This window comes from Colletes gigas, unplaced genomic scaffold (genome assembly GCF_013123115.1).
Source record: "Colletes gigas isolate AHSC1104 unplaced genomic scaffold, ASM1312311v1 Colletes_gigas_Sc00024, whole genome shotgun sequence".
Taxonomy (NCBI): domain Eukaryota; kingdom Metazoa; phylum Arthropoda; class Insecta; order Hymenoptera; family Colletidae; genus Colletes; species Colletes gigas.
The window spans coordinates 2,244,508-2,386,015 of NW_025106653.1; the positions used below are offsets into that span (position 1 = coordinate 2,244,508).

General features: G+C 33.3%; 17 protein-coding genes across 28 annotated transcripts; 6 read left to right on the forward strand and 11 right to left on the reverse strand.

Annotated features, from left to right (window-relative positions):
* Positions 1-9,245: 9,245 nt before the first annotated feature.
* LOC122401342 (CDK5 and ABL1 enzyme substrate 2) lies at positions 9,246-15,593 on the reverse strand. Of its 4 annotated transcripts, none has more exons than XM_043403422.1 (11): positions 15,374-15,593; positions 14,225-15,239; positions 12,583-12,960; positions 12,370-12,493; positions 12,169-12,296; positions 11,889-11,927; positions 11,141-11,226; positions 10,912-10,970; positions 10,726-10,832; positions 10,435-10,639; positions 9,246-10,304 (listed from the first exon to the last, which is right to left on the reverse strand). In XM_043403422.1, exons 2-11 carry the CDS (start codon positions 14,644-14,646, stop codon positions 10,164-10,166), a joined length of 1,689 nt encoding a protein of 562 aa, XP_043259357.1. In that variant the 5' UTR covers positions 14,647-15,239; positions 15,374-15,593; the 3' UTR covers positions 9,246-10,163. The 4 variants fall into 4 exon arrangements, with proteins under 4 accessions (XP_043259357.1, XP_043259355.1, XP_043259359.1 ...); XM_043403420.1 differs by having other exon boundaries at positions 10,912-11,018; positions 15,374-15,591; XM_043403424.1 differs by lacking the exon at positions 11,889-11,927 and having other exon boundaries at positions 15,374-15,591.
* Positions 15,594-22,389: 6,796 nt separating this feature from the next.
* On the reverse strand, positions 22,390-31,466 carry LOC122401416 (myotubularin-related protein 13). 2 transcript variants are annotated; one of them, XM_043403522.1, is made up of 21 exons: positions 30,834-31,466; positions 30,449-30,534; positions 30,105-30,392; positions 29,806-30,025; positions 29,479-29,720; positions 29,097-29,402; positions 28,836-29,013; positions 28,510-28,714; positions 26,822-28,423; positions 26,558-26,751; positions 26,038-26,433; positions 25,731-25,947; positions 25,440-25,641; positions 25,217-25,362; positions 24,295-25,140; positions 24,088-24,235; positions 23,871-24,016; positions 23,559-23,785; positions 23,279-23,485; positions 23,120-23,202; positions 22,390-23,035 (listed from the first exon to the last, which is right to left on the reverse strand). In XM_043403522.1, the coding sequence occupies exons 1-21, from the start codon at positions 30,931-30,933 to the stop codon at positions 22,943-22,945; spliced, it is 6,132 nt and encodes a 2,043-aa protein (XP_043259457.1). In that variant the 5' UTR covers positions 30,934-31,466; the 3' UTR covers positions 22,390-22,942. The 2 variants fall into 2 exon arrangements, with proteins under 2 accessions (XP_043259457.1, XP_043259456.1); XM_043403521.1 differs by having other exon boundaries at positions 26,038-26,436.
* A 3,893-nt stretch (positions 31,467-35,359) lies between these two features.
* On the reverse strand, positions 35,360-42,826 carry LOC122401385 (E3 ubiquitin-protein ligase UBR2). Its single transcript, XM_043403470.1, has 3 exons — positions 42,574-42,826; positions 42,021-42,249; positions 35,360-41,712 (listed from the first exon to the last, which is right to left on the reverse strand). The coding sequence occupies exon 3, from the start codon at positions 41,677-41,679 to the stop codon at positions 36,337-36,339; it is 5,343 nt and encodes a 1,780-aa protein (XP_043259405.1). The 5' UTR covers positions 41,680-41,712; positions 42,021-42,249; positions 42,574-42,826; the 3' UTR covers positions 35,360-36,336.
* Positions 42,827-43,487: 661 nt separating this feature from the next.
* LOC122401349 (40S ribosomal protein S27) lies at positions 43,488-44,677 on the forward strand. Its single transcript, XM_043403431.1, has 2 exons — positions 43,488-43,606; positions 44,365-44,677. Exon 2 carries the CDS (start codon positions 44,366-44,368, stop codon positions 44,621-44,623), a length of 258 nt encoding a protein of 85 aa, XP_043259366.1. The 5' UTR covers positions 43,488-43,606; position 44,365; the 3' UTR covers positions 44,624-44,677.
* Positions 44,678-44,967: 290 nt separating this feature from the next.
* Positions 44,968-51,133, reverse strand: LOC122401341 (AP-1 complex subunit beta-1). 2 transcript variants are annotated; one of them, XM_043403418.1, is made up of 11 exons: positions 50,984-51,133; positions 50,469-50,630; positions 49,711-49,881; positions 48,422-48,448; positions 48,076-48,321; positions 47,740-48,000; positions 46,542-47,652; positions 45,955-46,207; positions 45,513-45,864; positions 45,239-45,430; positions 44,968-45,159 (listed from the first exon to the last, which is right to left on the reverse strand). In XM_043403418.1, the coding sequence occupies exons 2-11, from the start codon at positions 50,574-50,576 to the stop codon at positions 45,085-45,087; spliced, it is 2,796 nt and encodes a 931-aa protein (XP_043259353.1). In that variant the 5' UTR covers positions 50,577-50,630; positions 50,984-51,133; the 3' UTR covers positions 44,968-45,084. The 2 variants fall into 2 exon arrangements, with proteins under 2 accessions (XP_043259353.1, XP_043259354.1); XM_043403419.1 differs by lacking the exon at positions 48,422-48,448 and having other exon boundaries at positions 44,969-45,159.
* A 1,234-nt stretch (positions 51,134-52,367) lies between these two features.
* Positions 52,368-53,273, forward strand: LOC122401376 (peptidyl-tRNA hydrolase 2, mitochondrial-like). Its single transcript, XM_043403461.1, has 3 exons — positions 52,368-52,705; positions 52,795-52,980; positions 53,076-53,273. Exons 1-3 carry the CDS (start codon positions 52,532-52,534, stop codon positions 53,256-53,258), a joined length of 543 nt encoding a protein of 180 aa, XP_043259396.1. The 5' UTR covers positions 52,368-52,531; the 3' UTR covers positions 53,259-53,273.
* Positions 53,274-53,814: 541 nt separating this feature from the next.
* Positions 53,815-61,647, reverse strand: LOC122401343 (tetratricopeptide repeat protein 28). The gene is made up of 15 exons (XM_043403425.1): positions 61,624-61,647; positions 60,923-61,180; positions 60,461-60,863; positions 59,821-60,378; positions 59,434-59,729; positions 58,868-59,333; positions 58,385-58,792; positions 57,935-58,312; positions 57,079-57,859; positions 56,322-56,992; positions 55,746-56,248; positions 55,313-55,675; positions 54,991-55,228; positions 54,697-54,915; positions 53,815-54,623 (listed from the first exon to the last, which is right to left on the reverse strand). The coding sequence occupies exons 1-15, from the start codon at positions 61,645-61,647 to the stop codon at positions 53,983-53,985; spliced, it is 6,207 nt and encodes a 2,068-aa protein (XP_043259360.1). The 3' UTR covers positions 53,815-53,982.
* Positions 61,648-62,599: 952 nt separating this feature from the next.
* Positions 62,600-66,025, reverse strand: LOC122401405 (putative tricarboxylate transport protein, mitochondrial). Its single transcript, XM_043403505.1, has 4 exons — positions 65,865-66,025; positions 64,990-65,424; positions 64,077-64,297; positions 62,600-64,002 (listed from the first exon to the last, which is right to left on the reverse strand). The coding sequence occupies exons 1-4, from the start codon at positions 66,010-66,012 to the stop codon at positions 63,820-63,822; spliced, it is 987 nt and encodes a 328-aa protein (XP_043259440.1). The 5' UTR covers positions 66,013-66,025; the 3' UTR covers positions 62,600-63,819.
* On the reverse strand, positions 66,019-72,233 carry LOC122401404 (SWI/SNF-related matrix-associated actin-dependent regulator of chromatin subfamily B member 1). Of its 3 annotated transcripts, XM_043403503.1 has the most exons (8): positions 69,674-69,799; positions 69,512-69,629; positions 68,674-69,136; positions 68,312-68,439; positions 67,911-68,223; positions 67,653-67,829; positions 66,902-67,579; positions 66,019-66,069 (listed from the first exon to the last, which is right to left on the reverse strand). In XM_043403503.1, exons 3-7 carry the CDS (start codon positions 69,123-69,125, stop codon positions 67,540-67,542), a joined length of 1,110 nt encoding a protein of 369 aa, XP_043259438.1. In that variant the 5' UTR covers positions 69,126-69,136; positions 69,512-69,629; positions 69,674-69,799; the 3' UTR covers positions 66,019-66,069; positions 66,902-67,539. The 3 variants fall into 3 exon arrangements, with proteins under 3 accessions (XP_043259438.1, XP_043259437.1, XP_043259439.1); XM_043403502.1 differs by lacking the exons at positions 69,512-69,629; positions 69,674-69,799 and adding an exon at positions 72,116-72,233; XM_043403504.1 differs by lacking the exon at positions 69,512-69,629 and having other exon boundaries at positions 69,674-69,722.
* Positions 70,300-72,570, forward strand: LOC122401403 (vang-like protein 2). 2 transcript variants are annotated; one of them, XM_043403499.1, is made up of 4 exons: positions 70,300-70,710; positions 70,830-71,421; positions 71,500-71,658; positions 71,734-72,570. In XM_043403499.1, exons 1-4 carry the CDS (start codon positions 70,580-70,582, stop codon positions 72,568-72,570), a joined length of 1,719 nt encoding a protein of 572 aa, XP_043259434.1. In that variant the 5' UTR covers positions 70,300-70,579. The 2 variants fall into 2 exon arrangements, with proteins under 2 accessions (XP_043259434.1, XP_043259436.1); XM_043403501.1 differs by having other exon boundaries at positions 70,842-71,421.
* Positions 72,571-76,858: 4,288 nt separating this feature from the next.
* Positions 76,859-79,301, forward strand: LOC122401381 (8-oxo-dGDP phosphatase NUDT18). The gene is made up of 4 exons (XM_043403467.1): positions 76,859-77,134; positions 77,421-77,958; positions 78,565-78,670; positions 78,805-79,301. The coding sequence occupies exons 1-4, from the start codon at positions 77,029-77,031 to the stop codon at positions 79,042-79,044; spliced, it is 990 nt and encodes a 329-aa protein (XP_043259402.1). The 5' UTR covers positions 76,859-77,028; the 3' UTR covers positions 79,045-79,301.
* Positions 79,302-81,436: 2,135 nt separating this feature from the next.
* LOC122401386 (zinc finger protein 37-like) lies at positions 81,437-83,199 on the reverse strand. Of its 2 annotated transcripts, none has more exons than XM_043403474.1 (3): positions 83,149-83,199; positions 82,501-82,725; positions 81,437-82,351 (listed from the first exon to the last, which is right to left on the reverse strand). In XM_043403474.1, exons 2-3 carry the CDS (start codon positions 82,723-82,725, stop codon positions 81,437-81,439), a joined length of 1,140 nt encoding a protein of 379 aa, XP_043259409.1. In that variant the 5' UTR covers positions 83,149-83,199. The 2 variants fall into 2 exon arrangements, with proteins under 2 accessions (XP_043259409.1, XP_043259408.1); XM_043403473.1 differs by lacking the exon at positions 83,149-83,199 and adding an exon at positions 82,967-83,115.
* Positions 83,200-87,338: 4,139 nt separating this feature from the next.
* On the forward strand, positions 87,339-89,655 carry LOC122401374 (transmembrane protein 39A). 2 transcript variants are annotated; one of them, XM_043403459.1, is made up of 7 exons: positions 87,339-88,004; positions 88,078-88,217; positions 88,298-88,396; positions 88,521-88,630; positions 88,704-88,956; positions 89,092-89,299; positions 89,388-89,655. In XM_043403459.1, exons 1-7 carry the CDS (start codon positions 87,687-87,689, stop codon positions 89,640-89,642), a joined length of 1,383 nt encoding a protein of 460 aa, XP_043259394.1. In that variant the 5' UTR covers positions 87,339-87,686; the 3' UTR covers positions 89,643-89,655. The 2 variants fall into 2 exon arrangements, with proteins under 2 accessions (XP_043259394.1, XP_043259395.1); XM_043403460.1 differs by having other exon boundaries at positions 88,524-88,630.
* A 3,668-nt stretch (positions 89,656-93,323) lies between these two features.
* On the forward strand, positions 93,324-100,709 carry LOC122401346 (laccase-like). 2 transcript variants are annotated; one of them, XM_043403428.1, is made up of 10 exons: positions 93,324-93,400; positions 93,533-93,752; positions 93,983-94,267; positions 96,717-96,990; positions 97,136-97,337; positions 98,307-98,488; positions 98,792-98,984; positions 99,077-99,295; positions 99,548-99,787; positions 100,293-100,709. In XM_043403428.1, the coding sequence occupies exons 1-10, from the start codon at positions 93,349-93,351 to the stop codon at positions 100,442-100,444; spliced, it is 2,019 nt and encodes a 672-aa protein (XP_043259363.1). In that variant the 5' UTR covers positions 93,324-93,348; the 3' UTR covers positions 100,445-100,709. The 2 variants fall into 2 exon arrangements, with proteins under 2 accessions (XP_043259363.1, XP_043259364.1); XM_043403429.1 differs by having other exon boundaries at positions 93,326-93,400; positions 93,536-93,752.
* Positions 100,710-101,586: 877 nt separating this feature from the next.
* LOC122401359 (chymotrypsin-2-like) lies at positions 101,587-103,261 on the reverse strand. Its single transcript, XM_043403438.1, has 5 exons — positions 103,210-103,261; positions 102,921-103,071; positions 102,454-102,703; positions 102,184-102,321; positions 101,587-101,829 (listed from the first exon to the last, which is right to left on the reverse strand). The coding sequence occupies exons 1-5, from the start codon at positions 103,259-103,261 to the stop codon at positions 101,587-101,589; spliced, it is 834 nt and encodes a 277-aa protein (XP_043259373.1).
* Positions 103,262-105,534: 2,273 nt separating this feature from the next.
* Positions 105,535-116,495, reverse strand: LOC122401360 (serine protease 53-like). Its single transcript, XM_043403439.1, has 14 exons — positions 116,437-116,495; positions 115,976-116,126; positions 115,294-115,540; positions 114,886-115,023; positions 114,567-114,743; positions 111,271-111,440; positions 110,698-110,944; positions 110,352-110,489; positions 110,031-110,210; positions 107,895-108,162; positions 107,034-107,184; positions 106,543-106,792; positions 106,103-106,240; positions 105,535-105,838 (listed from the first exon to the last, which is right to left on the reverse strand). The coding sequence occupies exons 1-14, from the start codon at positions 116,486-116,488 to the stop codon at positions 105,614-105,616; spliced, it is 2,532 nt and encodes an 843-aa protein (XP_043259374.1). The 5' UTR covers positions 116,489-116,495; the 3' UTR covers positions 105,535-105,613.
* On the reverse strand, positions 109,836-111,954 carry LOC122401395 (chymotrypsin-2-like). The gene is made up of 5 exons (XM_043403485.1): positions 111,671-111,954; positions 111,271-111,421; positions 110,698-110,944; positions 110,352-110,489; positions 109,836-110,210 (listed from the first exon to the last, which is right to left on the reverse strand). Exons 1-5 carry the CDS (start codon positions 111,762-111,764, stop codon positions 110,025-110,027), a joined length of 816 nt encoding a protein of 271 aa, XP_043259420.1. The 5' UTR covers positions 111,765-111,954; the 3' UTR covers positions 109,836-110,024.
* Positions 116,496-141,508: the final 25,013 nt, after the last annotated feature.

The window sequence follows — 141,508 nt, forward strand, 5'->3', positions numbered from 1 at the left end:
ATTTTCGTACATTAAATTTACCTTTTAAACTTCTACGATATGACTTCTGATGTTGGAACATACAGTGGCGGCCAGCTACTTAACCCTTTGCACTCCAAATTATATTCAAAGTTTGTTACCAGCGGCTCCCAATGCTTTTAAGTGTTTTATTTGAAATTTACCTGTTAAAATAAGTGTTTTATTTACACTGTTGTTGTATTTTGTAATTTCCAAGTGTATATCTGTTTGGTTTGGACTTGAAAAAATGTCGAATGGGACTTGACGAAGGAGCTCCTGAGATAAAAATTGATGTCGAGTCACACTTGACATAGGAGTGCAAAGGATTAAGACCGCTGGGTAGTTAAGGAAATAAATAGTGCTAATATTTTATTCATTGTATTTTTCGTATACTAAACTCATGTGAAATATATTTTGAAGTATGTTATACCATAATATCGCAATAATTTTATTTATAATACTATCAGCTACAAATATTTTTAACATTTTCTCAGATTAGGTCGTTATGACAGCGAACAACTACTTAAGACCAAATCAGACTAATACTATAAATACAGGTAAAATTAATGAAACTCGTTAATTGCGGAAAAATAAAACTTAGCAAATACATAGTTGGTAACGCGTTGCACTCCCTTTTTGTCGTATCACTTCTTCACAACGTCTTACCATAGACTCAATTAAACGGTGACAATGCTCGACTGGAATATTATTCCACCCTTCTTGAATAAAAGCGTACAATTCATTTAAATGTTTGGGCTTTTTATATTTTACATGTTTCTCCACATCAATCCATAGCATCTGAATAGGATTGAGGTCTGGAGATTGAGAGGGGCATGGTAAAATGTTTACATTTTGCTGACATAAAAATTGTTTAACCCTACGAGCTGTGTGTTTCGGTTCATTGTCAGCTAATCCAGTTATCTGGCATTTGATTTCTTGTAAATGGGAGCAATACCTCATTTAATATATCAATGTATTTGTATTGATCCATTGTTCCTTCAATTCTATGAATTGGGCCAACACCTTGTAACGTAAACGCTCCCCAAACGTTCACTGAACCTCCTCCACCTTTCACGGTTGATTTTATGCATTTTAGTGAAAATTCCTCGTTGACACGACGTCGAACATACAATTTGCCATCTGACCCCGTTCTATTAAACTTGGACTCATCGGTAAAAACAACTTTTGACCAGTTGCGATAATTCTTAGCGAACTGTAAACGAAGCTTTTGATTTCGTTTGGAAATGAGTAGCTTCTTGCGAGCGATGCGACCCATAAGATTAAATTCGTTTAATCTTCTCCGCACTGTTCGAACACTAATTTTCGTGATAATTTCGACACCAGATTCATTGAGAACTTGTTCGGCTGTTTTCTAACGATCCGCTTCAAAGACGCGGTGAAGAATGCGATCTTCTCGAGCTGTTGTATTACGAGGCCTTCTTTTACGCGACACGTTACAAACTGATCCTGTCTTAGATATGAATTGCATTGCCTGTATACACGTCGTTTTGGAAATATTTAATTTTGTAACAATTGCTGAAAATGAGTATCCCTCGTCTCTCAATAATTTAATTTTAATTCTTAGTTCAGGAGTAATGTTCTTCTCTCGACTCATGATTGTCGACTGATTAGCAATTGTTTGCGATCTTGAATGCACTGATCCATCGCAGCCATTTCAACAGTGATGGTAACTAAGGATCTGATGCAACTATGTAATGTGAAAATAAGCAAAAAATGAAAAACACGAATCGGTCTTAAGTAGTTGTTCCTAATCTGAGAAAATATTAAAAATATTTGCAGTTTATTGTGTTGTAAATAAAATTATTGCGATATTATGGTTTAGTATACTTCAAAATATATAATATCTTTTATAATAAAAATTAAAGGTAAAATTAAGACAATTTCAACATCAAAAATTAAAAAAACTAATGAAATTTTTAAAAAATTAATAGAAAAAGGTCATCGTTTATTAATTAAATGTATTTCATACGAGTTTAGTATACGAAAAATGCAATGAATAAAATATTAGCACCGTTTATTTCCTTAACTAACCAGGGGTCTTAAGTAGCCGCCATTGTATTTTAGTGGGATATTAAAACCGTTGATTTGAACTTTGCTTTTATTTTATTTATTTACATACGTGTATCGCTCAAAGGACGATAAAAACTGAGGCCAGGATCGCTCGTAACCGTTGAATATAGATACAAGGCGTAGAAAATTTAATTTCTTGACGATCATGTGGAGGACATAAAGTAGCGTTTCCGGGCGGATTTTCGCGCGTGGGCACCGACATGCTTTGAACGCTTGCATCTGTGCGCTTCCCGCTTACATCTTCGCGCGTTCTTTTGACGTAAGCCGACTGCGATTCACGCGTCAGATTCGCATTACCTTTAGTCCACACCGCGCCATAATAGCTCCCCTGTATCCTGTACGTCGATAGTCGTTGAATCGTTATTACAACGCATTTAAAAAAACCTTCGAACGTTATTTTCAAGATCAAATAAATTCTGTTTCCGAAAAATGATGGTTAATTTTCAAGATCAAATAAATTCTGTTTCCGAAAAATTATGGTTAATCCTTTACGGTCCTCTGTCATTCTAGACTCGACATCGAATTTGTATTCTAATTTCGTAAACTATCGTTTCATTTGTATTAAATATATTACTGTAAATTGAGTTTTCATTATTACAATGAGATAAATACACGCAAGTCTTTGGGTATAAATAATAAGTAGGGTATCTTAAATAATTATAGAGTTAATTTGAAACGTTATAGAAAATAAAAATTCATTAGTCTTTCGCAGTCTGCAACTGTCTTCGCGGAACGATGAGCCGCGACATAGTGGTTAATAACCACTAGTCTAGTATGACTAGGACGACCTCAATCCTAGCAGCCATGGAAACAAGTGTTTTTGACACGCCATAGGAAGTAGAGAATAATTTTATATACACATAAGATTGTTACATAAAAATTTAGATGAATTGTAATTTTAAATGTCAAAGTCTTATACTTTTCGTTATATTAAATTTTAAAATGCTTTTACATTGACAGAAACGCTTGTTTAAAAGACTGAGATAGTTTTGAAATCAACGAATACAATCGTGAACTTAACATACACGTATATTTTTGTTAGTGGCTTTGCAATGAAACAAATGATATTATTTATTAAAACTACTAGAAAATAGAAATTGTAATGTAATTTTTTTGTCTACAATTACTCAGTATTTAATATCAAGAAGTGTAATATCAAACGACGATCGAAAATAATTGTTTCGAACCGTTAAATAAAAGTTTTGATGGAAACTGTTACGAGGAGCCTAAATCTATATTACAACAGTTTTCTTGCTTGGAATTGAAATCTGATTTTTAACACAAATTTCAAAGGTTTTCTTTCGTACTTTATTTTTATTAATACATTCTCTCTTTATTTTATCGTACAGATTAAAATAACGAAACGAAACATTCGATATGAAAACGATCCATACCACGCAATATCGATCGCTGTTTGTAACACGCTATAACGCGACGAACTCTTTCGTAATTGACAAACTACCATACGTAGGTGCATATAATTATAATTGTTATTTTCGCAAACTCTTTCAGTGGTGCATCGAATATTTGTTCGATATTTTATATAGATACACAACTCGAAAGAACATCGGATACCTTGCGATTAACTTCAGTTTTCTATTCTTCGTACAACGAACACGTAGATTGTATATTCTCTCAATCTTAACGGTTTATACTCTCAATTCCTACAGTGAGTCAGAGCCAAAATCCTGCATCACATATAAAAATATGTTTCATTCGAAAAAAGAAGTTTCAGGATGATTTGGATAAAAAATAAGGCAGACAATATATTGTAAATATATCTGTATTTATTGTGTGATAATGACAAATTGCTTAACATAAAAAAAATAAAGTTACTATAATACGGTGCAGAAAACATCTCACAGCCTAAAATCGTACGCTATTCTCCTATCTGGTATTCCCCTCCAGGAATCCCCGAAAAGAAACGAAGAACATTAAACAAAAGATCACATTAAGGAAATAAAATGAAGCAGACGACACTAGAGGCCCAAGAAATTGTTGCGAAGAACTTTCAAAATGAGAAAAACTATCGAGAAATTGCAAAAATTATTGGTAGAGGTATTAGCACTGCTCAATACATTATTAAACGCTATAGAGAAGAAAATAGAATTACAAATAAATTAAGAACAGCACCGAACAAAAAATTTAATGCTAACGATGAGCGATGGATAGTTAGAAAAATCAAAGAAAATTCAAAGCTGAGTTCACCTAAATTGTCGAACTAGGTGGAAAAATATTTGCAAAAATCTGTTAATCCAAAAATTGTAAGAGTACTAAGAAAGAATGATTTTCATGGTACAGCAAGAAATAAACCATTTGTCAACGATAAAAATAAGAAAAGTAGACTGGAGTTTGCGAGACGGTATCTAACTAAGGATTTTAGTTTTTGGAAAGAAGTTATTTTTACCGACGAAAGGAAATTTAATCTTTCTCATTCAGATGGCAAAGTTACTGTATAGCGTAAACCTAATGAAGAATTTAAAATAAAAAATATGAATCCTACTATTAAACATGAAGTTGGGTTAGTGATGGTTTGGGAGTTTGGGTGTATATTAGCTACTGGAACAGGAAATTTGTAATTTATGGAAGAAAATATCGACAAAAATTATTTGAATATTTTAAAAAAGAATTTAAAAATCAGTACCTAAAAATTAGGAATTTTTAATTGTTTTAAATTTTATAATAATAATGATCCAAAACATACATGAATTAGAAGTAAGGATTAGAAAACATACGATTTCTAATAAAAATGATTTAAAAAAGGCATTGCAAGAATAATGGAGAAAAATTGAACCCGATTTTACACAAAACTTAGTAAAATCAATTCTGAAAAAGTTACATGCCGTATAATGCAGCCGAGGATACCCTACAAAGTACTAATTTTTAATACAATTTAAATATAAAACAATATTCTTAATGTGTACGATTTTAGCTGTGAGATGTTTTCTGCAACGTATTATAGTAACTTCATTTTTTTTATCTTAAGCAATATTCATTTCTTTTGTCATTATTACACAATAAATACTGATATATTTACAATAATATATCTGCCTTATTTTTTCTCCAAATCATTCCTAAACTTCTTTTTTCGAATGAAACATATTTGTGGTGTACGATTTTGGCTGTGACGCACTGTACATCGATGTCGTGGCAATCAACGTGTTAAACGATTAACATACATCAATAATTAAAACATTACAGTTTTAACGATTTACACCAAGTAACCATTAAACGAGTTCGCGAGAAACAAGAATAATCACAATATAAAATTAACAAAAGGACCATTTTTAATTGCGGACGATTAAGATTCGTCGATTTCTGTAAATCATAACAGAGTTTCGTAATCTTACAAAGCACGTCGAAAATAGTCGCTATACCACACGGTTTAAATGTTTAGTATGAATAGCTTACAGTGTTATACGAATAAAAATGGTATCACATAATGTCGAAGTCTACTTTACGTAGCTACTTATAAATCTCTCATGAGCAGATATTTTAATCATCGACCCGTTCGTCGAATCTTAATTCGTCTTCTATCAAAACTTTGCTATAAATATGTCGTATCAAAGTCCGTCCTCTTCTTCTATTTCCATTCTGACTTCTAATTGTATCAACTAATGTTAAGTGTTAACATCAACAAGTATAATCGAAGGAGAAAACTGAAAACCGGTTCATTTGAGTTTTCAGTCTTGAAGCTGTCTGTACAAATATATACACTCAATTCTCTTTTTACACGGTTTCGATTTAATACGATTCAGAAAGAGAGCTAATACTACGTGTATCTTTTGCCTTAATACGATTACCAACAATCGTTTATATATATTCAATACTATTACTTAGAACATTGATAATGACAATAATTAAATCTTAAGCAACAGGCAAATGAACCCGTGAATATTTTTTCCGTCGATATCTTCCTTATGCTCAGAATAGTTTTATTCTACAATATTTATTTTTATATTTTCAATACGTTAAAAAATGTTGACGATGTATCAATAAATCGATTTTTATTGATAGTTTTACCAAATTACTAGTTTCCATGTTTCTTTGGAAGTCAGTGTGTGTTAAATCGACTACGCAGTCAATTTAGGACTGATTAAAAATGTGAATTTTATATTATTTAACACAGTTGAACGCATACATACGTTAACAACTCATACATTTTACTTTTCATATAATCTACTTTAGCATGATTCGTTAAAACCATTCCGTTAATAAATACGTCATTTCTGTTTACTTTTTATCGAATATTTGAAACAACCCTCTTTTATCATAGACGATATATCTATTTTACACAGTTTTTTTTTTATCTACCGTATAAAAAGAAAACTTGGATATACGTATACACATGTAGACATATAGCGTATATAGGTACATACACATAAGTACACGTTTGATGTGTATAAGTAGAAGGTTCGCAATTATATCAAACTACATCTATCTTAAATATTTATGAATAAACAAACTCAAAGTATTGGGTAGTGAAATCGGCCATTCAACCTTTCACGATTCTACGTCGGATTACCCTGGACACCCTATTTTATCGTACACAGCTTTATTGTTAAACCAAACACGATACTAATATTTTGAAATCTTTTCATACGCGATAAACGCTTTCGATAACGTTAAATACTTATTTCTAATGCTAAGAAATATATGTATACAACACCAATTAAATTCTCTACATCGGCTATAGTTCTTTAAAGCAAGATAGGAATATACTTTAAACAAAACTTAAAACCAAAAATAAGGTATAAACAAAATTATAACTGTATTATTATCTCAAAAAAAGAAATATGAACTATATATACTGAATTTATTATGGCACCAAATGGGAAGTTCCAGTTGGGAACTACTAACAAGTCTCAGAAAACAATAATGTATAATATAATATTTAAAAAATGTAGAGTTAGTCTACCATTACTGTAAAATACTTGTACATACATGATGTATTTATATACACACATATTCTAATTACTAAAATTACAAAACATATTAGTTCGCAATACAAATCACATTTACTATCTTATTGTATTAAAAGCAAGAAAATAGATTTGTTTAATATGAGAGATGAATAAGATCAGTGACGTTTGTTATGAATAATATTATGGATTTCTCAAATTTACAGATTGAGTGACAAAATTGTAGATCTATGTTCTTGCCAATAATACCTTACTACATAACTGAATGTTATAATGAACATTGATTTAGGAAAATCTATAGAAAATAATAAAAAAAAACCTGAATCACAAACGCAAATCGCTAGTATAATGTTAAGAATATAGCATTTATCGCGTAACAATAACTCAAACTTAGTCGCAGTACTGTAATAAGAACAGAATCATATACAGCATTTTTGTTAAATATACAACGTAACGTAATAATTCAATAATAATGCAGTAAAAATAAACCCATTTTACATGAATAAACTTACTTGAGCAGAAAACATTAATAAGATATTTACACAAAGTAATGTAAAAAGTTAACGCATTTTATCCAGTTAAAAAAAAAGAAGAGAGATAGATATACTGACAATTTAGGCGAATTATATTCTCTGTTAGTTTAATTCATACATAATGTATGCAAAAATCTATAATTTCTTGCGGTATACAAAGCAAGATTTCAAATGTTTAATTTTACAATTAAAATCTCTTATGATACAGTTCTTAGATATTTAAAATATAGAGAAAAAATTAATTTTAAGATGTTTTTCTTTGCCGTTATTCTCTTATATCACAATAATTATATAACAACAAAAATGACATTAATTTAACTTAATATAAATGTTTCAATTCATAAGACTTCTAAAATATTAAAGTAGAAATTTTGATACTTTTAATTTCACATTACTACACTTATTATCATGTATATACACATTAATAAAACAAATATGTATCTCTAGTAGAATTAATTTGAAGATATAACATATTAATATAGAACTTCGAATAAAAACATAACATACAAACGTTATAAACACTGTCATCTATTTCTGTACATGTACTTTACAAAAACACGTAAGTACTTTCCTATGACAATTAAAAATAACAAACATTTCAGAACTTAAAATTCCAAGTAAAATTTTACAGATATTACTATAATAAAATTCTTTTTGGTGAACAATATTTAATACGTCGAAAACTTAAATTTCCTTCTTATCTAGTCAAGTAACATAAACGAAAACTGGGAGAAAAAAAAAACAATATAAAAATAACTATTCAACAACTTAAAACATTCTTTTGCAAATTCTTTTATATTATCTATCAAGTAAATACGATTATGGTAAATGTCAAGAAATAAAAATGTACACTATAGCACCACACTGGTGTTTTACTTTGGGTTTCCAACAATACTTAATAATATTAAGATATATTATACAACTTTTAAATATTTTACACTACAATCATACCAATCTGTTTCAGTAAGAAATAATGTCGCAATCATTTTTAATTATCGTATGTTATTTCATTCGTTAATGTATATACTTCTTAATACGTCAGTCCATTTAACACTACATAGATACAATCATATATTTCAAGTGCTGTAAGAAAAATTGTACAATGTAAATAGTTCAGAAAAGTGACAACTTTTACACTTTACCTGCTGTTATTACTGTCTATACAGATAAGGATCACCGTCAAACTTCAGATATACGTATCAGGCAACGATTCACTGTTATTGTTCTATACTGAACAAATTAACACATAAATTATTTCCAGTGCCAATGTTTAATTCCAACATTTAGAAAAAATCGACAAATAAGGACGAAGTACACTTTTACACTGACTAGTTAAAAGGAAAACAGGACAAAAAAATAAATGTACTTTCATTTAACAGAAGATATTGTTTTACCTATAATATTCGTATAATCTTAGTTTCGAAAAATTTCTAATAAATGTACAAGTATTACATTAACGTTTCTTCCGTTATTCCTATTCTTAACCGCAGGAAGAAAATTTCAAAAATAGCTAAAATATAATTTGAAATTTTCCATTTAAACAATTCATAAATTTATTTATGTAAACAATTATAAGAATAAAATAATAAAAATTATAATGTAATTTAATTTTATAAATTATTATATACTATAGAATTACAACGTTTCCAACATGAATAACGTTTGAAAATAATTTATTTAATCTTTTTCTCAATATTTGTTTAATCAGCTGCCTGATACCTATGCAATGAAAGCTATATACCGTTCTTCAATAAATAATGATTCTATCACCATTAAATGTATATTATATGCTACATATAGTCTTTAAAAATCAAAATATCTTAAAATAAAAGGAATTGACATCAGATATCAAAGAATTTGTAAGTAGATCAATAATATCATAAAATATATACATTCATTTTCTTAAAATTTGGAGAACCCATGCTGACTATAACATCTGTATTCATCATATTTTCTATTTAACTTTTTGAAACTACCTAATTCGCTTTATATAAGTAATTAACGCCATATTTTTGTATAAGTTACTATACTTCTAAAAAAGAATTATTAATTATATTAAGTACTATTCATAATAATCCCATACTATTAAAAAAGAGAAAAAAATAAACAATTTAGTAAGTACTTAAAAGAGAACACATTTAAACATATTCAACTTTTTCAAACGCGAAAAGTACATACTGCAGATTATAATTCTTACAGCCTCTTATGCTCAAATATCGTCAACTCATCATTCTCCTAACGCTACTATTTATTATAAAGATGCCTGATCATGCGTGTATGTATCAATTATAAATTGTATAGGAAATCAAATTAATTATGAATGATTCAAGTATTCAACAATTACAATGATTAATAATAACAAAGCCGATTACTTCTGAATAATTATGTAAGAAAAAGTATTCGAATTTATCCATATAATTCTTATTTATCAAAATATCATTAACCGTTACTGATATATTATTCCTTATTTATTTTTAAATTCTTATTTTGTTCTTTATATTTTTATATGCTTTTGTATACAAAATTTCTGCACATTGTACTTTTCGTAATTGTTTAGAAAATTTCGATTTTATGTTGAAAATGTTCTCGATCTACGTAAAAGAAATGATATAAAAGAAGATCAAGACTCGTATATCAATCTTTGATAATGCGGAAATATTTCCCATGTCGGAAGGTGTAAACCAAACTCTAAGGCCACCAAAACAGCAAATTCAGACGTAATCAAATCCTTGCGATTTAAACGAAATATATTTTCAATTCTCTGGAAATTGTTTAAAAAGTATTTAATCAAAAACCATTCCATATATGAAATTTATGTGCATAATAAAGCAATATAAATTGTCATACAATTTTTATTTATGTATATATATATATATGTGTATAATAAATACCTCTATTAATGATTTAAGAACATCGCCCTTAACATCATTTAGTTTCGCTGCAAGTAGTAAACATGCACCAGCGCATAGTTTTCGTGTTTGTTTCGTGACAACATTACGAAGAATGAGTTTTTCAAAATATACATAAGCCATTGCTACAGTTAGGAGATCAATACCATATTCCGTTTTTGCTATTTTTCGCATCTCTCGTTTTAAACTAAATATAATATTATTGCTGTATCATTCAATTTCACACTAGGAACAATTGCATACTCATAAAATTTATTGTGTTTTAATACTGACCTTCTTAATTTACTCAAAGTGAGTTGGATATGCGGAAACTTTTCTTTAAATTTATCGTTCAGTTCTTTTTTCAAATCGGATGGCCGTACATAATCAATAACTGATGCCTATAAAAAACATAAAGTGTTTGATTATCAAGTAAACCATTATTACTATAATATCGCAAATGTATAAAAATATATGTACCATATATGATGTAAATGTGAGTAACGTTCTATGCTTTCCAGCTATGAGTTCTGGATCATCTAGTAAATTGGGATTATATTGCAGTGATTGTTCATCCCAATCATAAACTATAGTATAAGAAACAGTATATTTACATCTCATTCACTAACATTATCATTATGTTTCCAATTTATTTTTTTTAGTTGACTTAAATTAAATACAAAATGATTTATATAATATATAAATATACCTTTTGAATCAGCACTAAAAGATAATGGTGGAGATTCAGGCGTTACATGTTGAGCACGATGCGTAGCTGTATCATAAGACAAACACCTGCAACAAATTCTGTGCACTGAGTAAACAGCATCATTAATGAAAAATTGCATGCAGTAAACATATTTACAACTTATAATCTTTAATCTCTTTTGATATTAATAACTAAATACCTAATAGTGATTAGTAAACTATTTTGTTACATAAGTTATGAGTAAATATACATGAATGTGTACAAATGAAAATGTAAGTGACAATGCATGTTATGCGAGCGATAATATCTGAATACTTTATTTATATATTATTGCAAAAATAAATAGTTTATATTTATAAAAAAATAATATGCTCTTTCCAAGAATAATATTATTTTTAAATAAGTAATGAAGGCCCACTAGAAAGTTGTACTAAAAACAATTATAACAAAAATGATTACTAAGTGCTCATACAAAAATTTATTTTTTAAGTGAACATAATTATTTATACTAAATGGCATCTATATTCAAAATATTCAGAATACACGTGTTAAAAATATAGTAAAAATAAAAACTTTATACACATACTTTATACTACACCCACTTCATAATGTATATAGAAAAAGCATTTATACCTAACTATATTATTATAAATTTACTATCACAAATTTAATTGTAATATAATTTATATTTTAACTATACATATCTATTTGAATTTTGTTTGTAATACAGTACTGTTACAGTTTTTACCATTTAGAGTGATCCACATTCCATGTAATAGTTTTTGTCCTGCAAAAACATGGTTGAAATATCTTGTTATAAAACAAACAAATGGTGAAATGTAGTTTCTGCGAAGATACTTTAATGAAATACATGAAACATGAATGAAGATGTTAAAAGTAAAAATGTATAATACTGGAACATATGAGAATTTTAAATAATAAATTAGTTTTACAGCACTCTTGTAAGTTGCAGACTGAATTGAAATATTCAACAATAAAAGCGAAATATTAATTTTCATAATGAATACCTTGAAACCATAGGATGCTTGTTAGGTATAACATGTGTAAGTTCTATTGCCTCGTTATCGCTAAAATGTAATTTTTTGTCCTTCTGAAATTGCCTAGATGGAACAAGCAATTGCCCGTAAGATATTTCCTAAAAAAATCCGCAAGATTATTTATGAATCTGAAAAGCATAAATTTAGATCACATTTTTTTAAGTAACTTACCTGGCCGTCCTTAGCACGCTCTATACCCAGCAAACCAAAAGGATCAATATTATCATTTATTGCAGACAGTGGTCGCTGTGAAGCAATGTTTTTTCTCCGCCCAGTATCCTTGCGTAATTCAGACCTGTAAATGGAAAAAAGCCAACAACAGACATTCATAAACATATTCGAAAAAATTTCATAATACAATGCATAAAGTATGTCTCATCTTACCAACTAGACCTTTGTCCTTTATTATATGGAAGAGCAGAAAATACTAGGAATGGCACATGCTTGTTGGAAACCAAAACTAGTCTATCGTCTCCAAATTTGTGGCCATTTACAGGATGTTGCATTAAACGCAACTCTCTTGTAACTTCAGATATTATGCCACTGTTTGTACAACCAGATTGCACATTGTTTGATGTCTTTGTTTTTGATTTAATGGAGTGTGGTTTAGAACGTAATGAACCAATGCTTTCATTGGAACTGTTATACTGATGTTTTATATCCTCTGAAAGCGTAGACGTTTGATGAGTTATACGCTTTTTATATTGTAAAGAGCCCACTCGCCTTTCGGGTAAAGAATATTCACTGCCAGTAGTGCCAGTACTAAAAAACATAAAAACATACACACACAAACACACATATGTATATATAAATTAATTTTATAATTCATTTATAACTAAGAATATTACATATATTACAATTGTTCGATTAATTATATATATTTATCTATAACGTTTGTAGAAAATTAATTTTAATTCCATATGTTCATATCAACATAATGTCATAAATGCTTACTGTGTTAAACAATAAAATATAAGACTAAAAAGATTAATCAAAACGAAATAAAAAATATATCTTTCAAGAATAAAATTAATTATTACAAATGATATTCTTTAATATTTACAATCTGTTATTAGAAGTAATAATCATTGGGAATATTTGTTGTTTACTATTATGATGAGCTATAACATCAAAGTTGCCTCATCCAATACATAATATACTTAATGCATTATACAATACCATTACTACTTCTCTCTAATTGAATTAGTATAATGAGATGTATACTTATATTTAACATTTTCAATATTTTATAAAATGTACATACAAACAATTATAAGAATATTATATAAGCGATGATTTTTTATTTTACAATGCAGTTGTTAAATAAATTATTTGCATCTCATTTAAATTATTGTATTACTTTAGCATATGAATGTAGATGTGATCATAATTTTGTACTAACTCAAAAGTTGTTAAACTATGTTATTACTATGTCGTTTTAATACATCATTAATTTGTTCAGACAAGTATTGAATGTCACTTCATCAATACTAATATTATAATAAATGAACTTTTATTAATATTATTATCTAAATATACATAATCAATGTTAATAAAATCATCACTTTTATAAGAAAATTATAGTAAATACTTTACAATACAATATAATACTGTACATACGTAAAACCATACCAGGAATAATAAAACTTACAATTACTTTTTACTGGGACTATGGATAAGATACCATACCAATTAAATATTTTGTTCAGATAAAATAGTTTATTCAACTCAATGGCAAAAATGAGTAATAGAATTAACAATGTAATTTTTAAAGTGCAAGTACATTATAAAATTCATATGATGTTTATGAGTAATTATAAATTATACTTATTCCACTTTCCAATTTGTTAAAGACAACAGAACAGTTAAAATAAATCTTTTTTATGCAAACAATCAATGATACGATTTCTTTAAACAGATAAATAATGAAATTGTAAGAGACTACAGCTTCAAGTCTATAATAACAAGTTTGCAAAGCAGAACGTATATCACGCTGATATTTAAAGGATTTCAAACGACTGTTTACCGTTCTCTGAATGAACTATGAAATCCAGTAGAGAGTTGTGGATAATTTCTTTCTTGTTCAAGAAAAGCAGCCACCGCTGCCTTTGCAGGAGTCAACAACCCATCAGAATTTGAACTAAATGAATTATGTTCTGCACTCTTTGGCACCAATTGTGGAGAAGATGTCTGCTTCGCAGATGGATGTATTAAATGCTCTTCGGTGCAGTCATCAAGAACTTCCTCACTGGAAACGTCCAGATCAGTTTGACAAACATCAGCCTGATGAGTTTGACTGTCGCTGAGGGTACGAGCATGAGCAGCACCGTTTCGCGAGAGAACGGCTAACTTGGTATCGCGGTGGCTGCCATCAAGAGAGATGTTCGAAAGAAACGTTAGGGCGGCCAACCTTCTGCGTGAATGATTCTTTTTTAAGGCTGCTGCCATTCCACGGTTGACCGTGTCGTGTGACCAGTGTTATCGAGTACCAACGTAAACGACCAGGAAAAGGACAAGCGCCCAACAAGGACTCTTTTATCAAACGAGGGCAACTACTAGGATCACAACTCATTATCACAGCTCGTACACTTAGTCCTGACATTTTCCACAGACGTGCCCGCAAAGTGCACGTACCAATGTGAACCGATGTCACTTGTCATCGTACCGTTTCCTCTCATAAGATTAAAAAACAAACCCTGCCTCCAATGAAACAACCTTTCTTCCTACTACGCAACACTGAGACCCATTCTCCTCTTAGTGGTTGAGTGACAGTGTTACCAAACAGCAAATCGGTGCCAAGAAGAAACTGCCCCTCCACTTGCGAACACTAATGCATAGCTACGTGTACGTGAGCTCCGGTGCTTCGGACAGTTTCGGGGATTCGAGAAAGAAGGCAAATGTGAGTCTTTCCTTCTCGCTCTCTAAGCAGCTGAAATTCATTTTGCGTCAACCAGCATATGATTTCGAGTCTGGACCAGTGAATTTAGATTCCACTATCTCCTTTCGGGTCTTCACTTACAGCAACCTCCTCGTGGTGAGACCTGGTAATCGGTGTTACATAACTAATGGGTGTAAATTTAAAATAGTTTCTTTAAATATCAAATAAAATTGTTAATAATGACAACTCTGTATATCATCTAAGGGAAGAAAATCTTTTTACATTTGTTAACTTTACCGATTTCAGTAGTTTAATTGACCACTGGTTTTGTTTATCAGGTCGTACGTGAGTGGAGGAACAGTTTCCTTACAGCACTACACGGTGCAACGAACTGTCATCTGGTACCACTGGTCGAAATTCGAAATCGTATGCAAGTTGATGCAAATCGGATTTCAGCTGTTTCGAAAGAGCGACAAGGAAAGACTCATAGTCGCCTTCTTTCACGAATGCCCGAAGCTGTCTGAAGCACCGGAGTTCACGTACATATGGCTGTGCATTAGTATACGTAAGTGGAGGGGCTGTTTCCTCCGGGCACCGGTCTGCTCTTTAGTAATACTGCTGCTGAGTGATAACCCTGCCTTCTTCTGCGACTGCGCGTGTTCTTACGTATGTTAAAAGCACAAAATATGTAGTATTTTCCAGAAATTTCAGGTTTTTCTTTGCTAAATTGATTATATTTTCTTTATACAAAATTCTTATAATAAATTCTACAAATTTTCTAGTAATTGTTTACACACGCATAATTATTTTTCAAAGTTAGTATTTGTATTCCAAAATTAACTACGCAGAAAATATTATATCCTATTCAATTTCGTATATTAGGAAAGATAATATCGTGTGATTTAACAACTTTGGTGATATATAGTATATGCAAAGGATGTATTTGTTATGCTTTATTTTTGAATATTTTTAATAATAATTGCAATACAAAATAGTTGATGGAACTTCTGTAACAGAAGTATTTAGAAAACAAGTTATATATATGTATTATATTTTTAAATATCTCTAAAAAAATTATGAATTAATAGAAATCATGAAAAATGATTATGTTTGTATAGACAAGTAATGATATAGCATAACATGTATTTGAAAACATAAGCAAATTACTCTTATGTTTAAAAGACTGAAGTTTATTCTCTGTAACCAGAGATGCCAGAAAAGCACCGCCGGGTGCACACGCACACATGCCAGATACGCGTACGTGAGCTCGTGGAATTTCGGAAAGTCGACAAAGGCAAACTGACGCATGCCCTCTTTCTCGATTCTCCGAAGCTGTCCGAAGTAATTTCGGATCGCCTCGTGGGAGTCGAGAGAGAAAGGCTCACATTTGCCTTCTCGCTCTAAACAACTGAAATCCGACCTCCCGTCAACGGCATACGATTTGGATTCTCGAGCCGAGATTCTCGACTGCCCAGGCATTTTTACTTTCCGACCTATGTAGGCGCACATAAGCAAAGTACCCATAATGAAAAAAAAATGTTGTAAAATTTATTTTACGGAAATACACGTTTTAAAACCCCCTGATCATATTTTAATTATTGAAAAAAAAGAAACTTTTTTTATTAGTCCCATGTCTGAGCACACATATGTATATTATTAATACGATTTTTGAAAATCAAAATACTTTAAGATTGAAAATTAATAAATTAAAATGAGATTCCACTCATTACCAGTATTATGCACGCTGTGGTATTTTTCAATAAGAAGAGTTTTTACTTTTATAACATAAACAAAACAGTAGAATTAATAATTGCAGAAATTAATTATTAATGATTTTCCTCGATTGTTTTGAAATAACCGTATCAATTTGTTATGACGAACTAAATAGAACTAACTAGAAACAAAGGAAAAGTGATCCCGTTTGCCAGTTTAATACAAAGTATGGGTTGTATCTTAAATTTTAAAAGGACATAGTCGAATATTTTTAAAGGTACAAAACATAGCGTTTCATTGTAGAACAGTAACATAAGTTAGCAGGTAATGTCATAAAACTGTTTTCCCCAGCTATATCCCTTTTTACCTGAAGTATAAGGTAAAAAGTACGAGCTACAAGGTACGACTATCCGAAAATCGTTCACATTTTATCAATGTAAATGAAGCGGCCTTTCCATCAGAGTTAAATACAAAATTTTGTAATTTCTGTGAAAACAAAACTTTCAGTAAATGTACGTGGTGCTTGAAATTTTTATGTTTTGACTGTTTTTGTGAAAAGTACCATCCAGATTCATGTACTTCGTACATTGAAAATAACATATGTTAAATGTAATCGGTTAAATTTAACTTTAAAAAAAAATATTCGAAGGTCAGACAAAAATATAATGTCATATTTAGTGTACGATTAAAGTATGATTGAATAAATAAAAAAAAAAAGTTCAAGCAGGGTTCGAACCAGCAGAGCAGAAGAAGTTCGGAACTTGCAGGCAAAGACCTCATCACTCACGCCACGCTGATTATTGGTGAACATAGTTCTATTTCTGAAAATAAGTACCTGTAATAACTTTAATAATATCTCAAAGTAAAACCTAACCCAAAACCTGGTACCATTCCAACTTTTCCTTGTTAGAAACGAGTTTTCAATTTGTCTTAGCGAAAATCGCAATCACATTTTGCACATTATTCTAAAACATTTGTGGTATTCGTTTTCAATGCGATTTAAGTAAGCATGTAATGTATAAGATTTCATTTAATGTTTTCTTTTCTAGAGAAGATAGAGAAAAAGTTTATATAATTTTTTTTATATAAAATTTAATTCGTCCTAAGATTTGTATGAAACATTTAAAAGATTTTTTATACATTATGTCTATATATCGGAACAACTATGAAACAAGAGGTATAATCTGTAAGGAGTTTATGTGTGTGGCTAGGAGAGCCGTTATCGTTTGCGTCGATAGGAGTGTTTAGTCTAAGCTAGAGTAGGTATCGAGTGAGGTGTTTAGGTTTAAGCTGAAATACGTTTTAGAGACTGCGTCTCGAACGTGCGTTTTGTTTGACTTTGACTGCAGGAACGTCACTCTGTATCGAACGTTAGTCGAGAGCAATCACAGTTTTACGTTTACGTTTTATGTCTTTCTTTTATGTTCTTTATGTTAAATAGTTAGTAAATATTAAATAATATAATTACATCGTTACGTTTAGTGTTCACGTATTTGAATCCGTCCACACGCCTTTGAAATGAGAACATAAAACTTAAATGTAAAGTTTCATTTAAATTCATTTAGCTATTTATACTCAATCGTATTAATAATATACATATGTGTGCTCATACATGGGAATAAAAAAAAATTTCTTTTTTTTCAATAATTAAAATATGATCAGGAGGTCTTAAAACGTGTATTTCCGTAAAATAAATTTTACAAAATTTTTTTTTCATTATGGGTACTTTGCTTATGTGCGCCTACATAGGTCGGAAAGTAAAAATGCCTGGGCAGTCGAGAATCTCGGCTCGAGAATCCGAATCGTATGCCGTTGACTGGAGGTCGGATTTCAGTTGTTAAGAGCGAGAAGGCAAATGTGAGCCTTTCTCTCTCGACTCCCACGAAGCGGTCCGAAATTACTTCGGGCAGCTTCGGAGAATCGAGGAAGAGGGCATGCGTCAGTTTGCCTTTGTCGTCTTTCCGAAACTCCACGAGCTCACGTACGCGTATCTAGCATGTGTGAGTGTGCACCCGACGGTGCTTTTCTGGCATCACTGGGTTAGACAGAAAGAAGAAATAAGAAAAGTTATCTTTTTTCTTTGTCTTACTTCCGGTTTAGATCAAAATGTTGGGAGCCAATGAAAAACTTGAACGCGGTATCCGATCCGTTCCTAGATGAACCCCAGACCCCAGTTCTTAAAGATGGTAGCTCATGGTAATTTCTTATCGTTACAGACAGAGATGCCAGAAAAGCACCGCCGGGTGCACACGCCCCCATGCCAGATACGCGTACGTGAGCTCGTGGAGTTTCGGAAAGTCGACAAAGGCAAACTGACGCATGCCCTCTTTCTCGATTCTCCGAAGCCGCCCGAAGTAATTTCGGATCGCCTCGTGGGAGTCGAGAGAGAAAGGCTCACATTTGCCTTCTCGCTCTAAACAACTGAAATCCGACCTCCCGTCAACGGCATACGATTTGGATTCTCGAGCCGAGATTCTCGACTGCCCAGGCATTTTTACTTTCCGACCTATGTAGGCGCACATAAGCAAAGTACCCATAATGAAAAAAAAATTTTGTAAAATTTATTTTACGGAAATACACGTTTTAAGACCTCCTGATCATATTTTAATTATTGAAAAAAAAGACATTTTTTTTTATTCCCATGTATGAGCACACATATGTATATTATTAATACGATTGAATATAAATAGCTGAATGAATTTAAATGAAACTTTACATTTAAGTTTTATGTTCTCATTTCAAAGTCCGGTTAGACTTTGACTATAATCAGTCCATGAATAATAATGATTATACCTCTTGTTTCATAGTTGTTCCGATATATGTATAGGCATATGTATAAAAAATCTTTTAAATGTTTCATATAAATCTTAGGACGAATTAAATTTTATATATGTTATACAGACGCGTAGAATGGAATTAGGAATTAAGAAATACGCAGGGTATTCGTATACATGCTTTATTCCCGTTCTTTCAGCGTCGGAAAAACAAATGAGCCCGTCCTGGGCCTAGACCCTCGCCTTTGTCGTCAGCCTTCTCCCCCATCGGTAGGGGTGGGAGTGTTGACGGACGAAGGCCAGCGCCTCGGCTTGGGCCTCGCCTTTTCCCGACGCCTTACATATAAAAAAAATTATATAAACTTTTTCTCTATCTTCACTAGAAAAGAAAAAATTAAATGAAATCTTATACATTACATGCTTACTTAAATCGCATTGAAAACGAATACCACAAATGTTTTAGAATAATGTGCAAAATGTGATTACGATTTTCGCTAAGACAAATTGAAAACTCGGTTCTAACAAGGAAAAGTTGGAATGGTACCCGATTTTGGGTTAGGTTTTACTTTGAGATATTAATAAAGTTATTACAGATACTTATCTTTAGAAATAGAAATACATTAAACAACCAGCGTGGCGTGAATGACAAGGTATTTGCCTGCAAGTTCCGAGCTTCTTCTGCTCTGCAGGTTCAAACCCTGCCAAAACAAATCCTTTTTTTTTATTTTTTCAATCATATTTTAATCGTACACTAAATGTGACATTATATTTTTGTCTGACCTTCGAATATTTTTTTTTTAAAGTTGAATTTAACCAATTACATTTAACACATGTTATTTTCAATGTACGAAGTACATGAATCTGGATGGTACTTTTCGTAAAAACAGTGAAAACATAACAATTTCAAGCACCACCTACATCTAATGAAAGTTCTGTTTTCACAGAAATAACAAAATTTTGTATTTAACTCTGATGGAAAGGCCGCTTCATTTACATTGATAAAATGTGAACGATTTTCGGATAGTCGTACCTTGTAGCTCGTACTTTTTACCTTATACTTCAGGTAAAAAGGGATATTAGCTGGGAAAAAAAGGTTTTATGACATTACCTGCTAACTTATGTTACTGTTCTACAATGAAACGCTATGTTTTGTACCTTTAAAAATATTCGACTATGTCCTTTTAAAATTTAAGATACAACCCACTTTGTATTAACTGGCAAACGGGATCACTTTTCCTTTGTTTCTAGTTAGTTCTATTTAGTTTATCATAACAAATTGATACGGTTATCTCAAAACAATCGAGGAAAATCATTATTAATTAATTTCTGCAATTATTAATTCTACTGTTTTGTTTATGTTATAAAAGTAAGAACTCTTCTTATTGAAAAATACCACAGCGTGCACAATACTGGTAAAGAGTGGAATCTCATTTTAATTTATTAATTTTCAATCTTAAAGTATTTTGATTTTCAAAAATCGTATTAATAATATACATATGTGCGCTCATACATGGGAATAAAAAAAAATTTCTTTTTTTTCAATAATTAAAATATGATCAGGAGATCTTAAAACGTGTATTTCCGTAAAATAAATTTTATAAAATTTTTTTTTCATTATGGGTACTTTGCTTATGTGCGCCTACATAGGTCGGAAAGTAAAAATGCCTGAGCAGTCGGGAATCTCGGCTCGAGAATCCAAATCGTATGCCGTTGACGGGAGGTCGGATTTCAGTTGTTAAGAGCGAGAAGGCAAATGTGAGCCTTTCTCTCTCGACTCCCACGAAGCGGTCCGAAATTACTTCGGGCAGCTTCGGAGAATCGAGAAAGAGGGCATGCGTCAGTTTGCCTTTGTCGTCTTTCCGAAACTCCACGAGCTCACGTACGCGTATCTGGCATGTGTGCGTGTGCACCCGACGGTGCTTTTCTGGCATCTCTGCGGTCTGGGGTTCATCTAGGAACGGATCGGATACCGCGTTCTAGTTTTTCATTGGCTCCCAACATTTTTATCTAAACCGGAAGTAAGACAAAGAAAAAAGATAACTTTTCTTATTTCTTCTTTCTGTCTAACCTAATGATACATAATCAACAAATTAACAAGCCGCAAAGCGGGTACTTAGAATTGGTTAATAAAATAGTACAAAAACCAAAGATGTTCTTAATCTAAATGAGTGTTGCTATTATATAGTTAAATATACAATATGTATATGTACAAAGTTTACAATTAATTGCTTTTTATTGTCCTGCCGAGAAGTCGCAAAAAAACGTCCTTTTTTCTTAACTACAAGATAAAATGATCCTTTGAACAGGTACTATTCATTAGCAATTCCAGCAATTTTTTTCATTAATATATTTTTTTAAATTATTGTACGAACTATTTTGATACTGTAAAATAGATCACATTTTTATTTAAGAGAATAGAATCGTAAAAAAATTCGATCGACAGTCGACACACAGGTAAATAAAAATAAAAAACAATAACCCACTGTTGATTAAGAAACATCTAGTGCCTCAACGGTACGTCATGACCTCGTTGAATGTGTTGATGATCGTTATTAAAAAACTTCATATTTTATTTTTGAGTATCACTTAGTTTTTGTAATGATATTAAAATATCAAATAAATTATGGTATCACATTTGTCTAAAACAATTGTTACGCATTCATAATTAATTTAAAATTAAAAAATTTTGTTCACCAATAAATCTATACATAATATACGTACGTAACAAATTTAAGAAATAAATAACATACTTCAAAAAAGTATTAAATGCTACATATATAAAAGTAGTTGACTAATAATTAACAATATACACAAAATTTCGTTTAATTTCAGTTTTACTGATAAGCGTAGCAGAATTACCGAACAAATATTACATGAAAATTTGACAAAAAACATGCCTTTTTGTTTTTGTTTACGCTTTATGTTTGCAACAAGCGCGATCGCGACTTATCCGATTACAACTGTAATTATACTAAGACGACAATAACTCGTAGAATAGGTAGTTCATTCATTATTTTGAAACATTTAACGCTCGATTTGTATTCGTATTAAAAAACATAATAAACAAAATAAAAAAAATTTAACGTTTAGTTGAGTATGTAGCAATCTTTCATCTTCCAGCTGAAATAATTGAGATTTAACGTAATTATATAATTACAATATACATTTATGTAATAATGCTATGTCAAGGATATGAGTACATCACATTCAATTTATGATACTGTTCTCAGTCCAACAACCGTCGGTTTTAACATATTTAAAGGAAAATTATTGCAGTCTATAATACGCACTATTAGACTATACAATAGTATGTAACAAAATTAAAATCTGTTTTAATATATCAGTCACTTGCACATTTTAAATTAGAGGTATAATCAAGCTATTGTAAGCACGCTTGAACTTTTTCGATCCACTCTTGCGCAGTTGCTGCATCGCCAGCACAAAAATTATATGTACGTCTGTTTGTACGAAGCTGCAAATGTGAATATCTATGTAATATGAATTATGCTTTTAAAAAATAATATAGTAAACAGTACATCAATCATTTTATAATTACATCAAAGAATGATTTATCGTCTGTTTTCTTTGGTGGACCTGGCATTGGGGTAGCTGGAGTTACAGACACTACTTCAGCTAGATCTGTAAATTTAAATAAAATAACTTTTATGTTTATAGATTTACATTACACTATCTGCCATTCATATGTTTTACGTACCTATGTATCCTTTACAATGAGAATCCTCCATTGCATCATAATACCTCAACTGATGCTTTATAGAATCTAATACGAACCACCTCTGCTTCCAACCTTTTAGCAAAGCACCTCGCTTATAGAGATAACCTTCATGTGTTCTATTTTCTGCAACATTACTAGAGAATTGCTCGTAATATTGTTGTGAAGATGTTTGTATTGTAGCAACACCTGTAAATATAGTATAAATAATTGTAGTTTAAGAAAACTGATATTGAATAATAAAGTAATGTAACATTTATACTTGAGTTTACGCTTCCATTATCACCACCGCTTCGTGTGAGTGTGTGTGTTTGTAAATTGTCAGACATCGCTTTGTATTTTGTGCAATTTTTTGGTACTGCATCAGCGCACTTATCGTGGCACACATGACCACAATCAACACATCGCAAACCAGCTTTTACAGGACCCCATAATACACCAGAACAAGCATCACAGTGAGTTGGTGTAGCTGAATCTAATCTCTCAAATCTACAAGAATTTAATTTCTGAATACGCAATATGGATGTCATTGCCCTTATCAACGAAACGTGTGACTTCGTACTGTTTGAATTACCTGTGAGGATGTGCGTAAACAGACCCATCATTCCCAGATGCATTTCCACCCGCGAGTTTACCTCTTAAAAGTAATTCTAATGTAGAGCGTTTGTGAATCAATCGGCCATGATATCTGACCAATGCGGTACTGAATGATGCATGTCTCTATAAAAAATAAACAATGTTTTACTTCAAATATAAATTATTATTTTAACCATTTCATATTCATTACTAACAGCAAGTGAATCTGTATTTGGCAGTTCAAGCTTGTCCCAAAGAACTTTCCATTTTTGTGGTAAATGACCCAATTCGGTTTCTAGTTTATGAATTTCTTCTAAAAGGTGAGAAAATTGATCAGGAACCACTGTGCTTACACCGTCATACCTAAAATACATGGTGATGTATATAAGATGACAAAATAAGGTAAACAAATTTAATCTTACCCTTGTGTAACCACTTTACGGTTACTTTTAACCACAGCATCGGCAGCTTCTGCTTCTTCTTCTTGTTGTGAATCCTGTTGCAATATTTCTAAATCGTATGCAGGCCCATGAGCCAATTCTTCTTCTAAATAATACTGCCAAATATCAAGACTCGGCAAGTGTGAAACAGGTCTTAACACCGTATATTCCGTATTAGGAGTATACATGAAATTATAAAACAAGGGGCACCTTGCATGTTGTTTTTCAATATAATCAAAAATACTCTGACCAAGGTTACATCCTGTATTTGTCCCTGCTAATCTACCTCCGGGATAAATTGTTTCATCATCACTACCTGTATCTACACCTTTGTGATGACTTGTCAATGATCCTCTTTTGTCTTCGACGGCAGTAATACCACATTCCATTCTATCGAATTCACAATCTAACAAAAATGTACGAAATCGACAAGAAACTGAATGGTATGCCAAGAATTTTAAGTAATATTCATTAAATTCAAACGCTAATGGAAATTGGTTTTGAATTTGATGCACTATGTCGAGAAATTGCAAGAAAGTAGGAGTAAAGTTTGTAGTTTGAGAGTTCGCGGCAAGATTGCTTCTATGTCCAAACCTATGGCCAAATCCGAGCCATTCTTTCTCAATTAAGGTTCGGAAACCATCAATGGTTCTATAGTGTGGATCAAGACATACTTGTGCAACAGAACAAACTGTTGCAGTAGTATCCCAACCCTCTTCTAAACAAACAGCTACTGATGAACCCTGCACATCCATTAAGTCTATAACGGCTCCAGATAATTGCATTAAATTTTGAAGTTGCTGTAACCATTCTGAACTTTCAATTAATCTAAAATTATGAATATTATTTGTTAACAAGTTTCACATATAATATAATTACATTTCTTTGAATAAGTTGTACATACTTGTAAAAACTTTGATCTGGCTCTATGTTTGGAGAACTAGGAACACAGGCTCGCATAAGTTTTTTAAATGCAGCTTTAGTATGTCTTACATCATAGTATTCCACTGGAATGAAGTCTGTTTTTGGTGCCGATTCCGCTTTAACGCCCTTGGATGTATGACAGATAAATTATAATTAAATTATGTTGTATACGTGTAAAGTAATTTCAAAGCAAATAAACTTACTTTCATGTGCGCTTTTTCACCAAGAATGTATAATGCAGCACGTTGGAAAGTATGAACACATTCTGTGCCACTATCTGAATCTGCAGAATGTCTCACAGTTCCACGTTGATGAACAGAAGTTAAAGAGGCTTGAGAATTTTGTCTTTTATCTTTCAATGAACCCCAGCGTCCAAAATTTTTAGGACCCTTGCCACCCGATGAACTATAAGAAATGTATAATACACTAATTTCTTTCTTTCATATATTGTATAGTATTTTAAATACAAAATACAAAAAGAATATTGTATATACCTTAATGTTCCAATCGCTTTGTTAAATGGATTTCGTCGCGATTGCTCAGGCGTAGCATTACGATCTTCAGTAGCCAGTAATAAAGAATCGATACTGAGAGAGCTGTCAGACATTCCCCATGCAGAACCTTGTCTCAATGCAGATAATGGAGTCGCAGATACAAGAGCCATAATATATTTTTCCTGTTCTAGAGATGATGTTGTTTCTGAAGATGTTGCTATTAAGAATAATAATAATAAAAAAAAAAATCGTAGCCAAGTATTACATAAAAAGATATAAAATTACACAACAGTGTTATAATTTATACCTTTTAAATTAGCAGCAGCTGTTGGATGAGCTTTTAACATTCCCATCACACCTTTCCCATGATAACCTGCTCCTCTAATGAGAAGTGCTTTTGTTCTTGGATGCCTCCAAGTAACTACGGGTAGTCTGTTATGCCTATAAAGTCGACAAAATCTTCGGATACTTTCATCAGACACCGACGAGGGAACTATGAGAAGTGCAGGATAACTCCTACAAATCATATATGCACAATTTACTGAAGATAGTCGAAATAGTTCATTCCTACGATTGCTGTGTGGACCATTGGAATATAATCCCAAGCGGTACCAATCTCTGACATAACTACGTTCGGATAGTCGTTCCAAAGTTTTTGCATCAGTTGGTGGTTGAGTTACAATACCAGGAATTTCAGAATCATCTACTGCAACAATAATGTGCGCAAATAGATTTATGGAATATAAAAATTATCTTTCCAATACATATAAAGTGTTAAACATTAACAATACGTGTACTTTCTAATATAATGTTCATTTTTAACTTACCACTAAGATCATCGTCGTGGCTTAAATCATTATTATCTGTTACTGGCAAACTCATTCGACCAGGTGATATCATGTATTTATTGTTAGTAATAATATTCATATTTGGCAAGACATATTTTTGTCTTTTAGACGACTGTTTCGGTTTAAACCCGGCCTTACGAGCAGTTTTTAAAAGCGTCTTTTTAGCAAATCCCCTGAAAAAGAGTAGTAGTTTTATTGCAGCAACTAATAATCAGAAGCATGTTTAAATAAAAAGAGGCTTACTTAAGAGTAGCATTTTTTTCTTTTCCTTTGTGATGTGCAGTTTGAGTGACTAATACTTGACCATTAAAAGCGAAATGATGGAAGATATGTGGTGGGTATCGTGCTTTGTGAACTAATTTTCGTAAAGTTTCAATATTTTCGGGTGTAACTTCTTCATCAAAAGCTAATTTTATTAATTGGAAGGTACAAGAACGTATCTGAAGGCCTTCTTGTAGACACTGATCTAAGTGTGCTAAATGCTGCACAGCAACTCGTTTTTCTTTAGTCAAAGATGTTACAGGAAATGCTCGAACTACTAATTGTTCGCAAGCAAATGGATCACAAGGTATTCCTTTAAATACAATTCTATAATTAGTAAGGAATATTGCTCCTTCTGCTGGCAAGAGTGGTGGTATCTTTGGCAATCCTGCAGGACTTTCTTCTCTTCCATCTGGTAAAAGATAAACACGTAAACCATCCATGATAATTTCTTCACCAGGTAACATGCTAGGTGTTAATATTTTAGGTTTCTGTATTGGAGGTAATCTCTTGCTTTCTCTATGTACAGCTTCAAGAGTTTCAATGTGCATATGAACAACACCAGGAACCATTTGATGTAGACATCTCACATGTTCAGTACTTACACCTCCTTCCGTACAAACACGATCTACAAATCGTGAAACCATTCGAATAACAGCGCTACCGGTTTCTCCGGGATCAGTTTCTTCAAATCCCGACTCTGCATCACCACTATCACTTGCTACACTATTTGTAATACTATTACTTGCTCTTTCATCGTCATATATATTATCTTGGCGATGAGTCTTTGCTCCTATATCTAATGGAACCAATAAATAAACCATTCTATTTGCATAATGAATCGCTTGACTATACATAGTACTTTCTTCACTTGCAGTAAGTTCTTTTTGTTTTTCTGGGTTAATTGTTGGCCAAATTCGCATTTGTTCAGCGGCTATTTCAAGAGCTGATGGTTCTTGAATTTGATAAATTGAGTATCGATCACGAAAAGGAAATTCTTTGCCATCACGTGGGCTGATGGGACTTAAAATTCCATCGTTCATAAGTCGAGGCGGAGAATTCTCTCCAGGAAGATATAATCGTTTAATATCTTTTTGAACATCCAAATAAAAAGCATCTTCCCAAAATTGTTGATTCTGCCATACAGGATGTTCTTGGATACAAGTATAAGCGAACTGAATCACTCCTGTGCAAAGTTTTCTGCAAAATGCTGTTGCAAGAGGAAGAAGTGCAGCAGCAACTCCGTGTTCATCCATGGACGAATCATCTTGTAATGCACAATTCATTAATCGAACTACAAGATCAAATTGTTGATGTTCTAACATGGCTTTATTTCCAACAACGTGCTGTGATAATTCCATGCAAAGTGCTAAACGAGCAGCTTTACTCTTCAAAGCTCTCAGTACAGCTGGGAAGGTTTTACGAGCATCCGATATTTTATTTTCAAATATACAATTTATACAGTTACGTAGAACTTCAAGTCTACGTGCAGAATTGCTAACCAAGTGTCTAGTGTCATGAACAAATGAAATATGTGGACCCATAGGTACAATACGAGGTTGTGACGGTCTTAATGATGATAATCTGTATACAAAACTCGAAATTAATATGAAATTCCATACACTAGTACTATACATATATAACATATATAATCTATCCATAACACGAACCTAACTTTGACATTATTTTTAGCAAGACCTTCATCTATAATTGCTTGAACTTGTTCTGGATTAATGCGCGGTAAAAGTGGTTGATGTATCCTAGCAAATGCTCCCTCGGGTGGTTTCAAAATTTTTTGTACGTATGGTTGAGGATTTGGATTTTCATTTGTGTATAATTGTTGTGCTAATTCTTGAATATGCTTTAAGATAAGTCCTAATAATACCAAATATTTAAAAACTCTATTATATATTTAGTTAAAGCCTATATACATAACAATATGTATTTTATACATACATCAATATTGTTAATTGTATATTATTATACTATTACTTACTGTGGTCTTGTGCTTCTTGTTTCAATTGGTCACTCAAATTGCTATATAATTCATCCCATACATCGCAAGGCCTCCATGGTGGTCCCCTTTCCACAATGAAGGAAGTAAAAAACATGCAATCCAAAACTCTAGTTGTAAAATCACAATCAGTTAAGCCTCGTTCACCTAAAAAAGCTGCCTAGAAATAAAAAGTAAAATTTATATTAGTTCTTGTTTTTATATATCGTTAAATATTGTATAAAATAAGGAATGAGTACAAACCTTATGAAATGTTATAACAGGTTTTGGATGAATTCTTATTAATGTCAGACAGCTTCTATAGCCTTGCAATAACTGAGCAAAACTTCTCATAAAAACTGCTCTTAATTCCTTATCTAACATAGGGGAATGAGGAGCTCTTGTTGCAAGTGGTGGAAACGCATAATCTGCACAGGATAATTCTGGTTGCAATACCAAAGATAATGCATCCTGTGTCTGTGAAAGAAGTGGTTCTGGCAATAGTGGAAGTGAAACTCCATCCGGAACCATAATAGAACCTCCATCTAAATCAGCAACTATTACATCCATCTGTAAAAAGATGTAAAGATTATAAAAAAAATAATCATAATATAAGAGTTAATACTGCACATTAAATACATCTTACAAGTTCTGCAACTTCATGTTTTAATGAACTATGCACACCCATAATGAATGGAGTAGGTGTACTGAGTATTTCAACTAAAGCTGCTGGTAGAAGAGGAATGTAGACATGCGTGTATCTAAATGGATACATTAGTGCAGTAAGAGAACGACATCCTTCAGTCAGTCGTGAATAACTTGCAGAATGGAAAAGTATTTTATGTTCTGTCATAACAGCACAGAATAATACTAATACATTACGAATACCTGCAAAATATAAATAACATTTTTTGTCAATGAAAAACTAATAACAAAAAAAATATATTTGCAATGATAATTGTTTCATTCTTACCTAATTGTTGAAATAAAAGATTTACACTACTGTGGGTTATCGGAAGAGATGGACTAATTGGAGGTTGAAGTGCTTGACGATCACCTGCACCAATGCTAAATCGTACTTGAGGCCCACCAGCAGGTGGTACTTGTATACAACCTAATATGTTTCCTACCAGAGTTTCTAATGGTATACCAAAATTTTCTACATACACAGTGTATATAATACCAAGGCAATTCTAAATTAACAGTATAAAAATATTGTTATTGTATATAGATATATGACAATACTTTTTATGTGGACAAAATTTTACATACTCTAAAAGTTTCGATGTAATCAAGTCTGGAAACCAGCACCAGACATTTGGGTGCATACATGATGCTGTGATGTGCAATTGTTGGTATTGTTCTAACCAAAGAACGACTATCACCATCTACTGGATCTTCTTCTTCGTCAACAGGCTTACTTGGCATGATTGATACAGTTTCATTGAAACACATACAAGCACAGTAATGACGATTTGCATCAATGTCTGTCAATATGGATACAAAAAATCGCGGTTCTTGTCTTTCTGTAGATAAAGCCCATCCTTGAGGCTGACAAAACTATAAAACATAAAATTACATACAAGAAATATAAATTTAACAAAAAAGGGTCTTACCCATTCTATTCCTTCAATGAAAGGTGTATCAGGCCAATCCTTCTCTGGAAACCTTTGTAAAATGATTCCATTACTTATACCCCCCCCTATAATAAAAATAATAAATAAAATTATGTAACATATAATATCTCAATAGTATACACAGATGAAATATTTCTATATAATACGAGTATTTTAGTTTTCTAATACTTGATTACTTTTTAAGAAAGGAATACCAAACATAAAGACATGACAGGCAATACAATATCAACAATTATTTATATGATAATTGCAAAATTCGAACATGATCAATTTCTGCCATAATTTAAAAGTTTATTAATAATGTGTATTGAGAGCATTGATGTGTACTTGAAATGTAACTGTTGTAAGAATCTTCATTACTCACTCTCTTTTTCGTGGTCGTAGCCGACCACAACAAAGTAGTCGGCTAACCGGAACATTTCTGTGTACTCGTGGGACTGCGTGGGGGTGATAGCGCCCAACATCCCACGTAGACTTTAATACACGTGATTTCATGGACCGTATCCTACCAAGCAACGATCAACTACCTTGTGTCAACGTTTCACATAAACACGCATTAATATGCAAATTAATCGTAGAATATTAAAAACATTTTGCAACCCTTGTTCTTTCATTTAAACACTACACAAATTCCAGGGTAAAGCGCCAGAAACGTAGTAACGTCATGAATGCATTTAAAAAATTGCGTTTCCTTTGAAGAGAGATTATCAGTAGGTGGTTGAAATTTCAAAGACACCACACGCACCGTTAGAAAAAGATTCTTCACACTCGTCACGCTTAGGAAACAAGTTTGCTCGTCATCACAGACGCGCGATATTCTATTTATTTTATAAACCACAATATGATGCCACACCCCAAAGCTTTAATCCATAACCTTCCAAACTCAAGCGCCACATTGAGTGTTTGTTGAACCGCATATGAACCAAAACGCGCCACGGATATACAAACGAAGAGACGAACGCGCTATAATTCGCATTTAATTTTACTTTTTTTTGTCTTCTGCTTGGGTCACTCAGAGTATCCTAAATCTGAAAACATACATATTATTATAGATGTTACTTCGATCAAACTTTAGAGCGCGTTCATAGTGAAATCAATGGGTGATTTCCAACAACGTATATAGATGACACTGCGTAACACAGTGACCTAAATCACTAGATACATGTATATATCTAGTCACTTTACAGTGAACGACTGGGTGCTTTCCAGAGATGCCAGAAAAGCACCGCCGGGTGCACACGCACACATGCCAGATACGCGTACGTGAGCTCGTGGAGTTTCGGAAAGTCGACAAAGGCAAACTGACGCATGCCCTCTTTCTCGATTCTCCGAAGCTGCCCGAAGTAATTTCGGATCGCCTCGTGGGAGTCGAGAGAGAAAGGCTCACATTTGCCTTCTCGCTCTAAACAACTGAAATCCGACCTCCCGTCAACGGCATACGATTTGGATTCTCGAGCCGAGATTCTCGACTGCCCAGGCATTTTTACTTTCCGACCTATGTAGGCGCACATAAGCAAAGTACCCATAATGAAAAAAAAATTTTGTAAAATTTATTTTACGGAAATACACGTTTTAAGACCTCCTGATCATATTTTAATTATTGAAAAAAAGACATTTTTTTTTATTCCCATGTATGAGCACACATATGTATATTATTAATACGATTTTTGAAAATCAAAATACTTTAAGATTGAAAATTAATAAATTAAAATGAGATTCCCCTCTTTACCAGTATTGTACACGCTGTGGTATTTTTCAATAAGAAGAGTTCTTACTTTTATAACATAAACAAAACAGTAGAATTAATAATTGCAGAAATTAATTAATAATGATTTTCCTCGATTGTTTTGAGATAACCGTATCAATTGGTTATGACGAACTAAATAGAACTAACTAGAAACAAAGGAAAAGTGATCCCGTTTGCCAGTTTAATACGAAGTATGGGTTGTATCTTAAATTTTAAAAGGACATAGTCGAATATTTTTAAAGGTACAAAACATAGCGTTTCATTGTAGAACAGTAACATAAGTTAGCAGGTAATGTCATAAAACTGTTTTTCCCAGCTAATATCCCTTTTTACCTGAAGTATAAGGTAAAAAGTACGAGCTACAAGGTACGACTATCCGAAAATCGTTCACATTTTATCAATGTAAATGAAGCGGCCTTTCCATCAGAGTTAAATACAAAATTTTGTAATTTCTGTGAAAACAAAACTTTCAGTAAATGTACGTGGTGCTTGAAATTTTTATGTTTTGACTGTTTTTGTGAAAAGTACCATCCAGATTCATGTACTTCGTACATTGAAAATAACATATGTTAAATGTAATCGGTTAAATATAACTTTAAAAAAAAATATTCGAAGGTCAGACAAAAATATAATGTCACATTTAGTGTACGATTAAAATATGATTGAAAAAATAAAAGAAAAGGATTTGTTTTGGCAGGGTTTGAACCTGCAGAGCAGAAGAAGCTCGGAACTTGCAGGCAAATACCTTGTCATTCACGCCACGCTGATTGTTGAACGTATTTCTATTTTTGAAGATAAGTACCTGTAATAACTTTAATAATATCTCAAAGTAAAACCTAACCCAAAACCTGGTACCATTCCAACTTTTCCTTGTTAGAACCGAGTTTTCAATTTGTCTTAGCGAAAATCGCAATCACATTTTGCACATTATTCTAAAACATTTGTGGTATTCGTTTTCAATGTGATTTAAGTAAGCATGTAATGTATAAGATTTCATTTAATGTTTTCTTTTCTAGAGAAGATAGAGAAAAAGTTTATATAATTTTTTTCATATAAAATTTAATTCGTCCTAAGATTTATATGAAACATTTAAAAGATTTTTTATACATTATGCCTATATATCGGAACAACTATGAAACAAGAGGTATAATCTGTAAGGAGTGTATGTGTGTGGCTAGGAGAACCGTTATCGTTTGCGTCGATAGGAGTGTTTAGTCTAAGCTAGAGTAGGTATCGAGTGAGGTGTTTAGGTTTAAGCTGAAATACGTTTTAGAGACTGTGTCTCGAACGTGCGTTTTGTTTAGATCATTATTATAAGATAGGAATAAGGAAGGGTCGACTTTGACTGCAGGAACGTCACTCTGTATCGAACGTTAGTCGAGAGCAATCACAGTTTTACGTTTATGATCTTTTACGTTTACGTTTTATGTCTTTCTTTTATGTTCTTTATGTTAAATAGTTAGTAAATATTAAATAATATAATTACATCGTTACGATTAGTGTTCACGTATTTGAATCCGTCCACACGCCTTTGAAATGAGAACATAAAACTTAAATGTAAAGTTTCATTTAAATTCATTCAGCTATTTATATTCAATCGTATTAATAATATACATATGTGTGCTCATACATGGGAATAAAAAAAAATGTCTTTTTTTTCAATAATTAAAATATGATCAGGAGGTCTTAAAACGTGTATTTCCGTAAAATAAATTTTACAAAATTTTTTTTTCATTATGGGTACTTTGCTTATGTGCGCCTACATAGGTCGGAAAGTAAAAATGCCTGGGCAGTCGAGAATCTCGGCTCGAGAATCCAAATCGTATGCCGTTGACGGGAGGTCGGATTTCAGTTGTTTAGAGCGAGAAGGCAAATGTGAGCCTTTCTCTCTCGACTCCCACGAGGCGATCCGAAATTACTTCGGGCGGCTTCGGAGAATCGAGAAAGAGGGCATGCGTCAGTTTGCCTTTGTCGACTTTCCGAAACTCCACGAGCTCACGTACGCGTATCTGGCATGTGTGCGTGTGCACCCGGCGGTGCTTTTCTGGCATCTCTGGCACAACTCAACACTGTGTTCAGCAATGCTGACGCTTTGTATCTCCCTATAAATAGCAACATTTAGTTTTTATTACACGTTGCACTATTTTTAAAATCAAATTGACCCATGTGTATAATAAAGTGTATAACATATGAATGCTGCGTACTCTTTTTATCAATAGCAAAATCAGACTCCCATGATTTTACTGTTTCTCGGTCAATATGGCTAGTACTATTTACGTCCATTCTATGAAAATTAATTAAACAATTTATTTTATTCTTGAAATAATTGAAACCTTGAAAACTTGAACGCTTTGTTTTGATAAATTCAAAAATTCGAGTAATCCTTACAGTACAGCGCCACCCATCGCTTAACACGACGAACAGGAGTGTTAGGTATCTGAAATTACAAATTCGAATCGAACTTGAAGGCTCAAAAAGATAACCAATCTAATTAGTAATTACTATGCTTGGTACACGTACTAAATGCGTAGTACATACAGTCTAAGACAGTATCTAAACATTTAAATAAAATTATGAATTGTAATTATTACAAGTTATATCTTTATCAACAAAATTAACTTTTTTCACTTATCAATTTACTATTAAGAATGGTACTTAATTTTTTTCAAAATAAATCTCTTCCCTTTTTTACAATTAATCAGTATATATACATATTAAAATTACAATCTTTATCATCACATCATAAATAGATTTTGAAAAAATTAATGTAGTAGTCGCAAAAAAAGTACATGTTAAAACTACTTAAATAATATTATGATGTAATAAATTTAATAACTCTTTTTACAAATAAAATGTCTCTACATTTTTTAACCACACTTTGCATTTAAAATACTTAAGTCACAATAAACAATTAATGAAAAAAAAGGATAGCGATGGGACAAAATGAAATACACAATATTTTATTACATGATACTAGAAATAATTAAAAGATATTAAACGCGTAAATTTGACAACTCCATTGCATTATATTATTAATCAGTAATCTCCTCAGAAATCATTTTTTTTAAATATTTTACATATAAGTATTCCTTTATAAATAATCAATGTTATTATTTATCAAAATGTATCACACATAAACCAGGTTGAAAATATTTGTGTCTGTACTGTTAGGTAAGGATTTTAAACTTCTTAAATTAATCAAGATATATTATTATTTACATTTTATCTCTCTAATGCTGTAAATCTATACGTAAATAATCCTACGTTAAATAACTGTACAGCATACAAGTTAATACAATGCTGTATTAGAAGCAGAAAACTAATCTAATTGATATAAAAATGTTTATATTAAGAAAAAAAACGTATCCCTCAATATATCTATCTTGTATTGAGTACATTGAACTAAAAGACTAGCAATGATTAAACAAACATTATGTCACATTATTTATTTTAACTTTTAAAAATGAATTGTTTAAATATTTATGTTTTTCATCTTTCATTCACATACTATAAGATATTACTATTTACGGAGTTCTAAAACCAAAACAAATGTTTAGCTATTGTAAATGTATCTAAATTTGAAACTTACAAATTTAAATCTTCTAAAATTGTAACAGTTTAATGTAGTCTATAATATTTATATGAAATGGCAAAAAATGTCATATTTATTAACGGGAGTATTTTGAAATATTCGAGACCAGAAAAGATTTTTGTTTATATAACTTGAATTATTTGTGTGATTTTAAAATTTCTTAAACAATGTGACAATCAGTTGAATGACATTAAAAACTAAATTTCTACAAGCAACAAAGTTCATACAACATTTTGTCAATAATTATAAAGAAATTTATATTTAATTTACACAATGATAATAGAAAATTCCGTAAACTCTGAAATAATCTAAAACGACATCGCAACGGGAATAACATCCAATCGTTTTAAATATACAAAGCCATCCGCACTGTATTCTCAAAATAAATAATTTCATCAGTTTCTTGCAATGATCAAACAATTAATTAACAGTCATAATATTAGCTGCTATGATCGCTCATGCTAATTATAGATTTAGTACTTTTAACTAAATGTCCAGGCTAGTTTTGCATAAGAAATCCTAAGATGGTTATAGATGCTGCCATCGTGTTGACATAAGAGTACTTGAAGATTCAATAGCTCTTGATATAGATTCATGTAGTCCATGCCCCAGCCACATTTGATTCAGTTGTCTGTATTTATCATGCCACAATTGTAGTGGATTTCCTCTTCGTAAACCTTGATCCGTTTCTCCATATTCGTCAAGATAAGGGGGACAAACAAACGATCCTCGATTTGGGCTTCTTAAGAAAAGAATTTCACATTCCCGTACTCGTAAGAACATTCCTACTCCGGTGCCACACTTGCTCGCGTGATATGTACACGCACCAACTGGCATCTTATTTATTTCAGTTTGGCAACAATAACTTTGAGAACATAACATTTCTCCACAAACCAGACACATTGTCGGATTTTTAGAATCCTCTCGTTCACTATTGGGACATGTGAAAGATGATATCATATTTATCAATTCACTATAATCTTCTGGAAGCTCGACCAATTTATTAACTTTCAAAGGTTCCCTTATTACTGTGACTGTACTAGCACCAGACAAATGCAGTTGAACAGTGGGATGACTTTTCCAAATATTTATCAATCTCATAATTATATCTAAATTTGGTTTGACTAATTCATCACATGTTGTAGGTAGTCCCAAATATCCGCAGATATTTTCATATGTAGCTCCATTTATTTTAGTTAGTTCCTCTGGAGCTGGAACATCAGATACATAATGAAAATAGAGAGCACAACATCTAAGAAAAGGCAAGCAAGCTTCCTTGACTCGTCTCCATATTTCAGCAACTGTTTGAGTACCAATATTAATGTCTAGAGCTTGAATCAATGTTAAAATTGATTCTGAAGATGTATCTTCAGTTGTTTCTTGACCTTCTATGTCCATACCTTCATTGAAATCTGATGTTAATAATATTTTTACTATAAGAGACAAAAATACAAATTGCAAAGCATAAAATTCACTTATTCCACCCGTTATGATCGATGGTATTGAATAAAATTTTGTGCTAAAGAGACTTGGGAGCGAATTAATTAGTGGAACAAGCACTCCGAATGGATCCCACTCTAAAATACTTGCTCCATCGGGTGGATTTTTTAATAACATTATTAAAAGGGAGAGTGCATGATTTCCAATAACATCTCTATCTGCCCATGTCAAATCTGCAGTAGCATCAGTCGCGCATGTAGCCTCCAAAATAGCTGAAATTCTAGCAAGACTTTCTAAGCTATCTCTTTGTCTAGATGATAAAGCGCCTAATAAAGGTTTATCCATGTCACGTAGTAGAAATTCTATAGCATGAACAGTATATGCTGTTGATTTCCATGCTAATAATGGTACCCTAGAGTCGCCATCATGAGGTTCTGCGCCACATCCGTTTGTATATGTCGCCTGTGCGAAAACATGTATCATAGATATTAAATTTTCAGAAATGATTGGACCAGGTTCATCATATATTGCCCTAAAAACTTCTCCTGCCAAATTTCCAAGTTCATGATGAATAACTTTTATTGGGCCATGTGATCCATGGTTTAAAGGATTCTCTTCTTCCATATCTTCAGATTTAGCATTTACGCAATACCTGCATCTGTGATCATGATTATATAATCCTTCTAATTTAGATTCTGTGACTCTCAAAGCCTCCAACCATGTACTAAAATCGAGTTCAGGTTGATTTTTAAGAGTTGGTTGCAATGTTCCTAAGGCTGGTAGGAGAGGTAAAACAGTATTACTAAGACACTCACAAAGTGGACAGAGATATTCATGTTTCTCCACATCAAAACTTGCGGGTTGTCGTAAACGGAATGGTCTTCTATTCTCTTTAGCAAGAACGTTATCGAAATACTCTTGCCAACAATTTACATGCATCACATGACCACAAGTACTTGTATGTGGCGACGCACCCAATTTTGCAGAAAGATACAATGGGTCAGGTTCAGTAGTGTCAGCTCTATATTGACATAGTACTGTGGATTGTTGAACAAACGCAGCTAATACCATTGCTGGACCAGTCGCTGTTACAGTTTGATTTTCCTGACATAAAATACAAGTGTAAGCTTTCTCCTCGGACATTCTTGTCGTTTGTCTAGGACCAACAGCAACAAGTGTTTTCTGAAAACATTCACTCAAATCCATAGTAGAACCCCGATCATTGGATTTGTTTGCATCTAAAGCAGCTTGTTCAAACAACTCGGCATTCTTTTTCATAAAATGTTTCTGCATAGCGGCCATTTGTGCCATTATTTTAGCACGTTTTTTCGCTGCCATCTTTGTTCTCCATTCTTTATCACTTTTGCTGTTTTCGGTATCATTTGTAGGTTCTGTATGAATCGCAGCAGGTGAGTTACTAACTTCCATTACAGTATTACCAGCAACTTCCCTATACTTTGTTAAAACCCAAGTTAATAAATCTTTATGGGCTCCTATACGTGGACTGCTAGATAATAATTCTAACAATTTATAAATTTTCCATTTTGCAGCTCTTGCAGGAAAAGCAAGGAAAGGATAGTAGCCTGATTCTTGTTCTTGAAGAGCATATCCAATTAAGTGTAAAATCTTATGCACTTGTGGCTCTGAGAAACTGCGAGCTGAAGTATCAACTGCTCTTTCTAACACAGTTTGCATAATATGTAACATAACATCACACTGTAGCAAATTAGTTACCAAACTAAATACTTCCGTCAGTATAGGAAGTTTAGGAGGTGGACAACATTCTAGTTCTCCCAAAGCTTGTCTTCGTTTCCGTTGTACTTCTTCAGATTTGCTTAGTTCTTCTTTTGTATAATGGTAAAAGAAGACATTATATTCTGAATACAAATGAGGTTTCAATTGATACACTCCTTTTCCTCCTAATGCTGGTGAAGGTTTTTTGAAATCTGCAACATCATCAATTACCCTTTCCATACCGTTTCTCAAATTTCCATCATCTGGTAATGTTTTATTAAGCTCTGAATGAGAAAGTGGTTTAATACACAATTGTTGGATTATTTCTTTCTTCAAATAGTCATCCTCATTTACTTGTCCAACTCCAGGTACATATCTTTCCCCGATTATTGTTATCAGTAATCCAAGAAATTCTTCGACCAAGTTAATGGTTTGTTTACTACTCTCTTCTTGAGGATTTTTGAAAACATTGGTTTCAAAATCTGGAGTCGCCCAGTGCAGAAGGTTGAATTTATTCAAAACGTGAATTAAAAATTCATTGCTTTCTATTAATGATGCTCCAACTTGAAGTAATATAATATCTCTGTCTAACATTTCTGAACGGCACTTAACATTATGATAAAAATACAACTGACTCAGCAAAGAATATCCATTTCTTCTCCACATACCAGCATGTACTTGTGAAATCATTACTTGAGCTGCTAATACAGGTTCTATTATTTGTTCTGGCGTTGGTTTTTTTTGATTGATAAATTCTGGAGATTGAAAATGCAGATTGTGTTTTTCAAGATACAAAAACAGACCGGCTAACAATCTGGAGAGAGGAAGGTGTATAGATACTGGTTCGACTGAAACATCATATTGAATACATGTTGCACCATGATCTGTTAGTTCTCTCACTTGATATCGGCCATTCTCATGTCCTGACTGTTCATATAAACGTTTTAAGACCAATCTGAAGGCTTTTATTAAAACAGTTCGATCTGAACCACACCATTCTAATGCACGGTTAGTAACTGTAGATAATCTAGCCTGTAAATTGAACGCTGTTTCCCATTCAGGTTCATATTCCATATGCTGACCAACTTGTCTTAGCACAGCATCCATGCATTGCATACTGCAAAATAATGTGAGTAAAAGTGAAAATCCTTGTAAGAACCCTTTTCTCAGATCATCAGTCCAAACATCTGGTTTGGCACTAAGTAAATATCGTAGGTCATGAATTATATGTTGAGCTCTTCTAAAAGGAGTATGAGGGTTGTCTCTTTCAAATTCTAATTTTCCCGCAGCATTACATCTTCGTGAACTTTCAGAAATAAATGTGTTTAGTAAGATAAACAACACATCATGATGTGCGATAAGATAATGCGCCAATGTTGGAGCTGTAAATAATTGCACCGAAAGTGAAACAATAGAAAACGAATGATCATGATCATCCCTTATGAAATCTTTCATAACAGAACCGTAATTGTAAGTAAAAACAATTGCTAAAGCTTTTTTGCTTTCATATTCTTTAAGCATTCCAGACATGAATAATCTGTGCCATGCTATTCTAGCAGATTTCCATAACTGTGAATCTCTCATAAGTATACCTTCTACAATGGAAAAGTCTGGAAAATTTGTATTGAGCGCAACATTACTGAAGAGTACTCTAAAACCTTCACAAAGACTTATAAATTGTTGTAACCAATGTAAAAGTTTCATAGCAAATGTCTGATGAGCAATTACATGAGCATGCACTACGTGGACCTTCAATGCTCGACTGCTGTACCTCGGACTAAATTGTTCAATATCAAACTTCAAATCTTTACAATGTTCAAATATAGAACACTTCAACACAGCTCTACCTTCTGTATCAACATTTGTTACAAATTCAACTGCATCTCTTTGCGAGCATTTCATAATACGTATGAGCGTCGTAATTACTTGTTCAAATGTATGAGCCTCGTCATTATAAAGGACTGTACAATAGATATGTTGTGTCATAGGATCACCTTCAGTGTCTCTTTTTAATTCAGCAGGTAAACTAGATGAGTGTTCTAAAGTTAACATTTCATAGCAGTACCTTAGTACTGCCGTAAAAGTTACTACTGCTCTTTTTGTTATATCTTCAGGCAATTTATTTCCGCGTGATTCTTTAGCTTCAGATCCAGCTAAATGTATGTTACAGAATGGTTCTCTTTTCCAAGCTTCTGTGTCTCCGCAATCACAAAATCCTCCACCACTAGAAGTGCCCATTTTATACTTATGGTTACGATGAGTTGATTGCTTAAAACAATCCACGCACAAGACACATGTCAAATCTGCACTACACTCTCTGCAGCTATATGTAGGATCACCCATCTTGAATACTTTACTACATACTGTATTATCCATTTGACTTAGCTGTTTTAATACAACTTGTGGGTCTCCATTACAAATAAACTCCTCTAATGTATTATAAAGTATTTTTTGTGCTTTTTCTTCTTCAAAATTCCAATCTAGGCAATTGCCAAATAAGTCTGGACTATATAAATCTGGAACCCAAATTCGCCAGTGTTCCCTAAAATCAGTATAGGTGAATGTTCCTTTACTCATTTTTTCCATCCATGTATTCACACATGATTGACTAAACTTTGGGAATGTGGGCAAAGTTGATGGTGACTCTGTATCTTCAATGCTTTGTTGTGGTTCACTTTGTACATTTTCGTTACTCATTGTGATGAGATTTAATTGTCAAAACAATGTGGACTGAAATAATAAATATTATAAATTAAAGTTTAGCATAATTTTTAAATATGTCATCATTTTTATCTTAAAAACATTCAATAATTGTTTTTACAAAATTCATACAATACAATAATTTATAAAGCTACATTATTATGGTTACTTTTAAATTAAAAAATCTTTACAATATCAATTGATACAACATTTTTTGTATCCTTTTATATTTATTTACATCTTTGTATTTAAATATTAACAGTATTTAATAATACATATACAATTATGTAAATTTTATTTGAAAACCATAAATGCTCGATAAATATTGCTATACTAACCACAGTAAAACACAGGATCAACACAGTTCTCAATATAATATACCAACGGAAGGCAAATGCATCTCACTATATTTTTTACATTGTTATTTGATCCAATATATTATTGTAAGGTATACAAAAACCGTTGGTAGAATTTTATTACACGAAACACTTTAGTTCATATGAATTGTGGTTTTATTCAATGGCTTCTATTTCACACATAATGTTCTCATTTTTACTCAGTCATAATCTGAAAGTGATAGGTTACTAAGGATTTATAGAAAAGAATGTATGTACACAATATTATACTACTTTTCTACTACAATTAGAAAATGTTAGTAACTGCGTATAATCGCGAACATTTATACGATCGAATAGGGTATTAAAATGACGTTTCGAGAAACAGGAAGCAAGTTCGAGAATTTCGTAGGAGATAAAAGCTAAATGTAACATTACGAAACTTTATATGTTATATAGAGCGAACAACATTTCTGTTTGAAAAACTATTTCATAAGTATGACAAACTTTTCACTAAACCAAACTATTTTTAACTTCTTCGGAAGACGATACTTACTGTTATGACGACCAGCCCAAGGTTAATAAAAGATATTGAAAAGTTCTTTGTTTCGCAGAATCTGTAGGTGACTTTCACGATTACGTATATGATAATAATTCAGAATTATGTCGTCGTATGATGATCACACACTCGCGTCAGAGACGCATATGTTTAATAATGGCAATCAACCAAGTTTTGACATCCCGAAACGAAATGATAAGTAATATTTTTGCACAGCTGCTTGAACAATGCACAAAATGGCTTATAAAGTTTAGAGACCGAAACCATATGTATATTAGATACGCTTTCGTTTTGAATCAAAACTTTTGATGTCTGTTTTTGATTGCAGCGCCTAATTTGTGAGCATTAATGAAAATATTTCTGAAAATCACAAACTGTAGAGTATATTAATTTAATCAAATATAAAAATTTTTAAAATAAATATATTTTAATTTGTATAGCCAAATAATTAATATATTCGAAAGTATTTGAAAATGTATTCTCTATATCGTGAGAATTGAATAATTTTTACTCATGAATATAATACAATTTTGAAACAATAGAAAAATTATGTTATCATATTCATTAAAATGTATTGATTCTTTCTTAAATTTAGAAAATTATCAAGTTAATCTATATTAATATAATACTATTTTTATATTAAATTAAAATTTAAGAAACAAACAAGACTTAAGGTTATTAAAAGAGTCGTATATAAATTGAATTTTATATTAAAAATTAAACAATTGAAATTTTCAAATAGTATATAGAGTTATGCGTATAACGGAATATTAACGAATAAAATATAAGATGAAACCTTTCAAGTTAAAACACTTATTAAAGTCAAATAGATATTTTTCACTTTTTTATACATACATAAGAGTAATATAAATTTAATTAGTTGGCAACAATGAGTTACTATTAGGGATTTTGTCGGTATACTGGGTATACAATTTGTCGGAACCTCTCCTTTTAGTTCATAACGTTGTTACACGAGCACGTGGTTAAAACTGTGATTATTGAATTTAAAGCGAAATACAAGCATAATCACGTAAGTAAATACATCAAATTAAATATTACGATATAAGCTATATGTACATAATGGAAAAAATTATTTATTTCTACTAAAGTTTTGTATATCGATGCATGTTCATATGGCTTCAAGTCACACATTAGTATTACACCTTAAAAGACTTTCACAATATAAAATAATAAATAAATTATTGTAACATTAATAATCATTGCTTGATAAACATATACAATACTACACATTATACAGTAAAAGTAACCCAAATATTTTGTGTTGTATGGTGTATGCATTTTAGAACAGTATAAAATGTACTGTGTCAATCACTATCAATTAATTGCATGGTGAGTCTACTCCTGCTAAACTTTGCAAGAAGCAAGTTTAAACTCAATATAATTTAATTGTATATAATGTAATACTATGTATTAATTAAATTTTAAGTTTTATTTTCATTCTTAACTGTCATTAATCATTCTCAAAATTGATGAAATAATGTTTGTAATGCAATATGATAAAGAATCTACTATGTATTTAATTGCATTATGTTGTGCAATGTTCAAACTTGAAGAGGCTAATATTTATGTAACAAACTTTTTCAAATAACAGAATTTATATTAATATTGTAAAGAAATTTCACAATAATCTGTATTATATTAAAATTATAAGTAAATCTTTTTGATCATAATAATCTATTCTATGCAATTCATAATAAACCAATATGTTATACCAACAGTAATGTATTACATGTATATAAAGTATTTTCTTCTTTTTTTTTTTTATAGAATGCCTCTTGCAAAAGATTTTCTTCATCCAAGTCCAACTGAAGAAAAAAGGAAGCACAAGTTAAAAAGACTTGTACAGAAACCAAATAGCTATTTCATGGATGTTAAGTGCCCTGGATGTTATGCTATCAAAACTATCTTCTCACATGCACAAAGATCAGTTGAATGTGATGGCTGTCGCACAATACTTTGTACATCCACAGGTGGTAAAGCTCGATTAACAGAAGGTTGCTCTTTTAGGAAAAAGGTCCAATGCTAGTGCAACAATCGTTAAAACAACATAATGTATACATTTCTCTTTATATGCAAGAAATAAACATAATTACTATATATTTAACTTCCTTTGTTTATTCTGTCCTATTTTCACTTTCATTGCAATCCCTAAAAAATTTTTTTAACTCTGGGAATTGACATAAATTAAAATACACACTTAACTCTTATATACCTGTTTGTTTATATATGTTACAATTGCAACGAATATACAAACAAATCATTAACATAATTTGTCTTTATTTTGACTTACATTCGATTACTTTATGATAAATTTAACAGTATATTAAATTTGTTTAAGTTTACAATAAAATATAAACAAACAATTTTTAATCGTTTTCAATTGGATAAATTATATATATAAGTGATTTGTATTAAACAAATTGTTGGACTATGGTTGTGAAATATGATATTTGCATAAATTTAATGTCAAATGACTTAATTCGCTATTTAAGAATGCAAAATTGCATTGTATGATTGAAATATGCCTGCAGCAACTTCCACAGAGCGAGACTTCAAAGATAACTGTAATCAAAATACATTGGTCATTAATTAAATACACATTCTATTATCAATAATCATATGGATCTAAAATTGAACTTACAGTGACATCAGGATTTCCTGGTCGAATTTTCAACTCATTTAATACCCAAACATGGTTTGTTAATTTAAGGGATTGATACAACATGTCTTGTCCTTCTACATTTCTTTTTGCAATTGTAAATACATTATTTTGTTGCATTTTTTGGACAACTTGATCAACAGTCAACATTACTCCTTTCAATGTATATTGTACCTGCAACATTAACATATATTTATTAATACTTGTATTATTTTATAATAAATTCAGTTATGTAAAAAGAAAAACTAACAAATACCTCATTTTGAGCAGGTATATCTTTCCATGTACTAAGAAATACTCTTTTCTCTAATTGTCCATCCTCTAAAAAAAAGGTACTCATGGGAACAATACAAGCAAAATAGAATACATCGATATTATTTTTTATTGCAACTTGAAGATTATTCAACGGTTCCATGCGTTGTACTGCACCAGCTGTAGATAAGATTACATTGGTATCTACACTAGCACCAGGATTCAAAGGACTTGGTACTTGTAATGGAGCAGCTGGTGTTAGACCAAAACTATTTATATTTAATTGTATTGCAAAACCTCCCATAGGTTGCATGGCTTTATTTGTAAATGTCATATCCATGCTAATTTGTCCATTCCTATTATAAAATTACATCAAATAATTAATTTTAATTGTATTCAAATTCATATTTGTTCAATATTTAATACATTTCAATAATATTACTTACTTCCGCGAGAAAGTTCCCCATATATCAAGTCCTTTACCCTTTTCGGCAGGTAACCAATTAACTTTAGGTGGTATATAAGAAGAAGGTCCTTGATTAAAACCAAATATATCACCAAGAAGACCAGTAGTGCTTTGAGACACTACAGGTGCACTAGTTCCAGTATCAGTACCACCCAAAATTCCATCCAAACCACCACCTAACAGGTCTAATCCTGCTTGAGGAGCTGGAGCTGGAGTAACCATACTTGGACCGCCTATAAAAATAAATAATATAATAAAAGACACGATCATGTCTTACGTTAAGTTTACACACGAGCGGCGAAACATAACTGTGTATCTTTACGCGAAGTACTCATAAGGAAATGTCGCGAACGGTCCGGTTCCGTTTTCAACGAAACTTTACATGTTTGTAGAACAACCAAACATAGTAGATACGTATTTTTGTCTAGTTATAGTAACAAATTTATGCATCCCCCAAAGTGCTAACTCGAACACGATTAGGGATAAAAAAAAAGTTTCAGTAAAAATTGATGTCTTTTTTTTTAAGAAAGGTAAGTTTGCACGCTTCAAATCACAATAAATACTTACCAATATCCATACTAAGAAGATCACCTATTAGAGAATCTTGATTAGGAATGACTTGAGCATGAAGTTGTGTTGTTGTATGTTGTCCTGAATCTTCATTTGAATTACTTCTAGCAGGCAATGATTTTCTGGCACCCGCTGCTCTACCTTCAACGAAGGCAGTCGGTGGTTTATGATATACAGATGCCAAACTTGAAATATGACATATTAATTCATCTAATAATGTTGGTTCTATCAAATCCGTTTCTTCTGAAATAAGAGGTTTCTCGGCAAGTACAACTTCTTTGGCAGCTGCTGGATCAGTGCTAAGTAATCGCCAGTAGATGAAACCTCGATCTCTTAAATCAGGATTATCAGAATCTTGTGTTGCTAAACTAAGAACTTGCTGAACCAATTCTTGGGTATCTGTAGGTCTTTTAAGAAATAGTTTAACAATTGCCGTAAGTAATTGCAACTGTACTTGGGTATTTTCATCGTGAAATCCGTCCAAGAAACTTTCAAGGAGCTCATCTGCATTATCAATACGTTCAGCGTATTCACCAATAATCCATATCATGGAAGCACGTGCTTCAGGTTCGTCAAGCGTATCCAAATTTTCACAAAGAGTTGAGATAATACTTTCATATTTGTTTGGATATTTTCGGAAAATGTCTTTTATAACTACAATTGCTTCTTGAACAACGTAATTGACCTTTGTTTGTATCAGATCCAAGAGTGTTGAAACGCACCGTTCAGCAGAAGGTTCAACTTTGATGGCACAACGACCAATAGCTCTGACTGCTTTTCGTACAAAATCTACATCAACTTCTGTAGCATATTCTTTCAATTCAGATAAAACCTGAGCTATGTTAGCTTGAGATGCTAAACGAATCATAATATCTAGCTTTTCAAGTTTCACGTAAATTGGATCATTATATTTGACAAAGAAAACTTTCATTTCATGTTTTAAAATATCTGGGCGTTTCTGAACAATAAGATTTATATTTCTTAATGCTACATATTGAACTTCAGGCTCAGAACTGAGTAAAGTTACAAGAGGTGGAGCTAATTTTTTTGTTAAAGTGCCAACAAAGTCAGATTCTGATTGTAACATTTCCATTAATTTCATTAATACCTATAAATGAAGAAAACTATTTTAACAAATTAAAATAATTATAGAATATTTTTAATTGCAAACATTAACTTTTATTTGATATGCTACCTTAACAGCAGACAAGACAACTGCGGCGTTAGCATGAGCTAAACGTGGAGTAATTCGTTCACATATACTTTGTGCTTCGCGATCGTCTTTAGGTGAATAATTTGCAAGTGAATCCAAAATGAAAACTTGACCCCATTCTGTACATTCATTGAGGGCTGTTAATAATTTGTTAATGGTTTGTGCATTCATTTCAACCAAAGGTTGCCCACTTGGACTTGCTTCATTAATTTCAGATAAAGCAGCTACCGCGTTTGCAACAACCTAAACGTACAAATTATGTGTAAAGGTAAGTATGTACTTCAATATTTACATGATACGTAAATTTGAAACATTTACCATAGGATTACTGTCTGATAAAAGATCTTTCAACTGATCCAAAAATCCTTGATCCTCTACTAAAGCTGCATTAATATCATAAAGCTTGGCCACGCAAACAGCTGCAGTCTTACGAACATATGGGTCTTCATCCTTCAGGCATTTCCGCAATGGCTCACAGAGGTACTCAGTAATCTTGTCCACGCGTATACAACCCATTGTGCGAACTGCTAATGCTCGAATCAGCGGATTTGGGTCCTCGCAATCCTGCGCAAAAATCGGGCAAGCCAGGGATTCAAGTCTAGTCACAGCAGTGGCTATCTATCTCAACCCATGAATTTTAACGAAGTAGAAAGTGGTATGGTACCTTTGTCATCGGAGATGTCGCTAGCTCCTTTTGCGTGTCAGAACGAAAAAGGTCAAATTGGTCACCGTCACCATTTTGATTAATTGTTAAATATTATACTTATCAACCATTTAATGTAATATGATGCAGAACTGATCATTTTTTAAAGAGCACGAGATATTCTTCATAATTTCTCTATTTATAGTTCTTTTTTTTATAATAATTTACAAATTAAAATTAAATTATAACTTCCACATTAATTAGTGTCATGCACATAAGATTATGTTACATGATATCTATTCAAACATTAACAAAATGTACATCCACATGTTTATAATAATTGCATTATGAAATATTAATTTGAACATTGATTACACTTATTAATTAACACTAAAGTTCTGAAAAGAATAAAACACTTTGCGTGCAGATAATATAAATATGCACTGCGTACAAGTAGCAATTTATAATGCAGTCATACATATAAAATGAACATTTAAGGAACTTTTCATGCTGTTTACACATTAGACATTGTGACTAAGGAACAAATTTTTGTTTCTACCACTGAGGCTGTTTCAAATACAATTTTTAAAAGACCAATTACATTTTTATTACAAATATAGCTGTGCTTTTATTATACAAGTTTCTACAAGCTATTTAATTGTATATACTATTTTTATGATTTGAAAAAGTTCCATGCTCTGTTTTGAGAAATAGCACAAATTATACTAGTGCATTAATATTAAAGAACTAACACATATATTATTCAGTTCTTTGGACGATTTTCTTAATTGTTGTACTAAATGTTACAACTGTCATAATTCCATTCCTGTTTTTGATGCTAAACTGAACTGAAAAAAAGATACTGGAATTTGGTGACAATGAAACAATAGAATCATGACAGATTGATGGAAATTATTAACGATAATATTACGATCTAATTTAAAATATAGGATAATACAAATTATATTTTATTTAGCCAAATTCCAGTCTCGTGCCCTTTGAAAAATAAGCAATTCATTAAGAGAGAACAAAAGATACATTCCGTCCCATAACGCAGACAGCTCTGTGCAAACTGATGTAATTTGCAAAGCACGGTCTGTACATGATGTGAGGCAGGCTGTAAAATTAATGTTCAATTTATTTGACAATAATATATGTAACTTAAGAAACTTCTACGTAAAACTTTTTCCAGCTTGCCTCTTTGCAGACAGAGACTCTCAACATCATCCAAGTGTCATTAAAATATATAAAGGGTAAAAGTGCATTAATAAAACATGATAAATATGTATTGAGTTTCTAGGCTACATTACCTTGACAAATGTGTTGACAGCCATGATGGCCATGTCTGGTTGAGTTTTGGCATAATTCATCAGATACAAATACACCAGCTTTTTGAGTTCCAAATTGTCTGTCTGCATACAATTGACCACATCTGGGAAGAGTGCTGATACATCTTTACCCACAGTCATGGAAGCAATCACCTAAACATAGTTGACTACATTTAAACAACTACTTAATAAAATATAATTGCAAAAGTAAAAATAATAATATTTTTATTACTTTAAAAAAGTATAAAAACATGAACATAATTTATATTGCCTTTAATTAAATAATGTTTTTGGGACTCAATAGAGAAGTATACATATAATAAATAAACATTAATATCATTATAATTTCCCAATCTGAAGAAATTTTATTATATTCCTTTAATCATACTTTTCTTTCTGCAGTATGAAACAGATTTGTTGGCTTTATGTTTATGGAATAATAAATTCTTATGTATAAGAATGATATTGCAAATCGAAGTTTAAATTTCAAGAAATAAAGAAAATGAAATGTACAATATAAATGAAGAATTTATATAATTATCTTACAAAAAACTACATTATCTTTTAAAATCACATTTTAGCTGCATAGAACTATTTACTAACTCTTTACAAAATATGAATACAATCAGTGAAAAGAGATTAAAATCATTGTCAACTTGGTATATTACACAATTGATTTTTAAATTTATATTACATAAAGTAATAAGTAATTAAAAGATTTCATTAATACATTGACTCACCTTCTTCACAGCTTCTTTCTTCTTTTCTTTCTTGTCATTATTTAATTCTGATTTAAGTTCATACATTTCTCCTTTTTTTGTAGTGGTAAAATACTTGGAATCTGTCATCTTGAATTTTTTAAATACTTTGAGAAATGATAATGCAAATATCAAATATGTGTTCTGAAAAAGAAACAACTATACATTGCGGGTGCAGTAGGGTGGCAAAATTAAATAAGGTTTCAATATAGTAAACCACGATTGGATCAATGTTCAAAGTATATAGTGTCATTCTACTAACTCTAACCAAAATGTAAAATGTTAACAAAATGTTAATTCAATTGAATTCCAAATAAGAATATCCTTTATGACTTTACAATTCAAAAGCATTAAAGATGTTTGAAATATAATATAATAATAATACATAGTGAAAAATTCAATATATGCAAATTTTGTACAAATTCCTATCGCGAAATTACAAAACAAATCGGATGATTTTTAAACATGTTATTTAATAATACTTATTCTTTATGTACCTCAACTGTTTTAAACGATCAACAAATGTAAAAAAATCGTTAGTTGACAGTACATTGACAGGTCCTTACGCAAAACGCCCTTCTAACCATGGGCTATAGACACTCACGATGGATTCATACGTTCTTCTTGATGCTGATGCGTACCTCACAAACGACTAAAACGGCTCTAGTGCTATTCTCTAGCACGAGCCATACGCCATACTGAAAGAAAGAGCCAGTAAAACTACGAGAGTCCGATTTTGCATTGGATAGGCCAACACACAAACGCCTCTTGTTTTGTCTTGCTTCCGGTTTGTATCAAAATGTCGGGGGCCAATGAAATAGTTGAACGTAATGCTCGATCCCTTCCTAGAGGATCCCTAGAGGAATTATTCTAGTGTGTTGCCATGCAGTGTGACCAGATTTGGCATAATTGAGTGCATCGACGGCGACACTAGTAACGACGAATTTCCTTAGCGTTTAATGAAGTGGTGGGGAAAATTGACATATCCTACCGCACGAACCACATGTTACGCCAGGTCAGCACTTCATGCAACTTCGGGAAATCGATAAAGAACGTGAACGGGAGCCTTTCCTTCTTGCTCTTGAACAGTTGAAGACCGTCTTCGCGGCATACAATTTCGAATCTCGACTGCCCAGGTATTTTTATGTTTCGAGCTATATGTATAGACACATACATATAAGCAAACTCCATAATGATTGAAAAATTTTCACGTAAATACACGTTTCAAGACACCCCAATCATGTTTGAAATAAAACAGTACTTTGGAAATAAATCGTTTGAATATAGTTTATCAAGTAAGACTTTAGAAATTATTTTCAAACGATTTATTTTCTAATTGTTCTATTATTTCAAATAATAATACTTTAATTTTATAACAAAGAATGTTTATTTAATATTTAATTCAATTTGTATTTGTATATTTTTTGCCTATATAGACAAATATACCATGTTTGGTTTTATTACATAGTTGTTCCGTAACGGAGATGTTCATTCTCTGAGTTGTTCAATACATAAATGTGTGTCTATATAGCTCGAAACGTAAAAATGCCGGGGCAGTCGAGATTTGAAATTGTATGCCATTAACGGGAGGACGAACTTCAGCTGTTCAAGAGCAAGAAGGAAAGACTCCTGTTCACGTTCTTTATCGATTTCCCGAAGTTGCATGAAGTGCTGACCGGGCGTAACATGTGGTTGGAGCGGTAAGATATGTCGGCTTTCCCAACCACTCAGTTAGATGCTAAGGAAGTTCGTCGTCACTATTGTCGATTTCGATGCACTCAATTATGCCCGATCTGGCGGCCAGATTCTGGCCACAGTGATAGGATGTTAAAACGCGTGTAACCTGTTTTAAACAGTATATAACCTAACCTTACTGGTTCTGTCACGTGGAATAACTGGGAGTTTATCCAAATCAAAAGAAAATAATACTATTAGGTACTACTGTTACAGTATACCACCATAATTCATTTTTCAGTTATTAAATGTGTTAAAAACTATTAAAAGATTTATAAATGTAAACAAAAGTTTTCAAATATAGTATCCTAATGAGTTTTGATAACATGAGTATCACTGAAATATTTCTTGAAAGTGCTGCAGATGCAAAAGTATTATTTACTGTTGCAACAATAATGGGATATTGTTTATATAGAATAATGACAATAACAAATAGGAGAAAATTAGAAACTTTAGAGGACTCTAATGAATCTTCAAACAGTATAGTAAGACATATTTTAATGTCTACAATGTCATTATTTTACAACATGTGGAATTAAGACAATAAATAATTTTGTTTTTTGTTATAAAATAGGTATATACAGATGAATATGATAATTACAAGCTTATTTTAGTCATTAGAACTGATTTAAAAATGGGAAAAGGAAAAGTTGCAGCACAATGTGCTCATGCTGCTGTTGCAGCATATAAGGCAGCTATTAAAAATCCTAAAATTTTACAAGCCTGGGAAGAATGTGGTCAAGCCAAGATTACTGTTAAAGTATGTATACTTTTATACATTTAATGAAATAAACTAAGATTTGTATGATAATTATTTGCTTTTAATCATATAATTATGACTGAATAAATGCCTAGGTGGATAGTGAAGATGCTTTAAAAGAGGTGGCAAAGCAAGCCAGAGCTGTAGGACTTTTAGCAAATATGATACAAGATGCTGGGCATACACAGGTAGCACCAGGAAGCAGAACAGTATGTGCAGTTGGTCCAGGTCCAGCATCACTAATTGATCAAGTAACTGGACATTTAAAATTGTTTTAATAATTTACTGAATAAAGGTACCTCTTTCTATTTAAGTTTTAAATCAATATTTGAATTTTTTAAGCCCAGTATTTTAATCCAAAAATTTCATTTACATTAGAAAAGTTATGTATTAAATGCAGAATTATCAATATATACTTCAAATATTATAATTAAAAATATAACTATGTAACTTTTGTAAAAAAAAAAAACCAACACATAAAAAATGTGACAATATATTTATGAAAAATAGAATAAGTACAAGTTAGTGAAATACATATTACAATCTTAAATTCATCTTCAGTCTGCAATGCATACCTTTAATTAAGTAGTAATGTTTTACACATAGCAATGTTTTCATTTGATAAATTTCAATGCAATATTATCTTACACATTCATCTTAATAATAATATAATACATTTTTGCATTAACAAATATAGGTATAGCATTGGGTGTTATTGTAAACAGTATGTTTTTTATATTAAATTTTATTAATTGTCAGTGTAAGTAGAAATGGCATTTACTTATATCATGTTGTAAAATAGATCTAGTATAGATCTAGAAATAATATCAAGTAGAATCATACTGCTATGAAGTAAGCAATTATCATGAATTAATTGTTCCCCGTCTAATCACAAAACATTGAAAATTTGTTTCCAATAAAATATCTTCCATTCTTTGGTACCCAGTACTATTATCCACATTTAAAATATTATTTAATGCTTATAAATATTATATAAATAATCTATACTGGTGGAGGAGGTGCTTTTCGATGTATTTTGTTAGAGCTAGTAGCACTGCATTGTGATTCAGCAATAGATCTACCATCAGCCTCATCTCTTCGACATAATTCAGATTCACTTTGTATCCAATTTTGAGTTTGATTATGATTTACTCGTGTTGATTGAGTTTCTTCGTTTTCGGGAACAGAGCCTACTTCTTCCAGTAGTTTTGATAAAGATGGCGCTAATCCTAATCCTAAATTTCGCTCATGATATACCTCTGATATTGTAGGTGTTAATTCGCGCGTGAGACTTGTGAGAGATGTGGCTACATTTCTTAAATTTTGATTATGTGTTTCTGCAGGCTGCGTCGAGTCTGACTGAGAACAAATATCCTCAGTTGCTGTAGGATGACGAGGTTTCCTTGGAGAATTAGATCCAATTTCTGTTCTGACGCTTAATCTTTCTAGGATAGTTGCTGGTAAAGGTGGCAGTGGTTGTCGTCTTAAAACTGTTGCATGACCGTTATCCCAATCTGTTACCGAACTACTTGAACTAGATCCAGGTCTTATGCTTTGATCAGGATAAAGATTTCTAATATGTGTTTGGTGATTTAAGTTAAGTGCTACAGGAGGGCTAGGAGTAAAGGCAACGTCTGATTCACCTATAAAACACAAATATACATTTTTAATTTTATACCTAATATTTAAGCAAACTTAGATAGATTTTGTATGTACCTCCTCCATTTTGACATGGTTGTCGTGATGTAGGGATTGGAATATTTGGTGGTTCCATAGTTTTTCCATCTGGTTCACCTCGATGACGAACATAGTTTGCAAATGCACCTCCCAGTCGAGGCCGTTCTATGACATTCTTTTCAGTATGAGCAACAGAAGCTAAGCTTTCCATCGAGCTACTAGAGTCTAAACTCAAACTTTTAGGTGCTTCTTGCGTGTCTAATAACATATTCATGGATTAGTATATCTTACCGGTACTTTTGTTTGTATAATCAGTTTGCATAATTTATTTACCGAATAAAGCAAGAAGAGCTTGTAAAGCAAATTGAACAGCTCTTCGTGATGCTTGTTTTCCAGTTCTTAATATAACTTCTGATTGACCAACTTCCATAAGGTCAAAACCTAAACTTGCAAACAATTCATGAGATCCTGATGCTCTCCATACCTGTACTGGTAATGTAACTTCTTGACCTTCTGTTGCACAACTAGCTCTTCTCATTGCAGAAATGACATCTTCTGCAGCTTCTGGTGCCTATAAAATGTAGAGGGATTATCTTCAAACCAATACATAATATATACATTCTCATACTGCAATGAGTCAAGTGCTGTTTCTTACTTGTAATAATCGAGCAAGCGCATGCAGTGATGATGATCCCAATCCTAACAATGCTTGTAAACTTGCACTACATCTTGTTAATCTTTCTTCGGGATCACTTTGTGGGAAAAATACAGAAGATGGTATTCCGTTTCCGGCTGGTTCAAATCTAAAGCCTACAGACATTAATAGTTCTCGCCAGCCCGTAGCTGCTCCAACTTTATTTTCAATACTACGCTGAGTTGTATACATAGCATTTTTTTGCCCACGGTGTATTCGTTGTAAGGATTTTTCTACTAAATGAAGCGTTACGCGTAGAGCGTCACGACTTTGTTCAGGACCACCGCGTAGTAATTCGGCAAGCGCTTGTCCCATTAAAGCGACCTAAATAAATAATTAGTGAATTATTATGTGTACATAAATATCTCTATTGTGTTGAATTTGGATAGCTTACCTTATTTGATAATCTTGCATCTCCTCCAACAAGCAGCCAACCAGCCCAATTTGCAGGATGTGCGAAGTGTCTCGTATGCTGGACTGTTTGCATGGCTTCTGCCAATGCTCTTGATGCTCTAGCACCTTGTAACATAGCACTATAAAATGCTCGTAATAAAATACTGCCAGCTGTTGGCGGAACTGCCCACATTCCTATAAGTACACATTGTGCTCCCGCGTTTAATAAAGCCTTGGCTAAATTTTGCACACCATCTGATGTAGCAGTTGTATTTTCTGTACTGCTCCAACAGTGACCACACGATATTACGACTAAACGAGCAGCTATCCTTAATTTTGAGATGTCTGAATAACTTAGTAAATACTCTGGTCTTTCAGAAGGCTCTTCGCATTGATCAGCAGTTAATACTAAACTGCTAGAATTCCAAAACACTGGTACTGTCAAGTGCACACATTCTGCGTCAGGTAGAGATCTTAAAACAGCTGACCTAGTTGCTTCCGCCCCTATTAATAAAGATATAAGAAACATTTTATTATTAAATATCTTATTAATGTTCGCTAGTAAATTTATAGTTACCAGTTAATGCACGAGCTTCTAATAGTTCAGCAACAATCTCAGATTCCGTTTCAGTAGAAGCGACACTTTCAGACCAGCCGTATTCTTCTTTAATTTCTTCAGGAAGTACAGGATTTCCTGCAACTAATGCAGCTACTGTTGCACCACCTTCTGGCATAGGAGTTTTTGATCGTTTTCTTAAGGCTGCAAGAGATGGTACAACTAATAAAGAAAATCTTTCGCATAAATAATCTTCTCCAGGATTTGATTGTAAAGCTGGAAGTGGTGCCAAATACAGCGACTTTTCCACTACCATGATTAATTCCTTCCTTGCAGGCGGTAAAAGATCTTCGAACGGGGCTAAAAGTAGATCGTAAAGTACTTGGATCGGCAACGGTGGTTGCCATGTAGGTCCTTTCGTTCCCCGACCCCATCGTGCACTTCCTGCTCGTGAACTGACCGAGCCTACACTGAATAAACTACTCAAACTATAAGAACTAGCATTAAGATGATGTCCTCTTGATGGTATTTTCGTTTCTTCAACAAGTTCATTTGTTTCATCCAAAAGAGCTTCTCGTGCTTGCAAAACTCGTTTTTCTAATCCCATACCATCATCCAAAGTAGTAGAATGAAATCGTAACAGTCCCCGACCCGGAGCTAAACACCAAGCGTGCAATTCACATCCAACTTCACTGAAATAAAATTTCATATTTATTAACGGTTTTATAGAATTGAAGGTGTACATTGTAGATACTGTCTGTTGATAATTTTAACTTACCTATAATATAAAATAACACCGCGTTGTCTGTCAATGATTTCTGAATAATGCGCAGCATCATCCAAACAGTTACTTTTACACCGTCTTGATCTTTCTGCCCAATTTAGAGCTTCTTCAGCTCTGTTTAGACTGATCAACACTTTTTGTAACATTCTATACGTTTCTGATAGCAATTCAGACTTATTTGGTTGCCCACAAGTAAGAACCGAAGAGGTTCCGTCTAATGATTCTAATAAATTAGCCGCCTTTTCTAAATGTTCTACGGCAATTACTGCTTCACCAGCTTCCCAATGAACAAGACCAAGTCTGTGTCTCAATCTAGCTGCTTCTTCTCTTCTTCCTAATCCTTCAGACAATGATAACCCAGATTGCAAGTAACTCAAGGCTCGTGATAAATCACCACACAAATGATGAAGTCGTCCTAAACTAGAAAATGCAGCTGCTCTCGCTGGTTGATCTCCAGCTGCTGCTGCGAGGCTCAGCGATTGTTCTTGTAATCTTATAGCTTCTTCAAATTGTCCTAATGCTTCTTGGGTTACACCCAAATTTGCGCAAGCTCTAGCTTGTAATCCAGCTGCATCTAAGGCTTCAGCAATTGAAAGTTCCAATTGATGGTGACGCAATGCAGAATTTGGATCATCCATTAATAAGTGAACAGCTCCTAATCCACTAGCTGCTTCTGCTTCAGCAGCTTTATCTCCAAGTCCTCTGGCAAGAGCAAGTTGATGCGATAAACAGCTAACAGCTTGTTCGTGATTACCTAATGCGGCATGTACCCTGCCTGTAAAATTAATGTCAGCAAATTCATAACATGCGCAAAAAGTAATGTATTTAGAAGTTTGTATATGAAGTTTACCTAAATCTCCATATGCTGCGCCTCTTGACTCGGGGCTATCGACTTCGTGTGCAGCCACTAACCTCTTTTCAAAGCAAACCAGAGCTTCTTGTAAATTTCCAGTTGCTTCTCGAGCTCTGCCTAATCCTCGATATGCCCTTTCTTGTTCTCTTATACTTTTCAACTTTGTAGCAGCTGCTAATTGCTGTTCATGACATTTAATAGCTTCCTCTGGATCTCCTAAGGCTTCGTAACAGTCGCCTAGATTTCCAAGCGCTCTAGCTTTGTCTAATAAAGCTGTTCCTGTAGTTAATGGCTCTAAAGTTGCCAGTTGTTGTTCAAAATATCCAATTGCATCTTCATAATGTGCCATATTAAGTCTAGCTATCCCTAAGTTTCCTGTTTAGAAGGAAAAGTCGTTAAAACTGTAATTGTAAATTAAAATTTTTGTAGACTATAAGTAAATTTTACCTAGAGCTTGTGCTTCGACTCCTGAATCCGCTAATTCTTTCGCTCTCTCAAGTTGCTCCTGATAACATTTTACTGCATGAGTGTATTGACCCAATGCCATATGTACTGCACCTAAGTTTCCGTGAGCTCTACACTCGCCACGCAAATCTCCAGCTTCTTGCCTTAAAGTTAATTCTTGAGTATGAAATCCTAGTGCCTTATCAAGATTTTTTATTGTCCGATGCGCGATACCCAAAGCTCCGTAAGCAGCAGCTTCTAAACTCCGATCACCTGCCTGTCGCGCTAAATTTAATTGTCGTTGATGCATTTTTATTGCTTCCTCAGCTTCACCAAGACGTAAGAGACAATCACCAATATTCCCCAAAGCTCGAAATTTTCCAGCTAAATGCTTAGTCATATGCGCAATAGCTAAATATATAAAAATAATATAATATTTCCAAATCTTTTGGTTACAATTAAGATAAAAATATAATAATTTCTTACCCAAGTAATATTTTTGGCATTCTAATGCTGTGTCTAAATTTTCAAGAGCTAAATGTGCTAATCCCAAATTACAATAAGCTCTTCCCATTCCGGACTTATCCTGTAAGTCCTTAGCTAATGCCAAATCTTGATCGTAATATCTGACAGCTTCACGATGATTACCTAAACAATAATGAGCATACCCTAAGAAATGGCACGCTTTTGCTTCTCCTTCTACATCGTGTAATTCCTGGGATAACATAAGGTAATTTTCATAATATGGAACTGCTTCTTCAAATCTGCCACGAGATGACAAACAATTGGCGAGATTAAGTAAAGCACATGCTTCTCCAGCTGTATCTTTTAATTCGCGTGCTATAGCTAAATGAGCTCTATAATGCCTTAATGCTGCTTCATGTCCCTGTACAGCTTGATATGCTACTGCTAAATTCCCATGAGTACTAGCTTCTGAACTACGATCATTGACCTATATTGAAAAATTGTTTTTACAGTATAGATAAAATATCTTTATGTAGTTTAAATATAGCACTAATAATGCTTCTTATTAAATACTTTAAATAATTTACCTCTTTACTTATTGTTAATTCTTGTTTATGATATTTAATAGCTTGTTCGTAATATCCTAATGCATTATAAGCATTTCCGATGTTTCCATATGCTCTGCCCATACCAGCTTTATCTCCTAACGATCTAGCAATTCCTAAGTGAGCTTGATGCAACTTAAGTGCAGCTTCATGTTCACCAAGTAATTGATAAACTATTCCTAAGTTGCTGCATGCTCGTCCTTCTGCTACTTTATCTTTTGTAGCTAATGCAACGTCAAGTTGTCTCTGGTGCCACAGCTTGGCTTGTGCAAGATCGCCTAAATAAGGATATATTTGAAAGAAATTTTATAATAAAATTCATTTCTTCATTGGTTTCCTCATTATTTTTCGTTCCGAAAAGTTTTTCACCTGCACATCTTGCAGCATGACCCAATCCAGCATAAGCTCTCATTTCTATTGCTCTATCGCCGAGTTCTTGAGCTATTCTTAGAACATTTTCGTGATAAGCCATTGCTTGACCGAAATTTCTTCGATAGTGATGAGATGATCCCAAGTTACTAAAAGCTCTTGCTTCCTCTACACGATCCCCTAATCGTCTTGCTATTCTCAAGTGCTGGGTATGACAATCAACAGCACTTTCAAATTCTCCCATTGCTAAATAAACTGCTCCCACGTTACCTATTTCTCGTGCTTCCTGAAGTCGATCTCCCATTTGTTTTACTAACTGTACACATTGCTTATGGGAAGCAAGTGCATTTGGTAAATCACCAATAGCTGTATAAACGTGACCCAGGCTAGTTAAAGCAGAAGCTGCAGCCTGAGTGTCTTTGCACTTCATAGCTAAAACCAATTGATACCTGTGTGCTGTTAAAGCTTCCTTAAAACTGCCTTTGCTAAAATATGCAGAGCCCAGATTTCCATGAGCTCGACATTCACCCTGTGTATCTCCTAAAGATCGTGCCACACCTAAAAATATTTTTACTCAAAATTTAAAAAGACTAATTAAAAAAAAGTTTATTATTTTATTCATTTTCAAACTAATACTTACCTAAATCCTGTTGCATATAATTGATAGCTTTGTCCAAAGAATTTAATGCCCAATATGCACTAGATAAAGCAGAAAATACAGAACCCCTTAATTTTAAACTACAAGAACCAATATTAAGTGCAGCTTCTAATACACCAGCTGCTGCTTTATACTGCCCTGCTCCAAGAAGTTCTTGACCAACAACAGAAATAACAACAAAAGGAGATTCATCAAGTTTCATTGCACGTAATTGTTGAAATGTTGGTTCTAATGTTGAACGTAGTGGAGATTTTAAAGATGCTTCTACCAAACCAGATAATAATTGACAATTAGAAGGATCATGTGCTAGACCTGTACTGAAGGCCACAAGGGCCTCCCCATGTCTCCCTAAACATTGTAATGCTACTCCTTGACGATAATATGCCTATCAAAAAAAGTTTCATTAATTATTTAAAGAATAATAAACAAAATGCATAATTCTACCTTTGGCCATTGAGGACTGAGTTCAGTAGCTCTAACAGCATCTTGAAGAGCAACTGCGAATAAACCCATTTTGAGCCGAGCAGCTGACCTATTTGAATACAGCACATGGCTGAGTGGGTCCAAAGCAAGAGCTTCTGTGTACAAGCTTGCTGCAAGCGCATAATCACCGTTTTGACATGCTGCATTGCTACGGCGTACTGTTTCTAAGAATAGAGATCTTGATCCAGCAGCCAAGGCCGACGTACCTTCGGGTTCCACCTTAAACATTTATAACAAATTACCACTTTAAATTATCATTTATAATTTCATTTATCATACTGTTAATCATGAAATTAAGTAATCAATTTTGATTTATAATATTATTTATTGTAAAATAATTAAATTACATCAAATGATAGACATGATCTACATTAAAAATATAAGATCTTTGTCATTTACTATTTTAATTAACTGATTAAAATAATATTGTCACAAATTTATATTAATTATTATTACAAATGAACATAATACACATTGCAATATGTATTAAGTATAATTATAAAAACACAATTTATTATTAAGCTTGAAAATATCAAGTCAAGTTTCATAACAAATGACAAAATAAAATGCACAAAAGTCTATAAAATCAAATAATTTTTATTATAAAACACAAAATGGATAGTACTCGTCGAGACATATACTGTAAAGGACCGTGTTGTTACCTCAGAGATATCCCTATGAGACATTGCTTAAGACGAGCAGGTAGCATCCTCCTGCATGAGCATTATCTGCGGCGAGGAAGCACCATTAGATAAGGCCACGCATTTTAGAGTATAGGTCCTTTCTAGGACTTCCCGCAATACCTTCTTTTTTCTCACTCACATTTATTCTCCGCAAAGTGCTACTTTCAAATTTTTACGACACTCACCGGATAGACGTTGACATTAACTACTTCGTCCTAGTAATCGGAGTATTTGCTAGGATAAGTGAATTGGTTCGATTAATAAAAAGGGAGGGAGGAAAGCGTCGTAGGGGGGCACCCACTGCATTCCTCAGGTACAGCCATCTTGGAATGTGACCCCGGGTCCCCCCTTAAGGCCCAGAGTGGGGCCGGCACTGTCTACTTCTGTACCCTTCTCATATTGGGTTTCATATATGTACCTACACACACCGTAAGTCTATGTTCTGTGTAAAAATATGTATGCACAGAAATGAGACTGTTGCGTATACAAATCAGACATCCAGAATTTTGTTGATTTTTTGTTTCTTAGTCCAATTTTTTGAATTATTTTTGTAACCGATGTATTGCTTTAATTACAATTGTTTCATGCATAGTGTTTTACAAAGCAAAATACATTATTTTTTTATAATAATTCAATACTTGTATACCTATATAATTTCCAATAGAACTTTACTTACTATAATACTTGAGTCAATCTATATTACGTAATATAATAGATTAATTTTAAAAATTAGAACTAGTAATCATATCCTTCATATACATTAAAAATATATTTTATTGTTCCATATGTCACAATTATTTACATTCATAAAAAATAACAAAATCACTTATTTTATTCACAGATATGTACAAAAATGTAAATTGCTTTCCATGTACAGAGTTTCAATTGTAGTATTAAAAAATTATTATGTTTCTAAAAATACTATTCCCTTTGTATATAAAATGTTATGGGCAGGAATAGTTTTCTTTAATTGAAGTAATAAAATAGACATTCTACATTTGTTATGTGATTATGAGATTTCTATTTTGAAGGAACTTTTATAAAACTATTTCAATGTCACAGCCGCTACAATAAAATGTTAACGTTCGATTAATTTTGGAATAAATTACAATATCTGAGCGAAGATTATCATATTTAAAGCAGTGTATATGTATCTGTAAACTGTTTTAGTTAATGGCATTTGTATTATGTAGATCAGGCATGTCCAAACGAATGTCTAGAGCTTAAGCGCCTTCCTTCACGCTCTGTTCCATTAACATGATACCACAGGCCGACTGATATCGTGTTATATGATACACGTTCAATGCGAACATTAGCGTATCGTCTTTTGCATTATAAGTGAAATTTCAGTAGAAATAGGACCACAAGGTAACATAACAACGGTATATGGAAAGGGAACGAGTCGCGTGAGGGACTCTAACGATAGACGTGCCTGGTTAGATGACTGTCAATAAGTTTTTAGTAACCAATAAGCTTTTAAACCTCCGTTTTTACTACCTATATTTATTTCATTTGAACTTTGTTAATATGTATATGATAATCATTGAAAAAAAATTCATAAAAATATCAATCTATTTCCCCTCGAACAGGTCAATAAACATTTTATTTTGTACTAAACTGTACACCATTATTTCTTGAAATAAATGATATACAAAACTTATGCATATCATGTACATGTATAGGAATGTTAAGTATTTAATAATATTTTAAACTACATTAGAAAACTGATGGAACACCGTTGAAAAAAAGCAATATCTTCAGATAGAATTGAAATCACTATAAATTAAATACACTTTAGAATTTCCCTCTAACAAATAAATTGTACATTAAATAAAAAAAGATGTATACATATGTATATATATATATACGTATGTATGTGTGTATATATATAACGGAATTTGCACATAATGCAACTGTAGCTTTCAGTGTTGTGACTAATTACTACCAAAAACGGTAGTTTTACTTTGAAAAAACATGTTTTATTTTAATTTTCGTTGATTAAATTATGTATCATAATAACATACTTATGAATCGCATTTAAAGTAAAAACGTTTCTAAAAAAGTATTGCTATAAATATATTGTACAATTACAAAATGTATTTAATTATGAAAGCTACATTTGCACTATTATTATGGAATATATGTATGGAGTATATTATACAAATTTAACCATTTTCAAGGCCAGAATCGATTGAAAAGTTCCATGAAGGAATCATAGATCATAAATGTGATGGCAACGTCTAAACATACTCTACTTAGTCTTGGAACAGTTCCTTTATAAAATGCACTTGGGCCTTCATTCTTCCATATCTGAACCACGCAGTCTATACTATTTTTGTATTTCGAGGCCTCTAGACCCTAAAAACATATTCAAATTAATAATCCATACTTGTAAAAAAGTCATAATTTTATGAAAGTTCTGAAATTCATACCTGCATTCTAGTTTTTACTACATCAATAGGAGTGTTTCCAAAAACTGATAATGCGCCAGCACATGCACCGAATGCACCAATAAATAATTTTGGTATAACTACATCTTTGTCTCCACCTCTATACCAGTTTTGTAATGTGTTCATAACACAAAACCTAATTGCTTGATTTGATCCTTGTTTCAAAATTGTAGGTGTTAATCCTTGATATATACCTCTAAATCCTAAATAAAGAAAATTGTATATGTAAACAATATTTGTGTTTAAGTTTACAAGCCACCTTGATAACTCATTTATTTTTAAAAATAGAAAAGAATGTTTGAGATAGAAGTTCTTTGATTTTTTAGAGGATATAGAATGGTGGTAGTCTTCTAGAAGTGGAATATTTGAAGATCACTTTTCTTCTTTAATAGAACAACCTAGTTTTTTATTTCTTTTACAAGCTTTTATTAGAAGATAAATAAAATGTATAGTTTCATTAAAGAAAAAAAAATGATTTGAAATGTCTGATGCTTACATTTGGAATAAAAAAGATGTTACCACAGTATATCCCCTATGAAATCAAATAACTTCCATCTCAAACATATTTTTCTATCTTTAAAAGCAAAATGGATTATCCAGGTACTCTGTCTTAAATATTTGGTTAAATACAGTCACAAATATACAACATAATATGACTGAATATTATAGGCACTAATGTACTACATGGTCACGTGTGTAACCTGAGAACTATGCAATATAACTTGACCTCTTTTCAAAGATGATTAGGTTGGTTATGCATACAGTTCAAGACAAGTTCATTACATTTGTATTTAGACTAAAAGAAAATGACTAAATTTTTTAGTTTTCTTTGATACTATTGTATTGAAGTTTTAATAAAATTATTATTAAAGATATTAAACAAAAAGTTATTTACCATATTCCTTAACAATCATTCTTACTCCATGTAAGAAACCTTTATATTTTGGATTAGCAGATCGTTGGTCATTAATGAATTTTACTTTAATGGCCTCCATAGGAGTAACTGCAAGAATAGCTTCAGATACACCAGCACACATTCCTGCTAATAAGCTAGTACTAGTATTAAGTTTGCCATTTTCATCTACCAATACTCCTTTTATTGTTTCAAAAGAACCAAAACGTACTGCTGATTTAGGTATTGAACCATAAACTAATACTGAAAGGCCTTTGTATAGGCCAAAAAATCCATGATTTTTTACAGTTTTTGTCAAACAATTCCATACTCCAGTATATTGTTTACTAGCACCAGATTTTCCATCAAGTTGTAATTGTGTTTTTACATATTCAGTTGGATATGTAATACATATTTCTATGCCACCAGTTATACCTCCTAAGAAGTAAATTCATAATGTGGTTAATATTTTAGTCTATTGATAGTAAAAAATGTTTTAAATAATTGCAAATAAATAAGTTTCATTGAAAATTAATATTCTTCTATGTATTTAAACGAGAAATATGTAAAACCGTTTCACTCATGAATGACGATACACGTGCCATGAAATTAAGAATAGTTTTACTACATATTGTCAAGGTTAAATATTTTTCAACCTTTGAAACTATCACGCGTTTGAATGCGCTGGCTCAAAGTTTATCTTTCTCTTTCTCTCCTTTGCCTCTATTCGTTCGCATGTCTCTCGCACTCTCACTTAACATGTTTACATTTTATTGGTCTTTTTCGGCAAGTGGCAAAGGGCACTGAGCACACATCATTAAGAGGCAGAAGACTGTTCAAGAAATATTATGTGTATATATATAAAAAAAAAAGCCTACCAGCTATAATTCCCTTTAAGCCACCGCCAGTAACCGCTGCTGCAGCTCCGGTGTCCGTCAACCAAGGTCTACTGGGAAAAGGATTATGGAACAATGAAATTGTTCTTGGCTCTTGTAACGATTTATAGATTAACCAACTGAAATCCATTTTCCAGATTCGTTTCCGTTTGTCCGTAGCCTTATCCCGTTAAACGTCAAACCTGGACTGAGTCGATTAATAATTGTACGTTTCGATGCGCGTAGCAATGTTCCCCTTCCTTAAAGAACTTCTTTTACTCGCGCTTTATACGTTATCTCGCAAATTATGTTTCATATCAAAGAATTGAAAGAATCAAAGGGCCGATAACGGGTGGGGTAAATGAGGTCTTCGACATCTTTTTACATGATATAATCAATGGTTCGTCTGTTTTACGAATTTTATATACTTATCACAAAATTCTATTTCTTTAATGATTTGTGTGCCTCATATGTATATACATGTATAATTTTTTTATATTAATTCTTTTCACTTAATTATAACAATCTTTTCTGTTAAATACTTTAAATAAAACGTCTTTTCTACTTACTAATGTTACTTATGATCCTTATTTTTATTATTCATTTTATTCAACTCACATATATAAAATACTATGAATTTTAAAGCAATTAACACAAATCAGATTCAAGTGTATAATTAACATTTTTATTCAAGAAATGAAACTTTAAATCGTATAATTTCTAAGGAGATTGGAATGTCTTGTAACAAAATATTTTGTTTAATATACGATTATTAATCCGTGAATTATTATTTAACATTATATTTTATGGTAAAACTAATTAAGGTTCAATGATTAGGTAAAAATAAAGTGGATGTAAAATTAAAATTGATATATAATCTATTTACTCACATAGTAAATATTGTATTAAAATTTATAAAAATCGATGAGAACTTTCTAGGTCAATTTGTTTTTAATTTAACAGTCCGAAATTGGTAGAATATTTTTAATTTCTCTTCGCCATTGTAAATATTTCTTCATAATAATTATGATATGACTTACATTTCATGAACAGTTGAAGTATGGCATACTATCAGGAACGTTTTTATTTTTTGTGTTATGTAACAGTAATAATGAATACAGCCATGTGTAATAAAAAACATGGAAACAGAGAGTGACTATAATGAGATAACAAATGTTTGAATGGCAGACCATAAATCATAGATATATTTTTACATTAATTTGTTGTATCGTACTTCTGGTAAATATGCAAATACTTGCATATCTGAATGCATTTTATTTACTGTCTAAAATTTAGCATAAAAGTGTTGTTACATTTATGGTTTAAGAAAATTAAAATATGGACAAAGTGAACGTTCCCTGAGCAATTCTATTCAATTACATATAGCAGGGCCGACGAATTTTTTATTCGCCGTGGACCGCATGAATTTCATTCCGAGTTAGTCAGATCTCTCACTATCAGCATGTTAACTACCACTTGCTGCATTTACTTTCTTTTAGAATTTGAAGGGAGTAATGGTATGATAGGAGTCAAACGATTGTAGCGGTGTTTGCTTTTCTATAAAGTAGGAGTAAGGGCTAATATCGGCTCGTGGGCCGCCAGTTCCTCACCCCTGACGTATAGGATGCCATATTCTGTTATTGTTACCATTTTAATTTATCATTGCAATTTACATGTTTTACCATCCTGGTGTAGTATTTGCTAAACGTCTCATACGCCTGAAATAAAACACAGACATTGCGATTAACTGTTCACTTTTTGCATACGATCGCGTAATATAGTAATCATTACCGCGTATTTCGATCCTGGTCGCGTATTTTCTTCTCCATTTCTGCATCTGTTAATGTTTCTAAAAACGGTGCCCATTGATCAGCTTCTGAGGGTGGCCTAAAAGGTACTTCCACTGTAGGCAGAGGGGCTTCAGAAAACGCATATGTTCTTTGATGCCATGATAGTTGTCCGCGAACACTAAAAATCATTTTGATTTATATTAAATTACTTACAAGTAATCTATATAAAAATATATAAATGTAAATTATTCACACTTACCTATAAGCAATCGCAGTAACAAATTCTCCACCAAGACCCAACTCAGCACACAGTTTCATTGCAAATTTTTCAGGATTATTTTCTTTTTCAGACATATCCCATTCTACTTGATCTACTAAAGATGTATTACCCACATGTATATTTAACTTAATAATAACTCTTTGATCGCATTGATCTTCTAGAATGGTTTCTTGTGGGAAGGCTTCTATTTGTTGTCTTATAGCTTGTGCAATAGCTGGCACAAATGTTAATGGATTTAAATCTAAATCGTCACATAAAACTTCAGCAAATTGTTCTGGTGTTATAAGGCTTTCTGTAAGTAAAATTACTTTATTAATGTGTGTGACACACTACTATAGTTATTTTTTAATGTATAAATTACATTACACAAGTAAACATACCATTTTTATTCCATGTAAAAGTATCTCTCAACTTTTGTCCCTCAATCTCCATATCTAAACGAATTGGAACCAGCATCTCCTGTTGAGCTGCATTTTCTAAATTTGCTGATGGATCTGTATCGTCGAAACTAGGAAAATGTTTTGTATTCACATATACAATTTTACATTAATTTTACATTCATTATTATCTAAGATAAAAACTTAATTACACATATTTTTCATATGTGCAATGCAAGCTTTTATTGTGTCAAAAATCATATTTGAATATCATTTCCCATATAAAATATAAAAAAATAAATTTGTTATAAATGTGCATGTTACATTAAATATTAATTTAACAATCTGTAGAATGTAACACTTACCACAAGGGAAATGTTCTGACTTTCTTATTATGTACTCTATTACGATTAATAGGTGTGGCTTGAGGCACAGCATCTAGGTGTGAACTATTTGGTAAACTAGGCACCCAAGGCATTGATTTTTTTGATTTTCCTTCTCTAGGGGCTGGAGGTTCTGTTGAATGTACTGATACAGCTTTATATTTATCATCATTGCCTTCAATAATATCTTCTACTTCACTAGCTCTTAAAAGTGATACACTAGATGCAAGTACATGTTGGCTTAATCCAAGTTCTACTAGCTTTTTACGCTCATCATTTGTAATGGATCTCCTGAACATTCCAGGATAACGTTTGTATAATGATCCTCGAAATAGGCGTAAATAATTGCCCACTTCAGATCCAATACAATAGTACTCTCCATTTTCTTCTACTTGAAAACTTATAGGTTTATCACCATATGTGCGCAAAGCCATATTTATGGTATCTAAACAAACATATACAATTCACACATAATGCAAATATTTAAAAATTGGTACATAAGAAACAAAATATTTGAAAAAATCAAAGTTAGGCAAACAAAAGATTAATTTCATAAACAATTAAAATATAATTTTCCTTCTGACTAAAAACCATTGTCATATTATTACATTATAATAATTTTCAATGATTATTTTTCTACATTTTTTTAATTATTGTAAAAAATATAAAAATTATAGTAAATTAAACAACATTGAAAATGGTTAAATAAGTTTTTTTTATAAAAGTTATAGAATGTACAAGTTTATAACCACACATCGAATAATTCAAAATATTGTATTGTTTATCATCACTATTATTGTTTACATGTTGTATTGTTTACCTATCTGTGTTGCCGGTTGCTTATCACTTTACATCTGTCATACATTTATTAATTATTGGCATAAATGCAGCATAAAGCATTGAATGTATTGCTTTTGTGATTGGTAATCTATAATACACTATTTTTTGTTAAAGTATACTTATGTAAGGGATATAAACTCACCTCAAAGAACAAACGACCAATCGTTTAAATATTTTGGTCAATTGTTGCGTCGGTTTCGTTAAAATAACAATAAAAATCTTAAAGGTATGTTTTAAAGATAACTACAGATAACTATCAGCACAGCCGACTCCAGTACTAACCATGCTGAACGAAAAACAGTAAAACTGTAAGAGTCTGATTTTGTATTTAATAGAAAGAGTACACAGCATTTGTGTGTCTCTGTCTATCTAGTGCAAAATCAGACTCTTGCAGGATAGCTCGTATTTACTAGAGTCGGCTGTGCTATCAGCATTGAATGTATTGTATCCGGCTAATCTGGCGCCAAAACTTTGATCTGTTTTCAATGCTACGTCGAGTTGTTAAATAATTCCTATACAGTAATTTATAATTAAAAAGAAGTGTATGATGATTAAATTTATTTACTCCTTTTATACCGAATATATTAACATTTTTAAAAAAATATCCACATTTCTGTTATGACGTAAACATCCCTAGGAAATCATGCGTATGTTACTGTCTTTCCCTAACAATTATTCTGGAATGTGGTTACAAGACAGAGGGGGTGGGGAATAATAAACGTTAGGCGTGTCGGCGTCTGTTTTTTAATACGTTAATAGAAAATTGCATTAAAAAAGACAACCTTGTCATAATATTTATTTTGTGGATGGTACAAATTCGATTTTTCGAGAAACTCACTGCGTATTTTAAGATGTCGGAGGTGCAAAAAATTGTATGCACAGAGAATGCTCTTAAGATTCTTTATCCATAGCGTACTATTTTATAATTCGACAGTTTCAATTTTACAATTGTGATATAGTACTACGTATATGTGGCTGGCGTTCGGTTACGAGTGGAAGAGGGTATGTTCTTATGGGGTAGTAGGAAGGCGGTAGCCTTTGCCGGGGAATGGAGACGGAGAGTGTAAAATCGGGGGCTAGCGAGCATAGCCATAGCCATCATAGCAGGACTTCTCAAAAACACCATCGGACTCATAGTTCGAAATCTCATCACAGACAACATTCGCATCGAAGTACCCGGTATTTTGATCTATTTAAAACTGCATTACTTAAAGCATGTTCAATACAGTGTCATTTATACAATTATAATATTTGTGGATGAATTTTTTGTCCTCTTAATATGAATATCTTTTTAAAAGGACCAGTCGTAGTCAGAGGAAAGAGAGGCATAATTTGGATACTAGCGAGATGGCTCCCTTTCAAACAACTGTTAATGTAAGAGGCGATAGTGTTGATAATTTGGGTCAAGAAGTTATTGAAGTACAGATCTTGCCTCAGGATGAAAATTGGGGTGAAAATACCACAGCTGTTACTGGAAATACTTCCGATAGATCGGAGTCAACTGAAGATGTGAGCCATTGGCCAAATGAAAATGATGGATCATTTAGTTCCTGTAATCGGTTTGTGGGTCCTGTTATAGCAATGATAATCGGACTAAGCGCCTTTCTTAGCCCTATAGCTATGGTCATACTGCCTAAATTAGGATTTTTTCCTGACTCTACAACAGTTTTAACAATGCAACAAAAACTACAGTTGTTGTCGTGTAATGCAGAATGCAAAGGCCAATTGCTAGGTTTAGCCTTTAAACTGGTGCTACTAGGTATTGGGAGTTGGGCTGTGTTTTTACGTTCACGAAATGCTACTATGCCTCGTATATTTTTATTCAGAACTGGAGTGTTACTTCTTACTACATTGTGCATTAGTACTTATTGGCTATTTTATGTTGTTCAGGTATATGATTTTATTAAGTATTCTGACACTGTTCATTAATCACGATATACATATATGGAACATTATCATAAATTTTAGGTCACTGAGAGTGCTAAGACTGCTGCTAATGGTGAAATAACAGAGTACAAAAATTTAGTAAATTATGCTGGTACTCTTGCAGATACTCTATTGTTCATACATTATATTGCTATATTACTCATTGAAATCCGTCATCAACAACCTGTGTTTTATCTGAAAGTATATATATTTAAGTTTTGTATTGTATTTTATATTTTCCCTAATTATTATAATAATTACATGTTAATATTTAAGGTTGTAAGATCACCGGATGGTGAATCGCGATCTTACGCAATTGGACAATTGTCGATACAACGGGCAGCAGTATGGGTTTTAGAGAGGTATTATACAGAATTTCCTATCTATAATCCGTACTTGGAAAGACTGCCTGTATCAAAGTCTGGTAGAAAACAATCGAGCTTCAAATTTTACGAAGTTGATGGAGGAGTAACAAGTGGCGTTCAATCACGAGGAGGTAGCGGTGATAGAGCAGTTATAACTACGCAAACTCGTCGTAGGGATTCTAGCCATAATGAACGTTTTTATGAAGAACATGATTACGAACGTAGAGTAAGAAAGCGCAGAGCGAGATTAATCACTGCTGCCGAAGAAGCATTTGCACACATTAAACGTTTACATTCAGAAGTGGAATCAACTCCAAATCCTGGTCCCATGGATCCTATGGAAGCTGCACAAGCAGTATTTCCGTCTATGGCAAGAGCACTACAAAAGTATCTGAGAGTGACACGACAACAACCGCGTCATTCTGTTGAATCTATTTTAAATCGATTAGCACGGTGTTTGGCACAAGACGCAGCGCCACGTGCATTTTTGGAACCCTTTTTTGTAACTAGCCCTGTTCTTTCAAATGAGAAGGAGAGACAAAAACATTCGCATCATTGGGCCTTAGTCTGCGAGGGAGAATTACCTTCACGATCTCTTGCTAACGGTTGCGAATTTCAATTAAGGCAAGGTGAAGTAGCCCTTTTATGTACAGCATACCATTTACCACATTTCCATCTTACAGAACAACTTGCACATCCGAAATCTAATAAATTCCTATTAAGATTAAATTCTGAAACATCGGTCTAGTAACGCTTTAAAATAATTACAAATTTTCAAGATAATTTGCGATTAGGTATTTATAGTTTTAATGAATGTAAAACTCATTAAAAACGAGTAGTTTTTTACTGTATATAATTAAAAGAACTCCACAATAATAAATTTGTAAGTATTGTGAATTGAATATAATTATAGCAAGCAAATACATTGAAGCATATAGTATATATTGCATACAATAATGACAAAATTTTTTTAGAGTATATTTTCAGATGAATAGTAATTTTGCAAATAGCAAAATAGTTTTCTATGCGCTATCATAAAAATGTTCACATTAATGAAATTATTTATAGCTTTTTTGTTGCTATAAATAATTGGAGGATAAAAGACAATATAATTTTTACATTTGTAATTTCAGATAAAACGTTCAATTTTTCATATCATAAACGCATATATATTTATTTATTTCATTATTTTGCATATCATTCATAGAGAATCAAAATAAGTTTTTGATATTTTATATAAATTTTGCCTAATAGAAATCAAAACTAATATCTTAGTTTTTAGTAGATGTATAATAATTGAAGGATATTTCATTATTCTTGAATAGAATACTTTTGTTTTAATTAAAAACGTACAAAGCTACAATACTGTTATAAACATTAAGCAAATACATAAAATTATAGTCGAAACAATAGTGTTCTGAAAGTGCATTGAAACTATAAACATTAACACAATACTTATTATGCGTTTAATATTTGTAGGCATTCATCACAAAATATTTTTTTTATTTATTTAATTCCATTATGACAAGAATTTTTACAAATGTAGGGGAAAAATGTCAAAGCGAAATATTCTAAATAGGGAAAAATGTACATTCCTGTAATGTATTTATATAATGTTCTGTTTGTGAATATAATTATGCATTTATAAATCCTGCACATTAGACATGTGACATCTGTATTTTTAGATACAGTACAAAGATTCAAAGTTTCTTCCATGACATCTTATTAAGGTTTTTTCTAATATTTTTACGCATTTGAAGCTGAAGTTATTTTGTAATTAAAATTTTGTACAATTTATACATTTGGTTATGTTTAATATTATTTGTAATAATTAATAATTTTACAATTATTAAGAAAATATTTCAAGTACTTAAGGAATGTCCGTTAGTTTTAAAATATATGAAAAGCTCGCAGTTGTGATAAACAAATAAAATTTTAAACATTTGTTTACACAAATTTACATTCTCAAAATTTTCAACTACATGTTTAAAAAAATATGTGTAATTTACCGTAATAGACTATGATGATCATAACATATTTTCCTGTTATAAGGAAAAACATTAACAAATACTGAAAGTATTTTTCTTTGAAACATTTGATAAATTTGTTCCTTTTGTTTTATTATACTAATACTCTGACGTATGCCTGTTATGATTAGGTATTAATTTGCTCATTTCCATTATTGGACACCATACCATAGTCATTATATGTACCTCTTAAAAGTATTTGAATGTTTTACATTGTTCATAATGTAAAACAATCAATGTAATTTTATACATTCAATCATATTGAGTGTGCCGATATTACTCAATGTAACTACTGACATTATGTTATCCTTAATGTATGTCTTTTGTATTGAATTGTTATTATTTTACAACACATCACTTTACAAGGCTGATAGTATGTTACTGTATTTGTGACTAGGCTTGCTTGAGATATATGTACAGTAAATAATTAGAATACTATCCTACATTCACATTGAAATATGTACATATGATATGTATATCATATAAATGTATAATTAGGAGATCATTGTAGCAGTGGACTTGTTATGCAAAAAAGTTTTAGTGTGATAGTATTCATTTACTGCATTCTTGTTCGTTACTTCAATTTGGATACTAAAAATTAAAATAATTAAATATGAAAAGTGCAAATTTATACATGCCTAAGAAGTATTTAACATATCACAATTTAGTAATAAAAGAATGTATATCGCTTGCCTCTGCTCATAAATTATATTATTTAAGATTGTAGTAAGTTAAACATACTTAGGTCGAATAATATAAACATTGGTTTATATAATTTTCCATTCTTACAAGTATGCAATGTTACTGTTGTGTGTAGCTATCTACAAACTTTTTATTTATGTGTGAGTATGATGAATGTATTAATTGGTAAACAAAATATACATTTAATGTATAAATATTAATTTTCTGATATACTTCTTTTGGATATGGTGTACTGCATACTTTATATTCTATGTAGAATATGTTAACGACTTAATTTCGTAACTTATTATCGTACTTTGTATAGATTCATACGCACAAATAGAATTTTAATAGCATAGGATGAAACGTAAAGAATAAAGAAATAAAATTGTTATTTCAAATTTTATTTATAAATATTAAATCGCTTTACAAAAAAGTATTCGAGTGTAAGGTGTGTGTTTATAATAATACATAAAATGTAAGAAACGTGATATTTTTTTCCCATATTTCATTTATATGTCCCTTTTCAAAAATAGCTTTTCTATATAAACTGAAAATGTAGTTTATTTCTATTGTAACGATATTGATTAAACTTAAAATTCGTATCTTTTTATAATATAAAAATATTTTAATCCAAATTAAACGTAGTCTATTTAACTCGTAGTATAATAATAATCCCTTTCCTATGACGACACATCGAAGAGTGTCGTTCATATAGAATATACAGATGGTGTTCGAAAGCATCATTTAACTTAATTAACATATAAATAATGCTCGGATAACTGTGCAGATTTTATTTCTAAATCATCCTTAATACTATTTCTGTTTTTTTAGTTCAAGCGCCTAACATTTGTGCAAACAAAAATCTGGTTAGCTACGAATAATTAAAATTAATCCGAATACGGTCTGGTTTAAATTTATTTTTATTGATAATCATCAAAATCTTACGACTCCGCTGTTAATATTTTCATATAGGATGCATTGACAATATACAAATTTGTAATTTGCAGTACTAGTTTTTTCTGCTCTGGAAAATGCTACATTTTCTGGCGGCAGAGAAAACAAAAGGAGTTTAGAAAAAACGCTACGTGCAATAACACCAAAGGACTTAGCTACAGTTAACTTATTTAAAATAATTTTAGTAACGCATTTATTAGCATTTACTTTGAGCACAAGCGGCATTTGAACTTTGAATAATTTTTTGGCTGATGGCGTTCTTGTATTTGCTTATGCCTATGACGTCACAGTAACTTTGCTCCTGATCAGTGTGGCCAGATCAGGTATAATTGAGTGCATCGCCGTTGACATTAGTAACGATGAACTTAGCGTCTAACGGGGTGGTGGGGAAAGCAGACATATCTTACCGCTTACCGCACGAGCCACATGTTACGTTAGATCAGCACTTTATGCAACTTCGGGAAATCGATCAAGAATGTGAACGGGAGCCTTACCTCCTTGCTCTTGAACAGCTGAATTCCGTCCTCGCGTCAATGGCATACAATTTTGAATCATGACTGCCCAGGCATTTTTACGTTTTTTATATTTTTAATAACAAACGGTTACAAATGGTTCTTACCGTATTTATTTTTATTTTCTGATAATAATTCTTATTTTAATTTTAAAACACTCTGGCGAGAAGCGTCACTCGGGTGCGAAGGGTTAATTTCTTAAAAACTCCGAGATTTTATTCCTTCTTCCTCGGAAACAGCGAATACAAATAATTAATAAATTCGATTTAGTAATTTACTTACTAATTACGTAATAATTAACGAATTAGGTAACAGTTACAGTGGTAGTATTTTTAATTATTTGTATTCGTTCCTCGATGTATCTTCAACGCGTATCTTGCTACCTACCCGGCGCGGTGGCTCTCCGAGTTCGGACGGCCCTGAGCGCGCGGAAGGCGCGCGCCGTGAGTGGTCAGTGTTTTTCGTTAATAATTCAAAAACGAAGCCTCATCCGACATTTTTGCAAAGGAAATTGTTGTTCAGAATCGTTTCAGCTACCCCACATTTCCGGTTCTTACATTATTCACGGAACACCCTGTATAGCTCGAAACGTAAAAATGCCTGGGCAGTCGAGATTTGAAATTGTATGCCGCGAAGGCGGGCTTCAGCTATTCAAGAGCAAGAAGGAAAGGCTCCCGTTCACGTTCTTTATCGACTTCCCGAAGTTGCATGAAATGTTGACCGGACGTAACATGAGGTTGGAGTTTTCCCCACCACTCCGTTAGACGCTAAGGAAGTTCATCGTTACTAATGTCGACGTCGATGCATTCAATTATACCCGATCTGGCCACACTGGGCCACAGTGCTTCCGATGGTTACAACCGCACCTAGATGCAACGTCTAATTTTATCATGTGCGATCATTGTCACTTTCACATTGTTTATAACCTTATCTGCTGTTAAATTAGTGGGAATGATACATTATATGTAACATAGAATTTACATATTTGTTGTGTGTAGATATCGAAATTATTAGTATATTTGCAGCAACATGTCGTTAACTATTGAAAAACAAATTGAATTGTTATTAGCTGGAAATCCTTTAGAAATTGATGACACGCACGAAGCTAGCCACGCTGCATCGAATGACATACTAGGTAAAAATATATGTATTTTCTATATGTATTCATAATCTTGATTAAGAAAAATTATTCTTTTGTAAATATTTTGAAATATTTAAACTTTAATAAAAGTCTATATTGCACAGTATTGTCAAAACTGCAAGTAAATTTAAAAAATATGTTAGAAGTCATACTGTATGTAGTTATTAATTATTCATACATTTGTTGTAATACAGTTATGTTCATTCTTCCTATTTCGTTTTTTTTATAATGAAATTTTATCATCGATGGTTTGTAAAAAAAATTTATACATATATTATAGGTACAAAAGGAGTCCAACCATTATCTAATTATGTACCCATTTGCCAAAAAACTGTAACATATATTGTTGCTGCTGTTGTCATAAATGATCAGGACAAAGTATTAATGATGCAAGAAGCAAAAGCTTCTTGTAATGGAAAGTGGTATTTACCAGCTGGTAGAGTAGAACCCAATGAAAATTTAATAGATGCTGTTAAAAGAGAAGTTTTAGAGGAAACAGGTCTTATATTGGCACCGGAAACATTGATAGTAGTTGAATGTGCAACCGGTTCATGGTTTCGATTTGTTTTTACGGGCAAAATAACTGGTGGTAAATTAAAAACATTAGAAGAAGCAAATGAAGAATCATTGCAAGCATGCTGGGTGCATAATGTAAATGATCTTACACTTAGATCGAATGATATTATTTCTTTAATAGAAAGAGGCAAATATTATGTTACAAACAAGGATATTTTGCACCATCCACATTTAATTCCAGTTAATAAATCATTGTGCAAACTTATGTTGCGGCTTACAATTACTTCAAAGAAAAGGGCAACGTAAGTTGAATATATTTGAAGTAATTCTTATTAAAATTTTATATTATATTCAAATTTTAAGTTTATTTTTATAAATGTATTGCTGCTTATGCTTGATTTTCCTTTAGTACTTGTGCTTTCAGTATCAGGTCACTGGTGGTAGTTTTCATAACAGAACAATGACAATCTAATCATGACTGTGACTATGGATGAAGGCTTAGGTTACTAGGAGTATACTAGGTACACATGCACACATATGCACCTGTACATATACATTTATAACAAAGGTTTTATTTTCTTATATATTTTCCTTTTCTTCAAAACTTTTAGTACTAACATTTACAAATCTTTTTTTAAACATTAATTTTTATTTATATTTTTATATTATTTTATACTGCAATAATATTTTGTGCTACATTACTATAACTTATAATGTACTTTTTAAACTATGTGCTTCTTAGCATTCTATCTAAAATTTGATCATGTAATATGCATAGTTCTCTAAATGTTATGTTCAAAATTTTATAATAAAAAGTGCTAACAATTTATCTTTGTGTTAACAATTTTATACAAAGTACTTACATAATTAATGTATATCAAAAATTTTATGGTATACTTTATCGACAGGAATCAATTACATGTTGTGATATCAGATACAACACCATTTCATTTGCCAATTTGTGAAATTAATCCAAATCGTAGTCTTCTCTCTACCCTACATAACTTTATGGAGGTGAGTTATTATTTTGTATACAAAGTTATATTATACACTCCTATTATAATATGATAAACAAAAATGTTCATGTATTTTCTTTCTAGAAAATGATGTTATTACAATATAATTGTACATAATAATACTTATTTTAGGAACTATTTGGTAGTGGAGTTCCACAGCATAGACCACATGGCATATTGTCTATAGAATTCAGTGGGGGTGAAGGAGGAGATGGACTTTGTGTAACATTATTAATATCATTCAAGCTGCCTGTAGAAGATATACCTACTATTGGAAAATACATTTGGTATGAATTACCTGAAAATATAGCTGAAAGTATAACTCATCGTCTGCCGCGAAACATGACCGTGCCTTTAAGCGTCATACGGTAATTTAATATGCGTACATTAATTGCACATCATAAGCATTTCAAATTTTACATATAAATTTTTGCTCAAAATATATGGTCGATTAAGTGCTAAATTTTTCTTTACATCCAAAATTGAAAATTGTTTAGTAGAATCAAGATACTATAAGCTGAAATACAAGACAGTAGTACCTTAAAGTTTCAGAGATTATTTCCATAATATTCATATATATAAATTATTGCATATATTACTATAAATCCATATTAAATTTGATTTACATAACCCAGATATATCTAACCAATATTAATACTCAACAATGACAATTTATACAAATTTTCATTATTATGAATTTACATTTATCCTAGTCTAAACCAATGATTTTTTTAATAAATGTGAGTATATATTATCATGTTTTATAAAAAATATATAATATAAACAAATTAATATTAGTTTTAAGCAAACTATATGTATTTCCGAATTGTTAGAAAAGAAGCTTGAAAGTATTTCGAATTGTTACCAAAAAATTTTAGAGATCTTTGCTTCAATTTTAAAAATTATAGATAAACAATGTTTTATACCATTAAATTTTAATAAACAGGTTTTAGGCAAAATCGAACATTGATATTTATTTATTTTTATATCACTATAAAGTATTATAAACAAACATTATTATTATTATTATTTACATTCCATATAGATAATATATAAAACGAATATATGTAATGTATCTGGAAGTTCATTAAGTATAAATATTTATATACACAAGTATATATGGCATATAGAAAGTAATCATTAATCAAATTTAAAAAATTGAGATATACATATTATATAGGGTGTTTCAGGGTTGAATCGAAAAACTTTACACATGAATTTAAGACTGTAAAACAAACAAATTTTTCCTCTGGAAGCATGCTCGCAATTGCTTCCTTTAAGAGATATTTACTACTAAAATTAATAAAAGTTAGGAATGTGTAACATTGAAATATTTGTGTTTCCCAGAACAAAGGTTACTAATTTGTTGCTGTTTGCACTGTAAGTAAAGCTCCTTTCATTTGTTCTGAGTACAAATATTTCAATGTTATCCATTCCTAACTTTTATTAATTTTAGTAGTAAATATCTCTTGAAAGAAGCATTTGCGAGCAAACTTCCAGAGGAAAAATTTGTTTGTTTTACGGTCCTAAATTCATATGTAGTTTTTTGGTTTAACCCTGAAACACTCTGTATAGACACGTTATTATAATACATAACTTGAATAAGGTATAATACAAAGTCTAAAATAACTTAAAGTTACATCAAGCAATTCATTGTAGTAAATAGAATATTTTATTAAATAAGTGTGAAATTAAGGCAAAGAATGTTAGTGTAACTTAAAAAATATATATATATATAATGTAATTGTTATACATATATTTTATGGTAAATAAATATTTTACTAAATCAGTGTTTTATCATAGTTAATTTTATCCACAGTTTAGGCGTAAATAATGTTAATAATAAATATCTGGTAACATGCATTTATAATGCATCAACATTCGAAAATATAACAAAATTATACAAATATATTGATAAATCTTCAAATATACTTTTAATTTGTCCTCTATTTACACTCAAGTTTAATAGAAAATTACTTTAATCATGTATACATGTGATCATATCGAAGTATTTTATGAATTATAGATATAATATTAATAATTATTATATCAAAAAAATAATTTCAATTAAGCTAAAATTTTGAAATATTTTAAAACAGAAATGAAGAACTTTGTTTAAAAAGAAACTTAAATTAACTAATTACTAATTAATAATTAATTACTGCTTCAAATTTTAGAAATCTTATTGATTATTAGGTATTAAATTCAAATAGATAGTATCCTATACTTGCAGTAATATTTAATAGTTTTCAAATTGATTTATTCAAATGTATCACATCAAATTTTATTTATATAAATTAATTTATATTTCGAAAGTATCTTAAAAACAAACCTTTAACAATATTATACATTAAAAAAACTTTTCTTAAAATATTTTATACATGAAATGTATTTATTTATCACGTTAAATTATTTACAACAAAATAAAAAATATTAGTAAAACACTTTATTAAGATGAGCATTACAAATAGTAAGCAGAGCAAGAAATTTAAATAGAAAATTATTTCTATTTATCAATAATGATACCTTGTAGTATAACAATAAATTTACAATAGCTTAATTTACATGAAATTGCACATATTACAGATTGTGTTTTGCATACATATCATGTATGAAGATTTTATTGTTATCCAATGTAAAACTTATACATAATTCCAAAAATATATGTTTATACATTTATAGTCCTTTATTTGATTGTTGATGAAATTTGAAGTAAATTTTATAAGCAGAATCACTATTGAAGTATTAAATTACGTATATACATTTATGTTGATGTCAATATTCCAACTGCACTTGTTAATCCTTCATTATTTCTTTCATTTTTTATAGGAACAATATTGTTTGTATTAGGCATCACTTTCATATCATTAGTTGGACTCAATGGTAAATTATTAAATGAATTTAAAGATGCAGTATCATTAAGATTCACTGCAGCACACATTGCATGCCTTTCATTATTTTCACATAGATTAACGCTAGTGTTAATATTTACATTATGTTTTTTCATGTGAGTTGTTAAATTTCCACTATGATAAAAATCCTTTCCACAAACTTTACATTGAAACGGTTTAATTCCGGAATGTATCCTTTTATGTATCGATAAATTTCCACTGTGCCTGAATTCCTTACCACATATACTACATTTATAAGGTTTTATGCCTGAATGAGTCCGTAAGTGTGTTGATAAATTTCCACTGTGACTAAACATTTTTCCACATATTTGGCACCCGTAAGGTCGTTCACCAGAATGTGTTCTCATATGAATAGCTAAATTTCCACTATGCGTAAAACACTTATCGCATTGATTACATTTGTAAGGCCGTTCTCCATTATGAGTCCTCATATGTATAAATAAATTACTTTTATGTCCAAACTCTTTGAAGCATATCTCACATTGGCATTTAAATTTTTTTCCTACATTTGTTTTGGAAGAACTTTTAGGTGGTCTTCCAGGACGGTTTGACTTTATTGAAGATGCTGGCTCTGAAGCTGTCAGTATTTGATTTACAAGTTTTGATTGCTGTATGTCTTGAGAAAGTTGTGACTGTTCGGTTTTTTGGGTAGTGTTTATATGACATTGTTGATTTAGTTGGTTGTGATCCGTACCTCCCTCTTGATTAACTTGGAATAACATACCATTTTGTATACAACCTTTCATGTATGCTAAAGAACCATTTTCCTAAAATAATTGTACATGTAATTAGCTTTTTAACAAACATTGTGCTATGATAATTTGTTTAATAAAGTACCAGAAATAACTAATACAACATTAAAAATTTTTAAGTAAAATTGCATACAAATTATATTTATTTAAATTATAAAACCCACTTCCATTTGGAATAAACATTGTTGATTGTGAACTTCATTCTTTGGTCGTATCTCATTTGATAACTGTGTATGACCCCAAAATTGTGGCAATTGATTATATTTATAGTCAACATCTTCATTAATGAATATTGGATACTTAGTATTATCAGAAGTATTAATTCTATTACCACAGTTAACATCTTCTACTCCCATACATTCATGTTTTATCTGTATAGGACTAAACATCTACAAATATACATTAAGGAAACAATAGCAATTAGTCAATAATTTTTATACAATTCTATATTAATTATAACAGGACTAATTAAGTTATAATTTATTAATTAACGAAAGTAAAGTTGTCAAAATTGCATTTCAAAGAAAAAGGACAATTTTTATTAGAAAACATAAACGGTTGAAATTATTATGAAAAATTTGTTCGAGAATTAAAATACTGGATAGACAAAGTCTATGCAAAAGCACCTACATTTTTATTAATATATTCTAGAGCTATCAATCACTATGCAACTAATTTGCAATTCTTCATTATTTAATCAAATGTTGAAATAAACAACATGACAGACACATATTATCACTTCACTACGATTATTCATTATGCGTATGTGTGTATTAATGATTATTTACATTTCTTAAAATATTATCGGATACATTAGGTAACGGGAGGGTTGCTTCTGTGTATCAGGACATTCGATCTCTTTGTTCCGTAAACGACATAAATTTTTTATATAGTCAACAATGCCATCTATGAAGACTAACAATGGTCGATTCCCATTCTAGAATCAAATGTTTATTGCTATTGGACACAGTCCTACAAGAGAATATGTTGCAGAATTGTACATGTTTAAAACATAATTTATATTCTAAAAACTATTAATATAAAAAAAAAACTATTTTGATGAAATTTTTTGGACAAGACCAAAATTTTCTAATTAGTAACGTTAACATTCCACATTTTATAAAAGTATTACTATAAACAATTCGTTTATGATATTATAGCGAGTCAAAAATGATTCGATCAGTATGTACATGTGTAATGTACACAGAGATGCCAGAAAAGCACCGCCGGGTGCACACGCACACATGCCAGATACGCGTACGTGAGCTCGTGGAGTTTCGGAAAGTCGACAAAGGCAAACTGACGCATGCCCTCTTTCTCGATTCTCCGAAGCTGCCCGAAGTAATTTCGGATCGCCTCGTGGGAGTCGAGAGAGAAAGGCTCACATTTGCCTTCTCGCTCTAAACAACTGAAATCCGACCTCCCGTCAACGGCATACGATTTGGATTCTCGAGCCGAGATTCTCGACTGCCCAGGCATTTTTACTTTCCGACCTATGTAGGCGCACATAAGCAAAGTACCCATAATGAAAAAAAAATTTTGTAAAATTTATTTTACGGAAATACACGCTTTTAAGACCTCCTGATCATATTTTAATTATTGAAAAAAAAGAAATTTTTTTTATTCCCATGTATGAGCACACATATGTATATTATTAATACGATTGAATATAAATAGCTGAATGAATTTAAATGAAACTTTACATTTAAGTTTTATGTTCTCATTTCAAAGGCGTGTGGACGGATTCAAATACGTGAACACTAAACGTAACGATGTAATTATATTATTTAATATTTACTAACTATTTAACATAAAGAACATAAAAGAAAGACATAAAACGTAAACGTAAAAGATCATAAACGTAAAACTGTGATTGCTCTCGACTAACGTTCGATACAGAGTGACGTTCCTGCAGTCAAAGTTGACCTTTCCTTATTCCTATCTTATAATAATGATCTAAACAAAACGCACGTTCGAGACGCAGTCTCTAAAACGTATTTCAGCTTAAACCTAAACACCTCACTCGATACCTACTCTAGCTTATTGTTAGACTAAACACTCCTATCGACGCAAACGATAACGGTTCTCCTAGCCACACACATACACTCCTTACAGATTATACCTCTTGTTTCATAGTTGTTCCGATATATAGGCATAATGTATAAAAAATCTTTTAAATGTTTCATATAAATCTTAGGACGAATTAAATTTTATATAAAAAAAATTATATAAACTTTTTCTCTATCTTCTCTAGAAAAGAAAACATTAAATGAAATCTTATACATTACATGCTTACTTAAATCGCATTGAAAACGAATACCACAAATGTTTTAGAATAATGTGCAAAATGTGATTGCGATTTTCGCTAAGACAAATTGAAAACTCGTTTCTAACAAGGAAAAGTTGGAATGGTACCAGGTTTTGGGTTAGGTTTTACTTTGAGATATTATTAAAGTTATTACAGATACTTATTTTCAGAAATAGAACTATGTTCACTACTAATCAGCGTGGCGTGAGTGATGAGGTCTTTGCCTGCAAGTTCCGAACTTCTTCTGCTCTGCTGGTTCGAACCCTGTTTGAACTTTTTTTTTTTATTTTTTCAATCATACTTTAATCGTACACTAAATATGACATTATATTTTTGTCTGACCTTCGAATATTTTTTTTAAAGTTAAATTTAACCGATTACATTTAACATATGTTATTTTCAATGTACGAAGTACATGAATCTGGATGGTACTTTTCACAAAAACAGTCAAAACATAAAAATTTCAAGCACCACGTAAGTACATTTACTGAGTTTTGTTTTCACAGAAATTACAAAATTTTGTATTTAACTCTGATGGAAAGGCCGCTTCATTTACATTGATAAAATGTGAACGATTTTCGGATGGTCGTACCTTGTAGCTCGTACTTTTTACCTTATACTTCAGGTAAAAAGGGATATAGCTGGGAAAAACAGTTTTATGACATTACGTGCTAACTTATGTTACTGTTCTACAATGAAACGCTATGTTTTGTACCTTTAAAAATATTCGACTATGTGCTTTTAAAATTTAAGATACAACCCATACTTTGTATTAAACTGGCAAACGGGATCACTTTTCCTTTGTTTCTAGTTAGTTCTATTTAGTTCGTCATAACCAATTGATACGGTTATTTCAAAACAATCGAGGAAAATCATTATTAATTAATTTCTGCAATTATTAATTCTACTGTTTTGTTTATGTTATAAAAGTAAGAACTCTTCTTATTGAAAAATACCACAGCGTGCACAATACTGGTAAAGAGTGGAATCTCATTTTAATTTATTAATTTTCAATCTTAAAGTATTTTGATTTTCAAAAATCGTATTAATAATATACATATGTGTGCTCATACATGGGAATAAAAAAAAATTTCTTTTTTTTCAATAATTAAAATATGATCAGGAGGTCCTAAAACGTGTATTTCCGTAAAATAAATTTTACAAAATTTTTTTTTCATTATGGGTACTTTGCTTATGTGCGCCTACATAGGTCGGAAAGTAAAAATGCCTGGGCAGTCGAGAATCTCGGCTCGAGAATCCAAATCGTATGCCGTTGACGGGAGGTCGGATTTCAGTTGTTTAGAGCGAGAAGGCAAATGTGAGCCTTTCTCTCTCGACTCCCACGAGGCGATCCGAAATTACTTCGGGCAGCTTCGGAGAATCGAGAAAGAGAGCATGCGTCAGTTTGCCTTTGTCGACTTTCCGAAACTCCACGAGCTCACGTACGCGTATCTGGCATGTGTGCGTGTGCACCCGGCGGTGCTTTTCTGGCATCTCTGAATGTACAGAAGGTATTGCAAAGTTACACAGTACCGGAACATTTATCTGGATTGGGGCCGGAGGTCACACGATTTTTTGGATATTCCGGTTTTCTGGACTAAGATTTACTATACAAGCTGGGGTATTTAAATAAGATCGCCTAAATATTTTCGTTATTTATAATAGCATGACAAAATTTTTTAAGATAAAGTTATACTATATTAAGAAACATATGTAAAGATAGAACAAATTTTTCACGAGATTTTGCGGTGTGTGTTCTTTAAAAAAAAGTATAGGTAATAGATATACTATAATTGAGGTGTGATTGATTGAGCTTCATGTTTGGGATATTCCACATTGCACATTTTGCTATCACCAAAATTTTTTTTGGGCATTGGGTTTGCTAGAGCTACGACAAAATAGTTAACAATATTCTGTGAGAATCGTTCCAACAAACTATATTTATGCATTAATAGTTTTAATAAAATATATCGTAAAATTAGATTATAAGCGAAAAACATTAAAAAATACATATTATTTGTTTCATGCCAGTTTTGCATGTTTTTCTTCTATACGTTCCCTTTAATAATTCATCATTTTGTTAAACTGTTATACGATAATAAGTAAATGTCATTTATTTACGACAAATGAAGACAATGGGTTGGATATTTCCAATGATCATTTTAATTCAAACGCATTAGCATTAACGCGCTTAAAATCCCCTAATTCATATTTTGGTCAGCATACCCCCTATTTATACGTCTCCTGATCCACATGTGTGTCATGTTTACATTGAAACCGGATTTTTTTGTAAACGTATAGAGATTTATACTTTTAAGAATTTGTTCACTGTTGCTAAATGTAGGTTCAGTATGGCTAATACTAGAATAGGCTGTACTGAAGGATATTCTGCAGATTATTTTCCCCTGCATTATACTGTTTTTTAGGCTCATGATTTTCTGAAGCATTCGATAATGTTAAAATTGATATATACTATTGCACGAAAACAATAAATATTTAAATTACTCTATACATAAACAAATCATAATTGAATCCATAACTCCTAAAAACAGATTGTTATTTGTAGCCCTCTATTGGTGCGATTCGGAAAGTGTTGGTACTCGCGTGAGTACTTAATTTTAAATTTTCATAGACAGATCTATCTATGTATTTAATTGGTGTATGAAGCAATATACTTGTTGACAATAAATTTAATGTTTTCGTACGACAGGAAAGAATTGGTTATGTCAATTTTGACATAATTATTTTTTATATTAGAATTCTTTATGTATTTTGTAAATGCTTGAAAGTGGTGTTAAATGCAAGCATTTTAAAGTACATGCACTTTAAAAAGACAATTATTTTCTTCCAATTATTACGATTTTTAAGTATTAGAAGTTTAATAAAAGTCAGAGCTTTGGTGGAAATTCGTTAATATCGTATTTTCGTTAAACTCATTTGTTGTTCATTTGAAAAAGTAACGCACCGAATTAAGAATATATAAGAGCAATAGTGAAACTTAATTATTTGGAGAAGAATAACTGAAATGTAAGCTTATACACTATGCCTGGTGGACGACGTAATGCTGCCAGTCGTAATGGTCAGACAAAGTCACAGACTAGCTTTTCTGCAACGACAAACGTTGCTACAAGAAGCAATAGTGGAGAAAGAGTAGCTGTGGATGACAAAAAGTCAGAGGAATTCTGTGAACCAAAAACATTGGTACCAAAACACGTACCTATACCAGTTGTACCTATAGATGGTCATCTAACATTTGAAGCTTTATCTTTGGTTGCATCGATTATTGCAGCTTCTCTTCAAATGCTTAATTTATATAGAACTGTGTGGTGGTTACCTCATTCTTATAACAATTATAGTATGGTATGTTGTTCGAATTAATCTATATTTAGTTAATAAATATTATATGATTGTATTATAATCTTTCTACTTTCAGAATTTTTACTTAGTAGATCCATACTTGCTTGTATTCATTGTAACTATGGTTGCACGGCAATTTATTTATTCTCTACTATGTCGGTTAATTGATATTTCATCTCCAGTACGTTGGTTGTCTGCTGCTCAAAAAGTTATGAGGTTTATATATTTGTAAATTATGAAGTTTGTGCATTGTAAACTATGTACACGTAATTTTAAATCTATTTATTATTTTTCAGGATAATTCTGTTAATTGTTGTGATGAGTGTATTGTGCTGGTGTCTCTACCACATGGCTGAAAGACATAATTCTATGAAGATTTTCTATTTATGCTATCCGTTTGTATATTTTTGTCGTACTGTTTATTATCAGATTTTAATGCAATGTATCATTATAGTTATAAATGTCATTTTTGTAGAAGTAACCGTAGCAATGTTGTTAATTCTATGTACTTTGTTTCAGAAGTTTATCCGTGTATTTTGTAATGTTTGGTGTGAGCGCAGCACCTTTCTTCGATATATCAACAGTACCTTTATGTAATAAAGATGTAAAGAAAACAAAATTTCTTTTGGGTATGTAATCTATATTTTTAGTAGCAATATTTATTATCATATCTTTAAGTTGTGTTATTTACTTTTTATATAGATAAGCCACTACATAATTGCTCATTAAATGCGTCAGCAATCAGAGCAGAAGTTTCTACCTTGAGATCCGACTTCAATCGTCGTCTGAAACGAGCTTTATTTGCATCTTCTAGTAGTGCTTACGTATGTGGTATCGCACCGATTATATTTGTGCCACAACATTTACATTTTAATGTTTCGTGGGTTGTACAACATGTCATTATGTTTTGGCTTGGAAGGATAAGTGCGCACTTTTCTCAGGCTTATCCAGTTAGGTACATGATATATGTACTAGTTCACGTATATCTGTTATATTTATTAAATTATATTATTATTTTGTTGTTTTGAAATGTGAATGTTGTATTCAAAAATTCATTTCCAGACATCTGATGAATACCCTACTTATTTAGGTACTGCGATGTCTTACATAGAGCAGCATTACATCTAGGCCGTTGGGTTAAGATTGAAAATCGCAATAATCATACCTATGCTCAAACATGGAATGATTCAGTTTTGTGGCCCCATGGCTCGATAGTGAGACACAATAAGGAAATTTACCGTTCGGAAGGTTTATGTACAGTGGCAGAACCAGGAAATTCAAATCACTACAGATTCTATGTACATTCAAACAATATTAACTTATTTTATTATGAATTATATGATTGTACTTTAGTATACATATATTTTTTTTCTATATTTTCTCCAGGCTTTATTCAGTAATCCCACCATGCTGCTTTGTTCGTTACTGGGCTTGCAGCTACTTCTCGTGGGCGTTCAGTTGTTCATTTTACTACGTACTACTGATTGGTATCAAGTGTTATCAATAACATTACTCCTTCTAATTAATTATTATACTTTATTTAAAATAATTCGAGATTATCTCATTTGTTCAAAAGTGTATCACGCGGAGCAAATAATACAAGAAAAATCTCAAATATGTTCGTATTCTACCATTCAATAAATAAATAAAAAAAAAAGCCAATTTATGTGATATTATATTTACTCTTTACTCTTTCCATTGTATTACCACCTATGTCTTTTATGAAGGTACAATTCGATATTTCCGGGTTCCGCTTAGGTCATAAATGAATAATGGAAATCAATGGTTAGCAGGCCTATAAGGGTGGTAAAAAGGAGGGTTCAGGATTTCCAGAACAGATAGTACTTATTACGTCGAAGAAAATGAGTGGAAATATTAATATTTCCGGAATTATAATATAATTTCCGTGTTTATTAAAAATTTATTTCCCCATTTGGCGAGTCTTATCTACTCTGCAAATTTCGAATCTTCTTTTTTTTTTAAACCCCCCGTAGAGAACGAGGAAAAGAGAGATAATTTTTTAAATATTTAACATTTGCAAGAGCACAACTCGCAATTCAGATAACCGTGGGTTGGAAAAATAACTTTAACATTGTATCGTGATATATGTATGTTTAATAAAAGAACAAGAGTTTCATTGTTACTAATAATGCGTGTAACTTTAATATTTTTTACGATCGCAAATATTTATAATAAACTGTTATAGTAAAATGGCAGGAAATTCAATGCGGAATACTGTTAGATTAGATTAAGTCTGATAGACTGGTAATAAAAATATCAAGCGACAGAATTGTGGCTCAATGGCTCTAGATTTCTCAAGGCATTGTTTTCGAGAAAATTGACTTTGAAAACGCATGGTTTCCACATGCAATAAAATACGATCTCGGTATCAGTATAAGTAAAAACAGTGAGTAATGGACAAACGTGTCAGACAAATCGTGTTCAATCTCACGTTCATCTGACAAATTTTCAAATTCAATTATCATGTGAAAAAAGTTTCTTTCACATTTTTTCGATTAATTTTTTCATTTAGAATCGCTCCTTTTTTTCTTGTACCACGATTACCGAGGCACTCTGTATAAGTTCAAAAGGACCATTTATTACAAGTTTAAATGATCTCGACAATATTTCTGAATCAAATACAGACTGGATATTATTACAATACACATTATTATATAACATATTTTTATAAACAAAAGTGGGGAGATTCAATACTATGAAACAGCTAGAAAAATTGTAAAAAATTGTTCTGTTTAGAAATGCTCCAGCTTTGCTTGCATTGTTTTCAAAGATACCATAAAAGATTGATGTAATATAATTTTTGTATGTATAAATTAGTTATAAAGTTATAAAAGTCCTACTAATTTCATAAAAAACATTTGGTCGTTCTGAGAATCATCCATGAAGGTATTTGGTCATCCTGACAATCTCTGACGGGTTTGAACCGTCCATGAGCCTAACTCGGTTGAAATTTAATATTTTTACTTCAAATAACCACCATTATGATCAACACACGTGTGTATTTGTTTCACGCGTGCGGATGTCTTGATCTCAAGAATCAATAAATTCCTGGAGAGCGAGTTCAATGTATTTCTGTTGTTGGAAGTATAACTTTTTTCGGAGAAGGGACAAAGGGGAAAAAATAGGTGGGGGTAAAGTGGAGATCATTTAAAGTACGAGGTAAAACTTTGGTACCTAGTTGGAGTAAATCTTGCGTTGAGGAACCACCTATTGAACCTTTGCTGTCTTCTCCATTTCAAGTAGACCGTTTCAAAAGCTATTAGGTAGATCATCAAGATTTAACTCTTGGGTTAAATCTACGTGAGTTTTTAAAAAATATTTTCTTTCACCAGTTTCTTCAGCACATTATGGAATTTAAAGGCGATGCATTACTAGGCATCTTCAAAGTTCACATCTTCGTGTCTGTATATTATGTATTTTAAATTATAGATCTCCATTTTAGATCAATTCGTGAGATTCATTGATAAAAAGCAAGACCACTTTGTGAAAATTGCGAATTTTTTTCCTTAAAAAATTAACATAGTATATAAAATTTTTCTGTTCTGTCTTTTTGTTTGAAAACGTTTTGCGTGTATTGTGATCTAGGGGGAGACGAATATCGCTACGAGTTGCATTGATTCTAGTTACGCCGTTGCGTTGTAGTCCTTGAGATGAGAAATAAAAAAAGTCCTTTATCATTTTGTATTATTTTGTATTAAAAAGTATGGCGATGAACGTGTATACAGTGGTGAATTTTGAAGATGTCGCAAGGTCACGCGATAGATGTAAAATGGCGGCGAGTGTTTCGTGACCTCGCGATGGACACAGGTGTTCACTACAACTTGCGAGAGCCATAGTTGGGAATTATTTAATAACTTCGTATAAATATGTATCTAGATAGTTAAGAGCTAAAATTATTTTATTCTGATGTTATGGATTTTGTACAAATTAAACTATGTTATGATCCGCGTGACAATAGTGGAGTTTGTCATCGTTTTATTATCTTCGAAATTGTTTCAAAACTACAGATTCCCGTGCTTATTGCTCTTTTTAAAGGAATACAAACAAAATTTCTATAGATTTTAGAAATATTAATAAATACGTGTTACGAATTCCTAAAAAATGATCAAAAGAGTAAAAGTACTCGGTTTTACAATAGAATACAGTAGAATCTTCTTAAAAAAGTAATCATTTGAATCTGCTATCCATTTGGGTCTGTATTTTTGAAATAATTTTGAGAATTACAAAATGATTTAAACTCTACTGTTATTATATGGACAATATATTTTAATTTTAATGAAATCCATATCAGGAAGAAAGTGATCGATTTAGCGCAGAATGAAAGAATTTTATCTGGATAATCATCTAGATCAAGATTCAGGCGAAGTTAAATAATGGCCAATTATGGCTCTTAGTAGAACAGTGGATTTTGTTGTTTTACATACATGTGTATTGTGAGGTTACGGGACACGTGCCATCGATTAATTCATTTTCCCCTGACCTCCCGTTAACTTTAACGAGTGTTAGTATACATTTGCAGAAGGAAAAGTTGACAAGAAAAATAGAACATAAATTCTAGTCTGGCGCAAGTGATGACACATTTATTAAGCACGATGATACTGCTACGTTAATGAGAGAGGCGCTTCTCTACTTACATTGCATTGATTGCGAAACTCGCGTTGTCCAAATGACTCGACGATTTCGCAAAATATTCAAACATTAATTTTCATTTTTAAATTAACGGCCAGTCTGTTCTCACAACTTGGCAAATTCGAAAAAAATATTTTCAAACACTGTTTCCCTTATTCGTTTTGCACTTTACATACAAACGAAATATTTCAAATAAACATTTGTATCATTCAAATAAAATTAATGCTTTTCGTTCCAATCCTCACGCTAGCAGTAATAGCATTTTATGCGTTAATATGTAATTTCTAATTCAGTTAAGCGAATAAATGTTACAATTAGTAGACAAAAGGAATATTCGAAGGTTAAATGAATCAGCTTTAAGCTATTGATGTGTGATACTTTTATTTAACGAATATGGTCGTTGTACCGTGTCAATAAGAAATGTTTCCCTTTATTTTATAACATTTAATGTAACTGGAATGTATCCATTTATTTAATTGAGTTCCATTTGTTTTATATTTCTGACATGAATAATGTGAATTCTAAATGATACATATCTGTTTACTTTCAATGCCATATATTATAATTAAAAGAAAGGCATTCTGTCAGTGTTAGAGTACTGCGCGTGCGTCGAAGCTATTCAAATAATTGTTATTGTTTGCCTTTAATATATAAGAAGAAATTTTCAGATATGACGTGGATTCTTAGTGGTATTATCATGATGAGTTTCCTACTGTCGATTGTTTTCTGCTCTACGCTTATCCTTTCTGGTGTGAACAATTTCCTTTTAATTGCTTCTTATCTACTTTAATCGAGTGTTTTTTTTATAAGCCGTAGACAGTAAAATGAATATATAGTAAATTATAATAAATTTTAATTGTCTGTTATTTAATTTTTTACAGTAGATGTTGAAGTGGTACTTGGATCGCATGTAGTAGCTGGCTATGTACCCGGGATCAGCGGTATTCCAAGAATAAACAAGACAAATTGTTTAAACGATGAGATTCTCAAGGATCGATCTCTGTCGGATGCTCTCGAATGTGCTCGTACATGTCGCAAAGGAGAGCCCCGAAAAACTTGTTATTACCGTTTCGTCGTTGAACGTTATCCTGTCAATGGCCAGTAAGTATTCTCGAGAAATTCTAGCTTTAATAAATTTTCATCGTCGAAACGTAATCTTTAATTCTTTGAAGTCTCATCTGTCGTTTACGAAGTTATACCTTATGAAGATTGTTCCTTCGCAAGCGTCTCGGTGACTGTTCAGAGTAAAGAAGCGAAAAGATTCAGTTTTATTTAGTTTATTATTTCAACGCACGCACGTTAATTAAGATGGACGACTCAATCTTTTCCAGAGCGTGCCAATACTGCAATCCAAACTTTACCAATACAATGTGCGCCGATTGTCAGTGCATAATCGCTAATGGAGTGGAGCGAATGGGTTTGTCCGTGAACAGAATGATCCCAGGGCCGAGCATACAAGCCTGCCTCGGTGATCAAATCGTGATCGATGTTACGAATAATATACAATCCGCTGCATTAACGATCCATTGGCACGGTGTTTTTCAACGGGGCACTCAATACAACGACGGTGTGCCTTTCGTGAGCCAGTGTCCAATCCCACCTGGAACTACTTTCAGGTAACGAATATTATACACCGGATAATTAATGTGCTTTATCGTATTATTCGTTAAATAAATTGGGAATATTCAGCGAAGGGTGGAAACAACAAACGTTCCTCAGAGTCAACAGTAGAACCATCGACAGTCATAGTGTATCTATTTGTACCAAAGAAATTAAAAGGATAGATACAGGGTGTCCCAGCTAAAGTGTGACAGTCGCGATACTGCAATAACTATTGATGATACGGAAAGATTGTTTATATGAAAATTGCAGGATAAAATAGGATCTTTATTCTGGCGTAAACGGAAATTTTATTTATGTTATTAATTTCAAAGATACGATGATGAAGTTTCGTTTTTTAAATGGAACTATATATTTTTTTTTGGATCATGCGATAGTGTTTTTCAATACGAATTCATTAACCTGCAATTTATTTACCCGATTTTCATTAGTTTTCAAGATATAACGCTTGGAAATTTACTGATTTTCTGCGAAGACGTCTCGGCTTGAGTGGCAAGTCATAAAAGCGGCCCTATTGTTGCGCTGTTTGACTCCGCCTGTTGAAACCGATAGCAAGGGTCTACGCTCGGAACGGCAGGCCCGAAGAGTCAGAAACATGAAAAGTATTGTCCATCACGATTTCGTGAATTCGCAAGGATAAGGAATATAAAATTGATTCATAAGAGAACTCATAAAACGTATTAAACAGTGTATTTCAATATATTGCAGCGGAACAGCAAACTCATAAAAGACCAGCGGGTCTAATTAGGTATTTTCGGGAAAGTTGGAATTTCTATTAGCGGTAAAATGTAATAGATGTATTATTTATGTTTGGCAAGGTCCAAGTTTTTCCATCATACAACAAGAGTTATAAAACACCGCTACAAAGCACTGCAGACTTAAAGCTGTGTGTGAAAATATTCCAACGGACATTCTAATAAACGTGGAAAAGAAACTTGTAAAACGAATTGAAACATGTATTTCGAATGGCAGGAGACACGTAGAATAAATTTTTTGTATAATAAAATTCAGCTAAAACATTTAAATAAATGTTCCAATCATCCAAATTATTAGCGACATCACCATCCTCGATGCGACAAACTTAAATCGTGATGGACAATACTTTTCATGTTTCTGACTCTTCGGGCCTGCCGTTCCGAGCGTAGACCCTTGCTATCGGTTTCAACAGGCGGAGTCAAACAGCGCAACAATAGGGCCGCTTTTATGACTTGCCACTCAAGCCGAGACGTCTTCGCCGAAAATCAGTAAATTTCCAAGCGCTATATCTTGAAAACTAATGAAAATCGGGTAAATAAATTGCAGGTTAATGAATTCGTATTGAAAAACACTATCGCATGATCCAAAAAAAAATATATAGTTCCATTTAAAAAACGAAACTTCATCATCGTATCTTTGAAATTAATAACATAAATAAAATTTCCGTTTACGCCAGAATAAAGATCCTATTTTATCCTGCAATTTTCATATAAACAATCTTTCCGTATCATCAATAGTTATTGCAGTATCGCGACTGTCACACTTTAGCTGGGACACCCTGTATACAGGGTGTAAACGATAACTTTGGCAAAAATCATAGGGTAAGTAGAGGCCCCATAGGCAAGTATTTTAAGCATGGGAACCCGTGTCCGGAAACGCACCAGTAAAAAATTACGGCGATCTTTAACTTCGGTCTTTAGCTCCTGATGGATAGAAAACCCATCGTACTGGAAACTGTTTCTTTTGAGGTGGGTCAGTCGTGTAGGTGACAAAGATGACAAACATTGAAAGTTTTACGATGAACAACGTAAACATTTAATGAAATCATGGTCAAGAAACAATAAACTAAAAAAAGTTTGCCTACCCATCAGGCGCGAAAGACCAAAATTAAAGATCGCCGTAATTCTATACTGGTGCATTTCCGGACACGGGTTCCCATGCTCAAAATATTTGCCTATGGGACCTCTAATTACCCTATGATTTTTGCCAAAGTTATCGTTTACACCCTGTATAACTCAATGGGAATAAATATTTATTCATTCTCTTATAGAAAATTTGCGAAAATTCAGTCGAGTAAATTTGTAACAATTACGAAAATTTTGATCGGTTCTCCTTACAAATATGAACATTCTACTACAACTAAACTAGTGATTAATGGACCTAATGAATTTGGGTTGTAAATCCATTAATTACTAGTTTATTTGTAGTAGAATGTCCATATTTGTAAGGAGAGCTAATTAAAATGACCCATTCGTAATTTCTAATAAAAATTGTTACAAATTTACTCGACTGAATTTTCGCAAATAAACTACTGATTAATGGACCTAATGAATTTGGGTTGTAAATGCATTAATTACTAGTTTATTCGTAGTAGAATGTTCATATTTGCAAGGAATAAATATAAGTAATTATCGTGGAAATATTGATATTCAGGTAGAACGTTGAAGTAAAGAGTAATGTTTCTCGCAGGTATAATTATTTTGCAAATAATGCTGGTACTCATTTCTGGCACGCTCATACGGGGTTGCACAAGATGGACGGTGTTTTCGGATCGTTAATATTCCGGGAACCGGAAGAAAATGACCCCAACTCGCGGCTTTACGATTTCGATTTAGCAAATCACGTGATCGTTATTAACGACTGGATGAACGAAGAAGCAACGGAACGATCACCTGGACGTAATACTGGCGTTACTCGTCAGCTTCCTGATGCAGTAATAATCAATGGAAAGGGGCAATCTCAGGTAAAAATATTTTTATTTTAACCTTGCGATTAGTCTAATTAGTGTGTTTCCAATGTTTTAGAATCTGATTATTTACATTATTTTGTGAACAGTTGCTAAAGACGATATTAATTCTAATTAATTCCGATTACAATTTATTTTGCAGTACGCTAACGGCACTGTGACATCCAATAATGTATCTGTTATCACGGTGGATCCCGGTAAACGTTATCGGTTCCGTTTAGTTAACGCTTTCTGTAGTACCTGCCCAGGTGAATTTTCTATCGAAGGACATGCTCTTACTGCCATCGCGTCAGATGGCGAGAACTTCAAACCCAAAATAGTGAATTCCATCATTTCGTTGCCAGGTACATCTCGAATAAATAGTTTGAACAACGTTATCCATTAAATCGTATTAATTCTATTCCAATATGGACTATTTTATGGACTTAACATTGCAACCTTTCGAGTTTTCTTAATTCTTACCAAAAATTTCTAATTAATAGATGGTTAATATTAATCTCTGGTGTTTAATTTATTCATTTTGTTTCTTATGGAAGTCATTTGATTTCACATGCAGGGTGTTTTATGAGAGAATTTAGTTTACACTATTTTAATAGGAGATTCTAGAAACCAAAATAAGGTGAAAATGAAGAATATCAATTTAGTGATAGAGGCTTCGTTAAAATGTTATTAAAAAATTTCAAATCGTTTTAAAAAAATTATTTTCGGTTACAGGGGTCAATTACAATTATTTTTGGTCAATACACATACCCTCGAAATCCTGCGCACTTTTGAGAAAAAAATTCTTTACTGAAACTGCAATGTCTGATCCTGACATTCCCATTTCCCTGAAATTTCAAAAAGTTTCAAATCATTCTGGAAAAATTATTTTCGGTTGAGGAGACCAATTACAATCATTTTCGGTGAATACACATATCCCTGAAATCCTACGCACTTTTGAGAAAAAAATTCGAATAGGTGGACAAATTTGTCGACAAAATTAACAAATTTCAAATCGTTCTGGAAAAATTATTTTTGGTTGTGGGGGTTAATTACAATCATTTTTGGTGAATACACATATCCCCGAAATTCTACTCATTTTTGAGAAAAAAATTCTTTACCGAAAATATACTTTGTGGTTTGGGAATGTTTTTATAACTTTTTAACGAAGCCTAATCAATAGATTGGTATTCTTGATTTTCGTCTTATTTTGGCCTCTAGAATCTCCCATTAAAATTTTTTCAGAGATGGCGGAACACCGCGTATATGTAGTTTTCGAATTGCACAAAAGAAATAAGGTTCCTTTTCAGAATATGCATTTTATTTTTTTGCAGGAGAACGATACGATTTTGTGTTACACAGTAATCTACCCCCCGGTTCTTATTGGATACAGCTTCGTGCGTTAGGCGATTGCACAAATTCGAGTATTCAATCGGTAGCTATATTGAAATACACTGGTATTTCTGTGAAACCACTCATACCGCCGCCATCTTACAATAGAATTTTCACCGGAGTCGTAAGTAATTTATTACTAGACTGCGGATGTTTATGCATTTATGGGAAATTTCAATTTTCAAAAAGCTACAGATTAATATGCAAAAATATAAGAAATAGTTAAAGCAAGATACGAATTATTATATTTAGGGGTTGAGACAACCCTCTGCAAAGCTCCCATTTCATTAATTCAATTAAAAAATATGACTTTGCACAAAGATCCGCAGCTCATTTATTACACATCGTTGATTTAAATATTGAAAAATATATTTCTTCGAAGACTGTCGTTTTATTTTTAATACGAGGGAATATCTTTTGTCGATAGACTTTGAATGCAGTACAGAGCAGCTGCAATCTTTTGGATCCCACTCAACTTTGCATCAACGCTTTGCAAAATGCCAAACCAATCGATGATGCTATCAGAAGAAAACCGGACCTACAATTTTATTTACCGATAGGATTGCTTAGATATTCGCCGCAGGACATATTCAGGCCCAATACGTACAATAATTTCCAAGGTATATTTTGTTGAACAACCTTTCTAAATTGTATCCCCGGTAACAAAACGAAACTGTCGATAAACACTTTTTTATTCTGACTTGTTGAACAGTGCCTGTACCCTATGTGCCTAGTGTGGCATTGGTAGATGGAATATCTTATACGCCAGCGCCTTCTCCGCCGATTTCGCAATTGCAGGACCTGCCACCTGATCAATTCTGTGATTCTCGTCATTTGCCAGCCAGATGCAGTAGAAATAACACGTGCTCGTGCACGCATATGCTACGTATCCCATTGAACTCCGTCGTAGAAATCGTCATGGTCGACAGTTGTAAGTAATACTCTGCCTCGTTCAAGTATAAAACAAGCAGAACGTTTCGAATAGGATTTAGGAGGGAAGAATTTTTTATTATCAATTCCAAATAAATAGATATACTCTCCGTCTTTTAATTCAATTAAAAATTCAATTTGTTTCATGAATCGGTTAAATTTGCATTTTGGAATCGAACTTTCTGAAACTTTTCGAACGTACGTTTCGTTTTGAGATCAAACAGTAAAATCCCGTATTGTGTTATGATTACAGTTAATGTGTCGAATTTGGAGCATCCCTTCCATTTGCACGGATATGCGTTCAATGTTCTTGCAATGGGTCAGCCTCTTGGTCCCATTACCAACGGCACCAATGTATTGACTACGGATTACGTGAAGAGACTTGATGCAAATAAGCAGATACGAAGGAATTTGATCGATCCGCCTGCCAAAGATACCATTGCAGTACCAAATAACGGATACGTCGTATTCAGGTTCCACGCGACAAATCCGGGTACGTAATACGTTTTCTAATCCATTTTTGTTTCGAATTAATAATTAATAATTGTGCGTTGCTTATTTGAAAATTTTATATAATTATTAATAGTGTATTTTAGATTCACAGCATTTCTTTAATTTTTCACATGTAAGTTATCTTGAAACGTCCAAGGAGAAAATTCACCATTTGTTTTAAAATTTAAGCTTATTCAAGTAATTATAATTTAATTATATTTATCCAAAATATAAAATTTTATTCAAAGGCGACAGTTTCAAAACATCGTACATTTGACAAATGTTACATTACATTTTTTACGACGATATTTACATGTACAATAATCGCCAATAGACTTATTGAGCTTGAGTCAACGTAGACACTAATAATAGACGCGATAATATTATTTTATTGCAATTATCGTAATTGTCAATGTTAGTTCACGACTTCCACGAAATAGTATTATTTACATTAGTCGTCTATTCGTTACTTTTACGTACGATTAATCACTATTTTCCGTTTGCAGGGTATTGGTTCTACCACTGTCACTTCATTTACCATCAAATGGCCGGTATGGAACAAATTATACACGTTGGAGAACAAAGCGATCTGCCGCCAGTGCCGCCGAATTTCCCAAAATGTGGCAATTTCAAACTGCCGATTCATCAACCGGTTTAAAAATAATTTGAATCATTCAACAAAATTAAATTACGCTCAATGAGAAACGAACGTTTTTCACATACAAAGTGTTTTTGGTAATTGCGTTCATCACATCATCGATTTATCGCTATTGAAATTCCATTTACATAGATTACAGTCGACATCGTTATGGCACGTATTAGTTAAATGAAAGCCATACACTATACGACAAGTCATACTTGTAAGATTTTGTAAATACAGTCATCTTTTCGTCCTAGATAGGTTTTTATATTGAATAAAGTTGGTTTTGATTTAATTTCGTTTTTCAAGTAAATAGTGCACCCACTTTACTTGCAACTTCTCACCAGCAAACAATGTACTCCACATTCCCACAAACATTTCATTCTCTTTTATTGTCTTCCGTCAAACTTTTTAAATCTTCCCCTAGCCCACCATCATACTTTTCTATTTAAACAATTTTTTAAGCGTACTTCCTTGGCTCAAGTCGAATTCCAATTTACTTTTATATCGAAACGAAAGAGATTCGGTTTATTTGTTCATGTCCAATTATTATATTCTTTTTAAATCACTGTATCGTTAGTGTCAGTTCACTTCCGGTTATAATCTTCATAAGTTTCGTTAAGTACACCAGTAATTGAACACGGAGACCGCATGCACTATTGAGATACGATATGATGGCAAATTACCTGTGAACTGAACGACACGAGAGGCAAAGGGAATCGTAATCCCCTCTACTTCTTAGGTTTCTGGTTATTATGGGGTAAGTTGATCACGAACAAAGTCCCTAAAAAAACCAAGAACCTAAACATTGAAGCGTACGGATGATTCTCTTTGCCCCTTGCGTCGTTTAGCTTGTGGATGATGTGCCAATATCACGTTCTCTAATAATGCACAATTCTTCTCAAAACGTTTTAGACATTTATCGTACCAGATGTATCATTGTCAATGGTGCTTAACATTGTTGTGATGTTGTTCGTTAATATACGTTGTTTGTATCTGAATTTGAGATTAAATGAAAAGTGATTTTTATAAGGTCAAATGTATGTATGTCAGGATAAAAATTGATTTAACGTACCATTGTCAATGCTACTTAAAATTTTTGTGATATTGTTCGTCAACATACGTTGTTTGGACCTGAATTTGAGATTATATGAAAATTTTTATAAGATTAAATGTTTATGTCCCAGGAGTGTTGCTGTTGCGAGTAACAGTGTAGTCCACTTGTTTAAGCGCACGTCGACTGCATTCCCTGTGCTATAGTTTTGTGATGTAATGTTATTTATCCAATCTATGTAAGGATATACTCTGGTGTACACGTCAGGATATCCCTTTGCACATGGATAACCGTACGAAACGATTCCGACTTGTGAGCCACTCACGACCATAGGGCCACCGGAGTCACCCTGTAATAAATAAAGCTAATTAAATAATTCGAATTAGTCGGTCAAAATTTATTAGGAAATTCTAGTAAATGCTCCGCCAGTGCAAAAATAATCGTAGTGGTAGAATTTCGTTATCTAAGATAAAATTCGTGCGATAGTATTTGCTGACCAGTATCAATGAATTTCAGTTTATTTTAGAAATGACTCGTAATTGCTCATTTTGTATCCACCGCAAATAAAATGATAAACGACGAACAAAATTACACGTGCAGCGTTTTCATGTAACGTAACACCTTCGTTGCGTAAATATATTTGTATCCTTAATTAAGCAAGTCTGGGGAAATCGTTGCTTAAAATATGAAACATAACACGTACATTGCAAACACCCTCGCCGATCTTGGTCAACGTACAGATATTAGTTTCTGTCACCGACCAGTATTTATCCTTGCATTCTTCTTGTGATATTACAGTCAAGTAAATCTCTTGCAACAAGTTAGATATTACATTATCAGTCTAGAAAAAGAAATTTTATTTTCTTCCTCCATTTTCGTCTTGTTCTTTCTTAACTCGATATTACGTTTCTTATGTAATCTTGGTACAACAAAGAGGCACTTATTACGATAAATAACTAATAATGTTACTTACAGACAATCTTCCCCAACCAGTGACAACAGCAGTTTCGCCTGGATTAATATCATATACAGGCGCGAGAAGGATAGGTTGAACTAGTTCGTTGAATTCAATGCCTCCATTCACGCGTATTAATCCGATATCGTCAATAATTAATTTGTCGTCGTAGGAAACAGGGTAAAATAATTCTGCAGCTTGATAATATACTCCCAATTGCTTTAAATAATTACTTCCAACGACGACTTTGATGCGATCGGCAGATACACTGTAAAATTTGATCGTAACGTTAATAAAATGATTAAAAGTTATTGTAAAGTACTGTTTACGTTTTGGAAAGTTGTTAGGTCGATCACAGGCAGAGTGTGAGAATTTCTTCTTGGTTTTTTTATGGTCACTATAGTATAGTGCGATAATCTATCATGAAGGTAGTCGTCTCAAATTTTCCTTATATACTTATAATACGCTGGTTAAACAAAACTTACTAATAAATGCAGTGAGCAGCGGTGAGGATAAAGTACTTGTTAATAATGGACCCTCCACATATGTGTCTAGATGATTGTCTTATTGATACTTGGTAAGGATATTTACCCCATGCAGCAACTTGACCGCCAACGATACGTGGATCCAGCTTACCTGAAAGAGTAAAAGAGTAGAATTAATAAATAAAGCAAGTCGAATTTGTAGATAAGATTCTAATAATAATCGGTAACTAACAAATGCATCTTTCGAATGAATTTCGGACTACGTAGGACGTAAGTTAAAAGAACTTACCATTGGCAACGATAACCGAGCCAAAGACTAAAAGAACAGCTAACGCATTCATGGTCATAGAGACAGAAAGACTGCCACATTCTGCTAATCTATTTACACTTGTATACCTTGAATTCATTGATTGGCACGATTAAAGTGAACGGAATGATAAAATTTACGCTTAATACTCGGTTACAGTAATCAGCTTTTTCCTATAATTATTAAAAGTATTCGGCTACCAATGATAATTCTTTTTCTCTTTACGTAATATTTAATTTTCTCTTAGATTTATTTGAAACATATTTTTAAACGTTTATACGTCCCCGAACATATATCGAACAAACCAAAGAAGCTACAAGAGTAATCTAACAATCTAAACTAATCAGATAATATGTTTCCACTCTTGAGTTGAGTAATATATCGAATATAGAGAAATGTTTCGAGAAGTTCAGCATAGTTGGTGGTAGTACAGTGGATAAAACGGTTAGACCATTAGCAGTAGGCTAAGCCCTGGAGATCCCAAATTCGAATTTCTTAATTAGAAGTCTCAAATTTAAATATAAGGTTTTCAAGTTTGCAGCAGAAGACGTCAGCTGCGGAATCTTTAGTTTTAAGATGTCTAGATTTAAGTTTAGTCTAAGCTAGTCTTAAGGTCACGGTATACCTCTATTTTTAAGGGAAACAAAAGATGTATGTTATAAAGGCCCCGGGCGTCGAAGCATCTAGGTACAGCCTTAGTATATTTGCTAATACTGGCGGTATCGATGAAGTATCCGATAGATTGGACCACAGACGAGATATATGAATATGTATATATTATTTGTCGTCGGTTGTCATGCCGACTAATACAAACAAGAGAAAAAAGCAACGATCGTGGACTGATGCAACGCAGAGCCACAGATATGTACATATAGACAGAATTCATTGTAGTAGTAGCGATATTTTTGAAGAAAAATCTCGGAAACTAAGGCCGAGCGGCGGTTATATGTATAGGAAAAAGTTGCTCAAAATGTTGATTTCTACAACATATTCAAAAATCATCGAAATCGGTGAGACCCGGCCTTTTCTAAATAATTACCTCATTTTCTTTCAATAATTCTCCATTGCAAAAATTCTACAGTATTCTTACATTTTTTTATATTTTAAAATTTTCCCATGTTATTAGAAAGTAGATATACAACGAAAGTTATACAATTTATAGTTCCTAGCATGTATAACATGTATATGTATGTATATGTATAACGCATGGTCGCTTCGTATGGAAAGTCAATGAATCTTCAAAAAGCGCCCAGGTCCGATTTCGAGAAATGTAAGGTCTGTCAGTCACGATGGCTTTTGTCGTTTACTGACGATTCGAACGGTTGGCGATGCCAGGCAGGCTTGCTTTCGAGAAATGTAAACGAAGTCAGCGATGCAAGAGCGAGAAGGAAAGCGAGTATCAGCCTGTTCTTCTCGGCTCTTCCGAAACTCAACGAGCTCACGTACACGCAATTGAGCATAGTGTGCGAAAGCGAGGAATGAGGAGTTTCCGGGGCCCCGATGCACAGTCTGATTAAACTGATTTCGAGTCGCAAATACGTTTCTGCCGAGTTATTTTTTTAATAAATGATGTATTACAATTTAAAATAAAAAATAGAGAATTTGCGGTGTACGTATCAATGAAATACATCCTTATGAATTTTAATAATCTTGAAATTTTTAAATACTCTAAATCGATTGATTTCTCCAATGAAATTAATCGATTAATGTCCAATGATGGACCCTACAGCTTTAATTCCGTTAAAAAATAATAAAATTTATGTAGTTTTATTTTCTGTCTCACTTCCTCTTGTGTTAAATTCTGAATCTGTTGATAACGTAGCGAGTGACACGAAAATGGTAATGGGGTCCCGGGACCCCAGAAACTCCGGCCGAAAAATTACATTACGTGAAACGTCTATTCATATATCTCGTCTGTGATTGGACTTTTAATGCGAGTTATCATTAGGTATTAATGGGTTTGCAGCACACTCTGTGCTGAAAAACGTCGACTTTCAAAATCACGTTCGATCCAATCACCGAAGTCGGTAACTTAGGCTTTCAGTATCTTGTTTGTGAAATATTAAATTACCATTATTTGAATATTTTTATATTCTCGTTCCAACAGTTGTTGAAAACAGACGCGTAAAATTTTGCATTTACAACAAAACTAATCATAGAAGTCGTGGAAAAGATTGTGGATACATTGTAGATGTTATATCGATGTTCAGAAAAAATGATTATATAAACATAAGCACCGATAATGCGTTTCGTTTACGTCGATCTCAATATTTGTTGAATTATAGGGAAACGAAAAGAAGGTGATAATTTGCGGAGAAACTATATATTTTATTAAAGAAGCATTGGCAAGATTAATCGAAACAAATTAGTACAGGATAGATTTAAGTTATTGTTCGAACATATCATCAAACCTTGGCTCAACATTTTCCATATCAATTTCTTCAGATTGTGGCTCGTTATCATCTTGAATGAAAGACTGTTGTCCCTTGATCCAGTTCAAGTAGGAAGATACTCGTGTGTAGACGTCAGGACTTCCGACACCACATGGTCGTCCGAAGGATACGATACCAATTTGATTACCGTTGGCAACAAGGGGGCCACCAGAGTCACCCTGTAATAGAAGGAAACGGTAATTGTTTATAAATTCCATATGGAACGTTCAAAGGATCTTTAATAATTTATTAATAATTTCCACCTAGAATTTCAAGCGAATAACTTTCACTGCTACGAATGAAAAATGTTTCAGTAACCTAAACTCTTATTTAGTAGAAGTATTTAATATTATAAGTATTAAATAATTTAGAACGTAGTGTTTTAAAAATTATTCATCGATACCAAAATTTTAGTATTTGTTAAAATCAACACTGAAACTTACGTTGCATGCTCCCTGTCCTACTTTGGTGTACGTGCAGATCTGAGTGCTTTGTACGTTGCTCCATGTTTGAACGCAGCTTTTCTGAGACTCGACGCGCAAATCAGCGTACTGCAGTTTGTTGGGTACATTTCCGCCAGCCTGAAAACAAATTCCACATTGAACAAGCTTTCTCGTGCACCTTATTAAATTTATTTCCGTTTTGTATGAATAGATAAAAGTCAAATTATTATCGCGTTAGATTCTTTGATAACATTAGCATATACACAATTATATTTGCGATAAAAATAATTATCTTTATTTTGTGTTATTCTAACGGGCAGTCAATACTCGATTTTCGGTTTTTTTTTCTCTAAAATATTGTTCAGGTTGCGATTAGAAAATTCACTTCCGGTTAAGATGCGATCAAGAATTCATCAAGGCTGTAATTTAGAATAACTGACCTTCTGCGTTCCCCATCCAGACAGAACGCAAGTCGATCCTTCAGCAACGTTGCTCGAAGCAAGTGGTATAGTTTTAACCTTCGCGTTAAAGGCAATAGCTCTGTTGACACGAATTATGGCAACGTCATTGGCAATCGTGCGCGAGTTGTAGTTGGGATGGGCCACACCGCTCTCCACTCCATAAGCATCTCCTTGTTCGCTCAAAAGGTTTGTTCCAACGTGGACAGTAGCTTTACGAATGTCGGATACTCTGTAAGCAGACGGACGTTCACAATGGCAAAAGATAATTACAATTGACAATCAAAAAAGAACAAACACAAACGGAAGACTCGTTAGACAAATGTGTCTCTTGCTGTTGACGTTGATTCGATTTGAAAAGTACAATTTAATACGTAAAAATAGAATCTTAATCTTATCGCTGTTTCGATATAATATGATATTGATAGATTAATCGTTATTGTCTTTTGATTAGTAAGTTTCGTGATACTCACCCCTTGACGCAGTGAGCTGCAGTAAGGATGTAACGGGAGCTGATGATAGATCCACCGCAGAAGTGGTTTCCGTTGTATCGAAGAGAAACTTGGTAGGGGAACTTGCCGTCAGGTGCATCGAAGCCTCCGACGATCTGGCTTCCAGGGAATCCTAAATTCACAGAATCACAATATAGTTCTGCATTTCCAAATAGACATTTTTATTTAGTGCCTCCTTATTTCTATCCAGACACTATATTTTTGTCCACATTTTATGTGATTCACGCTGACCATTAGCTTAAATTTTACAGACATATAAAGTGAAACTAATATAGTGACAAACCGTAGCACTTTACAGAGCTGTTAACACTAGATTTACGGAAGCCGTCAATTTGACGGATGTTTGATTCCATATTTAAAATTAAAGAACGCGTAAATATTATTTTTTAACAACTTATGTTGAATTTGATTGATGCAATGGCATGAATACATATTCTAATTAAAAAAAAAATCGTAGTGTAAGGTAATCGTCAACATGAAAGGTATCAATAAATATTCGTGCGATCAATGCCCGTAAATCTAGTGTTAATGAGCTTTGTGAGTAGATAATCGAAAAGTAAGAGCATATGTACGTATGTGCAAAACATTTCGACATAAAATAAAATAGAAACTACAAATTATAACAAAATTTAAAATGTTTGTATGCTAGACCGTTGAATTTTATATTATATACAAGGTGTTCGGTCACCTCTGGAAAAAATTTTAATGGGAAATGTATTGTATATATAGGTGTTTAAATGAATTTTATTGCAATAAGAAATTTTTAAATCTAATAGAACGTTGAAGCTTGTAAAAATTTTCCAATTAATTGTTTTCACTTACCGTAAACGGAAACCGCAAGGCAGAGAGCTACAGCAATGCTTAGAGTGTGCATGTTGGTACGATTTACAATACTGGATCCAGCAACATCACGGATCAATTTATATACCCCCAAAAGCGTATATTCCATAGATAAAGATAAAGAAAATTCATTTTCTCGATGATACGAATCAGTACAATTATGGAGTACGACGTTTATGAAACTTAAAAATTCCAGAGTTTTGATTGTAAAGACAAGATCTAGACGATCTAGACGATCAAGTATAAGATTCTTTTAGAATCAGGAAGTAATAAATCTGATAAGAAGTATAATTCATCGCGTTTATTGAAGTTCTTTAATAGAAATATTTTGTGAGAACTTCAATCAATATTATCTTTCAATTATAGGCTCTTGTAGACTATCTTTTACCAATCGTTTAATTAAGATATATAGCCATGTGTGCGATTAAAGCGTAATTGGTAGACTTAATCAATTTTTCTACGATAACATACATACGTTTGTCATAGTTTTTGTTTCTGTGTATGAAAAATATTTTGATTTCTCGTTAACATCATACGTTATCGTCTTTCAAACGACTTTAGACTGTAACTGTTTCTGGAGTCTTTTGTAAATATCGTAGAGAAAATCAGTTGAAGTGAAAGTTCGTGCGTTTCTATTTTAAATAAATTATTGTATTTACAAAAAGTGATTTATTTTAACGATGCCAAAATTTACGACCCCTAACTTTGTTTTGAGTTATAAATCTTACATGTGATCAAGCATTGTTTTAATTGAACAAGACCCTTTTTTTTATTTTCGATAGATTCTTATCAATTGGTCGACAAACTTGTCCACCTATTCGAATTTTTTTCTCGTGCGTAGGATTTCGGGGGTGTGTATATTCACCAAAAATGATTGTAATTGACCCCCGCAATCGTAAATAATTTTCCTAGAACGATTTGAAATTTTATAATTTTGTCGACAAAGTCCACCTTCCCGAATTTTTTTCTCGTAAGTGCGAAGGAATTCAGAGGTATGTGTATTCACCAAAATTATTGCAATTAACCTTTGCAACGGAAAATAATTTTTTCAAAACGATTTAGAATTTTTTTTTGGCGAAAAATTTAGGCACCTATACACCCTTGTCGATTTTTCTTAAAAATTAGTTTTTCATTTTTAATAAATTTGTTTGACGCCCTACAGAGAAGTTGTCAAATACTTTTTTGTAGGCACCTATGAGTTCTATCTCAGAAAAAAATTTCATTGAAATATGTTCACTATTGTAGGAGTTATGGCCGTTTGAAAAGTGGACCATTTTTATGGGGTTTTTCTCATTTTATGGGATTAAGGAACAACTTTTCGAAAATTCTTAGAATTTCTGCATATTCTTCACCAAAATACGCATCGTTCGCATTTTTAAACATTAAAATCGCCCAATCCGTTCAGAAGTTATGACGTTTTAAAGATTCGCATGTTTCGGGCAGACATTTCTGGTCTGAAATTATATTTTCGGTAAGGAATTTTTTTCTCGAAAGTGCGTATGATTTTGGGGGTATGTCTATTCACCAAAAATGATTATAATTAACCCCTGCAACTAAAAATAATTTTTTTAGAACGATTTAAAATTTCTATTTTTATCGAAAAATTTATCCATTCATTGAATTTTTTTCTCGAAACTGGTTAGGATTTCGAGGGTATGTCTATTCACAAAAAATGATTGCAATTGACCCCCGGGACCGAAAATAATTTTTCCGTGAACGATTTAAAATTTTTGGATTTATTTTTTTAATAACTTTTTAACGATGCCTCAATCAACAAATTGACATTCTTGATTTTCGTCTTATTTTGGCCTCTAGAATTTCCCATTAAAATTTTTCCCAGGGAAGGCAGAACAGGTGCCCTGTTTATATTTTGATGAATGTAGGAGACAATTAATATATTCATTATTAATATAAAAATATAAGTTTTATTTCAGACAAATATTTCTGTATACACAATCACTAATATGCTTTACTCGAGCCAGTTTCAACATTTGTCAGTGGCAAAGTTGACTTATTTATTAAATGTAAGAATATCATCGATGATAACAAGTTTTCACTAGAATTTGATAGTTTTTAAAGACCAATAGCATTTAAGAAGTACAATCAGACAAGTTAGACTGTATCGTCATTAGTCTGTTCTTCGTGTAAGTCCAGAGTCAAAGATTCCTGTTGCTTGATCCATGACAAGAATGATGTTACTCTCGTGTATACATCAGGGCTTCCAACTCCGCATGGTCGTCCAAAGGATACGATACCGATTTGTACACCATTTGCAACAAGGGGGCTACCAGAGTCACCCTGTAACATAACAAAAAAACATTTAATACTATATATATTGAGATACTCAGAATATATTTTTTTCCAAATTCAGCATGGGTTCCAAATATTCACTATTTTTTCTGATAAATAAATTTGCGAGAAAAAAACAATTAAACTTACGTTGCATGCTCCTTCTCCGTATTTGGTAAACGTGCAGATGTGCGATTCACGGAGATTCCAGTGAGTCTGTTTGCACTTTGCCTGAGTCTCAACGCGCAAGTCTATGTATTGCAAATTATTGGGCAAACTTCCTCCAGCCTGAAAACATAATCAGTTTTGAATAAGATTGCATGTATAGAATCATATTAAATATATACTTGGTTTAAATAAATGGGCGAAAGTTAAATTGGTATCACACTTTTCTCATCGTTAATATTGTTATAATTGTTTTCTTTTCTGTTAGTCAGATAGAATATGTATTACACATAATACATTTTATTAAGTAGATTAAAATCTATCACTGCACCTGAAGCCTTCCCCATCCTGATAAAATGCAGGATGATCCCTCAGCCACATCCTTCGAGGCCAATTGGATTGGTTGAACTTTTTCATTGAAAGAAATTGCTCTATCGACAAGAATTACAGCCACGTCGTTAACCAACAACATCGAGTTGAATCCCGAATGGGTCAAAATTTTTTCCGCATTGTAAATAGTTCCAGCTTCGCTCAAACGGTTTGTGCCAGCATGGACGGTTACTCTGCTAGGCGATTGCCTGTAAGTAGATGATAATAATATTAATGGAGCTGTATATAAAAAAAGAAACAAAATAATGTGAAGATTATTATTTGTTACTCGTACACTTTTGCCAGTAATTGTATCCAACAATGTAAAAATTAACTTTGAATTGATGGTATTTACTAGGGTAGAAACTTGAATTTAACCATTGCAATTCTATAGATCATTGAGTTTAATTATTACAATATACGTTGCATTGCAATCAATATTAAACTGTGATAGATATCTAACGAAAATTGTTATTTTTTCTGGTTAATAGCGATCCATATAATGTTTTATTGTTAGATCGAAATGGAAACATACCCTGTGACGCAATGAGCTGCAGTGAGGATGTAGCGACTATTCAGTATGGATCCACCACAGAAATGGTTATTATTTTGTCTAAGAGAAACTTGGTACGGAAACCCTCCAGCTGGTGCATCTTTGCCACCGACGATCTGAGTTCCAGGGAACCCTAAATTAGAAAAATCACACTATTTTTAGTGTTATCCTCTATAATCTTATCTTTTATCTGAATACCACAGCTCAAACTGCAGATTTACTTTTACTCGTTTCTTTTCAGCATTGCACATCAAGCTACGCTAACTTAAATTGATACATCAGAGTGCGTTTAATCATAAAAGAATTTCAAAGTTTTCACAATGGTAGATTCTTTCGTAAGGAAATTCGAAACATTATCTCAGTAGTTTTTTTTGGTACTTACCGTAAGCCGTGACTGCGAGACAAAGTACGAGAAGGATGTTGAGAGCGTACATGATTGTGGGTATCCCAATACTGCAATTGACAACTGCATACATCAATTTATATACGCTCCGCAGACAGATGTTGCATCGATAACGATAAAAGAAATATTAAATGTTCACCTTCGATGAGATTAAATACAGATACAAATGACCAAAATAACAATATTTAAAAATACGGTTACTTCGACTGCCACAAGGTGAAATCCATATGGCCGCGTATTAGATTTCCTTTTGATTAAATCTCGCCAAACGATAGTTTTAGTTCTCACTAAACAACAATAGTACTTGTAAAAGTAAACGGCGATAATAAACAAAGAATTCAGAAATATATTAATGAACAAATTCAACGTAAAACCTTACACAGAAATGCGATATAATGAAACTTAGATTCGGGTCAAAATGGACCCCGAGTCCACCGTTCGAGAATTTGATGCTTTTGTTGCAACATTCCTTTGCTAGAAAGAAGATATATGACGTAGTTTTTGTTTTCATCTAAAGATAATACTTCAGTTTTTTTTACGTTATACGTCATTAGTTTCTAAGATACCTACCTCAAAGCTATCTAGTGTATCTTTTGTAGTCGTTCGGAAGAAAATTACGATGTTCGTTTTTTACTTCGTTAAAGATAAGATTCGTTCGCGACACATCCTGGAGAAACTTTCTGAGAAACAAAGGGAGCGAATCGACATTTTCGAATCTGTTGTATAATTAAAATGAGGGTTGAAGATTTTTGTAATATCTCGTACACGTGTAACGAAGTAAAAAATGTATCGAACAAGATACCAGTCAGTAGTTACAATAGTGTCAATATTATAAGACTAGAGATTTCGATAAAATCAAGATTAGAGATTGACGGCTCGAGACGTTATCACGATTTTAAGAAGTGGTCTTAAAATTGATTCGTCTGAGATATGTAATCGCTTTGTCCGTCATGCGTATCAATAATCAATTTCAAATCGAAGACGCAGTTTATAGTATCTCGAAAGTGATTTATCATAGAAACATAATGTCTACCGTTTATCAGGGATTTCTTTCAGTAGCGCGTAAGTATTCGATCGGAACGTGTGCTACGAGTAACTTCAAAAAATTTCTATTTACATATTTATGTAGCAGAAACAATTTGTACACTTGTATGATTTTACTTGTTTCAAATTATTGAAAATATCAGACTATATTGAAATGTTTTATTCGACACAAATGTCGAGTAACCAAATGATTTTTATTCAAAGAAATTACTAGTGGTGCGTTGTAACAAATGAACACGATTCAATTTAGAAAGTGAAGTTTTCATATCCGTAGTTTTAGTTTAACTAAATCATATTCTAACGACTGAATAAAAAGAATTGTCTTTCTTTAAACGCGTATCTGAAGATCAAAGATTCAATGCGTGTTTTTTAGATTTCGATTTAGCAAGTCATGTGATCGCAATTATGAAGATGATAACAATTGCTTTACAAAGAATTTGATGTTACACTTGGATGATAATTTAGGAGTGAAATTACTCTTACAAATTGAGGGCTGGAAAGCTGTTAAGTTAAATAAATCTAAAATAAATAAAGACAGAAGAAAATGTTAACTATGAATTTTACTTGGTTTTAGAAATCCTGACGAAATATAAGTAGAGTACATTTTTAACAAATATTTCTCGTACAGAGTAATTTTCATTTTTGACAATTCGTTAGTACAAATAATAAAACAGCGTTCAGAAGTATGTACTTTTTCCAAATTACTGGGAAATGAAAACAGCGAACTCTATTCAGAGCGAACACAGTATATCATATAGTTGTGTATAGAGCTTAACGGATTAATTTTTCGGTTGAAAAATCTGGAGTTTTGGATTTTAATTGCTTTCTTTCTTTCACAAAATGAAATTCGTGCATATGATTTGATGCTCATGATTTCAACCGATGTATTGTGAACAATTGGCCTTGTTAATTGTTCATCTTGTGCTTAATTACTTCTCAAATACATTTTCAACAATATTTATTGCAAATATATAGAGTGAGTCATCTAAATTCTTTATTACACGACAAATGTTTGAAATAAAAGATGTATCGTGTCAAATGAGACGTAGAGCAGAATAATTGTAGCTTGATAAGATAAATAAAGTTTTTTATTATTTTACGTTTTTACCAAGGTATGGTCATCTTTCGTTTGTTAAATCGACCATGTAACGGCTAACAGTACAATTTGCAGAAGTTTATATCCTCAAGTGTCGTTGATGGCTCGAAATTAATTTCATTTTTCTAGAAGGTCCACAAGAAAGCAATCAAGCGGTATCAAGATCCAATCCATCAATTATGTACATTTTCTAATTAGCCATAGCATACAAGATGCTTTTTTTTTATCTTGCATATCTCACTATCTTCGTTATTTATTGTAAAATAAATAAATTTTTACAGTAACTCAAATCTTTAGAATTTTTTAATTGCCTTTTAACTAGAGAGACGTTAACTCTTATGTTAATAATTAAGTCTCCGGGGAACCCTTTCCAATATTTTATTTTCATTGAAATATCACCAAGTGAATCTGGATCCTCATTGTTTGATAAAATATTTTTTTCACGCGTGGTTTAATTCTTTAAATTAATTTCTCACGTGGACAAAGGGAAAGAACGTTATTTCTCCATTCTTCCGGCAGACGCTATCGTATACTGCGATGCGTATTTCATTGAATCCAATCGTTAAACTTTTCTTCAGTTATCGATGATAATAACGGATATTTGTACATTTATAAACATAGGAAAACACAGTTAATGTATAAAACATGTTTTACTCCAGACAAACACGGATATTTATTATAGTCCAACAGAAACCATCAGTATAATCAAACAAGTTAGACATCAATGGGTTCTACAGCAATCTCAGGCTCTTCCATGTCATCGTCTTGAAGAAGAGTTTGCTGTTGCTTGATCCAGGACAAGAATGACGTTACTCTCGTGTATACGTCAGGGCTTCCAATACCGCATGGTCGTCCAAAGGATACGATACCGATTTGTACACCATTTGCAACAAGGGGGCCACCAGAGTCACCCTGTAACATAACAAAGAGACATTTAATATTTTATATATCGAGATAGTCAGAATAGATTTTTTCCCAAATTCTGAGAAGGTTCCAAATATTCACTATTTTTCTGATAAATGGATTTGAGGAAATAGGCGACAATTAAACTTACGTTGCATGCTCCTTCTCCGTATTTGGTGAATGTGCAGACATGAGAATCACGCAGATTTATGTGGGTTTGTTTGCACTTTGCCTGGCCCTCAACACGCAGGTTAATGTATTGCAAATTGTCGGGCAGATTTCCTCCGGCCTAAAAACAAGATCAGTATTTAACATTAAATAGATATTAGATATACACACACTTTTCTTGTTGATGAAATTCTTTCGAAATACACTGTTTGGTAGGTCATACTTTACACTCGACTATTTTTGTGATTTTATTTGCAAAGTGCATTAAATAAGTGTTTCATTGGTAACCTCTTTGTTTATAATGAATTTAAATTATAATATACACAGGAGTTTATTTTTCACTGGCTATAATGTAGCTATTAAGTTAAAGTATTAAAAATATGTTACTGACCTTGAGCGTTCCCCATCCTGATAAAACACAGGCTGATCCTTCAGCTGCATCCTTCGTGGCCAATGTAATCGGTTTAACGTTTGCAGTGAAAGTAATTGCTCTATCGACGCGAATCACAGCCACGTCGTTGACCAGCAACAGGGAGCTGAATCTTTGATGGGCCGAAATACTTTGCGCTTTATAAACAGTTCCAGATTCTCTCAAATGGTTTGTACCGGCGTGGACGGTGATACTGCTAGGCGATTGTCTGTGAAAACAAAATTGCAAAGATTAGTATACATAAACGTGCAAGATGCAGATGTATCGTTCAGATGAAAACGGAATGAAAATAAAAATCTAGTAGTTGAGTTTGAATTCGCGATATTTCAGTATTTCAACTTGATTGTAATCTTTGAAACTCTTTGGACAATTGAATGTTATTCACACAATATATTTAGTATTATATCGTGTATTAAAATTAATTTTATATTCGCTAGGTTTTAGTAAAACAAATCTGTCCTGTTTTGTGAGCATTGCATGTATGAACAAATCGAAGCAAAATTAAATGGTATAAATGTAAAAAGTTACTTGTAACACGTGATCAAATGTTAAGAGTACAATTTAATATGTAAAAATACGAGTTTTGCTATTTCAATATGGTAATTTAATTGATGGATTGGATAGCATAATTCGTAAAACATACCCTTTGACGCAATGAGCTGCTGTGAGGATATAGCGATCATTGAGTATGGATCCACCACAGAAATGGTTTCCATTTTTTCTAAGAGAAACTTGGTAAGGGAACTGTCCAGCATCTGCATCCTTGCCACCGACGATTTGGGATCCAGGGAACCCTAAATTAACAAAGTTAATTATTAGTCTTTTCTATATAATCTTGACTTTTGCATATTGTTCCTCCCTTTTATTCACTTATTTTGAGCGTTTCGCGCTCGAGACTAAAAAACAGTGTTAGCAAACAATAGTTAGGGTCAGTTTGAGCAGTTGAGGATATTGTTAGGATAATTAAGTCTATTAACTCTTGTTGCTTGAATTATTTTGGTACGTTTGACTAGACGAAAACACCACGAGTGTTTGATCACATTCAAATTATGTGGAATAATTTTGTCATTTAAATGTGTTTTTTTTGTATTTGATTTTACTCACCGTACGCCGTGACTGCCAGACAAAGTACAAGAAGAATGTTGAGAGCGTACATGGTACCTGAAATCCCAATACTGTAATTTTTCAGCGACGCGTACCAATTTATATAAGCGCCGCGAATATTTTTTGTACCGATAAGAATAAATGAAATATTCGATTTTTATCGATACCGAGGTAAATAAAGCTGCAAATAACAACAATCATGATACTTAAAAATCCAGCAGCTTTGATTGGTAAAGACAAGGTCTAAAATCTATATCGCCTGTATCAGATTTTCTGCGGATTAAGGAAGCAATAAGTCTCAAAATGATTGTGGATTTTATATATTTCTTACAATTTTTTAATCTACATCGTTTGTTAAAACATTTTATAAGTACCTCCCCATAAAATTATTAATTTATATCTAATGGGAAAGTATAGTCAGGAAACTGAATTATCATATGCAGCTTCTCAGTTTGGAAACAAGTTGTTTCGAAACTCTACGTTAACAAAAATAAACGAAACACGATACAGAGTTTAAGCTTTGTCTAAAATGTCTTTTTGTATACGTAGCTTCTATTTTAGTTTATTATAATTTTCGACTTGTTTTAATGAGAAAGCGTACGTCGAATAATTCTACATTCACCAGGTAGATGCCAGCACGGGGTGAGATGAGCGTTGCTTTGAATCTGCATTAATTGCCATGGGACACCCTGTATATGTACAAGATAGAAGTATGAATCAGCTGAAAACAATTGTACAAATAATTTATATAGTGTTGAATTGTGGACTTGTACTGTTTTAAATCTCATGGTTTCAATTGTTTTCACTCACTATAATATTTTAACACACATAAACTCATTAATTTTTTGTTGGTGATTCAAATTATCGGTCTTCTTGATTCGTGAATTTTGAATCATATAAAATAAAATGTATATAATGCAAGTCATATGCATTTTTTGAATTATGGAAAGCTAAACGTTATTGTAAGTATTATCATATTTGAATAAACATCTATAATAGAATGGTATCATAATTTAATAGTTGAATGTGAAATATATACGTTTGGTATAGTTTCAATAAATAGCAGACATCGGTTGATCAAATTTCAGTTAATCATACAAATCGTTTATCAATTGTTTGATCAAGATCGTAAGTGACATTCGATTATAGTTTAAAGGACATCTTTAATCGAAGTATTTCTTATTAAAACGTGACATTGATAGTAGTTTCTATTTTGTGTACAAATAATATTCGACTTTCCTATATGCTGTGTCACTGATTCGAAGATAACTCAAGATAAAATTATCAGGAATTTCGTTCGTGATTAGAATTAAATACAATTGAATGACAGTGGTATTAATATTTCATTTATTATTCCACTCAATTGTATTAGGCATATTTTTTGACACTATTTCACATACACAATAAACATGTAACTATTTACTTAACGTGTAAAGGATCTTTATCATTTATACACTCTTCAATTGCATCAGTATGTTTGATAGTTATCAAAGCTGTTGTAAAAATCGTTTACATAGTATAGATAAGAAACAAAACTATAAGAAACATAAATATCCAAGCCTTAAACCTCCGCAAAGACAATTATAATCCTCTACTCTTTGCACTAGGAGCTAAGGATTATTTACGATTTTCGAAATCTATAACTGATTATCTGTCGAAGTGTCTAGAAACAATGTTTGTAGATAGGCATGATATGCAAGTTTAATCATACTTTAATATTTCGTTAATCCAAATATAGAAACAGCCAATTCGTGTGAGAATTGTTTGCAATCAGTTGACATTCGATAAAACACAATGCACGGTATCGCGAAGACGATTTTGTGAGCGAGAAGAAAATCAAGAGAGCGGAGGCTTCGAAGGAGACGTAATATCTAACGTCAACAGTCAGCCACATCGAGAAAGGACTAATAAGTATAGCGGTGGCAAGTAATTTCGTTCATTGTGTATTCTGCAAATGAATATATCCAGCCGGTTCCTGGTAATTCTCAGAGCATCCAGGGGGATTTCGTGTCCCTAAGGATCAGAGGAGAAGGCGATTGCGAATAACAAGAACCCTTCGTCTGCCACGAGTCTTGATCCTGTTAACGGGATCATCCGAGCACCACCGATAGAATCAAACACCGTGAGATAAAACTAAACTCCCTTGAACTTCTCTTTCGTTGTTGTTCGTCGCTGGGTCAATCGAAACTGTATTTATTTTAGTTTCAAAAAATGGTCCATCTTCCTTAATACTCTTCTATAAGCAGCGTAGCAAAGACAATGTCGATTTCCATACATTTTATCTTTGATTTATAAACGTTGTCAATATACAAAATTTCAGATAAAATGTTGATTTCTAAAGATTTTATTGCTCGATATTCTTGGAGACCAAACTGAAAAGAAATGTTCAATAATAAAATATGCTTATATTTAACGTTCATTTAAAGCCTCGTGTAATGAAATCAAAACAAGTAAATATGATATTACATATAATTGCTGTTTATCGTAAAAAATCTGTGTTTCAAAATAATTGAAACAGGAAATAGTTATAGAGGACTTCGAAAAAAGTATTTATTACGATTATATAGACTATTGTAGGCAAGAGAGTATTCGTAGAACGGTTTGCAAATCAGATTTCCCGGCATTAGGCCGATTCGTAATGCTCGGTCACCGTATTTACATATGCATATCATTTGTCGTATCACAGGGGAGAAAGCTCTGTGCTGGTAATATCCCACAGGACTCTCCATATATCCAAATCGCATTACTGCGCTGCCTATTTCGTGCTAAGGTACGTCGTGGACGATTTGATATGCGTGCGCTATAACCGAGTTAACAATCCGCTATGACAGATGGTGATCCGAACGATTTTCGGGGCTCTCTATTACCGTTCCATCGATGCGTTTCCGGTCTTCGTGTAGCCGCAATTAGAGTGCATTTTAGAGAATTTTAGATCCACTCGATTCGCATATTCGGCTAGAAAATATTTATTTTTCTGGGCAAACATAATTCGAGGCGTTTGAGGGAGTAAGGGTGAACCCAATTTCATAAGAGTGAACACAAGAAAAATAAAAATAATTAGTAATGCGTTAGAGTAAAATGAGGTACAAGACCTTTTTGTTCCAAACGCCTCGATTGTTGGACTTTCTAGGGCACAATAAGCTACATTTGACACGCTTCAAGTTGTAACATTTCTTTTCAGAGTGTAATGTTTTAAAGTTATGGTATGAAAAGCACGAAAACAAAACATTGTTACAGTTTAACAAATGCATTTTATCAAGCTTGATGAACATAGTTTGCAGAGCTCTGAGAAGTTCAGAAATTACACTTACAATGATACCAAACAGAGTAAAGAGTAAAATTGATTTTCTATCATAAATGAAATCCAGAAATAAAATTTTATAATGCAATCTTTCCTGCAACTAATTAATATCTTGTATAATTCGAATGGATATACTTATCTTTTATTTTATTGCAATAAAGACGTATTATTGTTATCGCCATTTTTTTTTTTTCGTAATGCCATAAGCTACTAGCACTTTGTGGCGTGATACAGATTATTCTGAAGTATCAGTGCTTTCATCACGGTTGATTCTACTAAGCTAACATTTTCTCACGTGACATATATCTAAATGTTTCATCAATCTTGGAAGAGTTTACTGCTTTCCATAATTCGTAAACAGAATTATATTATTTGCAATTGCCACAAAATTGTTTTAGAAGTGTCATCCAGTTATTCATAGAGCTTCATTAAAATTTCAAGTTTATTCTACCAAGCAAGCATCTTCTTATGTGACATGTATGAATTGTCTTACAAGTGTCATCCAATTGTTCATAGAGCTTTATGAATCTCTTACGTTTCATATATCTAAATGTTCCATCAAGCTTTAAAGACTTTCCTTCACTGCCATTTCCATAATTCGTAAACAGAATTATATTATTTGCAATTGCCATGAAATTGTTTTAGAAGTGTCATCCAGTTATTCATAGAGCTTCATAAAAATTACGAGCTTATTCTACCAAGCAAGCATCTTCTTATGTGACATGTATGAATTGTCTTACAAGTGTCATCCAATTGTTCATAGAGCTTTATGAATCTCTTATGTTTCATATATCTAAATGTTACATCAAGCTTTAAAGACTGTCCTTCACTGCCATTTCCATAATTCGTAAATAGAATTATATTATTTGAAATTGCCATAAAATTGTTTTAGAAGTGTCATCCAGTTATTCATAGAGCATCATAAAAATTACGAGCTTATTCTACCAAGCAAGCATCTTCTTATGTGACATATATGAATTGTCTTACAAGTGTCATCCAATTGTTCATAGAGCTTTATGAATCTCTTATGTTTCATATATCTAAATGTTCCATCAAGCTTTAAAGACTTTCCTTCACTGCCATTTCCATAATTCGTAAACAGAATTATATTATTTGCAATTGCCATGAAATTGTTTTAGAAGTGTCATCCAGTTATTCATAGAGCTTCATTAAAATTTCAAGTTTATTCTACCAAGCAAGCATCTTCTTATGTGACATGTATGAATTGTCTTACAAGTGTCATCCAATTGTTCATAGAGCTTTATGAATCTCTTATGTTTCATATATCTAAATGTTCCATCAAGCTTTAAAGACTTTCCTTCACTGCCATTTCCATAATTCGTAAATAGAATTATATTATTTGAAAGTGCCATAAAATTGTTTTAGAAGTGTCATCCAGTTATTCATAGAGCATCATAAAAATTTCGAGCTTATTCTACCAAGCAAGCATCTTCTTATGTGACATGTATGAATTGTCTTACAAGTGTCATCCAATTGTTCATAGAGCTTTATGAATCTCTTACGTTTCATATATCTAAATGTTCCATCAAGCTTTAAAGACTTTCCTTCACTGCCATTTCCATAATTCGTAAACAGAATTATATTATTTGCAATTGCCACAAAATTGTTTTAGAAGTGTCATCCAGTTATTCATAGAGCTTCATTAAAATTTCAAGTTTATTCTACCAAGCAAGCATCTTCTTATGTGACATGTATGAATTGTCTTACAAGTGTCATCCAATTGTTCATAGAGCTTTATGAATCTCTTACGTTTCATATATCTAAATGTTCCATCAAGCTTTAAAGACTTTCCTTCACTGCCATTTCCATAATTCGTAAACAGAATTATATTATTTGCAATTGCCACAAAATTGTTTTAGAAGTGTCATCCAGTTATTCATAGAGCATCATAAAAATTTCGAGCTTATTCTACCAAGCAAGCATCTTCTTATGTGACATGTATGAATTGTCTTACAAGTGTCATCCAATTGTTCATAGAGCTTTATGAATCTCTTACGTTTCATATATCTAAATGTTCCATCAAGCTTTAAAGACTTTCCTTCACTGCCATTTCCATAATTCGTAAACAGAATTATATTATTTGCAATTGCCACAAAATTGTTTTAGAAGTGTCATCCAGTTATTCATAGAGCTTCATTAAAATTTCAAGTTTATTCTACCAAGCAAGCATCTTCTTATGTGACATGTATGAATTGTCTTACAAGTGTCATCCAATTGTTCATAGAGCTTTATGAATCTCTTACGTTTCATATATCTAAATGTTCCATCAAGCTTTAAAGACTTTCCTTCACTGCCATTTCCATAATTCGTAAACAGAATTATATTATTTGCAATTGCCACAAAATTGTTTTAGAAGTGTCATCCAGTTATTCATAGAGCTTCATTAAAATTTCAAGTTTATTCTACCAAGCAAGCATCTTCTTATGTGACATGTATGAATTGTCTTACAAGTGTCATCCAATTGTTCATAGAGCTTTATGAATCTCTTACGTTTCATGTATCTAAATGTTCCATCAAGCTTTAAAGACTTTCTTTCACTGCCATTTCCATAATTCGTAAACAGAATTATATTATTTCAAATTGCCACAAAATTGTCCATCAAGCGTCACTCAGATTTTCATAGAGCTTCGTAAAAATCGAGCTCGAGTCCCCCGCGTAATTGTTCGAACGGAAACACGCGAGCGTTTCCGTGTTTCGCGGAACGGAATTACCACCCATTGGAAAATGTATTCCCGTTTATCGGGTAAAAAAGGTGCAAAGGACGCCCGCGAGCGTCCACGCAGAAGAACTCGAAGATTGCCGGCTCGAAAGCGGTCGATTCCTCCTCCACCCCCGACTCGCGTTGAAATTCCGCGAAAAGAAACCGAACGCGGGAGTTTCTTCGACTTCTTCTTCGTTGTCCACCGGCCGAAACCGTTCTTTTTCCTGCCTTATACTTACAAGGAACAATTTCACAGTGCGAGACGGGTCAGGCGAGCTTGGCTGCTGGTAATCACTCTCGAAAAATTGCCGAACATCGCCTTGGTCCGGGTCCTGGTCGGTGCCGTCGAGAGATCGATGGGAATCCGCTTTGAGTCGTGGGTGCGACGAACCCGAAACTCGGGGAACGTCGTTACACACGGGGCACAAAACGAAGTGCTCTTCGAGTGGGCGATGGTTATTTTTATGCCTCGTAATTATACATTTTTCTGCTCGGTGCTCTCGGACTTTTAAGGGTTACATTTAGAACGGGTCGGATCGACGCGCGTTTTCGCACGTGTTTCTCCCACGATACCTGCGCGAAACGACGCTCTCGCAGTGAGAAAACAGCGCGAGAAATTGCCGTCGTTCTTAGATATTGTTCTTCCAGCGACGAGGCGCTCGCTTTTTTCCGTGGGAGTTCGAAAGTCCCTTTTTTTGCGCCCGTCCGAGACTCTTGGTTCTTTGTCGTGAATAATATTCGAAATACGAAGAGGGATATCCTGGAGGGACGAATCCATTTTGTAGGTTCCGATGTATTCAACAATGCACTCTTTGGCGAATAGGGTCGTTAACTTTATTGTGTTTTCATTTCGGGTTGCATTTTGTTACCTGCATTTGGGTATTGATTGCTGTAAATATATCTATCTGAAAGCATACGTGGAAATAAATATCGATATTACGTACCTTCGAAGCCGTTTAATGTTGGCTTTCCGTGATAACGAGAGAATTAAATATTCTTTTTGTTATCCGTTTCTCGAGATACAATTGATAAATATGTCGTCAGATTTAACGCTAATACATCATACTTCACTAGTCATTGACAATTGATACACATATTCTATATTTCTTGCGATACTTGCAATAAATACTTAAAAAGTCAATAATCGACAGACGTTAGAATTAAAAATTAATTTCCATTCTAACGCTCGAGACGGCAGAAACCGTTCCAATTAGTGTCGGACGAAGTTATCGAAAGTGCTCGAAATGCAGTGTTTTAAATCGCGTTTGCTCGATTTATCTCCGAGACGTCGTCTAGAAAATCCGAACGAGATAGTGGAAATCACAAAAAGTCTGCGATTAGTATCGTTGTTCAGATTTTCAGATCGGTATGATGCAACTTCATCGACGAGCGCACGGGTAACGGCGTACGCGAGTATAGTTACGTGGAATACGATAATAATTACTAGTGTAGAAGCTACCCTGTGTTTACGAAGGACCTATTATTAGTGCAAACACGTATTACCGTCCGGTTGTTCTCCGTTTATGGCTGGTAAGTGATTTCAACCACGGCCACCCGTAGAAAGTGCCGGCAAATTGAGCACTTGAACGCAAAGAAGACGTCAACGCGCGAACAGCCTCTCGCGTTACAAGAATACAAAGATCACTTTGGAGGATATTAGTTTGCTTACAGGCCATTCGGCTAACAACCGCCAATTCATTTACGTTTACACTTTCGCTGCCAGATCGTGAATTATAAATTATCGACGATATTCGTTGGTCGCTTAGTCATAGAGTTCAATGGTCTGATTCGTAGAAGATTGAAATCGTTGAATTTAATAAAAGGGTAGACGAATTTCTGGCTTCTTATAGTTAAAAGAAGTATGCAATGGCTGAGCAAGCAAAAAGGAAGCTGCTTGGTTGAGGCTTCTGGGTGTAAATCGTGTCCTCAGAGGAAATTGTGTGAAAGCTTCTTTAAGGATCAAAAGACACTCTTTGGCTGTAAATTAATGACAGATATTCCTTTCATTGTTTACTGTTCTTCTAAATTTTTGTCCAACACCAATCTGTAGAAGATAACGAACTACATCGACGCGAAATTATTAGATAAGACGTTTGATTAGAAATCATCTTCTTTCGGTTGCACAACAAGGCCAGAGCAAAAAACATTCGTGAAATAATAAGAAAGTAAAAGCATTATTCGATTAAATAAAATATCGTATCTCAAATCGATGTCAATTTATCTGATCAAAGAGCCACAAAAATATAAAAAAGAATATTTAGTTAAAAGTTCAATGTCAACTGTCTTCCAAATAAACATTCAACACTGCTTTCTAATAATGAATTTTCCACTTAAAGTGTCTATACCTTCGATCGATTCATTCAGCAGGACTCACGCAATTTCGCCACAATTTTGGGGGCACACGCAATTCTCGCCTCGTCGATGCATTCTTCGACGCAGTCCCCCGTGTCCTCCCCAACGAGCAATCAGTGTCATAGATCGAGGCTTCGGCGAGAAAAGGGTACGTGAAACGGTTCGCGTAGGACGAAATACGAAATCATATTACGCAACGACGCGCATCCAAGGCCGATCTCGTCGATCAAAGGGTTACAGTTCGCACACGTCGACCGGCCCCGACGGATCCAGGGGCCGACAATCGGAGATCGTGATTAATGGACTGCCCGGTAGATCGTCGGTACGCGCCGACGAATCGGGCGACCGCTTATTGTTAGCGTGAAATTTACCTGATGAATTGTTCTCACAATTATCATGATCTACGGGTTCGTGGATCCGAGAAACACGAAAGTCTCGGCCAGTCCGCTAATCTTTCTTCGGCGAACCCTTCACTTTGGCCCCCAGCATCCCCTCCGTTCCCCCCTCCCCGCGGGGGCAGCCTTCTCACCCACACTCGTGGCCCCCATAACGATACTTTTGTGCGGCGCAGAAAGCGGCTAGCTCCGGCACAGAAATCTCGGAAATTTTTACGTCGATCGAGAAACTATAATTATCTTTCTGGGCTATGCGGTATGCAGCGAGTAGGTACACCAGAAAAAAAAAGAAAAAAAGAAAATACGCAGACGCCGACGCATCGTCCATTTTTCTCTCCCACGATCAACCGTGTCTGTCGTCGGCTTTTGGTCACGGAAGGATCCACGAACGGCGCGGAGAAAGCGAGAAATCGTACGTTTCTTTTTTTTTCACCGGATTACACGTAGGCACGATACGCCACTTATCGAGGGATAAGCAATTTCTGGCTCCCAGAAGTTTTGATCAAGGTAGATTCAAGATAAACGAAAAGATTATTCTTTTACATCATTCTCTATTCTTACTCGTAATGTTTACCCAATTACTTTTGAACAAAGAACAAAATTATCCAATTTGACGCAACCGAAACAAGACCGGAGCCTCCTCTTTGCAACGACACCCTTGAATCTACCTTAGATCCCTGATAGTTGTCGATCAATAAAATTATATCTGTTGGCAAGCAAATAGAATATTATTCGCCTTCGGGACTTCTTATCTGCTAATCGTGTGCAGAGCAAACTTAGACGCATGGTACGATTAATGAACGAAGAATTTAGACCGATATTGCAAATATTATATATAACGTAGTTGTGGGAGGTTGGTTCCAGGCTAAACTCGACGGGTCTAGTAGAAGCCACGTTTTTCATCCGTAGTGGAGAGTTAAGGGATCATCTTGGAGGAATGCACCAGCTCGGGGGAAGGGTTGCAACTAGGCGGCCCCGGTGGTTCCTCTGAAAACGCTTTACAAGATTGCAGAAGAATTGCGGACGTCTACGAGACGTGATTTATGGAGGACTTTCGGACGAGGTTGGAAATAACTCTAACCGCAGCCTCGCCGCGATCATAGTCACGGTGATTTTATCTAATCAGCGACGTGTTATTACCACGGATTAAGGCAAACGGCGTGAATTATCGAGATGTAACGAGAACGTGCCAGAAAAGAAATTTGCTCGGCGTCGAGTAGATGTACGTGTATTTTTGCGCAACAATCGTTATCTAAAGTGGACAATCGAACGTTCGAAAACGAATCGAGATAAAACGAAACTCCGGAAGCATTATGATCACTCGAGATAATCTAAGCGTGGCCAATAAATCATTGCAATTATTTTCGCGCTTATCGATCGGGCTAAATTTAATATTGCCGGAGCTATTGAGATTGGCTGGTTTATTAAAGAATTTAATTCCAAATCGTTACTGTGTTCAACGTTTCGACCACCGGCATATAAATACCAGTGCGTTATAAAATAGGAAAATAATTGTTACTATTATTATTTACAATTTAAAACTGTGCCAATTTTGTTGCTTAAACCAGGGTGCAATTAGGGTAGATGAAACGAAATTATTAAAGTACACATTCGCTAGTCGAATTAGTAAAGGTACACTGACAATTGTGAGGTAATTTTTTTAAGAAAGTGACTCGATTCAAACGTTATTGTGCATTAACACTAAAACGAATGACACATTCTAATAAAAATTGTAAAATATTTACTCGGCTGGATTTTTTAAAATGTACCGTAGTTTTGTATAAGATAATGACTAAACATTTCGTTTTATCGTTTTAATTTCTTTGATACAAATAAATACACCATAATTGTCAGTAGTTTTGGGGGTAAACTAAGGGTGCTGCTATTTATGATACCGAAATATTATCAACATTTCCTACATTTAGTAACGTATAGATTTGAATATGATTTTGCAGCAAGTTGCTCCATTCTTCTTCGAGATATTTGCCTCAAAATCGGTATCGATGACCGCGCCGTCTAGAATCGAGGATTTCAAAACCGCGATCGAGCAATCAAAGTAATTCAATGTCAATCCGATAGCCGGGCGCCGCGCCGCGCGTACGCGTCTCCGAAACCAGGGATTGATTATTGCCAGCCATGGGAGCGTCGAGGCTACTTCATTTAGAGTGTCACGCGGATAGCCCAAATTAGGGTTATAATCCCCCCTTGCCATCTGATACGCGTCCGTCCCCCTCGTTCCCAGTCACTATTTACCGATAGTATTTTAACCCTCGATTTGTCGTCAACAGCTTTTGGAGTCCATTGGGACTCTCTCTTGGTTTTTGTCCAAGCAGCCGCGGGAACGACATGTGCTGATTATCATCGGTAGACGTTTCGGACCTGCGGCGTTCCATCGCCCCGAACCCTTTCCTTTAAGTATCGATAATTCGTTTCTTACAGCGGTTACCGTGTTTCGTATTCCGTCATAATTGGCACGTTCGCGTATTGATAGCCGCAACGTTACGCTTAATAGCCGGTATTTTCGGCCGTTTGATCCCACGGACGTGCCACCTTTGGGACTCGTACGCGACGTTGAGAAATACGACATCTCATCGATGATAAACGATATTCAATAAATAGTACCGATTACGCTCTATGGGTTGTAAACTGTTCCATTCCTCTTTTCTTGTTCTCGATGCCTTCGATTGCTCGCGACACGCTTCGAAAATGGCGCCATCCGGAGGAACTGGAAGATGGGGTAATCTATATTCATCTGTTTTTTTTTTATCATATATATGTATGTATGTATTTTATCGCATATTCGATCATTATATGTTAATGGGTGTTTGTATTGTATTTTTCTCGGATTCCAGAGAATCAAAATGACGTCATTCGGGGGAACTGGAAGATGGAGTCGTCTATTCTGTTGTATGTTAATTGTGTCTCTAAACATGGTATTTGTATTATATTTTAGAATAGTCTATGATAGATTAACAAAATTTATTATCCGAGTTTGAATTTATTTCTATTTATAATTTCTAAAAGAAAAATATATGTGTATTCTTGAAGTGTGCTGAAAACGAGAGTGCAAATTCATAAAGATACGTCAATATTCCTCTAGATTAAAGTACTCTGCTAATAAAAATAAAATAGTGACGAATATAATAAACGAAAATATAAAGAATTGATGTATGTCTTGTGTTTCTGACCGGTGACGTATTTTCGTGTTAACAGTTCGTCCATGGAAACACGCAAAATCACGAAACGTACAATTTTTTGGAAAGCAAAGCTGCAAACGATCAAATCTGCAAGTCCCATGGCGGTTGCGTTGTCCATGGCGCGTCAGCAGGTAGACCGGTAACACAGGTGGAATATTTAAAAAGAATACCGAGAAACGATTCGAAACGATGAACAGAAAGACAACAAAGAGAACGTCACGGGATGATATGACCCTAAGCGGATATCGATCGCCGTTCTTTCGCAGGAGAGGACGCAACCAGCCAGGATATTTTGATAATTCCCTTTTTTGTACGCGATACTCCGCAGCGTGTAATGCGGAAGAGATCAAAGGCGTCAGTAGCACCTGTCCTCTAACCCCCGTCTTGTCATCCAGCAGAATTACGCCAGGAGGCTGGGGTTCCCAACGGATTCTCTCTTTCCCTGCCCACGCTCTTCTCTCTTCTCTCTTCTCGCTTCTCGCTTCTCGCTCTTTTGCAAACAAATTCTCTCCAGCTCGAAACTTTTCCTTCCGTTTCTCTGTTATTTCTATTATCATCGTCATTCTTCGTGTCTCTTTGTTTCTGCCCTGCCACGATTTTCGTTCGTTGTTTCCCTCTCCTTCCTTCTATATTTCTCGCTGTTCGTACACGCGGTTCGATCGAATCCCCTGTGTGTCAGAGATTGTTTCTCCTCGTTCGCGTTGCATACGTCTCTCTCGACGGTACACGGATTAAACTACAATTATCTTTATTGCGAAACCGATGTCCCCTCGCAGCTCGCTGAGCACTTACTCGCGATCGCAGGCATGTATTCACACTTTGCTCAAGTTCGGAATTAACAAAGACCGAGAGCACGTTCCGTGGAGAAAAAAATCGAGTTACAACCGATAGGAAATAAGAGTACAGCGATTAGAAAGCTGTACTGCGACTAACGGCTGACGAATAAACTACGGTCGAAGGGGGTTGTTACGGCGTCATAATTCCAACGGCTGCAGCTATTCATATTTCAGACTTGCCAGTAATTTCTGAATGCCTGAATTTTTCGACCACGTAAATTTACAACCTTCCGTATTTTTTTAGTAACAGACAAGATTTCCATGCTCGTCAGTCAGACATTCGCGTTCGCGATAGACCCCTGTCAAACGAGTAGTTACTATGTTTTTCGTTTTCTATCGATTTAATTTCGACTCACTTAAAATACTTGATTAAAATTTTATTTAAGAAACTGAAGTATTGGATGACATTACAGATAGGATTAAGCTTTAACGGATGATAAATAACGATTGAATTGGTAAGACAAAGACTGACAGCGTCTCTGGGTCGACTAGTCGACGACACAGCGAAGAATAATAAGTTAAGCGTTTCCCTTTCGCGTCGGAGTCGCGCTGGTTCGCATTCAATTTCGCCTGGTGAGATCTCCCGTTCTACCCCGAGACAACAGGACGAAGTTCGCATACGTCTTGGGTGCTAACATTTACACAGCACATCGACAAAGACGTCGAGTACGATTCACGGTGCCAACCGATGCACCGAGGAGTTCAAATAACTTCAGCGAGCATAAGTCATCCGTAAGGCCCGAGGGCTCGCGGCCGGGGCACCCTAGAATTATCGCTAAACGTTATTGCCTAGGCTCTATAGATCTTGCGTATAAAATGCTAGGTTATCCTTACCGTTTATGTGTGGTTAGAAGCGAGGGTGGACCTATGGCGGCCGTTCTAGAATTTCGTTGAAGCGTTTTGCGAACCATCGCGATTTTCACCGCCTTTCGTCGTTACTGGCTATCCTGCGAACGCTTTCGTGCAAGATGGACGCGAAATCTAACGCTAGAGACCTTGTATATTCAGACTTCGACGCGTCGAAACAGTGGGTAAAACTTTTATCTCGATGCAAATTCCGAGCGGCGAATAAAACTTTTTCAATCGTGAAGTGAAAAATGTCAGATTATTGTTTTAATTTTCGTTTTATTCTTTTCTTATTTCTTTGTGATGCTCGTATTGGAACAATTTTTAAAATTTTCTTAAAGTAAAGAACATGAAAGTAACTGGAATCGTGTTTGGGGGGGCTGAAAGTTCGATCGTTTTTCGTTACCTTAACGATCTTTGATTCCTAAATTCAAAGTGAAACGTTCCGGATAAGTCCCTCAAACGCGTTAAGCGATCGTGTCGCCATTATCCACTTCGTGGCCCCCCTGCTCTCTTTCGCGGTAAATGACATAAAGCACGAGAACGCTTTAGCTCCTGCCGCTAGACATTAACTCGTTTTTCACCTTTTTCCGGAAGAACGTAAAGGGACGATAGAAACTCGCAGGACGCCAGAATGGGAAAGAGAAACCAGAGAGGAAACGTATACCAAACGAAACAGGTCGCTTTGTTGTTCAGCGACAGGAGTTGGAGGGTATTATTCACTGTTGTAACAGACTTTGAGCACCGTTACGTACAAAGATCAAAGCTAGCTAAACCATCCGAACTCCGTGCCAGCTGGAGTCATGATATTTTGACGTATTTAATGTTCGTTTCTCGTTAAATGTTGCGCTGATATTAACCGTCTATGCGCGGGAATAACCGATGAAGAGATATTTCACGCGTAACGGTACCCTCTACGCGAATATGTTGCATTAGTTTAGGACAAGGATTCATTGATGTTTATATAGTTGTGACGATCGAATGCACGAGCTATTCGATGATCACTATAGTATGGATTTTTAGGTAAAAACTGGGAATTCAACAACCTAGAAGTGATCTGATAATAGTGTTTGGTTTATTTATTCATAGGAGGCCAACTTTGTGAAGTACACAGCGATAAATATAGATTTTAATAATATAGTAATTCCAAGGAAAGTTCAGTTGAAATAATTTATCGTTTATTCTGTCAAGAAAAGAACAAATTATAATTTCTATCGTACGTAAAATGTGCTAACTACCTTGAACCTTTGAACGACAAGAAATATGTATTAACAATTATAACATACCTGGAAAGAACAAAAATACTTTAAAAATCTAAACTTTAAACTTTTACTTATTTTTCATTCAATGACTATTATAAATATATAATGTTTCGTCGTAATTGAATTTATACATTTTCGCTTGATTATAGCAACTGAAATCGTTTAAATGAAAAATAAATAAAACAGTTTAGAACTCACTAAGGAATCATTTGTTACTCTTGCTGGATTTCGAAATATCGTTAAGGTATTTAGTTTAGGAAGAGAATTTAGAAAATTATAATAAATTCAGAGAGCGATAAGCATCAAGAACATTTGTTAAGGCGTGTAAACAAAGAGTATGTATATAAGTTGTCTTTTATGGTTTCCACTGTTCTATACGTGCGGTTCGAAAGCCCGAGTATTAATCAATTACGTTCTATCGTCATACCAATAATCTACCCACGGTGGTGAGAGAAAAAGGGGTTTCTCATGGGACGTATGAACGCTGTAACCGAGGAAGACATTCTGAGTGATTGTGGTTGCGGCGATCTTGACATCTTCCGGAAATCCTCGCTGCTTTTCATCTACATTTGTTTAAGAAGAACAGATTTATTTCACGTACTGCATTGACATCAGCCGGTTTTCAAAGTCGACATTTTCGACGTAATTTTCGAAACGCTGCCTTTAGTGTATCAGCGAATCATAGTTAACGTATCGAGCTGATAATATTTACTATTTTTGGCACAAGTATTGTCAAATTATTGCACGCCAACGCAGAGAATATTTACACTAGATGTAAGAAATAGATTGACGTATCTGAAAGCGTTACTGGATTTTGAGATTAAAATTTGTTTACTTTCTGGAGACACGGTGGATATCGAATTAATTTTATCACCAATTAGTAGAGTTTTCAACGTCAACGACACACTCGATATTTGATCAGTAATTAAACGTATTATCGATTAATAATATTGAAATACTCGATAGAAAAGGTACGCCAGTTATTCTTTTGAAAAGTTCTTAATTCTTACTTGATATCCAGATAAGAGAATCGAAAGCTTTCTATAATTGAGCCATTAAAAAGTAGTTTCGAAGCGGCACGTTTCATGATACACGAGTTTGGAAGATCCTCTCAATGTTTTAACGACGGACGCTGGCTGACCTCGAGCGCGTCGCAAGGTCTGCTTTGATAAGCTTTTAATTCGGTGTTTCAAATTATCAAATAATGGTTTTCCATGAGGAGGAGATTACGGTGCGTAGATCTGCTTTGCGGTGCAGCGGACTGTATGATTACCGAAGTTCGGAGGCTATAGTGCTTCAGACGTTTCGTGGGCACCATTCGCTTCAGACGTCAAGTCAGTTTCTGTTGCTGTTCACGATTTTTGTTCAAATTCCAGACACCAAGATCCACAAATACTCTCATCATTACTGCTAGGAAACTTGAGATCACCATTTAAAGATTTCCATCAAATATACAAACGAATTGGGAAGAAACACTTTATTGATTTTGGAGCAAAGGTGTTCTAAATTGGATTCCACGGCTATGAAATAGACGAAAAAAAAGCCAACAAATTATTAAAGTGTACGAGCGATCGAAGCGTTACAGATTTAATTTAACGAGTCTCGACAACTTCCTGACTTTTACGCGTCGTCGGGTTATCGCTTCCGGAATCACGAAAGAAAGCACTCCCGCGCGGCGGAGTGATTTGCGATTTACTTACAACGAGGAGAAGGAAAATGTAAAATCAGGATTTTCGACAGATGGCCGGAATCTCAGACCTCGGGCCGTGAGTACGCGGATACTAAAGGGAGAGCCAGACCTCACGATTTTACGCCCCCCGGGCGTACTGCCGATGGAAAAGTTGCGCTCTGAGTGCTTCGGCTTGCTTTTTTGCTCTGAGACGTTCCTACCGAGCTCGAAATTTTCGAAACATTTCCGACGACGTTTTGTCTACCGTGCCTCGCTCTCTCCGTGCGCTTCCTCTTGTCAACGCGTTCGCAGCCGTTGACGTAATTTCACGTTTTAAAAACTACGGTTGCCGCTAACGTCGTTATAGCTATTATTGCGAATGATCTCAAAATATTGAATATCTTTGAAGTTTAGCTCATCTAAGCAAGTGTTTTCCGAATTCTTCAGAGAAATCGTCATGTTCTGATATAGAATCTTAATATATTTTTTTATATCAAGAAATGTATTGCAGCGAATGGAAGATGAAAAGAGAGAATCAGTTTCCAGTGTCTTAGAACAGTCTAATAATGCTTTAGCTTTATCAGCTTTCTTCATTATTGAGTTACTGTTAGAAGCAGCAAAGCTTCCTTTTTAAAATAGCTTTTGGTTTATGTCAATCTGACTTTCTATTTTGGAGATATCGTTACTTAAATGTAGGCGTAATTTTTAAAATACCACCCTCCATTTTACAAAACTCTCTTTACTTAACTCTGTTAATGCGTATTAATAGCAATAAAACTTTAAACGCGTGCAGTTTCGAAACTACACATGTTTTCTGCATAACTAAGCCATCGCTGGAAGCGGTGAACCTTCCCCTTTAAGATGGCTTTTGGTTTTTGTCGATCCGACTTTCCGTTTTCGAGATATCGTGATTTATGTAAAAGGGTATTTTTCTTAATTTGACTATCTTTATCACCGTCTGACGCGTCCAAGAATTTACTACGCACTGTTTACTATTTTCACGCGCGAGATGAATGAACTCGCGCGAGCGCAACAACGAAACTTAAACAAACCCTATCTCCGAAACCACCCACCCCATCGACTTGAAATTAAAATCGCTATATCTCCGGAACTAATAAAGCTATCGATTTGTTCGAACGCTCATTTTAAAGGGCTTTTCATCCTCCATGCAATGACTATACCAGCTACTATAATTTTTGCTGTCTTCTATGTGTATTTTCACATTTAGTTTGACACTATGCACACAAAGAAGTTGTTGATTTATTAACAAAAATTATCGACCGGATATCCTGGTATATATTCGACTCTCAAGTTTCGAGTCGAGAGCATGCAGTTGTGTTTCTTTGATCACAGTTGCTGTTTAGTCTAAGCGAGATAGGGCCCAAGAGGGTCTACGAATGCGTGACGAATTTTCGTTCACGACGTTCAGTCTTTTAGTTTCTCTCGTTGAGTAAAGACACAATCTCTGTCTGCTTTAAATAAAACCAATTATAAAGTTTTAATTTAAAATAGTTTTACTTCATTTCTCCCACCATATCCAACAGAAGTTTTAGCAATTCCTATTGACTATATACCTGATCTGCGATAGAACTGGATTGAAAATTGTGTATTTAATTGAAAAAGAATTTAAATTTGTAGAGAGGTTGTTTGCATAATCACTAGCTAGCATTTTTTTGTAAATAATTGTTTTCTCTAAAAAATCATAGAAGTACTGTTATGATGCTACGAATAAAATTGTTATTATTATTTATGCCGTTTTCTATGTTTATTTTCACATTTACTCAAAGAAGAATAAATCGTTTATTTAAATGAATTTAAATTTATATACACGAATCGTCGGTGGGTTTAGTGTTAAACAAACGCAAAGGCGACGAAGTACGGAAATGCTCGACGATGTAAAAGAATTGAAACGCGAGGGCCGATAACGTTATCAGTTTTCTCCCCGTGGCCGCGATCCGTCCACAAATTTTCGTTGAATTAATCCAGAAAAAAAGGGTCGTCAATTACCGTGAAAGTTTTACAGATCCACCCCACTGGATACAAAAGACGGCACTCAGCTCCGCTCTTCCCGGGCGTATTTATCTGAAATTAAAAGAAAAGCATTTTTCCTTACGCTCCCTCAGTTTAAAACTTCTTTTCAAGCCCCTTACGTTCTTCCCGAGCTCTCGCGAAGAAATAAAAAGGCCACGGACCGCCCGAGAAAGATACCGCTGGTTATCCAAGCTTTCAAAGAACCGTTTCGCGATTCAAACGACGTGGAATAATGTTTTTATACTCTAATTGCGAGAATCGAATTTATAAATCGAGCCCGGCCTTCGCGAAGCGGGACACGAAATTAAAAGTTTCGAAGAACTCGATAATCGATTCGCGACACAGCGAGGTACGCCTTCCTCTCAACGCGTCCTCCATATTGCGGCTAAAAGATTAAATTATTTATTGCAATCGCCTTTAATGGCGTCATTACGATTCATTTTATCGCGATCCAGATATTTAAATTTTTGTCCGCGCCTGTTAGTAAACTGTCGTTACGAGAAATGTCTTTTCCGTCGCAGTGTACACATATCTTGCGAGAAATTAAATTTTATTAATATCCTACATTGTCAAGATCGAACGTAAAATTATTTCTTTCCTACGAGAACAGTGTTCTTTCTAGACAGAAAAATCGCCCTTAAGGACAATTCGAATCGATTCTCGACGGAAGAATGTTTTTATATTGTAAAGTTTAATACGTTTTCGAATTTGTTCCTTAAGAAATATAAAGCGTTTGATTTGCCAAAGTCAATTCAAGCCTATTATTAATCGGAATATTTCTGTTTTTTATTAACGATAGACGATCGTTGCTTCGTTCTTCCGCCAATGCTCGAATTCAATGAGTTCTCGCAACTCGTTTAAAGGAGGCCTTGCGTTTGCGAAGTATGGCCAAATTTTAGGGGTCGCGGAAGAGTTTGTGATTCGGTTCGAATCACGACGAAAATTGACGTGATCCCGAATGATGGCACATGTGGCGAGCCAAACCGTTCATTTCAATTGCAATTGACTATGGGCGCTGTATCGGCATTATTCCGCGGGCAGCCTCGGGCTGTATAGAAAACTAAATTCATGGTTTTAGGCGAGAATCGAATAAGGAGTGAGAAGAGATACGAAAGTTATCGAGTATCCGATGTTTGAAGCTATGGTTACACAAATATGAAATTTAAGTTTGAAACGACGATCTTTTCTTACAGAATCTTTAAAAAATGTGCACAATATTTGGTGTATACTTTCAATATATAAACACAGGCTTTCGCTATATGTAACCTGAGTTGTTCGACTTTGTGCTATGGTATTTTTGAGTAAAAACGTAAGAGCTTTATTTGGTTCAAAATAATTTAAGTTGTTTGACACTTTTGTGTAAACACAGCTGTTCCAAGCGTATTCCAAAAATGTCGAACACTCAGATACGACCTAATCTCGCTTTACCGAGACACCTCGTGTCGCGAGTAGCTCGGGATTGTTTTCCATAACGAGAATGAGTAAGCGCTGCCGGAATCGCTTGTTCTTAACTGCGTATCGCGCCAGTACCCCCGGTATAACTATACAAGATGCACGTAGAACTGACGAGAGGCATAAACAATGCAAGTATCTAGCGGCGAAGGGGTTTGAGCACTTGGCACGTAGGGCTCCCTGCAAGCCAACGTCCAATTACCAGCTGGGCGCGTATCTTCATGGGGGGTCCTACACGCAATTGTTGTATTTCGTCATTGTTCCGCAGCGTGATTGAGCCCATTGTTTTTCTTGTGATTATTAGAAAAGGAGACCAGAAAGGATCGTGCACGGAAGCTCAAGTACGCGAGCCACAACCTTCGAATTGCGAATATTCCACTAAAAATATTAGGAAACTTAGCAAATACTGTACCAAAAAATTTTTTTATTTTTATTATTCTCTATGACGCATATATTTATAAAATTTTTTTAATCTTTTAAACTTTCTTTAGCCCGCCATTGTAGTTTGCACGAGAGTTTTTTGAGGGTCGATAAAATGCCTAATTTTATGAATAATGCAAACGAATCTTCGAATCACGAATATTCCACTAAAAATATTAGGAAACTTAGCAAATACTGTCGCAAAAAATTTTTTTATTTTCATTATTCAGTATAATGTACATATTTATAACAAATTTCTAGCCTTTTAAGCTTTATTTAGCCCGCCATTGTAGTTTGCAAGGGAGTTTTTTAAGGGTCGATAAAATGCCTAATTTTATGAATAATGCAAACGAATCTTCGAATCACGAATATTCCACTAAAAATATTAGGAAACTTAGCAAATACTGTTGCAAAAAATTTTTTTATTTTCATTATTCAGTATAATGTACATATTTATAACAAATTTCTAGCCTTTTAAGCTTTATTTAGCCCGCCATTGTAGTTTGCAAGGGAGTTTTTTAAGGGTCGATAAAATACCTAATTTTATGAATAATGCAAACGAATCTTCGAATCACGAATATTCCACTAAAAATATTAGGAAACTTAGCAAATACTGTCGCAAAAAATTTTTTTATTTTCATTATTCTCTATAATGTACATATTTATAAAAAATTTCTAGCCTTTTAAGCTTTATTTAGCCCGCCATTGTAGTTTGCAAGGGAGTTTTTTAAGGGTCGATAAAATACCTAATTTTATGAATAATGCAAACGAATCTTCGAATCACGAATATTCCACTAAAAATATTAGGAAACTTAGCAAATACTGTCGCAAAAAATTTTTTTATTTTCATTATTCAGTATAATGTACATATTTATAACAAATTTCTAGCCTTTTAAGCTTTATTTAGCCCGCCATTGTAGTTTGCAAGGGAGTTTTTTAAGGGTCGATAAAATACCTAATTTTATGAATAATGCAAACGAATCTTCGAATCACGAATATTCCACTTAAAATATTAGGAAACTTAACAAATACTGTACCAACAAATTTTTTTATTTTTATTATTCTCTATAACTAATACTCAATATATAATATTTATAAAAAATTTTTAACCTTTCAAGCTTTGTTTAGCCCGCCATTGTAGTTTGCACGAGAGGTTTTTAAGGGTCGATAGAATATCTATTATAAATAATGCAAACGTTAATATCGAGTTTGCTATTCGGTAAAATGCGCGATCGTTTCGTACGGCTTTTACACGTATTGTTGCCTCGCGACGACTGCAGCGGACGTATTATCGATACAACGGTGACACAGACGTCGGACTTTTTACGGGAGCTGTTACTAAAATGGCATCGGATCGTTTTGAAGTCATTGCGCGCTCTGGCGATACGGTGTCGCCCGATTCTGTGTTTCTGGCTGTGATTCCCATCGATCGCGCGCACGGAATGGATTTTCGGGGCGATGTACGATGTTGAAATTTCTGAAAATACGGGTGAACGTCAAACAAAATGTGAGGCTTCTGTCCGCGGCAGTCAGCTCGCCGGGCGCTTCAAAGCCCTGACGTTTTCAATATTTAAAACTGGAATTCAACTGCGCCCGGTCTCGCATGCGCGATCAACTAATCACATATACGCGATGGCGTTCGTCGGAGTGGCGTTGTCTCATCCATAAAATTGAAAACCTCGAAAAACTGGGTTTGATTAAGGGGGATTCGAAAATGTACTGTTAAAATATTAAGCCGAAATTCGCGAGAATAATCGAGCAACGGAACTTTATGCTTTTCCAAGGTAACGAAAGGTGTTTTCAGTGAATGATTACAACATATGTAAATACGAGAATTTATAGAGATTTAAATACAATAGTTTACAATTATCAGAACGGTATTTGAAAATACCAAAACCGTTTTCAAGTCGTGTATGGTTCAAACGGTAGCACATTTAGCTCATTTATTTGTTTAACAATAGAATTAAATATCGTAGGAATTAAACTTAGAACGCCAGGATTTAACAATCAAAGCATTTCTGAATGTTTGGGAAAGTAAATTACAGCACTTTCGATGGCACTTCAGAGCAACGATTATTGCGTTTCGTGTTGGACCAGCTTCTCGGTGAGTTATTTTGTCAGATCTGGCTTTAGAGGGGCCTATTATGTGGTAACCGTCTCTTATGTGTGGAGACTTTAGATCAAGCGTGTCAAACACGCGGCCTGCGGGCCACGCGAGGCCCGATCCATTAGACTTTGCGGCCCGCTTGTCCACTTTAGTTATTTTCTTTTTATTGCACGTCATCTTGTCACTCGCATAGTTGGAACTTTTAACATATCAAATCTCTTGTGGAAAAGTGCAGTTGAAATGAAAATAAAATTGATCTTGAAATCTTGTCTTTAATCTTGACTTTTGGAATATTTGTGAGCTTCGTGAAATGTCTTTCGAAGATCACGACGTCGATGAAGATCGAGAAAATGGAAGATGTCGCGTGGCGAACGCAGCCCCCTTGAATTTATCGTTGCAGGCATTGGTGTCACAAATAATGCCGGGAAAAGTGGCCTGGTGACGATCTTCCTCAACGCGTTCGTGCGTAATCGAAATTTTTGCGGTGTGACACTCACCGTATCACATTTCCCTTTTGCTCGAGGCGCAATAGTGTATTATACGTCCACGTAGAATAAAGATCCTTTGACAAAATTCTCCCCAGGGAGTCGCTTTAGGGTCGGCTATATGGCCACCAGGAAATGACTGAACCGCGTTAGGATATTACGTTATGTTAAAGGCGTTTCCCCGTAAGAAAGTTGGGTAGTTTTCGTCGACCTGCCACCGATGCTCCTGCATTGTTTCACTTTCTGCAACGTCGTCGTTTAACGTTTACAACGCTCGATAACATTCGTCGCTAAAAGAAGACTCCTCGTATTATTGAAAATGTTACCAAGAAACTACGTCTGCTGTCAAACTATTGTTTTTACTGTATAATAAAATACCTTTTATTACTAAGATATCATCTATAGTCTCAATGAGTCACTCATTGTTTTTGAAATATATTCTACTCAAACCATTGTATACTAAACCTAGAAAAATGATAGCCCAACGATGTAAGTTTTAAAGTAGGTCATGAATGGCTGGGCACTTTAAGAATGCTTCCCTTAATATTTTCTTAAATCCATAATAGTATCATTTTTGCCAACTGCGAATCGAGTACTTTATCATCTGCATATTTACCAGTTTCATCAGCCTTTGACGTCGATAAAACAAGGCGAATTTGTCTTAAATTTCAAATTACAATACTGATCGTGGGTAACGGTCCAATTAAAGCAACTCACCCTAATTATACTTCGTATAATAATATTTTATAATATTTATAGTCTGTCGAGGAATAAATTTTTAATTCCGGAGGACGCAGTACGTTACAAATAATTATAATCAATTCAGTAAATATCATTAATCACCCCTATTAATTAAGCATGCGTTTTACATGATTTACATCGTCCAATCGTCGACTCGAGAGGTTCTCCAAAAAAAAAAAAAGAAAAGAAACGAAAGGTTCGTCACGATTTTCATCGAACGTGATTCATCGATTACGCATCGCGCGGAACGAAAGCAAAAACAGGGAACACCACGCATGCCAGGTTGAACTCGAAAGTAATTAATTAAACCGTGCCGCGCGATGCCTGTTAATTAGCAACGGGATAAAAAGCCGCGTACAGAAGAGGCAACGGTTTATTCCTCGTTGAACGTTTCAGCCCCGACCCGTTTCGCTCGTGTCCGACGGGTAACTATGAGCAGCCTATTTTTTTACGCGCCCCGACAATTTATTCGAGGGCGACGAGGGGGTAAAAGCGAGAAATATATAATAATAAAGCTCCGGGAATAACCGGAACGTCAGTTCCTCGGAGACCGGTCGTTGGTTGTAACCGATGAAGACATAAACCCATGTCCACGCGTAATTTAGAGTTCTTAACTCCCAGTAGGTGGTTGGCCATCACCCGGGGCTCGAGACACCTTATCGCGCCCACGGCTACGGACGCTGCTCTCTTCTTTCTTTATCCCTTTCTAGTCACCGTGCACGGGGATGGTTCTCCTTTTCCGTCTTTTGCATCGTTTCCCTCCCCTCCGCGCGTCCTCCTTGTTCGTAGTCTCGTTCGATGCCGAAGTACGATGTTGTTTTACAAGCTGCTGTGCGCGGCAATCGCAGCACGCGCAGTCCGATTAAATAGTACACACGATTGCAAAAATTCATACCAATCAGGGAAACATGCCTAATTCGATACTGTCTGTTCCCTGTCTCTGTCCACTCATCGGTCTCGGAAGCTGAAGGTTCATTTAACAATACTACGCCTGAGCATCATCAAATCGATATCAAAATATAGTTGATTCAATTATCACAGCCGATATATTTTTTATTTGCTTGTTCGAGTCGTGTAACATTTGTATTTAATAGGGATTTACGAACCATCATGGTGAAATACACGGTTGACCAATGCATTATAATTATTAAAATTTATTATTAAATCAGTCATTCTTATACGATTTAAACAATGTTTCGTAGTGCAAAGAGCGAAAAGAATTAATTTTCCAAATCATGTATGTTTTGTGAGATAGA

Excerpts from the sequence above, each read along its gene's own strand:
- LOC122401381 (XM_043403467.1), top strand. The coding sequence starts at position 77,029 with ATGTCGTTAACTATTGAAAAACAAATTGAATTGTTATTAGCTGGAAAT. Across the intron at positions 77,135-77,420 it reads TGCATCGAATGACATACTAG|GTACAAAAGGAGTCCAACCA; the intron begins GTAAAAATATAT and ends CATATATTATAG. Across the intron at positions 78,671-78,804 it reads CCCTACATAACTTTATGGAG|GAACTATTTGGTAGTGGAGT; the intron begins GTGAGTTATTAT and ends TACTTATTTTAG.
- LOC122401360 (XM_043403439.1), bottom strand. The coding sequence starts at position 116,488 with ATGTACGCTCTCAACATTCTTCTTGTACTTTGTCTGGCAGTCACGGCG. Across the intron at positions 115,024-115,293 it reads CAGGATGGGGAACGCTCAAG|GCCGGAGGAAATCTGCCCGA; the intron begins GTCAGTAACATA and ends TCTTGTTTTTAG. Across the intron at positions 106,241-106,542 it reads CTGGATGGGGAACGCAGAAG|GCTGGCGGAAATGTACCCAA; the intron begins GTCAGTTATTCT and ends ATTTGTTTTCAG.
- LOC122401359 (XM_043403438.1), bottom strand. The coding sequence starts at position 103,261 with ATGAATGCGTTAGCTGTTCTTTTAGTCTTTGGCTCGGTTATCGTTGCC. Across the intron at positions 103,072-103,209 it reads CTCGGTTATCGTTGCCAATG|GTAAGCTGGATCCACGTATC; the intron begins GTAAGTTCTTTT and ends TTACTCTTTCAG. Across the intron at positions 102,704-102,920 it reads GCTGCTCACTGCATTTATTA|TGTATCTGCCGATCGCATCA; the intron begins GTAAGTTTTGTT and ends CAAATTTTACAG.
- LOC122401376 (XM_043403461.1), top strand. The coding sequence starts at position 52,532 with ATGAGTTTTGATAACATGAGTATCACTGAAATATTTCTTGAAAGTGCT. Across the intron at positions 52,706-52,794 it reads ATGAATCTTCAAACAGTATA|GTATATACAGATGAATATGA; the intron begins GTAAGACATATT and ends GTTATAAAATAG. Across the intron at positions 52,981-53,075 it reads AAGCCAAGATTACTGTTAAA|GTGGATAGTGAAGATGCTTT; the intron begins GTATGTATACTT and ends ATAAATGCCTAG.
- LOC122401385 (XM_043403470.1), bottom strand. The coding sequence starts at position 41,679 with ATGAGTAACGAAAATGTACAAAGTGAACCACAACAAAGCATTGAAGAT.
- LOC122401346 (XM_043403428.1), top strand. The coding sequence starts at position 93,349 with ATGATGAGTTTCCTACTGTCGATTGTTTTCTGCTCTACGCTTATCCTT. Across the intron at positions 94,268-96,716 it reads CCACCTGGAACTACTTTCAG|GTATAATTATTTTGCAAATA; the intron begins GTAACGAATATT and ends TGTTTCTCGCAG. Across the intron at positions 98,489-98,791 it reads ATAGAATTTTCACCGGAGTC|ACTTTGAATGCAGTACAGAG; the intron begins GTAAGTAATTTA and ends TTTTGTCGATAG.
- LOC122401386 (XM_043403474.1), bottom strand. The coding sequence starts at position 82,725 with ATGTTTAGTCCTATACAGATAAAACATGAATGTATGGGAGTAGAAGAT. Across the intron at positions 82,352-82,500 it reads AATGTTTATTCCAAATGGAA|GAAAATGGTTCTTTAGCATA; the intron begins GTGGGTTTTATA and ends CAATTATTTTAG.
- LOC122401416 (XM_043403521.1), bottom strand. The coding sequence starts at position 30,933 with ATGTTGGGCGCTATCACCCCCACGCAGTCCCACGAGTACACAGAAATG. Across the intron at positions 23,203-23,278 it reads TCATTGTAAAGGATACATAG|ATCTAGCTGAAGTAGTGTCT; the intron begins GTACGTAAAACA and ends TTAAATTTACAG. Across the intron at positions 23,036-23,119 it reads ACGATAAATCATTCTTTGAT|CTTCGTACAAACAGACGTAC; the intron begins GTAATTATAAAA and ends TCACATTTGCAG.
- LOC122401404 (XM_043403502.1), bottom strand. The coding sequence starts at position 72,152 with ATGGGACCAGGATTTGGAGTTGATTCCACTTCTGAAT. Across the intron at positions 68,224-68,311 it reads TTTTACATGGAATAAAAATG|AAAGCCTTATAACACCAGAA; the intron begins GTATGTTTACTT and ends TTTTACTTACAG. Across the intron at positions 67,830-67,910 it reads GTTACTGCGATTGCTTATAG|TGTTCGCGGACAACTATCAT; the intron begins GTAAGTGTGAAT and ends AATGATTTTTAG.
- LOC122401403 (XM_043403499.1), top strand. The coding sequence starts at position 70,580 with ATGGAGACGGAGAGTGTAAAATCGGGGGCTAGCGAGCATAGCCATAGC. Across the intron at positions 70,711-70,829 it reads CATTCGCATCGAAGTACCCG|GACCAGTCGTAGTCAGAGGA; the intron begins GTATTTTGATCT and ends TCTTTTTAAAAG. Across the intron at positions 71,422-71,499 it reads GGCTATTTTATGTTGTTCAG|GTCACTGAGAGTGCTAAGAC; the intron begins GTATATGATTTT and ends CATAAATTTTAG.
- LOC122401374 (XM_043403459.1), top strand. The coding sequence starts at position 87,687 with ATGCCTGGTGGACGACGTAATGCTGCCAGTCGTAATGGTCAGACAAAG. Across the intron at positions 88,005-88,077 it reads CTTATAACAATTATAGTATG|AATTTTTACTTAGTAGATCC; the intron begins GTATGTTGTTCG and ends TTCTACTTTCAG. Across the intron at positions 88,218-88,297 it reads GCTGCTCAAAAAGTTATGAG|GATAATTCTGTTAATTGTTG; the intron begins GTTTATATATTT and ends ATTATTTTTCAG.
- LOC122401395 (XM_043403485.1), bottom strand. The coding sequence starts at position 111,764 with ATGTATGCAGTTGTCAATTGCAGTATTGGGATACCCACAATCATGTAC. Across the intron at positions 111,422-111,670 it reads TCTCGCAGTCACGGCTTACG|GGTTCCCTGGAACTCAGATC; the intron begins GTAAGTACCAAA and ends TTTCTAATTTAG. Across the intron at positions 110,211-110,351 it reads ACGGAGAAGGAGCATGCAAC|GGTGACTCTGGTAGCCCCCT; the intron begins GTAAGTTTAATT and ends GTTATGTTACAG.
- LOC122401349 (XM_043403431.1), top strand. The coding sequence starts at position 44,366 with ATGCCTCTTGCAAAAGATTTTCTTCATCCAAGTCCAACTGAAGAAAAA.
- LOC122401341 (XM_043403418.1), bottom strand. The coding sequence starts at position 50,576 with ATGACAGATTCCAAGTATTTTACCACTACAAAAAAAGGAGAAATGTAT. Across the intron at positions 47,653-47,739 it reads TTGTCTTGTCTGCTGTTAAG|GTATTAATGAAATTAATGGA; the intron begins GTAGCATATCAA and ends CTTCATTTATAG. Across the intron at positions 46,208-46,541 it reads TCTTCTTAGTATGGATATTG|GCGGTCCAAGTATGGTTACT; the intron begins GTAAGTATTTAT and ends TTATTTTTATAG.
- LOC122401342 (XM_043403420.1), bottom strand. The coding sequence starts at position 14,646 with ATGGCAGCAGCCTTAAAAAAGAATCATTCACGCAGAAGGTTGGCCGCC. Across the intron at positions 12,494-12,582 it reads AAAGGACAAAGGTCTAGTTG|GTCTGAATTACGCAAGGATA; the intron begins GTAAGATGAGAC and ends TTCCATTTACAG. Across the intron at positions 10,640-10,725 it reads ACTTTGAGTAAATTAAGAAG|TTTAAAACGAGAGATGCGAA; the intron begins GTCAGTATTAAA and ends TATTATATTTAG.
- LOC122401405 (XM_043403505.1), bottom strand. The coding sequence starts at position 66,012 with ATGGATTTCAGTTGGTTAATCTATAAATCGTTACAAGAGCCAAGAACA. Across the intron at positions 65,425-65,864 it reads CTTAAAGGGAATTATAGCTG|GAGGTATAACTGGTGGCATA; the intron begins GTAGGCTTTTTT and ends TTTACTTCTTAG. Across the intron at positions 64,003-64,076 it reads TAGTAAAAACTAGAATGCAG|GGTCTAGAGGCCTCGAAATA; the intron begins GTATGAATTTCA and ends ATATGTTTTTAG.
- LOC122401343 (XM_043403425.1), bottom strand. The coding sequence starts at position 61,647 with ATGTCTCATAGGGATATCTCTGAG. Across the intron at positions 60,379-60,460 it reads TTATATGCAACAGGATTTAG|GTGTGGCACGATCTTTAGGA; the intron begins GTAAGTATTAGT and ends AAATATTTTTAG. Across the intron at positions 55,676-55,745 it reads ATGCAAGATTATCAAATAAG|GTCGCTTTAATGGGACAAGC; the intron begins GTAAGCTATCCA and ends TTATTTATTTAG.